The following is a 144179-nucleotide window of genomic DNA, read 5'->3' on the forward strand; positions in this document are numbered from 1 at the left end:
TGATCAAGGATCTTTCCAACCCAAACCCGAACCATTCAACAATTCTGTGTTTTACCTAAGGTAGACCGCCCATGACTTAGTTGATACAACTGAATTGATAGCCCCTCTGCCCCTGAAGCACAGGCGGTCGGAGACACTTGTGGCTGGAGCAGGAGGCGGGCGGCTCCAGAGGCCCGGCCAAGGGAGCGGCACCGTCACCTCGGGCTCGGGCGGGGCGGCGCCACAGCGCCCGGCGGCAGGACGCCGCGATTCCAGAAGGAATGGCCGGGCTGGCGACCTCAGGGATGAACAATTCCGTTTCTCTCCCCCGCTCCCGGCCTTTCCCCCGGGCCGGGCCGGGCCGGGCCGGGCAGGGCCAGCGGGGCAGTGCCCGCCGCGGCTCCGCAGGGGGCGCTCGAGCGACGCGCCGGCCGCGGCCCCGCGCATGCGCAGCGCGGCGGGGCGGGGGAGGCCGCGCCGGTCTCCCTGGAGCCGCCGCCGTCGCGGCCGCAGGTCCCGGATGTAGCGGCGGAGCGCGGCCGGCGCTGGGAGCGGGCGGGGGGCGCCGCTGGGGCCCGGAATGGGCGCGTAGGGAGCGGGGAAAGAAGGGAGGGAGCGAGGGAGCGAGCGAGAAGAAGAGCCGGACGGAGATTCCCGCCCGGCGCCCGAGGTAGCCGCCCCCATCGGGGTCCCCCTCCGCCGCCTGCGGGCTGCGCGCCCCCTCCGCCCGGCCCGGGGCGCCGCCGCCGGGATGAGCAGCTCGCGGAACAACCGGGTGATGGTGGAAGGAGTCGGGGCCCGGGTGGTCCGCGGCCCGGACTGGAAGTGGGGGAAGCAGGATGGCGGCGAGGGCCATGTGGGCACCGTGCGCAGCTTCGAGAGCCCCGAGGAGGTGGTGGTGGTGTGGGACAACGGCACGGCCGCCAACTACCGCTGCTCCGGGGCCTACGACCTCCGCATCCTCGACAGCGCGCCCACCGGTGAGCGGGCAGGGAGTGCACGGCGGCGGGTCCGGGGTGCGGGGGGTCCCGTCCCGGGGAGCGGATCGCGCCCTGCCTTCCCTTCCCTTCCCTTGGGTTTGGGTTTGGGTTTGGGTGGGGGGAGTCCGGCACCCGCCCCCTCCCCGCGCCTGCTGTCTGTCTGTCTGTCTGTCTGTCTGTCTGTCTGTCTGTCTGTCTGTCTGTCCTTGCGCGTCCATGTGTCTGTGCGTACGCGCAAACTTGGGACAGAAGTTGTCCTGGGAGGGCTAAATTGGGGTAGCAAAAGTGATCTGTCTGCCACGGACAGCAGGCTCCTGTTGTGCTGGGGAGGAGGTGGAGAGAGGGAGCAGAGAAAGTGATACCGTCAGGGTTTGGGTTTGCTTTCGCACTCCTATCACTTCTTGAGTGCATATTTCAGAGCAGTTTTGTAAAATAGTGGCAGTCATCCTTGAATCAAGTATAGGGATAATTGCAGAAGAGATGTGTAGTACCGTTTTTCTAAAGGTTATCCCAAGTGGTTCAAATACTGTGTTTTTGTGCCTGTAATCTGCACGTTGCCTTTTATCTGTATTGCCAGAGCAATAGTAAAGGTACTGGAGGAAGAAAAGTGCCTGAGTTCATTCTTTTAATTATTTGGCTTCTTGATATTTATGCTTTAAATCCAGTCATTTTGGACAATGGAATTTGATCTGCACTGACATTATGCGGCAGTGTTAGTATTGCAAACACTGCAGGCAAATGTTCATTTTTAGCACCTGTTTTTACAGTGAAAACTTAGCGTGAAAACCACAGATATTGTTAAGTTTCATCCGAAATATTACGAGGGGATTTTTGGGCCGGTCAGGATTGCCTCACTAATGAGGTGTTTGTACTGATTTGTGGAGGCACTTGAGCTGTACTCTCTTGTAATGTGTCTTTCATTTAGAACGTGATGGAGAGACCATCTTTGTGCCAGCTGTGTGCAGTGTTACAGCAAGGAGAATTATATCAGTAGGTTTAAGCTGAAAGACTTTTGAGGAGACAGAATAATGGAATTCATTCTAACTAATTACAAAAAAAAACTTTGCTAAGAAAAGAACCCCAAATATTGTATGGCTATCCTTTGAAATAGATTTAATTTTTCAGTGACTGGGTATCTTCCTCTCTGCTGGCACGATGATGATGGGGTTTTTTGAAAAGCCTTTTGCAGTGGACTTTAAAACAAGAAAGAGGAGTCTTTCAAGTTGTCAGTCCTTGTCTTGCAGATGTTTATGCTTAGAAACTTTTACCTGTGCTTGATGTCCTGTAGGAACCAGTGGGACTGCTTCTGCTTAGAACTGAAGCATATGCATAAATGTTGCATATGAGCCTCGAATGCTCATTGTTCTAGCCCTGCCTGACGTATTTGCAAGCAGATGGTGTCCTCTTAATTGTGTCTGGAAGCCTAGACTTAATATTCTGTCTTGAAACTGTCATGTTTTTATTTCCCTTTTTTTTTTTTTTTTTGCTTTATTCCTTCTGATTTTCATTTCTGTTTCTATTTTTGTATTGGAATTTTAACTTCTGTTTCAGATAAAACTGTGTATATTGTGTCACATGCATTGCTGTTGTCAGGCTTAGCAAAATGGTATTTTTCTTCCTGAGCTTTCTGAGGAACATCATCCTCATCCTCATGGAACTGTTGTGTGAAGTGCCCAGGGTTGCTTTTTGCTAGAGGCAGTTACTTTTGAGGTCTTTATTCCCTGGGGACAGGAAGAGTAAAAATCTGTAAAGTAGTTGAAACAAAAAGACAAAGTTAATAGAGTCAAGGTACTGTCAGTTTGGACTGAAATCCTGGGGTTTAGTGCTGATTCACTTTGTAGTCTTGTCTAAATCCCTGCCCTTCTTTACCTTTTGGTAATCATTTATTTTTTCTCCATGGTGGTGACTGTCCATTGTTTAGAGTAAGGGACTCTGACTTCGAATGATAGTTTGATACTTCTCTAGGGACATCAGTGTTAGTGGGATTAGGTGGCAGGAATTTCTTGTGGTAGTATTAATGATGATGTTGAGCAAGGAAATGTTATAAAGCATGAAGTGGCTCTTTGTTTGATGATACTTAGTGGAGTGTGTGTCATGGCTCTTAGAGTTTTAAAATGGAAAAGAATTCTCTGGTTCATTAATTTACAGTCACAATGTGATTGTAAGTTTATAATAAAAATAGATAGCAAAGTACAGTAGTAAAAATAAAAATCGGCTATTGCTGGGACTTCTTTCTATTATGTGTTCAAAACCAGTCTTGATTATAAGTTCTTAGAAGTGGTGCTTGCAGCCAGAGTTGCTGCTTTGAGTTTGAGGCCTGTGCAGCTGGGAACAGTAGTGGTGCATCAGGAACTTACTGTGTTACAAAAGTAATGTTTGAAGGTCATTCTATTAAAAAACAAACGAACAAAACAACTAATTGAGTTTGATTCATGTATGTGCAATGCGTATGCCACAACTATGCTTCGTAGACTTAAAAAATATCCTGTTCTTGTCTTTCAGTGATTGTAGGCTATTACCAGCATTGCGACCCTATGTTAACATCTTAGAAAACTTTAATAGCCTTAGTGCTAAGATATTAGGATGGTCTTCTTAAAATAAAAGCTTATTTATGTGAAGAATGTCTTAGAAACGCTTTGCTCCAGATGTTCTCATCTGGTCATGAGGGACTTGTGATACCAAGTTCGGGGTTGTTTTGGTTATGTCTACCAGGCTGGCTGTGTTAGCTGCCCTTCGGTGTGGTCATGTTCACATCACCCTCCATTGCTTTAAATGAGACAGAGCACTTGAGAGGGATTGATAAACCAAGGGTTTGAAAAGAATCAAAATTTCACATAGAAGTAAAACTTCAGGTAGGTCCCGCGTAGCTGGCTCCTCAATGGAGAAAATGGTCAGATGTGATGCATCCCTAGAGCAGTGTGGCTGTTCAATTACTTGCAAATACTTCCTGTTTTTTCTGTGAAATAGACTTTGCCAGGATCTATGAGTCTTGAGTGTACCCCTTTTTTGGTAGTGTTGTGGAAAAGAAACAGAAAGGAGTAGTTTTCTGAGTTGCTGAAGGGAAGCAAGAAAGTTGTAAACCCAAGCTTTTTATTTAGAAAGGAAGGCAGCCTTTTACCTGAGGTAAAGGGCAGACAAGTAGCATATTTGTAGAGAGCACATCTGGCTATGTTCACATAATAATCATGAGCATTACAGAAACTTTTTCTGTTTATTCTCTTTCTGAAGATTTGCTTTCTGTAGAGCTCAGGCCAGAATTAATTTGTCATCAATTTCCCTTTTCATACAGTTGGTTAAAGTAACAATATTATTTTCCTGCTGAAAGTATTTACCAAACTGTGTTCGAAAAAGGGGAGATGGCAGAGGGGCTGGGGGCAGGAAATGGAAATCTTGATACAGAATTATCCCTCAGCTGGAGTGTGCATCAGTGCAGTGTGGAAAGCATTATGTGCTGTATTCTGGTAATATTGAAAATATAGGTGTTAGCTGTGGAAGATGAGTGGCTTTCTGTACTTGCATTGATAGGTTTTTGTACTTGAAAAGTGGCATAATTGATCACTAAGTCAAACATGTTAAAGCATTTTAAAAGACAGAGCACCTATGATTTATCTTGTGCATTTGTTTATTTGTTCTTGCTTTTAGAACATAAAGTGTAATTTATGGCAAGCTGTCTTAGTCAAGATTTTTTTAGTGGCTATTTGTAAATACTTACAGAAGCCCTCACAAATTAAAAAAAACTAACAGCTTCCTGAGCAGTGGTACTTGGGAGGCCTGTTTTTTTAAATAAACGTGTTCTTTGTTCTTCCTGCCCTTCCCCCATGTCTCCTACATGATAATCCTCTCCTTTCCTGTGTATCTTGTGATTCCCTTACCAGATAGGACACATGCTTTAGCAAGTCTAGCATTTTGTATCTATAATAGTAATTGGCCAGCTGGCTACTAACAAATGCTGTGTTTAGGAGATGAGTTATGTTTGTGGGAGCACTCACTGGAGTTTTCAGGCAGTGGTTCAGAATCTGACTGGTTATCTCTAAGAATTCTGTGATTTCAGTTTACCTGGAGTTTGGCCATAGTGTGAAAATGGTCTGGGGTGAAGGAATAGGAAGAACAAAACATTGTTACTGCTTTTCAAAATTGGGATGTATAGAAATTATTTTTTAAAGTTGTTTATGGTATCCCTTACTTGATGGTAGTATTGTCATTATGGTATGAAGGGATTTTGGTTATTGCCGTTCTGTAGAGAGTAATGACTCCATTGGAAACCAGATTCTGTTTGTTCTGAGAAGTGAAATCACTACTGGTGTCTTCTGTGTTTAACAGTGAGTGACGTGGATACACTTTGTACGTCTGATTTTACTGTTAAAATCCTTTTATTGGACATCCATATATTGCCATCTAATTATCTTTTGTACAAAAGAACTATTTGTAACCAGTTCAGGTAGCAATTTGAGCAATGCTGCTTTTATTTCCTTTCACAGCTGTAAGAGTGAGCACGGGTTTAAAAAACTTGTGAAAGGCTGTAAAATTTATGTATAAATGAATGGTGACAGGGGGATGGTGGGCTAGGTAATCCAGGAAGGATTTGGGAAGAGATGAGAAAAGTGGAGATGGCCATGGCATTAAGGTAGAAAATTAATGTGAAATTCAGATAGTAAAAAGCATTAATGGCAAGTGGACATCAGGAATATTGGATTTTGTGGTGTACTAAAGGTGAAGAGACATAAGGAAATGGCAGTTGTTTAAAAGTAATTAGGCACAATGAAAGTACGCTTCTCATTACCTTGTTTGTTTTGGTTTCTAAAGTGTATGTGACACAAAACATGTTTGGTTTTGAAATAGCCTGGTTCTAGGAAATTTTGAAGAATATTTATAATTTTTTCATTACCTCAGTTTAGAGAGCTAAAGTGCTCTTTTGGTGCACAGCTGGTCAGCTGTGGGGCTGCTGTTTGAATTTTGAAGTTTTTCTGGCACTTCAATTTATTCCAGTAGTTTAATGAAGGAATTCTTTTCTAATATAAACTTTGTAACATTTGTGTTTCTCAAGCTTTCTTAAACAGCCTTCCTTTTGAAGAGGGGAAGAGTTTATGTGACAGATTTTGCTTTTGGGTCAGGACTTTAATTTGGCTCTATAGCCTACATTTGATGCAGTCTCCTGGTTGTTCTAACATACTGTGGTTTGAATTACATCATGGATGGTTTGGGAGCACATAAGCTGCTTTGCTTTTTGATAAAAGTAGATTGAAATACCTGATGTCAATGCTGATGAGCCTTCAGTCCCCTGGGGTAGAACCAAACTAGTCTGAAGCACAGGACATAATGTCTCCTTCCCTCTGCTGAGTACCTGTAGTGCCACCAGCAGGTTCTCGGTGCCGAGTTCTGGTGGGTGGATGGTTGACCAGCAGAGACCTCGGTGATGCAGGTTGTCCCCGTGGAGGGGACACTGCCACCCATGGAGGGCCACAGGGTATCCTCACTGCAGGGGTATCCTCACTGCAGCCCATGGGGGGAGTGTTTTCCTGAAGGGATAAAGCTTGTGGAGAGGACCCACGATGGGGAGGGGAAAAGTGTGAGGAGCTGTTACAGACTGACCTTCCATTCCCCATCTGCTCCCAAAGGGTTGTCAAGCACTGGAACAGGCTGCCCAGAGAGTGGTTGAATAACCATTGCTGCAAGAATTTAGAAGATGTGTACACATGGTGCTTAGGGACGTGGTTTAGTGGTGATCTTGGTGGTGTTAGCTTAATGGTTGGACTCCATGGTCTTAAGGGCCTTTTCCAGCCAAAAAGATTATGTGATTTTAATGTACCATGGGAAGAAGCAGGGAGGTAGAGGAGTTTAGAATGAAAGAATGCAGATGTCTCTGTGGAGAATGTGAAGAAGGGAGAAGGTGTTTTAGTTTTTGTTTTCCTCGCCATCTTTTTTTTAAAATTGGCTATAAATTTTCCCCATGCCAGATCTCTTTTGCCTGTGATGGTGATTGGTAAATTGGTAAATAATTTTGCTTTTAGCTTGACCTAAGCTGGCTCATTTTGTTTTCACTCTTTGTCCTGTTGAGGAGGGAGAGTGAGAGACTGGTTGGGTGGACACCTGACAGCCAGGCAAGGCCAACCTACCACCCTTATGTACCTATAATGTCTAGTTGAACTTAAATTCTTTCAGTCTTCTTTAATACATATTATTGATCTAAATAATTTTGTTTGTATTATGACCATGAATATGAATTTAGTATCACATTATATGATCAGTAGTAGCACCTTGTTTTACCCTTTTTTTTAGCATTTGGAGTTTAAGGTCTCTTAATCCACTGTGACCAGAAGCATACAAATCTGCTCCAGATCTCTGGTGCAGTGGTTAGATGTTCTGTAACAGGATTACTTGCCTGCACCTGCCCTGCAATTCTTTGTTTCTCATGGCAGTAGTGTTGTGCAGCACCTCAAAGAATGGGATTGGGAAACGAGTTCAGCTGAATATTTTTCCTCCTGGCTGTTTTCCAGCCTGATATGTTTCTTGATGCAGTTTGCATCTCAGCTCTGCAAAAACCTTTTGCTTGGACAATGGAAAGAATGGAGCAGCATGGTCAGGGGAGGCACACACTGAAGTGGGTGTTGCTGCTGGACTCGTGTGTTGGGGAATGGATGAAGAAAGGCTGTATCTGTCACAGGATGGTGTTCAGGATCTGTGGGATACAGATATGTCCCTTTAGATCAGACACTTCAAGTACAGACATGCACTGTTCTTTTTTTAAGTCCCAGACACTCTGGTCAGTAAAATGACTTGGATCAAATATCTTTGTACAATTTTTTTCTTGATCTTTCTGAAAGAAATTTTACTGAGGTTTGCTTAGCTAATTTTGCTTCACTGTCAAGAAGGGTTTAGTTTTTATTGAAGTTTGCAGTGAGATGACCTATTCTGTATCATGTGGTTCCTGATTATGCCTCTCTTTTGCCCTTTTCCTGCTGTTTGGTCAAGTGGAAGAATCCTACAGCACCCAATTCATTGGTCCTTTCACATCCAGAATAAATTTATTTCCTGGCCAAATGCCTTCCTAAAAGTTCAACAGGCATTAAAAAAGAATATAATCGAAAGATGTGTAGCTTCTCTTTCTATGTGAAATACAATTTAGAATCAATTAGAAATAATACCAAAATAAATACTACCTCTCAACCCCAAGCACCATAACTAGTTAGACTTTTTAAACAAGGTGACAAAAACACTAACAAGATACCTCAATGTTTTTAATGCATCTACTCTTGAAGGCTTCGGCTTCAATACAATCCCTAGAGCAAGAGGGAGATGGTCGTACTGGGAGTCAAGTGAAGGGCTGCAAACGTGTTGCAAAGAATCTTAAGGGCGTCTGGGACAGGAAGAGAATGGGAGATCTGGTGGTGCTTAGTCTGGAGAAGAGAAGGCTCAGGGAGATCTTAAGAGTGTATATAAATATCTGATGAATGTTGTAAAGAGGATGGAGCCGGCTCTTTTAAGTGGTGTCAAATGACAAGGCAAGAGGCAATGGACTCAAATTGAAATACAGGAATTTCCACTGAAACAGAAGAAACGTTTTGTTCTAGGGATGGTTGAATACTGGAATATGCTGTGTCATTGAATCTGCTCTTGGTGGTGCTCAAAACCTTGACTGGATATGGTCCTGGGCAGCCAGCTCTAGCTTACCCTGCTTTGAGCAGTAGTTGTTGGAAGAAACAATTTCCAAACCTTCCAACCTCAGCTATGACGTGTTTCTGTGAAATGATCAAACGAGAAGGCATTTCCTTCAGTTTTGCCTTTCCAACTGTTGATTTTTCTTTGCTACAGATGGCTCAGCTGTTGGGTGTAAGTGACTAATAGCTTTATAGTGAATTTGGCAGTCATTTCTGAAAGCATCCCTGCTGGAGGGGGCAAAATCCATTCTTTTCCCTCACTTAATTTAAAATTGATCTGGGTTTTTTTTAAGGGGAGGAGACTGGGAAAATCCTGTCTTACTCTAGCTTCTTAGTGCTCATTTCTGTCTAGTGCTACAGACTGAATGCTAGTGCTTCTCTCTTGAATTGCTCAATTTTTTTCCAAACAGCAGCAGAATTTGATATTTTTTTTAAATAATCTTGTGGCTGTTCACTGTGTTCAGAATGGGTGGATGGAAAGTCTGTGACTGATAATTTTCACTCTGCTGTAGCTTGGCAGAGCTGTAAGACTAAAGCCTTGAGATCAGCTTTTGTGGAAGGCTTGGCATAGCCCGTGCTGCTGGGTTACATCTGGTCTGTCTCTGGCACTTTCTTTTTAGAAACAAAACCAGAATAATGGTAAAATGCTTCAAAAATGGTGACAGATTTTCATGAACCTAATGGCATCTATCCAAGAGATCTTAATTTTTTTTCCTGTATAAAAAAGAATAGAGAGAAGCACTTATATTTTCCAGTGTACAAAATGTGTGAGTCAAACCAGTAATTTTCAGGCTGCCACACAGATTTGAGCACAGTAGCCTTTGTGATATAACGTGTGTTGATAGCTGTACTCCAGAGATAAAATTCTAGATTGCCCTGCGTTTTTTGATAAACGCATTTCTGACCCTTTAACCTGTAGTTAAAAGATTTCTCATTTTCTTTCTCACCATTGTAGAAATGGAAGGAAGCAGACTCTTAAGCTTTTTAAGCTGAGAGAAGATAGAATATTTCAGGAAGAGACTGACAACTGGAGATACGATGCAAAGTCCACTATCTTTCCCCCTCAGTGATACGGGCTGATAGAGTATAAGCAGCAGCCTTTCTTTATTGTTAACTTTTTAGTTCATGGTTTCAAATTATAATGGTGTGCAACAGAATGGTGTGTGTAGTGATGCAGCAAAGTTTTTAGGTTTTTTTTTTCTTTTTGTTTTCCTTCCACAGGTATCAAGCATGATGGGACTATGTGTGATACGTGTCGACAGCAGCCCATCATTGGCATCCGATGGAAATGTGCTGAATGCACAAATTATGACTTGTGCACAGTTTGCTATCACGGGGACAAGCATCACTTGAGGCATCGTTTTTACAGAATTACCACACCGGGAAGTGAAAGGTAAAAACTGACTTTTTCCTCGTGAAAACAAGTAGAAACAGGTATTTGTGGTTAACTTTTAAACTGAACATTTGGTTACTGAAATTTGGATTAGGTAAGAGAGTGGCTTGAGGTTAGATTCTGTTTCTGGGAGGAGGATAGCTAGGATAAGTCTTTGGATCTTGGAAAACATGGAAATTTTAGGAAGAATGGAGTTCAGGAAAAAGGATATGATTATTCAGTTTTGCTTAATCTCCTTGAGGCCTTCCTAGTTTTTGTGTTTGCATATGGCAGCTTTAAAACAAAGGCAATTGCCTTTATCCTGTGTGTAATCACAAAAAGATTTGTCAGTGAATTCTCAATGTGAAGGTTTAATTAGGTTCAGTAATGACATGGACAGACTGAGGGAAAACACCTTCCTTAAAGGTTATGGAAAACAGAATGATCTGGGAATTAAAACTTGGACTTGAACTGCTTAAACTGGTCACTATAGGAAGCAGAGAAAAGATGCTGTGAAGGGTTGTTCTACCCTTGCCTTGGTTTTCATGTTCTTAAGCATCTATTTTCATCTCTCAGGGGAGAACTCTGAAGAAAATTGCATTTAGTGTGTTCTTGACTTTAAATAACTTGTCTCAGTCCAGCGCCCTTCTCTGTCATGATTTATCTACCAGTTAAGTGAGAACAGTGGTATTTGCCTGCTGCTGAATCTTGGAGAGCTATGGAAAAACACTGCATGAAGGCTACACACAAAGGTTGTGTCACCTCTGCGATGTTTCCTGAATGTTCTTTCATTAAATCATCAAAAGCTTTTCTTTTTAGATATGGTACTCATTTGAATGTGACATGTGCAAGACAACATTTTTATCTTCTTATTGGAGAAGTTAGACTTACAAGTCTGCTGTAAATTAGTGGTGTACTTTAATCAGTTCTTTTACACTTAAGGGAAGTGGCTGGAACACACAGCCTGAGGTCTCAAATTGTGTCTTTTAGGGTCTGTGTTTACATTCTCAAGCGTTTGCTTAAAACTTTTAACTGTGGCTCAGATGCCCAAGTCAGTGGCTTAATCAAAATGTAAGATTTTTTATTTTTTTTGGAGGCTCAGACCAGTAGCTTTAGGTACCAAATGGGTATCATAAACTTATTCTCAATTGGAATGCTGAATGCAGAACAAGGTTTAGAAGCTGGACTTAGAAATGCTGGCTTAATGTAGTTAAAGGAGAATAGGTGACAAAATATGTATGTTTTCCATTTATTTCTTTTTTTGAGGTTTTGTCGCTTTTGAGAATGCTTGCCAGACTTTTTTCTTTCTTAAGCTGAGATGTCCTTTTTAGTTCTAAGAGGTTGATTATGGTGAATACAGCACAAGTTTTAGTTTTGAAGATAGATTGCACACTGTGTATAATATTGCTGGAGATTTTTTACATCTTGTCACTTTCTTCCTTTCATTGTTTACTCTCACTGAGCTCTTATCTAGAAGGCAGCTTCTTCTGCCAAGGAGCTGTTTCTATTGGATCAAACTTAGCTGAGAAAAAATGATGGAAGTTAACTGTATTAGGGAGAAGAAAGGAGCAGAACAGTCCCGTTGAATTTGAGGGATGTCTCATAGGAAAAATGTCAAAAGACATGTAAGAACGTTTTGATAAAGGGAAGCATAAGCTCTTACTGTTTTATTTTTGAGTCGGGATATTGTATGGGTGGCATAATGAAGTAATGTATGTAGTTTTGTGTCTCAGTTTTGTAGGTGTTGAGAACTTTTTAAGAAGCTTCTCTGAACAAGATTACTTTGTGGTTTTGGTAACTTTTATTTTTCGTAGAAAAAAAAAAAGGCCGATATTTTCATGTGCTCTTTGTGACAGTTAAACTTTTTCCTTGTGTGCCATCTGCTGGATGTTAAAAGTTATCAGGCAGCTGAGAAATTTCCTGAAGTGGTCAGGAAATATTCTGAATGCCGGCTGAAAAATTGTTTTGTCTGGCAACATGTTCCTGGCATGAAGTACGAAGCCTTGTTGCATGAAAATTGGTGGCTTTTGAGATGATTATTTCTAATTAAATAATCATGAACTGCTCTGTTTAGGCTTATCTACTTCAGTCCTGTTGGAGTCAGAAGGAAAAGAAGAGGTTTGCTTTGAAAAAAAATATATAATATGACTGAAAAAATGGATGCTACTATTTTGACTTAAATTTGCCAAGATATGCTACAAAAAACATGTAGAAAAAATGAGGGAGGATGGAAAAGAGATGCTCTTAATAGCATAATTCTGAAGGAAAGTGACAAGGCAGTTGTGGGACAGAAGTATTGGCTAGAGTGCAGAAACAGAAATGTGTTTATATGGCTCTGCATATACTTTAATGATATTAATATTGTAATTATTATATATATAATATTATATATATATAAGTACGTATATGCAAGCATTTACAAGATGAATGCTGGTAGGAAGTCTGGAGAAAAATTGTTAGAATTAAAAAACTAATTATAAACATTCAAGAAATCAAATTTTGGAAGATTGTGGAGTTTTGTCTTGTGTACTGCTTGTGTGGTTCATGCACTGAAATCTGCAGTTGTGGGTTATTTGTGTTTTAAGATGCTCTCCTTCCCATCCCCAAAGATTTGTTTTGGACTTCCTTTATTATCTTGACGTTTGTGGGTTCTTCTTTTAATAACTTCAGGGTATTGTTGGAGTCTCGACGTAAATCAAAGAAAATTACAGCAAGAGGAATCTTTGCAGGTGCCAGGGTGGTGCGAGGAGTTGACTGGCAATGGGAAGATCAAGATGGTGGCAATGGGCGTAGAGGAAAGGTAAAAATAAAACTGGTTTAAACAAGAAGCTGCACCTTTTTTTGCTCATGTAATGGCCTCAGTGGCCTTTTTAATTATAGAGCAAAAATGCAATCATAAAAGCTACTATTTTAATTGGCTGGGCATTTTTAAATCTTATCTTGTAAGACTTAAGCATTTAGAAAGAGAGGAGGGTGTGTATACATAGCCAGTTCTTTTACATTTTAATTTGCATTTTTACAATATCAGTACAAAATTTTTTTAATCAATAATTTTTTGTCATGGTTGTCTAAGATTGACTTGTATCAACATTAAGATCTTGAGCATATTTCAGCATTACTAGAGAGCTGGCATAAAAACAGAACTATCAAGAGTAGCCCTTTGTAGTCGTCATTCTGTAGTCTTACTGCATTTGTGTGTCTCTTGCTCTTGATTTTCAGTGCTGGCACCCTAGGGTTTTTCACCTAATGATTATAGGGACTTCTCCTGTTTAAAATTAAAATACTTTTCAAATTTTGAGTGTGGATATTATGTTACTTGCTTAGGACAATGTGGGAGTGAAAGACATTTTCACTCTCCTTTTGTACTGTTGTTAATCATATTGGCTCTGGAAATAAAACTTTGTCTCTTAACACAGTGCACAGCCACCAGGCTAATGCAAGTTAAACCAGACATACTGAGGCAATTAGAATAGTTTTCATCCTGTTTATCGTAGTTAAATTCTGCTTCTGGTAAGAACATATCAAAGCAATTCAGATTTTGTTCTCTGCTTGTGTAGTTAGATAACCTTCAAATATACAGAGGAAAAACAGGCCTACAAAGCATTTTCTCAGACTGCTGTCTTAACACACTTGCATCAAGCAGAAAACAGCTCCAGAACAAATTTTATCAGGTTTAATAAAACTGCAATATCATTAATTATTTTGAAGAGATAAGTAAATTTTTAAGTTTAAATTGTGCTTCTGAGTCTTTGTTTTAGAAACCATTTTCTTATTTTCACAACTGAATAGGTAACTGAAATCCAAGATTGGAGTGCGTCGAGTCCACACAGCGCAGCATATGTTCTTTGGGACAATGGTGCAAAAAACCTTTACAGAGTTGGCTTTGAGGGCATGGTAAGTATAAAAGAATACAAAGGGTAAAATGCATGGATGGGGGAAGGGCAGTAAGAATAACTTGTGCTTTATGATCCTGCTTTTGTAATATGCTTTGTCAGTTTGCATGCTGGTAATCAGGTCATTGTGAATCCAGCTGTAAGGGTCATGCATATGCATTAGTAAGAAAGTCTGATCTGGGAATTTATTAAATGTGAATAACTACAAGTTAAGAGCTGCTTTCTGCTATAGTAAATATTTACATCACAGACATTTATCTTTCTGTTGTGTTTAAATTAAAATTCAGAAAATAATAGCAAGCATAGTTACAAACTTAAAAAAACCCCCTGTTCTTCAACTATGGAACTCTTAAGTTGACTTCAAATTTTAGTGTGATTACTGCAAGATTTGCAGTTTTTAAATTACTGTCAACACTCAGAATGCTATTGAGAGCAATTTTCTTTTTACAAATGGGAAGGTGTTGAATTACGACCTTAATTTGCTTTAGTGCTAAATTTTTCTGTTTCCTTTTGAAGCTTCTCCAGCAACTTCTTCAGCTTTAGAGAGAAAATGGGTCAGACTCTAGCCTAAGTGCCTTCTGTTGCTGGGTTTTCTTATCCTAATGTGGGTCAAGGAAAGGTTACTTGGATTATCAGTTGCTTAAAACATCTTAATTAGCATTTTCTCTGCATGATTTTTGTTTGATTGTGCAGACGAAAACCATGTTAATTTAACATTGAAGTGTCATTTTGTCAGATGTGTAACAGTAATAAAATGTTTAACACTGACCAGTTACTTTGTTGAATGTAAACTATTTGACCTTGTAGCCTCACTTAAAGTTTGTTTTTATACTTAAAATGAAAATAGATACCACTTCTGTAGTAAATACATATTTTAGTGTTACATTTAAAAAGAGTAAAGTAATTTTGTGTGGGTCAGTTTTTCTGATGCATTAAAGTCCTAGGAGTAAAATATGAGTCAGTATTAAATTATGTACTTCATGGTGTCCTCTAGTTCTAAAGAAAATTTCTTATATACTGGCAAAAATAGAGGTATGTTGTATTTTGCAGTATAGCATTAAATCAATGTTTGGTATCTTCCCTGTTGTGATGTGTGGAAAAGTAATGGTTACAAAATCTAGATAGAATGAAATACAGATCAACTGATTTTTTTGTTGTTGCAGTTGTTATGACTTCAGTTGCTATGTTAAAATTTTTGGACTACGTAGTAAAAGTGCTGTGGAATCACTGAAGATTCCTTCTGGCCTCACAAAAAAGTATATTTGAGATAAGTTATATTCTGTTTTGAAATAGTTATTCTCTTAATATTTTTTTTTTAAATCAACTACGTTCTGTTTCCAAACTTTTGCCACTTCTGAAAGTGTTAAATATTTCTAGAAAACTCCATTAAGTACTGCAACTGTAAATTTGAAGGGGTGATGGTGATCTTTCACATGAGTTTTGTAGAAATAGAAATATGTTTTCAATTAAAAAAAAGTGTTAAACTGTGTGTGAGAGTACATACATAGATGTATTTAGGAGAATAGAGAAAAAAATATGTACATATGTATGTACAGAAAGGATAATTTGAGGTTGTGTATGTAGTGCTTACCTGATTGTAATCCATTCCTACACTAACTTTATCTTTGGTGTTTTCATCAAATGCAATGAAATTTCAAACAGAATGGATTCTTGGATATCTGTGAGAGTCATTTGAATGTAATGCTTAATTTTATAACTGATTAATAATTTGTTAAGGGTACAATTTATTATTATTGTTTACTACTATTTATGTGCTATTATGTAAAGCTGAGACTGTCAGAAAGTTCACATAAAGTTAGGGCAAACTTGTTTTGGTACTTGGAAAATTGGTTTAAAAGGTCCAGAAAATGTGGAATCAACGATACTCAAGAGTGTGTACCCATGTAAATACAGCTGGGAAGAGACCCTGACTTGCAAATGGATAACACTTGACTCATGCTAATGGAGCTGATTAAAGAAACACAGCTCATTATTGTAAGTCAGTGTTCTTGTTTGATAGCTGATAGGCTGCATCTGGTCCTCAAAATTAATCTCTCTGGCCTGCCAGCTTTGGAGAGATGAGGTTTGGCTGGTGGGGCAGCAGGTGCTGGCTGAAAACATGCATTTATTTCTGGTCAGATACTTGGAGGTTTTATTTGTGTTTGCTGTGTTTACATATGAAGTGGTTGAGAAGTGCATCTTGCTTTTTTTTGGTTTTTTTGTGAAGTCTGACATTTAAATCTGGGAGTTTCTGTTGCCACAGGCCACAAATTCCCGAACTGAAATCTGTGTTTATAGTGGTGTTAGGCCAGATGAAATGTTAGCTACATCCTTAGTAAGAATTAACTACTGCTGGCTTGTATGGTTGGTTACACTACTCACATTTCTTACCTGTATGTATTCAGAGTCCTGAGCCAAACTGAGCTGTTAACCACATAACCTGCTTTAGAAATGTGTGAACATATCCTTTGCAATAAAGAGAGGTCATATGGAATTAGAAAGTTAATGGGTAGATGATGATTTTGCTTTTGAGGCTTGTGTCTGGGTTTTATTTCTCTGAATCACATGAGCTGAGGATGTAAAGCTGGTGACTTCCCTTAGTTTTCAGTGGAAAATAGTTCCATCCACAGGAGTGTCCTAAATCAATTTTGTTATTTAGGAATCTGTTTCTTTCAGAATTTCTTTGCTCTTCGTACCACTTGTGGTTTTTTGCTGCTGTTAGCCTCTCCTTGTTTCTCATTATGGAGGATTGTGCTTTCATCTGTATAGCCTCTGAAAGAAGTATCTGTAGTTATCATCCATCATTATCACAGTGATCTGTAAGCCATCTGTGTTGCTGTACTTCCTTCCACAAATTCCAAATAGGGAGTGCATAAGGGAAGTTGAGATTGCCTACCTCCAGGTGATTGATAATGAATGCATGTTCATCAAATTTTACTTGATTTAACATGAAGTTATTATTTGAAATTGCTCTAGAGCATTTTAAGAATTGCTTGTTACCACTTTCTTTTTTTTAAAGAAAAGCAAGTTAAATGTCTTGGTTTACTAAGCATTGTATGCAAGTGTTACAAAATATACAGAAATATGCCTTCCACTGTAGCTAAAACTGTCAGATCTATAATGTCAGTCAAATCTTCAGTTCTCTGGTCATTTGTCTTGTCATCACAACAATTAAAATACTTAGGAAGGAACAACAAGAATATTTTCTTAGTTTAGTGTCCTTCTGTTTCTTCTAGGTGCTGACCATAATTGTTTTAAAAAACAAGATGAAAAAAAATTTGGCCACCTTTGCAAAAGCAGCAGATGTTTTTTAATACATTACCTGTGGTATAAGTTAGATGTCAGTAAGAAAATTAGGTGGTCAGTTGTTTTTGAATCCAGAGAGGAAGGAGATATTTATGTTTACCTTGTGCATTTATTTGCATTTGTCAGCAGACTTTGTTTTGCTTCTTTTTGATGTAGTCACATTTCTCCTGTAGTCTCAACCAAGTCGAGTTTTTCATCTTTCTGTGTTGCGAAGAAAAATACTTCCATTAAGCAGAAATGTATCTACCGATCACTTTCCAATTTGTAGTATTACCTGACAAGGAAGACTGTATCTTCCTTTAGAAAAAAAAAAAGTTACACGTGCAAAGCTTTTAGAAGTGCCCATAATAAATAGTAAGGTTACAAACCATTCACTCAGGCTTTGCCCGAGGTCTGGTTTCCTCTGTAAGAAACTGTTGTTATTGTTTCTGTGCCTCACACTTCTTTGGCATTTCAGTCACTTTCCCTACCATCTTCTACTTTCTCCATGTTTTGCTTCGCTTTTCTCAGCTTCTTGAAGCTGAGAAGGATTTGAGTTCATGAAATTTGAAATATGGCATTTCTTATAAACCTTTAGCTAAAGCTTACGGATTTATCCAGTCTCTTGTTGCCTTAATCTGGTGACAAAGCAGCATGCACTGAACTTGTTCCATTTGCCTCCGAGGGGCTGATTTTCTTGCCAAAACTGTTGTGAGTTTAAAGACTTTACTGTGTGTATTCATTGCTACTTTGAACAACTGCAGCTGTGGCACTATTCCTGCTGGTGTATCTGTAAGATCAGTATTAATTGCTCCCCTGATATTTGCTGCTGATGTTAGATGCTGTATCCGTTCATCTGGGTCAAACACTTCTCTTTCTCTCAGTAGCACAGCTAGTTTTCTTTTCAAGTCTGTAGACCCTCCCTCCCTGGTTTTGATGGATGGTATTCCATATTGATTGGAATAACTTCATAGTTATTTCTGTAGTCAGCTGCTCCTGCTGCTTTGTTTTCCTCCTCAAGGTCAGGGATAATGGTGCTTTTACACCATCTGCCACCACTGCTGACCTTTCTCTACATTTTCTCATTCTCTGAAGTTTTATGAAGATGATATTGCTGCTGCTTATTTCCATTGCTATAATTGCATGGTGTGTTAAAATGTTACATTTACTGTATTTCCCATTTGACTGGGCAAGTCATGATCTCTATGTAATACAGTCACATACTGCTGGAATGCAGATTTTTGGGAAGTTAAAGTGTGGATGCTATAAGACCAAAGTTCTCCACTGTAGGCAAAAACCATTACTCACGTGCATCAGCTGTTACTACTGACCTGCAAGTTGTGCTGTGCAATGTCTGATTCCCATGCTTTTCCTTGAGTTCTCATTGACTGCCTGCTTAACTGGGCTTTCTATCTGTAATTGTACACAAATTCTACAAAATCTATAGCTTATTTTTCTGTTTCCTTAAAGAATCCTGCTTGGGGTTTATCAAACAATTTCTCCATCGAGTCATTGTAGAAAAGCTGATTTGTTCATCTCCACCATGTATTTACGTTACACCCAGCTTCACAGTTGTTACTTCTTTTTCTGGTGGTGCCGCTGTGAGTCTAAAACTTGTATTCTAACATCCCTTGTCTTGGTACTTTCCCTTTTACACTTGCACGTGTCATCTCCAAACAATCTGCTATTTTGATTGATTTTGAAGTCTCAGGGTGACTCATAACTTTTAGAAATCCCAGTGGGGTTCTCTGAAGTGTAAAGCCTGGTGCATCCAGTCTCCCTCCATGTGTGGTTTTGCTCCATGTGCACTAGAGGGGGCCTCTTGCCATGCAGTCCTCAGAGTAGGGTGACCAGGAGCTTACCATCATCTCTGATTTTTTAACTTAAATTACTTGAGCAGGAGAAAGCTTATTTTCCTTTTCTGAGAAGTATAACAGCCAAGTGCTAGAAGGAAAATCGTAGTTGCTTACCCAGCTTTTGGGGCACTGATATACAACTAAATTCTGTCTTAAAACTCCAGAATCTTGTTTAGGTTTCGTTATATTTTAAGGCATTCGCAGGCCTTTATCATGTTGATAGTACTTTTCTTAGTAGAGCTGTTTGCCAAGTTGCCAAAGGCACTCTGACTCTGCTTATATAGAATATGTAAGTTTATTTTGTACCTTAATATCTGCCAGTGTCTTACCTTTCTGTGTATTTTGGGTCCTCCATTATGTTGTCTCTTCTGGGAAAGAAAAAAAAAAAAGACACATTTCCTCGCTTTTCTGCATATCAGAACTTGAACAGACTCTTCCTTTATTCTTTAGCAATATAACATTGACTACATCATGTAAAAGAAAGGAAGACAGTTGTGAAGCTGAGATTGGACACCAAGCTACCACTTAGTTTTTCAACCAAGCATATCATTATACTCCAGAAATAAACTGTGTGCAGGGCACAGTACAGGCAGAACAAAATACAAGTGCAGGTTTCTGACTTTGTTCTTTTTTCTATAAAATTTAGGATACTGCAACAGGCTTCCTAGTAATGTCAGCTGCAAAATAATGATTAGCCTTTTAATGAACATTTTGTTTCTTCTGCTAGGTTTTAGCCATCAGTCTGTCTGCTCAGTGCATTAACACTTTCTGTAACACAAGCAATCTTTCACCCTGATTTTGCCTGGCAGGGAGAAGAGCTTTTGGACTCTCCCGCGCTCTATTCTTAGTGTTCTGAAGAATGTGACAGCAGCTCTTGCATGTACACCCCTCCTTGTCTCCTTCACAGACAGCTGGTTGTTGCCTGACACGGAGGCCTTGTATTCAGTGGGTGAGACGCGGTGCTCCCGGGCACATTCAGTCAGTCTCCCTCGTTCCGGGGAGTGAATGAGTTTGCCATCTGGGATGGGCCGCGCAGCCCCTTTGTCTGCGGCTGAGCTAAACCCAGCACCTGCCCACCGGGTGGCAGCATCCTGTCGCAGGCCTTCTGCTGCCGTGCTGAGCAAGCTCTTTCTCTGCTTTCTCAGGGGATTTCAAGAGTGCCTAAAATCTCATTGTTTTCCTCTAGCTGTCTTCAGCATTTTTCCAAAGTGGCAATACATTCTTTGTAGATCAGGACATAGACTGAATTTTGTATTGTTTCTGACTGTTTACCAGTTGCCAAGGGTGGTATTGTGCTCATCAGAGCCTTGATGGTTTGGAAGAGTTCAGAGTTTTAATTTTAATCCTTTTGCAGGAGGACATTCTGTCAATGAATCTTGGGCATGGGTAAAAGAATTGTTCAAGTATTTGTTCAGTTGTGGCTAATGGTATCATTACCACCACCTGTCCCCTACTTCCTCCCCCATGCCATAGAATATTCTGACATATTTTTGCAGTTTCCGATCTTCATCCCATCTTATTTTGCACACAAAAATGCCCTTTGTTTAGTGAGAACTGTTTCGTAAGGAACAATGGCAGATGGTAGCTATTTGGAATTAAGCATTATGCAGGAAAGAAACCTAAAGGAAGGGACAATTTTAGAAAATCCTCTGGCTTTATGAATAGGTGTTGGTTACTACACTTGAAATTTCTCTTTCTCATAATATGAAATAGTTTTATGAAGGTTGAGCTTTAGAACTTTTCTCTTTTAAAAGAACACGTTTAGCTCATTGTAGTATTTTGTTGGCTTTTTTGAAGTAATACCCTTCTGCATATTTTTAATAGAAAAGTTTTTGTTTTATAGAATCTGAGTGACAGGTTTTCTTGAAGTTAAACATGAATCTGTCAAAAAATGTTGGAAAGAGTGGGCAGCACTGGCAGGCATTAAATGATGTTTCCTTGCTTGTGCTCACAGAATTCTTTTTTAAAAGGAAAAATAACTTAATAGAACAATGCAAAGGTGCTTTGTGTTGATTCCTGTTTTTGAACTAAAAAATTCTCATCCTTTATAGCATCTGATATTTGTAAAGGTTATTAAAGTCTTGAGAATGTCAAGGTTGTTAGATTGGAAAGTATTTGAGATTTGTGTATCATGGGACATGACTTTTGTATACATAATTTTCAGCCTTTCTTAATTAAATATTTCAGTTCTAGTTTCACTGACCTGGAGACTCGGTCACTGAGGACTAAAGTTGTCTCAATCTCTCTCCGTAGTCTGACCTGAAATGTGTTCAAGATGCAAAAGGAGGCTCTTTCTACAGAGACCATTGTCCTGTGTTAGGTAAGTTGAGGGTGAAGTAAATGCATGTTGGTTTGTATTAATTATACTCACTCTGGCTTTCCCTTTCCTTTTTAAATGTCATCCAAAAGGACTGTCCTTACTAGTGAAATGTAAATAGTAACATTTCTATGCACTAATGATAAATTGTCATGCTTTTCTAAATTGTATTTGGTATCAGTGTGCCAAGGGGATGGCAAGGGAGCTTTTAAGTGTTCATTAAGTTATAAATTATGTTGTGTGTCCTGTGCAGTGTATTTCTAAAAAGCCAAACATAGCTGTTCATTCTTACAGAACTAGCTTAAATATTAAGAGATCTAATAAATCTAATTCCTTGCGCAAAAGCACTGTTTTATTGACACCAGAGCTTTTATGTGTTCAGATATCTTAACACCATATGATAGCTTTTAAGATCCCAGTTAGAGCCCATAGTGGCACTTGTCACAAGTATTTAGCATTTGCAGTGTCGCTGCTGTTTGCCTTGAAAACTCAACAAGAAACACACAATTCTGTTGCCAGAGGTTCCAAAGTTTTTTTATGGTTGCAGAGACATTGGTGTGGAGTCACCATTGCTGGAAGTGTTGAAAATATGTAGACAGGGACTTGGAATAGGGTTAAATGGTGAACATGGTGGTTGGAATTGAAAAATCTCAAAGGTCTTTTCCAACTTTAACAATTCTGTGAGTCTGAGAAATTAACTTCTGTTCTTTAAATTGCTTGGAAAATTAGTATGGTGATGTAAACTTTTTTTCTTACTCTCTTTCAGGTGAGCAGAATGGTAACAGAAACCCTGGTGGGCTGCAAATAGGTGACCTCGTAAACATTGACCTGGACTTGGAAATTGTGCAGTCTTTGCAGCATGGTCACGGAGGATGGACTGATGGCATGTTTGAAACTTTAACAACAACTGGAACAGTTTGTGGCATCGATGAGGACCATGACATTGTGGTACAATATCCAAGTGGCAACAGGTTTGTTCTATAGCCTTCATCATTGCTTCTCACAAACTTCCTTTGCCTTCAGTGCTTGTGGTTACTTGGTGCCAGAAGCTTTCTCTTCTCCTTTTGTGTCTGTTAAGATTTCCTTCTAGATGTCCTCATCTTTGAGGATGCTTTAGTGGGAAAGGGAATTTTGCTGCCTCTCTCACTTGGTGAAAATTTGAGTCCAAAATAACAAATTATGTTCTAGACTATCTCATTTGCAAAATGTAGTGTTTTAAGCAGGAACTTAATTTTTAATTAAAAACTATCTATCCCATGATTTCAAGGTAATAGCATTTCATTGTGGGTTTTCAGGATAATAGTTTAGGAGGACAGGTGACAAACTTTGGAGGGTTCTTGTCTAAACTAGAGTCAACTTGGCATGATTCATATCTAGCCTTTTATTATTCAAAGGAATGTTAGTTTATGTAAATACAGACCAAGAATAGGAGATATTGGGGAAGCCAAAACCACTCCCTGCAGGCAGTTTAGGTTTGAATTTTGCTTAGCTGCATCCACGCTAACAAGACTCAAACCCAGCAGGGTTTGAATCTGATATGGCCATGTGGTTTTCTGTTCTATTACTCTCAAGTATTGGGCTTATCTTTAAAAAGTAGCTGGTGAATGGAATATCATTTCAGTTGTATATGGAGTATAACCTGTTCAGCTTGTCCAGAAAGAATTAACAGTATATTGTTCATTCAGGATTTTCTTCAAGATATTGTTTATTAATATTGCAAAGTAATGCAGAACAAAACTGTTTTCCCAGATAAAGGGATGCAAGTGGCTTTTCTTCTGGCAGTAATGTCAGCAGAATCAGTGACAGGAGCTGCTCTGTCTTGTGGTCTCCTCCCTAAACAGCTAAATGCCTCTAAATCAGTAAAATTTATACTACAAATAGGATAGTTTGATTGATAATTGAGGCATGTCTGGGACATCCATTTAATTGAAGAGTATTGTTATAATTTAATGTTGCATCTTTTGACCTGGGGGGAGGGACCAAAATTCTGGATTCTTCCCATGTAGTTTCGTGACAGTTCAATCCTTGTGAGATGGCTTGGATCTGCGGCTTTTCAACCAGTTATTTTTTATCCCGTGGAAAAATAAGGCAACTGTATTGCTCCTTTCAGGACTTTTATATTGCTGTCAGCTTGCTTCCCCTTAGGCAGGATATTTCTTAATTGCCTTTACAAATGTATATCTCTGAAGATTATCCTTGAAATTAATTTATGAGCCACAGGCAAGTTTATGGACAAAAAATGGATAACAGCAAATATAGTATCCACTCACAGAATGTTTGTAGGCATACAAGCAGAAACTTACCCAACAGATAATTTTTAAACATATATTTTGCTTTGTGTGTTTAATATGTACTTTAAATGCTTCCTTGTTTAGGTGGACATTTAATCCAGCTGTTCTCACCAAGGCCAATGTTGTCCGAAGTGGAGATGCTGCTCAAGGTGCAGAAGGAGGCACCTCTCAATTCCAAGTGGGTGACCTTGTTCAAGTGTGTTACGACCTGGAGAGAATCAAGCTTCTCCAGAGAGGTCACGGAGAGTGGGCTGAGGCAATGCTCCCGGTGAGTAGCTGTGTGTTTGCATTCATAGAATGGTAAAGCTTGTGCAGTATTTCTAGTTATTAGTGGTAATGTACCTGGAGGCTGCAGGAGTCCGAAAGGGATTTTCCTCTAAGTTTTTGTCAAACGCAGTGTAATACTTGCTCCGGTGTAGCAATGTGCTTAGTCTAATGAAACCTATCTAAAGGTGGTAGTGATTGTACTGTTAAACAATCGACTTAATCAAATTTATGTAATATTAAAAATAAAATATTTAGAAATCTGGATGTTTAATTCGCATTTGATGTTTTCTTTAATTCAGACTTTAGGTAAAGTCGGTCGGGTTCAGCAGATCTATTCAGACAGTGACTTGAAGGTAGAGGTTTGTGGGACATCTTGGACCTATAATCCAGCAGCTGTCTCGAAGGTGGCATCAGCAGGATCTGCTATAAGTAATGCCTCTGGTGGTAAGTTTGAAGAATAACCAGTAATATGTGTACAGCAAGTAATTGTGTTGATTAAAAAATTGTTATTAGGTACTTACTTTTTGTATGCAAGGTTAATAATTGACTTGGAGTTTGGGTAATTGAAGTTTTACTTGAGAAAGATAGGAAAAAAAGCTTGCAGTCAATATGAAGATGTTGTTATATTGATCAGATGCTTCTGTTCGGTCACAGTGCAGGTGTGTCTTTGGAGGTCCACTCTTAAGGACTTCAAAAATGGTTGGAAGGGACATCAGATTGAAACAGGGACTAAGGCATGGAGAGATTATCACTGGCAGTAACAAGTAGCCTCCTTGTTTAATAGGGAGTTTAAGATAGCAGGCACAGGTGAGAGATCTGTTGCAGGTGGCTTTTTATTATAACTGAGGACATTTATTTCTTTAAAATTTCCATCTTAAAATTTAGTCAGACATCCTGTGACTAATTACAGTAGGATTTTTGGTGTCTCTGTAATCGCACTTCAGTGTTGTTGAACATGCTGTCATTCATATAATAACAAGGCAGAAAGACTGTCCAGCATGTTTTATGTTCTGTTGGCAGTTTCAGGGATCAATTGAAACTAGAATTTTTCCTTTTTTTAGTCATAGCTAAATAGCTATGTGTTCTTTCCTCTTCACATATTTGCTTCAATGCCAAGAAAATTTTCTACATTGTTTTCTAGATTTTATCCTAAGGAGGCATAGATGCAGTGAGTTTTCTCAATAAAGAACTGAGTACAATGACCACAAGACTATCTAGAAAAGTAATGCAACTTAGTGTTTCAAATCACTGAAGACAAGCTATACCTGATGTTAGTGTGTCTGTTACAGCAATACATAAGTTCATGTTTTTACCTTGTCCCACCCTTTTGTATTTTGTGGAAGAAAAGCTATTTGTGGTTCAACCCTGTTTGTTCTGAAGTGTCTAATGTGGCAGTCTCCCCTGTCTAAAGGGTACTAGGGTACATCACTTATTTCAAACTCAGTAATTTTACTGCTGCTGTTTTATGGTAGTTTGTGTATTACTATGAACGTGGCCTTAGAAACACAACAAATGCAGCTGGACTTTTTTTTCTGTTATTGTGTAATTGGAATTGTAATCTTAGTTGTTCTTTGGTTAACAATTGCAGAGAGATTGTCCCAGCTGTTGAAAAAATTATTTGAAACCCAAGAATCTGGAGATCTCAATGAAGAATTGGTTAAAGCTGCTGCCAATGGAGACGTTGCTAAAGTGGAAGACTTGCTAAAGAGGCCAGACGTAGATGTGAGTGTTCTGTTTTGAGAGTATCTCTTTTGGGGGCCTCTGGTACTAAAGGAAGTGCAGCTGTTCTGAATACTCCTTGCCAGTTGGTAGTGTGTCTTCTTAGAAGTAGTACAGCTAGTTCCAGTGTCTCTTGTCTAGTTTGTTGTCCTATGAAATGTGGATGGGCTGTGTGAACACAGAGTTGTATGTACTTTCTTGCTGGACAGATTTTGTATTCTTTGCCATATGAATTAAGATACTTTTCAACCTCTGGCTGCCAGAGTTGGTGGAGAGAACCAAACGTTCATCATTACTGAAGGGTATTCAAATTCTTCTTTTTTCAAGGGGAATAGAAGGAGGAGGGTAGATTTTTCAGGGTGTTTTTGCTGTTGTTATGAGTTTGTTTTGTTTTATTAACTCACGAGGTAGATCTAATCTGTTCTCTGTCAAATTCCTTTTACCAACTTGTCTAATACTGAAAAGTCTAAAAGAAAATGCTTAGTAATTGTAGGAGTTTGTTTAGGGAACATGTTTTAAAGTTAGTCTTTCTCAGTACAGCAGTAATGTTCACAGTTAAGAGTTTGAAATTCTTGGATTCTGAGCACTGATTTTTAGCTTAAGATTTTACAAAACATGGGTTTCTGTTCAGACTCTCCTGTTGTTGCCATAAATTTGGCAAGGAAGTTACATGTACCATAGAGCAGAGGACAGATATAAATCTGAGACTTGTTCTCAAAAATCTTGCCTTTATAGGAGTCACCCATAGATTAATGTTTTTAACCCAAATATTATTAATGTCTTAATGTTTGTTATAAATCCATTTCTTCCTCTTTCCTTCAGTCTAGCTAATATAGAAATAAAATAGAGAAGGCCTAGGAGATCCGTATATGCTAAGAAGGCATCTTAAAATTGTTAATTTGATTGTATGTTAATGTGTGCTGTTGCTTTAAGTTTTCTGCTGCTAAACAGCCTCAGAGGTGTGTGTGTGTCTGTGTCTTGAAACTCACCTGCAAATGTTGGCATTCCAGGTGAACGGGCAATGTGCTGGACACACAGCTATGCAAGCTGCAAGCCAGAATGGCCACGTCGACATTTTGAAGTTGCTTCTGAAACAGAACGTGGATGTAGAGGCAGAGGTAACCTAAACTTTTCAAAACAGGCTTTGTGTGTCCTTAAACTTTGCTATATGCATGATAATTCTACTTGACTTGTCTTCTTTTTCAATGTCAGAGAGTGAAAAGCTGCTTTTATTACCGTGATTGTGTACCCAAATTAGACTCCTACTGATGCCTTAAGTGACCCAGTGTCCATCTTGGGTGGAGCCATGGCTGGGCTCTTGTACTGCCCAAGGTGTATCCTTTGAAGGCCTTTTAAAAAGTACCTACTTTATTCCTTTAACACTGTCTAGCCTCTGTTCCAGGTAGCCTCTCTAGGCATCACTACTAACAGAATTATAAAGGGTCAATATCTAATTCTTTAACATTTCTTAATAAATGAAATATAACAACTAACGTAATAGAGCTATGTAAGCCAGTATGTTATGAAGCCCCTTCTTTCTTTCCTTGGTTTAATTTTAACAGTAGAATGCAATGGGAACTCTGCCTGTGGCATTGAGGGAAAAAGATGTCAGATGCTGAATCTCCAACTTCAGATGCTTGCCGTGCTTCTTATATATACAATGTTCAGTTAGGAGAAATCTTCCGATTCTTAACTAAAACAGTTTAAGCAGAAAGTAATAGCAGTATCTTTGGGTAGAAACTGCCAGCTCTGCATCCAGTTTTTCGGTGCCTTTTCTAAACTTCAGTGAAAATGGAAGAGTGTCTCTTGTTTAGGTTTTTTAGAATAATTATTCCTGAGAATTATCTATCAACATACTGTGATATTCACATTTTAAATTGATTTTTACTTAATTATTTACACAGAAGGCCCATACTGAACGATTTCTCATTTTGTGAGGCACAAGAAGGATCTGTTACATTTGATTTATTAAGAATAAAAACTGAAGCCTAGTGGGATGCTGAGAAATTAATTGTGCACCCAGATGTTTACATAACAGAAAAATAACTGCAAATGCTTTGGGCACCTAGCATTATATTGTATTTGATATACAGAAGTTATAGAATGTTAAAGCATTAATGGGACAGTGTAATTCTTACTGTAATTAAAATTATTTTGTATTTACAGATACACTATTAATTTACAGAGGTTTCGTGCTAATTCTAAAGATGGCTTAGATTGATGCAATCCATACTTGCTGTGGTTTGATTTCTGTGAAGTAACTCCATGTTAGAAGTGGTGCTTTCACTGCAGTACAAAGTAAATACTGTTAAAATTAGTCTAAACTGCCTCTCGTCTGTACTGTGATGTTCAGAGCTGCCATGTTAATCAAGTGGTGGACCAAAGGGTGGGTTAGAAGCATTAAAGAGGTAGGTAGAAGTACTACTTAAACTGTTTGAAAACAATACACCTGGTAATCTGCTAGCCCTAGAATTGTGCAGAGTTTCATGTTTGCACAGGCTTCAGAAACACCATCACACTAGTATAAAAAATTGTCAGGGATTTTACTTGACTTTTAGAGCAGTCTTCATATAACTGTGTTGCTTAAGTGAAGATGGTATTCCCACTTGATTATATAATTGCCTTGGTTATTATAATATTAATAATTTTCATAATATTAGATTTGTAGTTATATTTTTCAGGCTTTAAAAATGTAAGCTGTTTATCAATATTTATATATCTATATAGTGCTCAGAAACTAATTGCTTATAAAATGCAAAGATTCAGCAGAGCCATCCCATTAAGCAGAGCAAAAATGTAGCCCATTTACTTCACTGTTGTGGTCTGAGGCATGGAAGCAGTGAATAAAAATCCTTACTTCCCTTGCTTTATAGCTGAGTGGGATATTTTTACACTTACAGTCATTACTGCAGAATATATACGTTCATGATGACATTTTCTGGGAATATCCTCATTGTTGTCGCCTGTGTTTTTCCATGATGTCTTAATGTAGACTACAAGTGGCCTCTGGTTAGTCAGAGAACAGTTGATTAATGACATAGTTCAAAAACCTGATGTAGATAATGCAGAGTAAAAATATGTAACCTTCTAGGCCGCAGACATTAATGGTTGTCAGTTCTTATATTAACAGCACTGACAATATTAGACTGTTGGAATGTATGGAGATGTAGTGCTTTTAATGTTTAGATTTATATCTAAATGTAAGTCTTAAGGACAGATGATTTACTAGTTGCTAGCTTTTTCTAGATGGTTTATTGCTGTTGGGTAGGATTTAGTTCTTGAGATGATTTGTTTTGATGCTGAGCTAAAAAAAGGCCTGCATCATCTTGGACCTACTCATTAAAGTAGGAATTCTATACATTAAGACTTCATAAAGTCAGGCAGTTGTGTCTCAAAATTGAAATATGGTAAAACTAAAACATAAAATAATTATATGAGGTTTTATCCATAATTATCTCGGTGTACTTTTCAGATTGCAAATATGAAAAGACAAATTACCATGCCTCTGTGAAAGTACTCTGTGAATACAAGGCTTTTGGCAGTTTAGGACTACTGGCACACTCTAGATAAGGTTTGCCTTGTAATGATCCTTATAACTGGATAAAAAATATAGAGAAGGTCCCCTTTCTGATCTTTTGCCCTTCCAAATGGGCAAGCTTTGGCTTCTTTTGACTGTTCATTCATGTTAGATGAGCCTGAGAAGGAATCCTTGGATCTGAGAAGGCATCTTGGTAGCATGAGTTGATTTGGAAGGAATAAAAGCATCTTTTCAAAAGCTGTTGAAACTGCTATTTAGTACCCTGACCCTATCTTGAAAACCATATCGATATTTTCAAAAAAGGTATGTTTGATAATTAGGGGATAAGTCTTCTTCCACCATTTAAAATGCTGTAACTAGTCTCATTGTGCAAATACAGTTTATGCTGAGAGCTATTAATTTTTGCATTGGTTTAAAACATATTAGAAATGTGGTATACATAATGAAAATACTTTTGAAAGATGTTGCTGAAGAAGCAAATTGATGAGAAACTTAAGCTTACTCAGGAGAGGCAGTGAGCCCTTGATCAGTCATGATTTTATTTTACAATTTTCAGTATTTCTGTTTTCAAAATTGAATCCTACAAATGCGTGTTTATATTAAACTATGCACAAATACTTAGTTAGAAACTAGCTTATGGAAGTTATTTCATCATGTATGACTTCCATTTTACTTCTGTCTTCTGTATACTGTCATTAATGCTGAAATATCACTTGATTGATATTTTAAAATGTTTCATGTTGTACAGTGAACTTCTATGAATGCTAAAATAGCCTAAACTGACAAATTTGACTTTCACATTTTAATTCTCAGTTTGAGTGAAACTGAAACAAACTGAATCAGAGTTTTAACACTGTGAATCATCAACACAGAATCAGAACTTCTAGTTAATGTCAGCATCAGTCACAGATTTCCTTTGGAAAAGGTTTATTAAGTGAAAACCAAGACATATAGTAAATCCTAATAAATATTAACCTAATTATATGAGCAAGGAAATACTCATGTCTTGCACTATGGTTTGCAATCTGTAACACTTCCCAGGCTACAGGAAGAACCTGCCTTAGGATATTAAATGTAATACTGTTTGGGCATTGGATTTTGTTTGTGGGTCTTTTGGTTCTTTTGGTTTGGGTTTTTTCTTTACAGTGGTTGCTTTGTAGTAGAAACCCAGATGAAGCCTTTTGAGTTTGATGAACAAATCACACAAAGATTCAGGACAATAGTTGACAATAGTTGTATATGCTGTAGAGTATCATATATTGTAGAACATATGTGTTTATATGTGAACTGATTCTTCATTCTCTATTGCTGCAGTTTGAGCAATTATTTAATTAGGTATTTTAATGGTGTAGTCTCATTTTTCATAGTAGTCTATTTTTTCTTATTACATCAAATATAGACAGTTGTTAGTTGAAATAATCTTCTTGTTTAAATGCAAAGGTTATGTGAAATATAGCAGGTTAAATGAGCATTTCCACTTTAGGACAAGGATGGAGACCGGGCTGTCCATCACGCAGCCTTTGGTGACGAGGGCGCTGTGATTGAGGTTTTGCACCGAGGCAGCGCAGATCTGAACGCTCGCAACAAGCGCAGGCAGACTCCACTCCATATTGCTGTCAACAAAGGTCATCTGCAAGTTGTCAAGACTTTACTGGACTTTGGCTGCCACCCCAGTCTCCAGGTAAAGTAAATTTTAATGTAGGGTCACTTTTCAGCTACTGAATTGTATGATTTGCTGCATGTAAGTGACAGAAAAAATACGAAAAATGGGATTGAAAGGAACAGACATTGTAAATTGTCTATCTCAACCTTTACTCCGCCATGTGATCAACTGTAAGAAAAATGCTATTAAGTCTGTTTATTTTCTTGACAGCTAGATTGACATCTGATTTATTCTGGACATTTGATACTAACTGTCATTTTCACAGTCTGTAGTTATTTCTAATTGTTAGCTTTCCTGCCGATTAATTATTCCTATATCGAACCCACAACTCTGTGCTTTTCTGTAAGATACAGCTTAGCAGGCTGACAATACTCTGGAATATTTTGTTAAAAGAAACCTTTTATTTTTTTCCCCAAATAGATCTATCATTGATAGAACTATTTAGTCAGATTCACTTTCAAATATTCAGCTTTTTGTCTAAAAAGCCCTCATGTATGGGATCTCGAGTACCATAATTTCACATGGAATTTCATCTGTAATGAAGGTGATGGAAGCAGTAGCATAAGTGCAATGTCTTGTTTAGAAGGTAGCATGGAAATGTGCTGTCAGATAAGCAGGTATCCACACTGCTGAATGCAGCTACATGAGCTGCATTAGTAAAACAAATGAGAATGGGTAAGTTTGAAGACATTTACATCAGAAAAAGCTGTAGTGGCCTGGGCAAATCAAGATATGCTGTAATAAGACATTGCCTCCTTGTTTTGCCAGGTCAATAATCAGGTTTTGTTGGAGCTGTATATCCACATAAAAGAAGATGAGCAAAAACTTCTTTGAAATTAATGAGCGTAATGATTGTTTATTTATCTCCTTCTACCTGACTCTTAAGGTATTGTCTTGATCTTGCTGAGGTTGAGCTGTTATGGTCATCCAGATCCTCTTTAGTATTTGTTGGAATCTGATGTGCTGAGACCATTAAAGGGTGACTGTAAGCCACATAGGAACATATAGGTAGCCAAAGTGGATTTGCCTGAGTTTAAATGACAGAATTTTGTTTCAGTTGAAAAAGTCAGTAGAATGGTGCAAGGATGTTCCATCTGGAAAATACAATTGCCATTGAAAAAATGGACTTTCAAATTCAGCGTGTGTGCTGAGGAACTGCAATGTGCAAATGTGAGTAGGTGATTGATTTTGTCAATGAGAGCACAGGAGAGTAAGACTGAGGCACGACTGGAATTTAATTGGCCAGCACTCTACTACTGTGGCCTCTTTACTGTACAAACAGAAATATATATTAGTTTGTAAACAGGAAATCCAGGAAATATCAATTAAACCAAATAAAAGATACATCATTTAGTTCTGGCAAATTGGTTCACACTGGTTTAAGTGTTTCCATATTCTGGCACTTTTTGTTTGACAGTTTTTGATTCTCACTGTAGAGATCTGTTTTTGTACTAATGTATTGCTAAAATGTTCAGTTTCTGTGTTAGTCAGCTTGCAGTTGAGTCAGTGTTGGTGACAAAAGACTTCCTGACTTATATGGTGCAAGAATTTTACTGGAAGCATAAATCTGGAGATTTTGCCTATGTAGCTGCAAATAATCTTAAATGGATGCGTTTTCTTGCTGTTAGTTTAGGTCATTTCTCTTCAGTCCAGCCATTTGAGTCCTTGAATAAGTAATGTACAAAATGCTTCTAGGAATAAAAAGTATTTTTTCCTTATTTGGGATATTTGAAAAATAAAACAACAAGCTAAAAGTATAAATTCTTTGCCTGTTCAGTTGTGTAGTCAAGTATTACCATGTACCTTGTGTAATATAATCTTGTATTAGCTGTAACAAGCTAAAAGCTTAATGTTGCTTTATGGCGTTGGCTTTTGCTTCGCGGAAAATGATATGCTTCAGTTAAAAGAACAGATATGCCTACTTTTAGTACCTGGAATGCTTTTTATTTTGATTTGCCGATGTTTTAATTTCACACTGTCGTTTTGGTATTGTCTTCTACATGGTTAATTGCTGGCTAAACTTAGCATTTATTACTCAAAATTCCATTCCTCCTTCTGCCTGACTAGTCTTCCCTCTGTCACATTAGTTTGTTGCTGTCCTGTTACTCATAAATTGTAATTTGGGCATCAACTCCGCCTGTATAAGAAGCATAGAGAAGTCATTATCTACCCCAGTGTCTTCAGTACTTTGGGATGCAAAGCATAGTTCTGGCAGCAGTGTGACTGTACAATGGTGGAGCTCAGGGTGGGGTTTCCCACTGAAGCATTTGCAAAACTGGAGCAAGAGGAGAAGCAGCTTGCTCTGAACTCTGCAGTATAACAATACTTAGGTCTGGAAGAGCTGTTTTGTGTTTGTGTCGTCAGTTTTCCTAGAGATATTTTAGGATCTTTTTAATGTGATTGCATGCAAAAATCGACATAAACTGTTTCTGGTTTTAGGATTCTGAAGGAGACACTCCACTTCACGATGCAATAAGTAAAAAGCGTGACGATATCCTTGCTGTACTATTAGAAGCTGGAGCAGATGTTACTATCACCAACAACAATGGGTTTAATGCTCTTCACCATGCTGCACTAAGAGGAAACCCTAGGTACAGATTTTTTTTTGAAAGATATTTTTTATCATATGTAAAAGGAAAACAAGTGCATGTAAGGGTAGAACTATGGTATTCTTTCAGAAGATCCTTAAATCTGCATGTAGTTGTATTTTTTAAATGCTGATGTTGCTTAGCCATACATCTTTCTAATACGTGGAAGCCCTTGCTAGAATGAAGCTAAGAGCCTACTCAGTTTAATGCTATATTCAGATAACTCCAAATTCCTGAGAAATTTCCTGTCATGGTTGTAAAACTTTGCCAGTAAAAGTTTGATAAATAAGTTAGTAAGATCTTGAAGATGGAATCTTGACATGGGATAAAAATCATAAATACTTCTATGTTTACCTTCTTGACTATTAGATTTGATAAAGGGATTTGAGTTTTTTAGATATACTTGTTTGTGGATAATTACAGTTCCAAACCATACAGTTCTAAAGCACCCTTAGGATTGTTGCGTTAGATTATATTTGTCAGTGTATGAAACAGTTATTTATATTTTCATAGAAGTGTATCTAGAAGGAATTTTGTATTTCAGCTTTTATATAGCAACTCAACTGAAAAAAATCATTTAAAGGCATAGTTTGCTTTATACTAGCTGCATTCTATATGTCTACATTCAATTTTCAGTTAAGATAGCTTTTGAAAACTACTCCATAGATAGAACCTTAAAGAAAAGTTGTGTTGCTGACTCCTTATTACATTGTGGATAAATGGTATTTTTCAAAGCTGTCATGCTAATAAGACTTGAATAATACTTTATCCTGGAATGGAATATTCAGTATAGTTTACACAAAAGAAGAAATGTATGTGTTTGCCTGTTTACTACTAAATTTGGCTTTTCAGCTGAGAGAAGTTAGAGAAATAAGGCTGTAAATTTGTATAATTTCCCCCCATTATTAATATATGGGATTAAAATTTAGGTTAGTCTCTTAGAACATAGCTGTCAAGACTGATAATTAAAAAGTAGAGATAATTATCTATGTTAGTGGAATGGAATAATTAAACAAGGTAAAAGTAGTGGTTGGAAGTGTTGATAGGATGAGTAAATGTTCAACATATTCTACAGTAGTCATAAAAGGTCTTTAAGAGAGTGTGTCAAGGACCAAGTGAAGGGAGATTATTTTTGGCATTCAGAAGACAATTCTTTCAAATCTGACTTGGTACCTTCTTTCTTTAAAGTGAATTCTTCCTTACTTTTATAACAGCATTAGCCAGGAGCACTGTTTCCTGTCTCACTTACCTAGGTAGGGTATTTTTTGTTAGTTATTTTCCTGCAGTGGTTTTCTCAGCTCTTGTGGTAGTTGGTTTGTGTGACCATAATCTCATGATGAGATGCAAGGAAAGTGTGTGGAGAAAAAAATGTTTTTCATAGGCATGTGCTGGAGATTTTTCTGTGGGTCAATGTTTTAGGAGTGACAGACCATTCCTTTGATGGGGGGATCCAAGTTGTAGCTCAGACTGGGTCAGTTTGATGGTTGGTAGAATGTGTGCAGAGTGCAGTTTTAACCAGAATCCTCCCTCCTTTACGGAAGTTTTTTATTGGAAGTATTGGAAAATGTTTCCAGTATTCGTGGTTTGAATGCTGTGTGGGTTCCATCCATACATGGGGTTTCACTTGAATCTAAAACAGATATTTAATATTCTTTTTGGGTTGCATTTCCATCTGAGCACTGCTCAAGTATGCAGAAAAGGAATTTTTTTTCTCCCATCACAGAAGGAGTAGTTTTATCTAAAATATCTAATGCTCACAGCATTAGATATTTTACCCATCAGCCTGGGAAGAAATGATTGAAAATGAAACCAAAATAAGTCTATTTTGATTTCTCCTCCCTGGCCAAAAATTGTTGTAATAGTTTCATTCATCTAGAAGTTGAGTTTTATATTTCTCAAGACTTCAGTGATACTTGTTTGTTTCATTGCTGATTTTATAGTTCTGCCACTTGCCTGTTTCTGAATGAAACCAAAGTATTTGTATTTGCCACTTTGGTTTTTAATCTGATATAGAGCAATGGCTATTACTGATCTGTTAAATGTACTAAGCACAAGCTATTTAAAACACTGTTAAAAATAACCCCCTCATCTTTAGCTTGTTGCTGCTCTGGGTCACAAACAGTACGTAATAGGTTCTGCTTTAAACCTTACTTAAAGACCTATCTTACCTCATCTGAGCTTCTCTGCTCCACCTAAAGATTTGTTGCTTCAGGATGTGGTGCCTTATATTAATACAGTGCAATAAATTCCCCTTGTATTTAAACATATAGCTCTATTATGTAATTTCTATATTATTTTATAATAGTTGAACACGTATTCGTATGTGTATATAAATGTGTATGCATTTGTGTGCATTGCCATAATTCTAAAAATTAAAAATGTGCTATGTATGCAAGAATTAAGTTCATCTTCCTTGTTGAGGAAAATAAAACAAATGCATGTATTAAGTGCATGGGCAACACAATAAATGGAAGTGGATTTCAATAGTATTTTTCTCTAGTTGATTTGAAATAGGTATTTGCAACCAATTTCATATTGAGAGCAAAACCTCTTGTTTCTTGAGTTCTGATCTTTATAAATAATAGATAAATGTCCCAAGAAAAAAGCTACAAATTGTACTGAGAATAACATTCCAAAGTTTTTAATTTTTCATATGAAAACAAATCCATTCCATATTAAATGTTTGAATATTGGATAAATATTATAAGAAAGATAGCGATTTATGTCAAATAGCTTATATTTTCTCGGCACTTTATCTTCCGTAGCAGTTTGGCTGTGTTTTCCACAAGTCAAGGTACAGTGTGTTTCAGACAGCATCCTATTCTTAGTAGAGTATTTCTTCTTTTCATGTTTTGCTTCTCTTTGTACCTTGTGAATTGGTACAGAAAGAGAACTTCTGGTTTTTGTGCTGATGTATAGTGTTGAAATGTAGAATGGATATTATTTTATGCTGTAGGTAGCTTTAAACTTGTGCATGGGAAAGCTAAAAAGAAATTTTAAATTAGGTGTGGGGAAGTTAAACTTTTATTTAATACATGGTTTCTTATTTGCGATTTTTAACTGAGTCAGTCATATTAAAAGTGCATTTATTTTGGACTTTTTTCAAAGCACTGTGAGCCTCAAAGCTTGGCAGACTTTGCCTCTTCAGTGTTAATGAGATTTTTTTCAGACAGAAAAAAGGAGAGTAAAATTTGAAAATACTGTACAGATTGGTTATTTTTGCCATGTTATCATCTCTTGCTTATGTTTGATCTATTCGCATACCTGTGACTTCAGATTTTTGAGCTGAAGACATGACTGTGAAGTGTAGGCGTATTTTATATCCGTTGCCCCAGTTAGTTTTAGATTTGCATTGTATCTTGTGAAGAGAGCTTTATTCACTCTGCAGCTAGCATCTTAAATAGAGGCTGCTCTTGAAGCTGACCTGACTTCACATGTGTATGATTAGTTCTTCAGAGCAATACATTTTGCTGGACTTTAAAATAAAAAAATTAAGGGCCTGGAGTAAGGTACTGATTTCATGTATCTTACTCCCGGAGAAAGAAGTATGTCATCTTTATGTTCATAAACTGGCAAACAGAAGATAGTGGTTTAAAATAGGCATAATTTTTTCCCATGGTTTTCTTATTATTTAGGAGATCTCCATTTGGTTTTAGATTTGCAGATGGTTTGAACAGGTTGGCATTGAAATTTCTAACTCTAGCAATTTAATTGAGAGGTGGAGTTTCTCACTTCTACATAGTGTTAATGAGTGTCTTCAGGAAGTGTCTGCAGGACTCATGGGCTGTGATGTCATGGAAGTCCTCAGAGAGACAAGTTCTGAGGAAAGGAGAGTGGTACAATTATTTTCTAAACCAGTCAAAGTAGTTTTTTGCTTTTGCATTTGCAGTTCTGACAGTAAGTGTAGGTTAAGCTTAGTTGAAGCTGAGTGCAAAGAGAGCCTGTTTTTAAAACCTCTTATTAAAGTATTATGTCAGAAAATGCTTTGGAAGAATACTTTTGTTCAAGTTGGTTTGGAGGAAGAATACAGTCTCCATGAGCAGACCTATTATTAGATGGCAGATTAGCCTGTAGCTGTTGAAGTCAGTGACAAATTTATTATCTTTGAATAGTAAATAATGTGCCTGACAGATACAAGATAGCAAATAAAGTTTCTGCCCTGTGGAGTTTCCTTCCTTGTGCAATGAAAAAAAGGGGAGAAGTAAATCTGCTCTACCAGTACTGTTCGTGATTGTTTCCTTTTGGATTTTTTAAATTAGTCCTGCTAGAAAGGGCACCAGACTTGAGGAAGAATACAAGAGACAATAAATCATAGGGAAATGTTTATTTCACTGCTTACCTATCTTCTTTATAAATGTTGTAAGAGATGATTTTCACTGTATATGGACAAAATGTTAAACACCAGTAGCTATTTATTTACAAATACAAACTTGAGATTTTGGAATACAGAATTTGCTACACTCTTGTTACCTTTTATCTTCTGGCTGCCTAGAAGTTGGGCTGGACTGCAGAGAGGAGGACTAGATAATTGCTCTGAGCAGGTTTCATGTCCAGATTTAAAAACATGAGAAATCCTGTAGTGATCAATGCATAGCTACAGCTGGTTGAAGGGGACCAAATCCATTGAAGAGGTGATTTGGTTCCATTTTACCAGCTTTAGCAAAGCATTGGAGTGCAGGAAGCTTATAATTCAGTAACACATTTTAGAGCACATGAGCAGTGCACAAAGAACACAAAACTTTCTTCTGTGTTACACAATTTGTTTCTTGTCAGTGCAAATTTTTAACTCTTTCCTAATTTGGAGATGGCACAATTAAAAGCTGTATACCAGAAAGGTCTGTACAGGTTTGTTCTGTCCTTGAGTATTTCCTTGAGGATCTTTGGATGAGTCTCAAATCAAATCGTAGTTACAATTTTAACTTTTTCCTGTCTAGTGTAATCAAATTTTAGAATAGATTAGAAACTCTAGTCGTAAAACTTCATCATATAGAGCCCCCTTACTTCTTTATGTTAAACCTTACTGGGGAAGAACATTTCAGTTTCCTTGTCACCCTCCTCCCCCCCTTCCCCTCATTCATTTTCTGGCAGGTTCCCTTTTGCAGCTGCTTTTATGCTGTAGTTGGTTAGCACAAATATAAATGCCAAGTGCTTTCAATTCCATTGCTATATCTCTGGTTAGTATTAACTTTTTAGGAATGATTATATAATATAGCAGGGTAGTTAATTTATTTTTACCCTGATAGTATATGTAAAACCATTTAATGCAAGAAAAAGCACAACTTTTAAAGATTTATCCAGGATTGCATCTGAGTTCTTCTCAACTAAGGCCCTTAATACAATTGTGCGAGCTCACGTAGCTTTTTTTTTATGCCATACTTTCTGAGCTTTAGCTTTTTTTATGCCATACTTCCTGAGCTTTGACTGCAGTGGAATGTAGGGGACAACCTTAGTTGAAACCATTCCCTAGTAATGAGTATGTCAAGGATATTCTGCATCTGTTTGTTGCATAGTCTGATGATGGTGAGAAGATTTATGTAAATATATTCCCAACACCATGTATCCTAATAGAAACGTAGCAGGTGTGTCACTTGGACTTAAGCATCAAGATGGCTATAAAATGAGTTTCTATTTTTACCAGTTATAGAGGAACTGTTTTACAGATACAGCTGCTCAAGTGTGCTTTTGGATGGCAATACAGCTTCATGTACTGGCCATATCGGGACAAAAAACGGCTGTGGAAAAAGAGCTGTGTAGCATTTGATAATGTCAGCATCTGTTATCCCTGTCAGTCACACAGTTGAAATGTTTGAGTTACAACTGTGTCAGCAGATGCCCAAAGTTCAACGTGTGCTCGGTTAAAATTGAACAGCTGATCTAAGTGATGGATGTGACATTTTAGAGTGACTGGGTATGTATTCTTAGAGATATGCTAACATGAACTAGCAGGAAGCAATGTCAACATATAATTTTAACTTTTGTATCACTCTGAACTGTCATTTTGTGTCAGAATAACATTGCAATGTTATACAAGGGAGAACACAGTACGATAAATTGTTACCGAAAACCTTTCAGATAAATTAAAGCTGTAAAAAAATCTGTCCCATTATATAGTGGAAGCTAAATCAATTGGTGCTGAGCACAGGAACTCTTCAGGAAAAGAAGAAAATGCTGAGCAATTAACCCCTCACTGAAACTGTCGGTTACACCAAATTACTTCTGTGAGCATGATCAAGTTTAGTAGCATTGCTTTATTCAGAAAAGCTACTGCAATTTGATTTGTTTCCCACTATAAACCAGATTTTAATTTAGATGTTAAGATACTGTAGCCTTCGTGTCAAAATTTCTACTGGTAAGAGAAAAAGAGCTTTAAAACAAATATTGAGACTTTGCTTTCTTAAGCAGGTAAGATAATATTTCTTCTTGTATATATATTAAGATGTAGTCTCAGGTGTTAAAAATATCAGGCTATATATATTATTAGCTCTTTGAGAATTACATGAGTATTTAAAAATAACTTCTCCATCTAAAAATCATGCGTTGCTTTCGTTTATTTTTCTTGTTTGTTTTGCTTGGGTTTTTTTTTCCTCACAGACAAAGTAAGCAAAGGGCTGCAGTTAGAATCTTTAAGCTGGGCCAAATATGCCTACTTATCATGGACATATCCTATTTAATAACTAGTTTTAGAGATCTGATGTCATGAATAGAAATGGCTGGATTGATGAGTAGGGAGCTCTTTCCTCATGTTTTCCCTTGTTCTTGAATTTGATCTTGAGTATCTTTACTTAGGGATGGTATACACCTGTGTATTTTAATTAATATCGCTTTTAGAACTTGAAACTATTGTGGAGCTATTTCTCATGTAGTTCTTAAAATTTTTTGAATGCTACAATGTTTATTTTATGGCAAATTTTCTTAAATTTGGATTTAAAATTAATTCAGCTTATTTGAAAATAGTATTTAAGATAACTTACCTTTTGGGCTGTAGTTGTCATTTGTGTTTTCATTTAGGAATCTGTCAATAGCTTTAATCCGCTGACTAGCAACTCTGGCCTAGAAATCTCTGTATTGTCACTTTCTGTGCATAAACCTGACACTGCACTTTGTATCTAAGAGCTCAGTGAGCATAATAAGTGCTGATTTGGAGAAAATTCTAACTTAAGTCTTAATAAATTGTAGAAGTTATAGTCAATTATTTTGACTATCATTTTCTCTAGATCACACCTGTAATTCCTTAGCCAGTAATACTTGTCTCAGTTGCAACCTGTGGATTAAATGTTCTATGGTAGATGCTGATTTAAGTACTACCATCTGAAGTACACAGAACAGGCTGTGATTACTAGAACAGTGGCTTGTTTTTATGAGATGCATTTTGATAACCAGGCTTTGAAGTTTAGTTTAAGATCTATGAAGTGAGGAGTACTGGTAATGATGAATTTTGCAGCTGTGCTGCAGTCTTAATTTATGCATTTCAAGGTTTCATTTCCAGCCTTGGTTTGAATTCTGTTTGCAGCTAATATTCTGCTTATCAGCTGTTAACAATTCTTTCTACCCACTTTTATAGTCACTTAATTTAATGTTTTGTGATTTGTTACTAACAAGTATGAGTTATTTTGGCAGTACCAGCTGACCCTCAGCAAGCCAATTTGTCACATGAATGTCATTCAAACAAGAGGGAAACCTGTTTCTTCCAGCAGCTGTTTAGTTTCCTCTTACTTGGTCGTTCCTTGCCTGCCAAAAATACATACTTCTTTACATTCCATAGCATTGTATGTTCATATGGGTACATAAAGAAGTATGTGCTCTGAGCAGGTACAGACAGAGTTGCTTGACTGCCTGTCAGATGAAACTGAAAAGTATTTTGCTGCTTTTCCTTGCTGTCATTAGGTAAAACAGGCTGACAGCTCTTTGGAAGGACAGCAGTTCTGATTAACTGATGGTAGAAAATAAACTTACTATGCTAACTGAACTTTGCAACGCAATTTACCTGCACAGTGTCTTAAAGCCGGGCATAGTTCATTGTTTTGGGATGGCACTGATGTTAGAAGTGCTTTTCCGTATTTTTGCAGCCTCTTGCTCTTCTAAGTGACCGTGTTTAAGTAGAGAGTTGAATCGCTGGTAGGTTTACAATATCTTTTCTTAGAATTCGTAGTTGTAGTCCACTGTAAAAACTTCAGCTTCCTCCCAGGTCTTCTAGCAGATTTTCATGCTGGGGTACAGTTTGCATCTAGTGTCCTGAAGGGAAGCATAAACTGATCTAAAATAGCAGTTATAAACTTGTTTTCTTACCCCAAGTCCCATTTCTGTGTTTTTTGTATGTGATCCATTATTCTGCAAACTCTTTGCAGGTTTATACTTATTTACACTGTATTTCAGACTGGTTTGAAAAACTAAACAAAACAAAAAATAAAGCAAAGCAAAACAAACAAAAAAAACCCCACAAAAAGCCCAACCCAAACACAAAAGCACATGTCACCAGTGATCCTGCTTATCCTAAAGATGATGACATTGAATTAAGAAAACAACCTCTAACTGCTGTGACAGGATTTGGATTGTTAGGCCGAAGGTCACATGTGAAAGCTAATACCTATTCAACCCTTCTGCAAGCAGCTTTTTTCGTTTTTTAAAACTGGCACTCACCTGCTCAAGTCAAAGTCTTGTCCACCCTCAAAATATTTATGACAGCTAAAATAATTAACTAAAAAATCAACCCAAACCAAACAAAAAATCTAATAGAAACAAAGCCCAGGTTTAACCTTGTTTTGTAAGATTTCGTGCGACTTGGTTTGGAACAGTGGTTAAATATTTGATGTGCAGTACGGCTTTGACTTCTGAGGGACTGTCAGATATAGCTTATGTTTGCTTAATACGTATTTCAGGAGTTGATTTGGATTACAGTAGAGTAAGCTTTGTCTCTATAGCATTAGAAGGTAAATTTGAAATAAGCTTAACAATTAGTAACTGTAATAGTTGTAAGGAAAGCTGAGAGCAGAGGAAGTAAGAATTTCTGCAGCTCATGACAAAAACCTAGTGCAGCTGATAGAGAGCAAATCAGAGTGTAGCAGTAGCTAGCACAGTAGTACAAGAAGAATCAGCAATGCAGCATTAGAATCACAGCAGTCACATTCTAGTTTTTAAGTAGGCTGTTTTCACGTATGTCTGATACAAAGCACCTTGAAAATTTTGCCTAGACCTATTTGAGAACTCAGCATTGCACTACCACACTGTTTATTAGGTTTTCTTTTTCAAGTTTGTACATTTTTGGTTGTGCATAGGAAGATAAGAATATATTTCACTGAAATGAACAGCCAGTTAATGGCATTGCAATTTATTAGTTTATCTTCTTTAAAAAGAATTCTACCTACTAAGCAAGTTGGGATTTGGGTTTTTCGGTTTCTTCCTTTTTTTTTTCCTTTTTTTTTTTTTTTTTTTTTTTTGCTATGGAATTTGGACTAACAGTTGTTTTCTTTCAACCTGCTCTTTACACTACAAATGCTTGGTACTTTAGCACACTCAAAATTAAGCTGTTCCCAGAGTAGAGGGATTAATACAACAATTAAAATAACAGTCTAGTAAATAAGATATACATGCAGAAAGTCATAGGCATCCTTTAAACGTGCAGAATAATGCAGGTCTCCTGATGTTCTGTTACCTGTAAGCTTAGTATCATGCAGCATTTGCAGTTGGAAGAGAGGTAATGACCTAGAGACACATCAGCAGCAGCCATCTCATCCTGAGTGCTCTCACTCTATTCGCTGAATCAGCTCTTCGTTACATGGGAGGGGGAGGCAAGGGGGGGGGGGGTGAATGTCGGTGCATACAGTACCTCACCACCTTAAATAGATAAAACTTAAAAGAAAAAAAAAAAGGCATGAAGATGGGTGCCTAATTGGCACCTTCTTCCTTTCTTTTGAATGCTAAAATACAGATGATGTTGTATAGAAATTATACCTTATGTCTGCTGGACTGAGAGTTAAGACTCCAAGGATAGATGCTAGGAAGCCAAGGGAAGGTGAACTTAGCCCACTGTCGGATGAAGATCATCACAGGCAAAAAGAAAAATAAAAACCCAACAAAAGACCAAAACCAAGCCCCCAAAAGTTGGAGTTGCTTCCAAAAAAAAAAAAATTAGAAAAAGGCACCAAAAAAATAGCCATCATCTCCCCCCTCCCCCGGCAAATATTGGTTTCTTCTAGTTCCTTAGATATTGCACTGCATCTTTTCTTGCTTGAGGTTATGTTTCCAGGCTTAACTGTAGGCAGGTCTGTGTTGAAGCTACTTTCCATCTTCAGAGGTCAAGTCTGCTCGCGAGGTCAGGGCTCCCGCACACACACTACAGAAGTCACCAACCGTATTTCCCACTTAGAGGGCACGAGCAAAACTGTTACGGCTTTATAGGCAGCTAAGCATTTGAAACATGCACTCCCAGGCAAACAGGCTCTCTTGTGCCTCTCTCTTCCCTGACCATATTTAGTCAACCATTGCAAAAAATAGTCTCTCAGCTGTCGATTGTCGATCCGGCAGCGAAGGGAGCCTCTATCCGGCTCTCTGCCTATTGATTGTGCAGCCTGCACTTCCACCGCCGCTTAGCCATTTGTCCCCAGGTTTTTTTAGCACTGCCAAATAAAGCTCTCTCTCATGTTTCCAGTTAGATTTCCCAGGTTTTCACTGAGCTTGCGCTGCTACTAGTAAACCCTGATGAGGTTGTCACTATACTTAGAAACGTTTGGGGCGGGGGGGGAGGAGTGGGAGAGGGAAAAAAAAAGGCAGCCCTGCTAGTAACAAGGCAGGGACTTCACGCAGATATAGAACAATAAATATCCTGCGCTGCCGTGGCAGGTTGTGTAACCTGGTTTCTTGATCACTGAAAAATGCCGTGACTAACATGTCGATTAACCCAAGGTCTGAACGGCCTCAGTCTAAGTTTTCAATTGCAAATCATACAGCTATGTTATAAAAAAGAAGTCAGTGCCCATTTGTAGCCCCGCATTTCCATATTCAAATCAAGTTAGAAATTATTTGAAAAAACTTTAATTAGTAAATTCATATCATTCCATACCATTATGTTTAATAATGGGATAGTATTTTTTTTGTAATGCTTATCCATAGAATTGCATCTAAAGAAAATAAATACACACTGTTCTTTAAAGAAACAGATTTGTTTTAGAAGAAAAGAATAAAAAAAGAAATCAAGAGAACAGCTCACTGCATTAATCTTTCATGTTTACAAAATCAGCTCATGGCAAACCTAATACCTACACATTCGAAATATGAAGAGGGATTTTCATATTCATGGGGAGTATATGCAATGTTTTCTTTAAAAAAGAATAACTGAAATTTAGGCATTTAAATACAACAGTCAGGAACCTAAATGCTCCAAGATTTTCTCTGTATTTTGCAAAGGTAAAATCTTTGCTTGGGAGCAAGAAGGATTAGGAAGGTGAAAATATCTTAATTTAAAATGAAACAAACTTATTAAGTCAAAATGCCATTCAGTTAATATTGATGTAATTAGTAGATACAAAGTTCAGTATGGTAGGGTAGAGAGTGAATTTCAAAGTCCTGAGCTGAGCAGTATCTTGGATTTATACTTCCCTTACTGCTTCTTTTTGTGTTGATTTTATCCTGTGCTTGGTAACTGTTTACCCTGTAACTTCTGTTGCTTTCTGTTGAAAGTCACATTTTCTCTTTTCTCTTTGATTTCATAATTATTCACTGAAGACAAAGCTGTTGTGCAAATACATTCTTGTGAATTCCATGTAAATGTATATACCTCATTGTTTCTTTGCTTACATGTATATTGAAATAGATTTTTTGAAAGCAAGAGGTGCTTGAAAATCTCAGAAGTAAAAAGAGGGAAACAGCCTGCCTACTTAAACTTTTACTAACTAGGCCATTGGTCAGATATGAAATATTAAACTCTAATTTCAAGTTACAGTGTGCTCACTGTAGTACCAGTCTGAGGTATTAATCTCTTCCTGTTGCTTGTTCCTGAGGGATAGATGCTTCCTTCTTCATTCTTCCAGTGGTTCCTCTCTGTCCTGCACAGCGAATATGGTGTGAATCAGATCAGGGAGCTGATTTGGCTTTAAGTTGTGTGCTGACGTGCACTTACCATGGTATGGTTGCCAAAAATAGCATTGTCCTGCTCCTGTGTTACTTCTTGCACTATGTTGGTACAAATGTTTCTTTGGCTTCACAGTGAGCAGGCTTGGAGTACTATTCCGTATGAGAAATAATCCAACAGAAGGGGATGACCTTTCAGATGCTGCATTGGGACCACTTTGTGGGAGCTTTTTTTGAGAAGACACAGTAGTCAACAGGACAAGAAAGGGATTTAATAAGATGTGATTTTTCTTCTGTTGTGTTGTAAAATGCATGTCGGACTACACAGTCTTAAGAGAAAACTTTGCCATGGAAGCTGTCTTTAAATCTGAACTGTTCCTTCAACTATTTGAGGCTCTGACAGGAGGCAGGTGAACAGGTTTATCTGAGCCAGGGTTGAGAGTCTGGAGAGGAGGATATGGAGGTGGGAGGTGGTGTGTGGAGAATACTTCAAGCCAGGATTACTGTAAAATACATTATGAAACCATGTCACACTGAGACAGTGGAAACCTGAGTTGAGGGAGGAGAATGGCATGAAAGTAGAAAAACCTGTAATAGAAAGTGCAGTGAATCATTACAACCTCTGGTGATAGGATTGCTGATAAGTTTATGCTGATCTAAGACTTTGCTTCTGGAAAGGGCGGTCTGCTCTCCCCGCAGCTCTGGCTTTGTCATTTCCTTACTCCTATTGCTTCTAGTGATCATGAAGTTGCGGAGTAGGTTGGATTATCTCATTGATCTGTCTGAAAGCAAACTTGCCAAATCAGGAGTCTGGCAGGTTGTTTCACTTGCTAGAAAGTGATGTGTCTGTAGAGCCAACATAATACAGGAGCTGAAGTGCAGGGAAAAAAGTGGGATTGTATCATTCAATAGCAATTTAGGTTAAATGTGCTTATGCAGATTGTGAAGTAGCCTTTCTACCTTTTTCTGCCTTAGTATTTGTTTCTAAAAAACCTTAACAAACAAATCCTGAAAGGCCAAACAAACAAGCCCACCCCACCACTACTCCATAAACTTTCAGCCTTCTTAATTTACCTCATTCTGCAGCCAAATTGCAGTTGGTGGCAGAGAATCTACTATCATTTTTGTTCATGGATTTTAACAGGGTGCAAGGATGGTTTTGCAGTTAAGACTGCTAAATCTGGAATTGTTTTTATACAATGGGGTGCTGGCTTCATCTTGTTTGCAATTACTTTTATCTTGTAGATTTTTCAAATAAATCCATTATAGTATGTTGCATTCTCAGATAGTACTGATGAGCATCTGCAAAAATTCCATGAGCAAAGTACTGCATAGAACCCAACATTCTATATGTAGGTTGGTAATGAATAATATTCTGTATGCTAACTTTCCATCATAAAAATAATTTTATTTTTTGTATGTCTAATGTTGGTAACTGGTGTTGAAACAAGTGCTCTATGTGGCTAAAAGTGAATTACTGTATTGTTCCGATCTGTGACATATCTTATGTTGCAAATACACAAGTCATGCTACTGAATTTCCATGACAAGGGTTGGAATGAGATGATCTGTAAGGTCTCTTTCAACCCAAATGACTCTACAATCCTGTATGTGTTAAGATGTGGTTCTAGACTGCCTAAAAATCTGAATTTAAAAAGAAAATATTATTCATGTGGCAAAGTCAAATAAAGATGCATGCAACATCAGCATTTGCTGTTGCTTTTCTACATCTCAAATTTAATGTAGCACCATATTAGTGGACCACTTTGCAACTATTAGAGACTGGGGTGTCATTTTATAGGAATGAATTACATTGGGCAGTATAAGTCAGTGTACCCCCAACAGCTGTGCCTGGCTCCATCTCAGCCCCCTATACACACATGAGCTTTCTTTTTCCTTTTTGACTGAGCATGTGTTTAGCTTCTAGAAAAGAAGCAATATAAGCAATATAAGAAGCAAAACTTATCCCTATTAAAGCTTTACAGATAACTCCCTCAAAAATTCTCACTGAAATTTTCTCCTGTTGTTCAAAAGTAGAAATTTTCAGAAGTTGCAAATGGTTATCCAGCTAAAAAAGGCCCAAAATCTGTATGAGCTTCCCACGAAGCTGAAAATACCGTAGACCAACAACTACCAAAGCTTGCCTGCTACAAAATTTTTTTATTGGTGATGCTTAAGTAATAATGTATGAATGGCATAGTGATGGCATAAGTTCAGTGTTTCAATAAAGAGTTTCAAGCATTTAATCAGTAATCTTTGCAGCTCCTCAGACAGCCATGTAATCTGTTACAGTTGAATACACTGAAGATGATAGTTTGAAAGATTTCTTTAGCTGTTTTCATGATCAGGGTTACTTAATAGATTTGCAGATTTCTTGGTATTTTCAATACAACTACAATGAAAGCAGTCTGTGGTTTGTTTAATCTATACAAGATAAAAGCAGTCTAAGACTGGATCTATGTTGTGGTCTTAAAAACAGAGCAATACAGCCCAGCTTCTTCTGTAATACTTCATGGGGAAGAGTGAATCAAGAATTACTGTGTAATTTGCAACATTAATTCTCTAATGTGACTTATGATGTGCCTGTTCCAGTGAGTGCTGCTCTGAATGGTAGCTACTTAGCTGTCAAAATTTTGGCAGTAGCTCTAGAAAATCCTGTAAAATTTGAAAGAACCTACCTCTCATCTAATGAGGAGGAGGATGCAGCCACTAAGCTGAATTTACCATTGTAGCATATTAATATCTTGCAGAATTTTAAGGTGTCATTCTGTGAAACAGTCTTTCTATCATTCTGTCCCATAAAATAGCATGGTCTTGAAGAGAGATACAGTCTTTTTCTGAACAAAAAGAAGCAACTGAGTAGTGATTCCTGGCCCTTGGATGATTTTAAGATAAAAATCTATTCCACACAGAAGTAATTTATTTGTTCTGGTGGTCCTTCTGTTTTTCCAGTAGGACCAATATGTCTTAAATGCATCCAGAAGTGTAGTAGGCATCTCATTTCTCTGAAAGCAAGATACCTCCAAATATTTTTCAATCAAACTTCAGATAAATTTTTTTCTGATATAAGACAGCAAACTAAAGATTTGAAAGAGGATCTGGTAAGAATAACACCACTCAAACAGATACTAAGATAAGTGATTTTTGTTCACAGTATACAAAATACTGCATCAGTCGGTTTCTTATTTTTGTTTCAAAGATGAGGTGTATTAAAGAAATGTCAATAGATTTCTGAACATTTAGATTTATGTATTGAGGCATCTGATGAAGAGTGTCAATGTACTTTAAATTTTATTTATCTGTATATTTGGCAACTTTCTTATTTCCTTACTGAAGAAAAGGATATAAAATATAATTGAGTTGGTTAGAACAGTTTCTTGTTTAGTGACTAGAGCTACTTTGGAGACAAGCTGGCTGTAATTAAAGTGTTGATGCCCTTCCATAGTGTTCCTCAAGTTGTAGTTGCAGTTTTAGGAAAAATGTCTTGTTGGGGTTTTGTTGTTGTTGTTTGGTTGGTTGGTTGTTTTTTGATGGGGTTTGCCCCACTTTTTCCTGGTTGCTCAGAGTCATATTGCTTCTGTCAGTCATAGGGAACTTTCAGGAATTTTTTTTGGTGTGTTTTAGACTATCCACGGTAGATACCCTAGAGCTTAGAAGGGGTCTTTAGAAGCACTGAGCCTGGCAGGTGAAGATAAAGAGCTTACATGACATGATGCCCTGTGGGAAGCCACTATAGAAGGCTTGTTGTGCTGTTGTGCTTTGTATCAGCCCAGCATTCTGAAGAGCTGGTGTGGTGGTGTGCCCACATACCAAGCAAACCACAATGCTCCAGACATGCTCCCTCCCTAAAGCAGCTAAACACAGTTCTGATGATGCCAAGATTTGAAAATATGGCATCATTGCATTACAAAATAGACTATGTTTATCAGTGCAACTGATACTGCTTTATTTTACCACATTTCATAAAGCTTTGGTAACTTGAGTTTTACTTAATTATATGCTTAATTTTGAAAAATCTTGCAAAAGTGAATCTCACAAAGAATTGCTGTTTCCATTGTTTGTTTTTTTCTGAAGTATTCTAGTCTTTTCTTCCTAGCACGTGAGAGAGCTGTGGAAGGCATTGTGAATAGAAGCTGAGCAATGTACAATCTGTTAAATGTTGGTGTCTTAAATTGCTATGTTATAAGTGATTTGGACTGTGAGGAGGTGAGAAGCTTTCTGCCAGGAAAATAAAAAAATCCTAAGAGGCTGAGAATGGCTTCTGTGTACTCTTGAGGGGGACAAACTGCAGAACAGCCTGGCTATGGATGCTCCACATAGCAGTTGGTTTCCTGTGGGTTTGTATGATCCTGTGGCCTGAAAATGCAGTTGTTTAGTTGCAATTCCTTTGGACTCTCTGACTCTGGGGGCAGAAAGGTGTCGCTTAATACACCATTCTGGCAGCTGCAGCATAAGTGTGAAACCAGAGGTTGGTTTATGTTGTGCACTCAGTAGCAGGAGAATGTGGAGATGCTTATTAAGCAGCGTCTCTTATGGGAGCATCTGAGCAGTGAGTAGGAAGGAGTGCACTTCCTTACTGGTACAGTAGTCTACCTCACAGACTTCTCTGCTTTCAAGGAGGGCTCATTAGGGTGAGCTGTGCCCAGACACAGCTTTAAGGTTTTTATCATAGGAAACTGTTGGCTTGTTCTGAAAGAGCGCTTAGGAGTGAATAGCACTTCACCTCAGTGTGGATGTTCAAAGCAAGAGATGATTGGAATGAACTGGGAGCTCAGTTATTACTTGACAGGGCAGTCATTCATACCTTTTGAGGGTATTTTTAAGTAAAAGCTGAGAGGTTCAACTTATATAGGTATTTCTGAGGATTATTGAGATCCCACATTTTTGATACCAAAACTCCAATGAAGAACTGTTTAATTCAGATACATTATCTGCCTTGCAATGCACTGTGTGACTGAGTGATTCCACTTGCATTAGCAAGTATTACTTGGATTTTAAAAGTTTGGATTTTATGCAGAAGCTCTGTTTCTCCTGTAGATAGCATGTTCCTTCAACAGTAGGGAAACATCAGATGACAGAAGAGGTTTCTTGGCGCAGGATTGTAGCGGTTTCTGGTTTTGTGTTTGTCTTTAAGGAGCTGTCATAAGGGAGCTGCATATGCTGTTTATAAAGATAAGACAATAAGGGGTTTAAGTTTGGTAACTTATGTATTCCAAAAGCTAAGTGAAGACATGTAAGCTTAGGAAAACTGTATTTCTCAGAGAATGAGCAATTTGTTTATCTAGCATTGTGTTGCTAATACCCTTAACCTTCAGTATTTGGACTTCATGGATTTTAGTCTGCTTTAATACTTGTAGTAATCAAGCTGGTTTTCCCCACCCTACCCCCTGACTATCAGACACTGCCATGGTGTGTTATACTCAACTGTTATAGGTTAAGAAAGTATCCCACTAGTACTCACTTCACAGTTTCAGCATTTATTTTGTCTGTGCTTAAGAGATCTTGCTCCATTTTCTTTCTCAGAAACTGAGTTTTACAGCCCGTGGCAACAGTTTATAAAGTGACAATTTTAAAGAGATCTAATGTAGTGGAACTTGGTTATTAAATACCTAAGTAAAGGATGCTATAATGATTTTGAGGAAGAAAATTCTTTTGTCTACATTTCAGAATTTGTTTGAATACTTCTTTAATGTAATTTTTACTGCTAGATAGCATTCTTCTACAAAACAAAGCTGATCCTCACACTGTTCCAGGCATTGTATAATTTGTTTGTGTGCTTTAACTAGAAGGAAGTGAATATGAAGTTATTCTGCTTTGGAACTGTTGGTGTAGCTTTTCACCCACTTTCTCTGTTTGAAAAAAGATTAAAATTATTTTAGCCACTACTGCATAATTCTGAGAATTAATGTTGTTCTACTGTTGTCATTTAGCATATGTTGTAGGGGTGTTTATGCCATCTCTGCCTATTTTTTTCAGTGCAATGCGTGTGTTGTTGTCCAAGTTACCACGACCGTGGATTGTTGATGAGAAAAAAGATGATGGTTACACTGCCTTACATCTGGCAGCTCTCAATAATCATGTGGAAGTGGCTGAACTTTTGGTGCATCAGGTAGGAAGGACTCTCTTCTCAGGAGAATTTAAATGTCATGCTTTGGTTAACCATCTGATGTGAAAATAGTTGGCTGCTTTACGCCTGCAGTCGCAATGCAGAAGCAGTGGAGCAGGGAAGGACGTGTTGAGCTCTAAAGGTCAAACTTGCCTTTGAGATTGTTACAATGGCCTAATGGTGCAGAGGGACTGAAAAATTTGATACCTAGTTTCATTCAACAGATTAACATCAGTGAATAATTGACGTATTTAATCACTTCTGTTCTCAAATCCCCTAACTAGGAATTGTATTCAGGGTCATAGTCAGTGTCCTAATTGACTGCCTTGCCTATAGATGAATTACTGAGATGATAATGCTTTAATGCTTTGAATATCTTGCAGGGCAATGCTAACCTGGATATCCAGAATGTTAACCAGCAAACTGCTCTTCATCTTGCTGTTGAACGACAGCATACACAAATTGTTAGGGTAAGTATCTTATTTACAGTAAGCCATATGGTTAATGGCATTTGACTAAAGCTGATGGCAGCTGTTAAAATATGAATACTTCATGAACATTTAAAAATTATTTGACAACATATAGTCACTGCATGTTTGTTTGATGGATTTTGTTTAATTCAGAAGTCTGCCAATCTGCACAGAAGGTCAGTCAGCAATATGAACGCTACTTGAGGCATGCTAAATTTTTGTACATGTACATTATGGTTTCCCCTGTGTGGTTGCCAATTCCAGCATCCCTTCTTGTTTAGTAAGGAAGAATGTGTTCGACTGTTACTTGTCTTTATCTTGCGGTCCTGTAGAGGACCTTCAAATAGCATTTCTGATGCTTCCTGCTGTATGAGTAATTATTCTTGCTCATAGCTTTTGCAAATTGTAACACGAGACATCTTTTTATGACCTTAACTACTTTTCAGTGTCTGAGTGTTTAATGTTCCCTGCTCTTAGCTTGGGAAACCTATAAGCAGTTAACAGTAGTACCTTACTGGTTAAAGGAATGCTATCCTGGTTTTTTGTTTGCATGGTTGCAAAAGTTAATATTTCCACTTAACAAAGCTTTGTTACTAGCACAGGATGTGTGAGTCTGGCATAGCTTGATGTTTCTGGCCTGTGTGCACTGTCATACAGGACTTGTGTGGCTGAGTGTTTGGCTTGCTCCTGTGGACTTTTGAGACTCAGAGAGAGCACTCACTGCTCTCAGAGCAGATAAATCAACCTGGCCTTTGCCTTTGGCATAATTTTTTTTGTCTTTGTAGAGTCATCTTGTATGAAAAACTCTTATTCAGGCCTACACAGAATTGTCCTCCCTATGCAGGCCTGCATTCCTTTAAGTGTTATTTTACCATAAGGTTTCTCCCTCTCTGAGGGCTGATGGGTGTGATCCCATTACAGTGAAACATGTGATACGGCCCTATATCTGGAACTGCTTGCTACCAAAAGAATGGTTTCCTAGAGTCAGTGTCACTTGCATCCTATAAGCTATTTGGCAGCTGTGTTTGGTGAACTCTTGTGCCCTTCTGGAATTTATACAGTACCTGGGAATACAATATTAATGTAGCAGATGAGCAGAAAGGTAGTCATGTAGAAGAACTAGCATGTGTATTTGACTGACATGCTTATATCTGAGAATGTTTAAGTGAATGACCCTGTAGAGTATCCGTTTTTCAGAGCTGGATTAACTTTAAGAAGTCCTAAAATAGCTCATGCAGCCATGCAAAGAACATGTTGGCTCCATATTTCAAAATTAATTCCTATTGGATACCTTCCAGGGCTGGGTTTGTACCCTCAGGCATTTGTGGAATAGTGGTCAAAGGTAGCAGGGTTCTTTTAAAAGTCCTACTGCCATGACAAGGGGCAGTGGTTTCCCTTTTTTAATTTTATTTTTTTTAAGTTCTGCAAAGTTCTGTGGTAGTAAAGGATTCCAGGAGAAACTCTAAGCAGTAAAGAGCTAGTGGCAGACACAAGATACAAATATGAGAAAAGAAATTGGGCCAGAGTAAATCCATTTAGAGAGTGTAAGAAGTTGAGACTGGAGTGTGTCAACTATTAGCTGGTTTTCTTGGTTTCACTTGTGGAAGAAAAGGTTGGGGAAGATGGTTAGCTGCAAATAATTGCAGGCAAATACTTCATTGAAAATTAGGCTTTGAATTCCTTTTAGGCTATTTTCCTTTTAGCTGTTCTGAAGCCTGAGTTTCTTCTTCTGAGAAACTGAGCTCCTTGCAAGCATGTGCATTCCAAAGAGGGAGAGCCCTCTTGGTGTATTCCTGTTTTTAGATGATGCCTTTTGTCTCTACTGTTAATCCAAATTTTGCAGGGTAGCAGAAGCTCAAAAACTAGAGTTAAAACCTCAGCTGCTGCCTACAGCTTTCTGAATGGTGACAGTGATGGGGTTTAATTTTTTTAGGGGCAGTTGGTATTTTTTTGTCAGCGTGTGTGGATTTCTTTTGTTCAACAGTGTATTTAAGAAAGTTCTGGTGGGTTGAATTGTGGAAGGGCTGTATGCAAAGGCCATAGGAATAGGAGGGCCTTGTGCTTGTTTTGTGTCATGTGAACAGGAACGGGTGTCTAAAATTAGCCTCAGAGACAAGTCTTACAGTTCATTACTTTCCAAAGTGTTCCGAGAGAGTTTTTAATAGTGTCATTGGTTTTTATGTCTTCTCCTGAATTAGGGTAAACAGAAGTACGTCCTTAACTGCTTTGCTAATGCAAAGACACTGTAAATTAAGTTGTAAAGTTTAGCATGGTGTGAAAGTGGTGATTTTTGAGGTCATTGAAACCTAATAGTAAAGAATATATACCTATCTTAAATATTGCTCGTATTGCTGTAATACATTCCATTGTTTGTAGGCTGTCTCATAAGAATTAAAGTCGAAGGAAGTAGAAAGAATCCTCTAAAATTGTGTCTTTTGTAGCACTCAGAGCACAGGCAAGCATTAGCTATCTGCTGAAATAAGCTTGATATTTGAGCGAGATAAATGCTTTGGTTGAAGGTTGAGCTTCAGGTAGGGAAAATAAATTTAAATTAATTCAACTGTGAATTGTAGCAAGATAGGAGTAGCCCTTTTGAACCTCCTAGAGAATCTTAAACCATAATTTTCTGAAGTTCGTTCTAAAATTAATAAATAGGGAGGTTTTGGTTTTTTTTAATTTGGGTTCTCTCTCTTTTCAGCTTTTAGTCCGCGCAGGTGCTAAATTGGATATTCAGGATAAAGATGGGGATACTCCCCTGCATGAAGCCCTGAGACACCACACCCTGTCACAGCTCCGCCAACTCCAAGACATGCAAGATGTGGGCAAGGTAGATACTGCTTGGGAGCCATCAAAGAACACAGTAAATAAAACACATTTATTTATTCTTTTTTTTCTCCTTGTATATTTGTCTTTTTGTCTAGTTCTGTACTGTTGGACTGGGTTTTGGCAGCATAAATTTATGTAGATATTCTGCATTAAACTGCAGTGTAGGCAGAAATCATATTCTTATATGTGGCTTTCCACATGAAGTCATTACCTTTTTTGAATAAAATGTATGTAGCTCTAAAATATTTCTACTAATTTCTGTTCTATAGTAAACATGTATGGCTGCCAAAAAATCAAAGTAGCTTTTTTGGAAAGAGAATTTACAGTATTACAGTACAGAATAAGACTGAAATAGTTTTCTGTGATTCAGCATCTTGCATGGCTTTATAGTTTTAGTTGCTTGGTTGCATCTATAACTTTCTGAAAGTATGTTCTGTTAGAACAAGTCATTCTTAATTTTATATGTTTATTGATATGTATATTTTTGACAGAGTTCATTTCAGAAATTGTCCAAAATGAAATAGTCAAAAAGCCTCCAGGTAATAAAATGTTTTACTGAAAAAAGAAACTCTCACACCCAAAAAGGTGTGTGGACCCCATGTGCAAACATGAAGTTTATAGTTTACCTGAGAGACAAAGGAGAAATAAAAATATGGAGCAATTCAGATTGAGAAAAAACAAATTTTTTTCTTTAGATATTAAAGATGCTCAAAATAATGGTGGATCAGATCTGCTGAATCATTAGTTACCAGTATAATGTTTTTTCTAATTTTAACTGAGGGTTAAAATTAGATTTTTTTTTATTGTTGTTCTTGCATTTCATTAAGAAAAAACAAATATACCAACTTTATGAAAAGTCTTTATTCAAAACAATAATTCCACTGTAATTTTTTTTTTTTCAAATTGGATACTTAATCTCATTGAAATATACTGGAATAAGCTTTGAAAGAGATTTGAAATATGACTAGCATGTGTAAGAAAATGCTTGTGTCCTTTTAAATGAGACAAGAAGAGCAATTACAAGTTATTTGTTTCTGTGATCCGAAATGGACTCTATGAGAGCTGTCTAGAATAATTTGTGTTCATGTGTTTAACTGTGAAATGAATGAAAGGGAGATGAATTTTTTTTCCTCAGATTCAGCATTTCATAAATCGGTTTCTCTGCCCAGTCTTATTAATGGCATCCACAATGAAACTAGAGTTGTGTATTGAGTTTTGAGGGTTTTAACAGAAGAAACAGGGGTTTTATTCCACCACGTTTTAAACTTCTCATGGAGGGAATTTTATGTTTTAGAAAATTAAGTTTTATTTGTCGTTTCATTTGGCTTAAACGAAAACTGTATTTTTTTTTCATTTCTATTGAAGTAATAAGACAGAGAGCAGGCAAAGGATATAATGAGAAACAAAGAAAAGAATTCCCTCATCATTTTATCTCTGATCACCTAAAAATGTTTTAAAGTTTTAAAAAATATTGATCAGCCAATACCTCCTGTCCTTTATTAGTGTGATCAAACTACTGGTCATTTCTTTGTACTTTGTTTAGCTGCAGAGAATTTTTTTGCCAAACTAACAGATTTGGGAGGTTTAAGTGGTGTGGAGAAGATAAGTTCTGTCAGAGAAGAGATGAAAACTTGCTCGTTTTTATTTTAGGTGAAATGTAAAAGGTGGAGTAAATATACCTGAAAATGCTTTAAGATGATCAGCATTTTGAAAATGTTTTGTGAAAAACAGTGAATGAGAACAATACCTGTACCTATCTACCTTTATTTAAATGGCAGTAAGGTAAAAATTCTGTAAACTAGACGTTACCATTAAACAGTTTTAAATATTAAGGTGCCTTTGGCCCAAAATTGAGTATCAATGAAGGTAGAGTCGAAGCTGTGAAAATATGTGCAGACATCTGGACCTTTAAAGCTATCTAAGGATACATTGGTAATTTGTCTTGTGTGGAATTGCAAATACAGGTGAGGGATAATAGAAGATAAATTGAATTAATAATTTAGCCTGGGAATCAGTAAGGCTTTCTTTTTGTAGATGTGATGACTTAAGTTGAGGGTTTGTTTTGAGGGATTTTTTATTATTCTTCATTAATTCCTTTAAAGGTTGGGAAATGTGTCAGACTTCATTAGGCTACATGATAGTAACACATCTCTGTAAATATTTAGTATTTTAGAGCTCATTTTTGCTTGGCTAAATTTTAATTAATTTTGGACTGCTGTCTTGGAGATTGCAACAACCTACTGAGGCCTGTAGGGTGCCTCTTGGTAATATATAGTACTTCAACAAATAGTTATTTCTATTTCTGTTTCAGTTCAATAAACTGAAAAGAAAAATCTCACTTGCAGGATTTTAGGGTTTTTTCATACTTGATCAAGTTGATTGAACAGCAAATCATTGAAACAGTATGATTTGTTACTTTTTACTTTGACCACTGTTTAAAATATGAAACAATACTTTTTTTACTGATGATCATTAACTAACTTCGTAAATGGAACTAAATAGAATTAATTCTTTAATATTGATTATTTTTTTAATAGTTCCTTCTGAATGCCAACATTATGCCTGTTGGAACAGGCTCCCCAGGGAAGTGTCACAGCACCAAGCCTGCCAGAGTTCAAGAAGTTTTGGGACAATGATCTCAGGCACCTGGTGTGAATCTTGGGGCTGTCCTGTGCAGGGGCAGAAGTTGAACTTGATGATCCTTGTGAATTCCTTCCAACTCAGGACATTTTATGTTACATCTAAACCAGTTTTTGTCAGGTTCCTTCAGTTGATTTTTTGATAGACTATTTAAAAGGCATGTAGTGAACAATCTTGGGACTACACTAAGCCCTACTCATTTTAGGTACCATTCTGAAAAAAGTATTTGTGCTCAAGTGCTATGAACAGTGAAGCTCATTTCTTCGAATAATTTTTAAGTTTTCCATCCAGCATATTGTGGTGATTGTGCAGCTGGGAAGAGGAGAAATTTTCTGAAGTATAGTCTCTACTACCACAAAAAAGTAATTCGAATTGCTGTATTACAGATGTACTGTTCTGGCCTAGAGTACTTTTTGTCCTAAATAAATGTATTATTCCCAGGGTCATTTTGTGTAATTTATTTTAATATAGATGTCTTTCTGACCCTTAAATTTCTTTTAAGTGATGCCACTGCCTAAATCCTAACTTAAAGGAAAGAAACTAATGGAAAGTGTTTACTGCTTCAAAGGTAGCTCACTAGTTACAATTACATAGATATTTATACAGTTTTTGTGGATTACGCTGAGATTTCTCCCTCACTGGTGAATTGGCTGGGACTGGCCTGTGTTGATGCATTTCAGGGCTAGCCCCACCCCCCAGAGGTAGCTCACTGCAGCCATACTGGGCACTAAGACATAATGGAGAATATTTTGTGCATGGGTTGCTTTGTGGTGTTCTGATGCTTTGTGCCTGAGAAGTTGCATGCTTCCTGAGAAATGTCATAGGATACAACTTTGTCCTGGTGTTCTCAAATTGTACATGCATGCAGAGGCATTTTAGGGGGTTTTGTGGTTAGTTGTTCCATGATGACTCTGCCAACCTTGGAGCAAAATGAGTTTCACTGGGTGTTGTGCTTCCTTGACTGGATTAATAATAAGGTCCAAACTACCAGGACCGAAGATGGATAAAATCTCTGCTTTGCTTCAGCCAGTGCTGTAATTGAAGTGCAGAAAAATTGTCACAATTGATAAATGAAAATTTTCTGTTATCTGAATGCCATGGAACAATTTGTTTCTGCAACTTACTGATTTTCCTGGTATAAAGCCTTTGGATCTGTACTGTTCTTACCGAATCATGAGGAAGAATGCAGGAGGAGTATCTGAATTTATAAAATGACCTTCAAGAGTCTTGTCACCTCAGTGATACATATTGATATAAGAACTTGTAATTAAAAAAAAAAAAAGTGTAGACTGAGTTTTAAAAAAAATCTTCCCTAGACGACTGGGTCTCCTTGAGTTGGAGCTGCCCTAGCTTTGCCAAAGCTCTTCTTTAGATACAGTGTAGTATAGTTTGCTGAGGGGTTCTTAGTGATGCCAGCAGTTCAGTGTTATGTATAGTCTGTGTTATACTTAATGCATTTTATTTGATCAAGCTTTAATACAAAAAGATGTTGGGAGCAGGCCCAGAATGCTCTGGAGTAGGGGAATCCACTCCTTGCTGGGCTGTGGTATGAGCCTTCTTGGTGTTTCCAGCTGACCCTGTGAAGCAGTAACATGAGGATACAGTAACAGCTGTAAAAGGGCAAAGTAGCGTTATGTGATTAGACAAGTGTGTGAGTTTTAATGCGTCCAGGCTGAGAAAAACTGAAATTAAGTTGCTTTCTTGGACAGGTACTTTACCTACTGAACTAAAAGTAGATGTGCTTTCATTTCCCTGCTCAGTGGTGTTTTCAGTCCGAGCGCGGTGGTAGCATTTTGTCTGAACTCAGCAATTTGAGTATATACTGAAGTGTGTTCTGAATATACCCACTGGCACTTTGCCCTTTTCAGTGCTTACATAGGACAGCCACTTCACATGTGAGTATAGGTATACAGAAGATTGAGTGCTTCAGTAGTTGAACTATTCCTTGCTGAATTTTAATTCCTTAAAGGAAATATAGCTGACTCAATATGAAGCAATTGTTTTGATTTTAGTTCTAGTGACGCTTCCTTGGGCTTACACATTTATGCATATATGTGCATGTGTGCATGTCAAGTAGCTTTCCTTTATCCAAACGAATCTTAACTGTTTAGAGAATCTTTCTTGCTTACGTATTTGTTTTCTTTCAGTTAATAATGGGCCTTAGCACTCAAGGAGCAGAGAAGAAGAGTGCTGCGTCCATTGCGTGCTTCCTGGCTGCCAACGGGGCCGACCTCGGCATTCGGAACAAGAAGGGTCAGTCCCCTCTCGATCTCTGCCCTGATCCAAGTCTCTGCAAAGCATTGGCTAAATGTCACAAAGAAAAAGTCAGGTTTGTATATTCATAAAATACACAGTTTCCAAACTGCTGCTTTCCACAGATTTACTGATTTATTTAAAATGTTGAGCCTTTAATAAGAAATAGCTAATTAAAACATACAGATTTGGGCGTTTGGTGGGGATTTTTGTATGTGGTTATTTGTTTTTTACTTTTAATTCTTTGGGTTTTTATGGTACACTGAATGCTATTCACAAATACATTAATTGAAACTTACCCACGTCTTAGAGAACTTTCATGCATATTAGTATGGGAGAGGGGAGAATGGGAAGATGACAATCTTCAGGTGGGGTTTGGGGGAAAAATCCCTGGAAGGATATCTAAGCATTGCAAACAAGCTGGCCTGGGAAGTTGAGAAGTCTCTGTCCATACAACTTTTAATGACTGAAATGGGTAAAGCCCAATATAAACAGGTATGAATTCAGTGTTGCTGCTTTGAGGTCACCTCCTGAGTACCTGTTAATCTGAACAGCTGTATGAGTCTGTGAAGAGAGAACAAGGGGGTAGGTCTGATGTCTTTAGGAATTACGGTTTCAGTGAAATATCGTGTTATCAGGTCCATGCAGTATCAGATGATTCACCTTGTCTTAGTTATGTTCCACCCCTGTTGCCACAAATTATTCTCATCCTTAATTCCCGTATGGAAGTCAAAGCGGTACTGTTAAAATGTGACAAAGAGAGGCTGTTTTTATTGACGTTGTCCTGGTAAGGAGTAAGGTGGTTATTTCCTTTCGGAGTCTGTGTGTGTGTGTCCCGGCTCATCCCTGGGCGGTTCCCTGTCGCCGCCCGTGGCGGGGGCGGTGGGAGGTTGGGCAGGCGCGCCCCCTGCGGGCCCGGGCCCGGCACTGCCGCCGTGGGGACCGGCGGGACCCCGGGGCTGCGTGTGCCCATCGGAGCCAAGGACACGGCTCTACTAGTAAAGCCAGCTCTTAGCACCAGAGGGAGGGACTTTTAACGTTCACGACACCATATCCTCACTTGTGTGTCCTTTTTCTGTATAATGCCTTATCGGAGTGTGTGACCTTGCCACTCCAGTGTCCACTGTACTTACTGTAAAGGCAGCTCATTGCTTTATGATCATACATTGATGCCCGAGTGCCTAGGAGTATATAAGCAACCAGTTGATGTGCATTTTAAATTGAGTGGGGGTTTTTTAATTCTTAAAAGTTTGACTGCAAGGTTTCTTTGTAGTGGCCAGGTTGGTTCCCGAAGTCCGTCTATGATCAACAATGATTCTGAAACCTTAGAAGAATGTATGGTGTGTTCAGACATGAAGAGAGACACTCTCTTTGGCCCCTGTGGCCACATTGCCACGTGTTCTTTGTGCTCACCACGGGTGAAAAAATGCCTCATCTGTAAAGAACAAGTTCAGTCTAGGACAAAGGTAAAAACCGCTGGAATTTATTGATTCTCTTTCTTTTATACTGGAAAAGTTGAAACAAACAAACAAAAAGGAGTCAAAGAAATATGCATCTTCTTTTATGTGTTATTATTATGCCTTACACGTCTCACTGGATGGAATTAATTTTGCATCATAATAATATCTTGCTCTTTTCTGTTTGGCTGCCATACCTACCTCTCCCTGCCTTGCAATGCCTTTATTGTTCAGGTCCTCAGAGTTCCTAATACAGTCACCTGAGGATGCTTTGTTGAAATAGACTATTTCTGCCCTGCCATGATATCTTTTCTTCATGTTAGGATAAATTGCTGCTTTTTCTGAAGTATAATTTCCCTCAGTAGTATTGAGTTCTTCTATTCCTTAGGGCTGCTTGAAAAATGATTTGCCTGTAAACTGAGTTAATGTGTATTGTTTCTGTAGTTAATAGTTACTTTCAGCTTTCACCTTCTTTTTCTTTGGAAGCATGAGTTTAATTACACTGTCTTTTTCCTTCAGAGAATCAACCAGTCATGCCCTATTTTGGAGACCAAGGTTTCTCAAATGGCTACTCCCAAGTAGTTTTGACTATATGAGTACATCCCCCTTGCTTTTCTGTTTGAGTATTCTTTTATTCCTTGTAATCACCAAGTCTTGTCCTGTTGGGGTTTTTTTAGCTGTTAAAAAAAGAAATAGTGTTCAGCACTTGGATTTGCAATGGCTTTGGGGGTTTTTTTGTTTGTTTGTTTGGGTTTTTGTGGTTTTTTGTTTGTTTGTTTGTTTTGTGGTTTTTTTTTTTTTTTGGTTGGTTGTCGTTTTTTGGCTTTTGGGGTTTTTTTTTTTTTTCTTTGTTTGGTTGATTTTGATTTTTTTTTTCTTTTTATGAAACCCAATTGTTTGGATTATTTTTTTTTTTACTTTTTCCACACATATTTGATTATTCTGCTTCTGTGGTATGTTGTTTTTTCCTCCATCTCAGAGTCAGTATAAGACTCTGAGATGTATACATTTACATTGTAAATGTAAAGTTGCACTTTTTTCACTACTCGCTCTCTTATTCTTATACTATTCACTGTTCTGCATTGAGTATGTTCAAAAGTCAAATGTTAACATAGTGGGAGCTCCTTTTCTCTAGACTTTCTTTATAGTCAGTGAAAGGGTTCTGCCACTGGGTGATGTGGAGCAGCAAAGTGAGGGTTCTGACCCTACTCGTCCATCTAAAGAAGCTAATCTATGGAAATCAGCTTTCCCAGGTGAAAGCTAAGCTTTTTGGGTAACCTTCCTTTGATTCCTTTTGCTGAATTAGTTTGAGAGATTGGAATATTTGGTCAATACTTCTCTTACACTTTTCTGTATAAAAACTTACATTAGTATCTGCAAGTCTAAGAAATGAGTGAATCAGGACAACAATTTATGAACTGGAAGAGGTGATCCAGGCCAATATGAATGGAATTATCTGTGATGTCTATGATTATTATTCAGGGCCCCATCCAACCTGGCCTTGAACACTGCCAGGGATGGAGCCCTGAGTAACATGGTCTAGTAGAAGGTGTCCCTGCCCAGGGTTGGAATTTGGGGATCTTTAAGGTCCTTTCCAACCCAAACTATTCAATGATTCCATGATATGTACAGCTCTCACATAAAAGGACTTGAGAAACCCTAACCCAGAATATTGAAACATTTCTGCAAAAGTACCTTTTAAGTGAATTTCGTAGGATCATAGAATGTTGGAAGGGGCCTTTAAAATCAGTCTTGTAACTGACACCTAATACCGTGCAATGAGCAGGGGCATCTTCAATGAGATCAGGTTGCTCAGAGCCCTGTCCAGCCTGACCTTGAACATTTCCAGGGATGGATCATCTGCCACCACTCTGGGTAACCTGTTCCAGTGTTTCATGACCTTCATCATAAAAAGTTTCTTTCTTACATCTAGTCCAAATTTGTTTTCTTTTAGTCTAAAACTATTACCCCCTGTACTACTGCAACAGGCCCAGCAAAAAAGTTTGTTCCCATCTTTCTTAGAAGTGCCCTGTGAGTACAGAAAGGCTGAAATGACATCTTCCTGCAGACCTCTTCTCCAGGCTGATCAAACCTGATTTAAGTATTTGTGATGGAATAAAGAAGGAGAAAATAAAAAAGAAAAAGCATTTATGCTGTCCTGACTGCTTGTCTGTGCCTGTCATTGTACCGAATGTGTAAAAATTGCCAGCAAATACCTGTTCTTAGAAGTTAGTGTGATAACTCATTTAAGTTGCATTTTGAGATGCTGAATTAGTTAAAAACCCCACTAAAAAGATGGAGATTCTTGAAGCCCACGTGCCTTGCAAATTAATGTAGAGAGCAGGAGATACACTTTGCTCACATCTGTGTTGCTCTTTACAGATTGAAGAATGCGTAGTATGTTCAGACAAAAAGGCAGCAGTGCTCTTCCAGCCTTGTGGTCATATGTGTGCCTGTGAGAGTAAGTAACTTGACAAAACCTCTTTTCGAAGTAATTGTGAAACAGAATGTTTTTAATCAAATTGTTAAAAGGTCATTAGTGATCTGATTTCAGGTTCAGTTTACTTGGTAGTGTGGTGTGATCATCAAAATTTTCGCATTATTTGTCATGCTGGTAATGATTGGAGGACAAAGTGGAGAATTTCAAGAATTTAGAAAGTGTGTGTTCTCTCATCTGAATTATTTAACTGGGAGTAGGCTTTCTCATGTTATATAAGCCTCCTGTATATCGTTAACACTTTGGAAGTAATGATAATTAATTTTATTGTTTTGTTGCAGCTTTTTGAAGGCATTCAGGTATGCCAATGGTGTTTTAAAAAATATTGTAAATAAATACTTAGTATACTTTATTAGTAACCTACAGATTTGCACAAGGGCTGTATTTTCCCCCAAATGTCGCATCATATATCTTTGCAAAGAGCACCAGTTGTGGTTCACTTCAATTTATCCTGTGTAATGAAAAAATACATAGGAGATCTCCAGATTTTTTTTGGGTTTGAGTATATGCGGATGAGAATGCAGCTATCGCCTTGTCTCAAGACATTTCAAGGCTTTGTTGAAGGGTCATTTCCCTAGAAAAGAGCAGTTCTTATTGATGAGGATCTATATAAGAGGGAAGGTAATTGTTCCCATGAGCAACTGCTCACTTGCACTTGCTAAAGGAGTCTGGTTTCTTCCTCTGTTCTGACTGAGGCAGCTGTCATCGAATCACTGACTATAGTTAGCCTGATCTGGCCTTTTTCACTGTCTGCAGATGAAAGATGATGAGAGAACAGTTTTTGAATCGTTTCCCAGGAAAGAAGACAACAAAAAGATTGATTATTGTGGTGAAGGATTTCAGCAGCGCAGTACGCGTTACCAAGTCTAAACTGTAACAAGGACAGCAAAAGATTTAACAGTTGTAGATTATTTTTTTCCAGATTTTTTTCTGGACATCTTCTTCAAGCAGAACGAGACAGTCTTCAAGTTTGTTTTTTTATAAGACACACTTTATGAGTGTGTATTTTATACGACCCACTCTCTTGATTTGCAGTAACCTTTTAGCATTTATGAGACAATAATCTACTTTTAGAAGAGAAATTACAGTCCTGTTTCTAGGATTTTATCAAAAGATGTAGGTTTACTCTTCGGGTAAAGAGCTGCACCTCTTGGAGCATTAGGACAGTTAGTGAGATCCTTTGTTCTAAAGAAAAAAGCAGATAGCCAGTACAATCTTGGAAGTTCTGGTCTTAAATGTGTGATTACCTTTTAACTTCTGTAGTTCTTGTGGACTAGGCATCCATTTGGTGAAAGAGGAACCTGTTCACTTGAAATATCTTAAAAGGAGATAGAGAATAGATTTACTTTGAATCCCAAACAGGACATTGTTTAGGTATGATTTGCAGAAAATCATATGAAGATGAACTCAAGTAGTTCTTTGTATTATAAGCATCTCTTAAGTCATTGCTATATAATTACTCTGAATAAACAAACTCATGGATAGAAAAAAAGAAAAATGAAGTGGAAAGATTCAGAGTTGATTTATTTCTCTGTTCCCTCAGATTGTGCAAGCTTGATGAAGAAATGTGTACAGTGTCGGGCAGTGGTTGAGCGAAGAGTGCCTTTCATAATGTGCTGCGGAGGGAAAGGTACAGAAGATACCAGTGATGATATTTGTGAGTGACTCCAGAGCCCATACTCTTTCACGTTCCTCCACCAACTTATTCTCTCATTCTCTTAAATGATCTAAGTATCTCTCCTTTCTGAAGAGAAGTTTATTGAAAACAGTGTTAACCCAGCTATCTCTTTGCTGTTTGCACTACTTCCTGCATCAGTAGCAGTAAATGTGGTAGCAGCACCAGTCATTACACTGGAGAATTGCTTCCAGCATTCGGAGTAGAATCCAAAATGTGTGATGACTTGGCCACTTACTAATGCCCTAAGAAGTAAAACCTGAAGATTATCTGTGATTGTGCAAATGAGCAAAGAATTTTTTTTTTTACCTTTGGTACTCTGAAGGAATGGTGAGTATTTTGCATCTAGGTACAAGCAACTTTCCTGAGAGAATGTCCAGTTTTACGTCTCCTCCTTTGACTAGTTTTTAGAACTCTTGTGACTTATTTGAGTAATTTCTATGAATTATTTGTATTTGCTCTCTGTATGTGTATGTGGTACACAGTATCTCAGTTGAGTTTATAGAAATTGGAATATTAATTCATTCTTGTCATAATGTTCTGAAATAGTCATTAAAATCAGGTTTTCAGTACTCACACTGGAAATTTAAGACTTGACAATTTTTCTTTCATATAGTAATATTGCTTCCCAGATCAGTCAAATATAGGAATATTAATCTGAACTTGTTCAAATTTTAAACAAACTACTTCCAAGACACTTGGGCAGTTTTGAACACCAAATAGAGTAATCTCTGTAGATAAAAAAGTCATTTCAATGTCAAGGAATTGGGCTTTTTTTCTTTAAACATGTGCAAAAGAATAGATGTTAGGAACTTTACTGACAAATAAGAATTCTGAGAACATTAAGGGACTACAAGCATAATTATTATGGAAATACTTGTCAAAGAAATGTTGACACTAAACTCAAAGAAGTTCTTTGTTGAGCTGCAGTGATGGTGTAGTGAATTTATTAGATTATCAAAGATAGTTGACTAACATTTTTTTTAGGTAGTTGAAAAATTGTAGCTGTGACACTGGAAATAATTATTCCTGGTTCATTAGATTGCTGTGTAATGACGTATCTTTATTTTCTTTTAATGTTACAGCAAGTGGAAACATTCCAGTTTTGCAGAAAGACAAAGACAACACTAATGTCAATGCAGATGTACAGAAACTGCAGCAACAGTTGCAAGACATCAAGGAACAGGTAAAATGTTGGATAAAAATTATAAGAACCGCTAAGGGCAAGAACAACTTGACTGAGAAGCCCAATGCATCCTCTATTTAAAGTAAAAATGACATGTTGAAGTGCATCAGGTCTTAAACTTTAGTTGAAAGACCAGTATTTTTAGTGTGATGTGGCTTGTATGCCCTCTATGTACAGGGTTAAAAGAAAAAATCAAGTGGCCATAGTTGAATCCATCTATTAGAGCATGTGTTGATGTGACTAAAAAACGATGCTCTACCCAGTCAGTACATTCTCTGACTGTTTAGCTGACCTGAATATGTAGGTACAGCAGAATCTATGATAAAAATAGATCATCTTCACTGTTCTGTAGCTACCTTAATCTTGACTTGTCTGTTCTTTAACTGCATTGGAACAATGGCTGACAGTTATCTGTCTTATGAAGCGCATAGTGAACACCCTTTTCAAAAAACTGTGTGGTGGCTGCAAGGTTAAAACTTTGAAATTATTATACATGAAATTCAAATATTTGGAATTTAAATGTTAAGGTTTATCTTTGCAATTAGGTATAGTGTTTGTAGATCTTTCAGCAGTAAAGGATCTGGAGCATCTGACTACTGAATGAGCTTAATTACTCTCTTAGAACCCTAATAATGTGACTTTTTGCTTCCGTGTGTATAACACAATTGGAAGAAACTTTTCATGGATACATGAAACTGAGGTGTTCTTGCTTGCCTTTTTCTCTGTAAGCTTACAGCAGTCCGTAATACTTCAGTGATGGCAGCATCACATCTGGTTCTGGTAGTTGTTGGATTCAGCTGTTCACATGCATGAAAGCCAGGGCTAGAATGTTTAGATTGCCAGTTGTAGGGCCTGTGTTTCTAAATGCCTTAAATTTGAGAGCTGATATGCTCAACTGAATGTCTGTGAAGTGCTGTTCCTGTCATAGTGACTGGACCAGCACTCCAGTAATAGAAATTCAAAACAGTTTCCTGTGTAGTTATCTGTAAAGAACATGCAGATTGAAGATTCTAATTTGAAAATGGATGTCTGTCTTATCCAGAAACTCCAGACGTTACTGTCATCTCTGATGTCTTGCATCCATTATTTAGCTTCTGCTTTACTTTTTTAGCATTGGGTGGAAAGAATAAGGTTAGTTTTTTGGCATTTGAAAAGATACATGCAAAAGGTGCTAGATGCATGCTTAAATGCAAATAATCTTTTCTTCAGATACATTTTTTTAGGGTACTTTAGGAGTTATAGAAGATTAGAGTTCTGTTTGGGTATGATGATATTCTTAGGTATAGGCACATAAAAAGAAAACTACTTCATGTTACACTTTTTCTTCTTCATTAGATGTGATCTCAGGGGGGGGTTTGTTAGTTTTCCTTAGGTGCTATTTTATTCTTCATGATGTTATCTAACTTTTGGGATTTTACTAGCCAGCAGCCAGAATTGTTCAGTGCCTCTGACTAGAAAGAGATGGTTTAGGTCATTCCTCATGTGCCTCTTGGCTTGAGACTCTTGTGTTTTCTTTAGTGTGTTTTGTACTTAGTCTTGTGACAGGGCAAGTTGTATCATACTTGTGAGTAGCAAGTTGGATTTGATTAAAATTGATCGTCTCATCTTTTAAATTTGTGCTTGAAATTATGCACAGCATTCCACTGTAATTGTGTATTCTTTTGATTTGTGCTGTAACAGTTCAGTCTTTGTGTTCAGTTGGTGTTTTTCTACTTAAAATTAATTTGTTCTCTTTCAGCAGGTATAAGCCTTTGTTTCAACTCATACCTTCAATGATAATCTAATATGTTAGTGCAGCAGCAAGCTTTTAAAACTATTTCTGGTGCCAAGCAGAAGTGATGCTGATGTCAACAGAATCTCCCACATCTGATGACCACACCATTCTTCAGGGATTCCCTGAATGTGAACCCTTTTGACTGTAATTGCAATACCTTCACTCCATTTCATACATAATCATCATCATCCATCTAATACCTTACGTATGTTCCTTCACCATACTTACATCACTTTCTTCTTCCTTTAAAAATAAATTTATTTTGTCACTGTGCACCTACATACTGTTGTAAAAACTGTTTTTAATAGTGAGGAATTGACACTTCAAGCAGTTTAAAATACCTTGTTAGTGACAAAAAATTACCTGAGTTGCAAACCCAGTTATACTTAACATGCAATGAGCACTTTCCTGGAGTGCTTACCCGAAGAAGTAATTCTCGTATAGAACAGGCATAGTGCCCTTTTATACTGTTTGTTTTCCTTCAAAAGATGGGAGTCAAATGTATAAAAAATGGGATTTCATGCGGAGGATGTTATAAGAAATAGTACAGTAGTTACAGATGCTGCTTATTTCTCACTCATTATTTTCTGCTCCCCAAGTGGGGCATAAGGCTTGCAGTGAGCTTTCTTTCACTGTAAAAGTACACGTAAAATGGTGGTAAAGTAAGGAATTCTCCTTCAGAGTTGGATAAAATTCAGTTATTTGGGCTTGTATCCCACTGGGAAAATGCTGAACTGATTGAGAAGAGCCTGTCAGAAGAGAATTGTGTAGCAAACAGGAAGCTTGTTATTCTGCCAGCTGTGTGAAGTGACTTAAGGTTTAAGATAGTATCATGTTAAGAAATAAAACTGCTAACGTATTTTATATACTCTGCTTTTGTACTAAGCAGGAGAAATAGGGCAATTTTCTAATACTGCATATCAATAAAATGAAAATGTTGAGATTTCTGTCCTTTACTGAATGAAACAGTTCGAAGTAATGGTGTTTCAACAGATCGTATTTTTTTTTTTTTGTTATTTCTGTGTCCCTTAATGGATGTTTTAATTTTAAAATGATGGTGTAGCATGTGGAGAGAAACAGACCCTTGTAACTTCAGTAATTCTGACATTATATTTAGACACAAAAGAAAATAATTAACTAAAACATAGAATAAAGGCTATGCATTGGGGATTTTCCCAAAGATGAGATGTTTGCTTTGTCAGTCCTTTGTGAAAAATCATCATCCCAATGCTGTCAAGTTAGACACTTGTAACTGCATACAGCTGTGTATTCATTGCAGTAGAAATAGCTGTTTCACTTATACTTGAAGTCTGTTGAGTTACTGAAGGAGGAATACTCTTAAAGGTCCCATTGATGTGTGGGATGTGAAGGTGATGACTTAATGTGTATGGAAAAATGAGCAGGACTGGCTGACAGTCAGTAGTCTTCTGAAGATTTTTAGTTTGAGAATGTTTTGTTACAGTACTGTGGAAATTATGGCAAAACTGGAGGACACTCCCCTTCAGGGCTTTTTTTAAACATAAATTGGCCTAAGGTTTTATCCCGAAGTTTTATTTTCCTGCTAGCCCATAATACTAGTATCCTGGAGATTGAAATAGTAATTTGGCCAGATTCCACATGACAATTTAAACTCTTAAACAGAAATATGGTGAATATTTTTGGTCTTCAATTGAACTATCTACCCTAGGAAGTAATACCTATTGATTTCATAGAAAATGTGCTTTAGGGTTTTTCTGAATAGGTTACCCTGGTATAGATTCTCTCTCATGCTATGAACAAATTGAAATAAAGCCCAATTGAGGAATACAAGAGCAAGTCACGGGTGCAAGATGGTGATAAAATCAATTTGTATTTGAAATACAAGCCTTGTCAGTATTTCGTGTTATGTATGAGATCAACATTTATAATTGTTAGATACATGTAGTATGTCTCAGGTATGAGGACATCTTAGATTTGATTTGATTTGATCTGATCTATAGAATGGTCTTAACAATTTTCATCTGTTGTAACATCTGTTCATTTACTAACATTTGATAAACTGTTATAAATTAAATCCTAATATGACTGCAATATGTTTATGGTGAAGGAACATGCCTTATGAAAACTTCAATTTCTGCACATGACAAAAGGTGAAGGACATTGTTCCTTAGTGGCTTGGTACAAAATGAATTTTGCTGTTGAAGAACTTTGGGCATTGACTATCACTTCACGTTCAGCAATTAAAACTGATTTTAAAAGTTTGCTGTGCTGCTGTTATGAGTGAAGGTTACAGATTTACTAAACTGTTCTTTATTTGAAACTTGAGGTGTTCTTTTGTTTAAAAATCTAGATAACTTCCACAAACAAAGTACTAAATTTTTACATATCATATTAATAATGCAACATTTTTGTTCCTTCTGTGGGTGTTGAGTGTGTGGTGTTTACAGGTAAGTATATGAATGGCTGGGTAGCCTGAGAAGAAACTTGTAAATCATTACCCAAGCATTGCATACATCAAGCTGTTTATGTTTTGTTTCCTGGAAGATTACATGATGTAAAGGAGAATGTTTCTCTAGAATGTTTTAATGTTGCAAACTTGTGTAATGATATTGAAAATATGATATCAGCCTACTACTGGATTATCTTAATTAAAGGAATCATATTTAGAAAAAAAGCTACATAGTTGTTTGTGTCATGATGGAGTAGGAAAAGCCCACATATTTTAAGTCAATATGGAATAAAAATAGGATTCAAAAAAAAAGCCCAATTTAGGTTAGTGGCTGTGGCAATTACCTGCTATGTTTAGGATGACATATCTGTGGTTAAATTTCAGCAATTTATGTTGCATATTCAGTACTGTATAAGTACTCCCACTGACTATGTAACCTGTCAAAATCTTTTCCAGACCATGTGTCCTGTCTGCTTGGACCGCCTGAAGAACATGATCTTCCTGTGTGGCCATGGAACGTGTCAGCTTTGTGGAGACCGAATGAGCGAGTGCCCCATATGCCGCAAGGCAATCGAACGGAGGATCCTTCTGTATTGAACGGGGGCCAGCGGCTTTTACTAGGTTGTGAAAGAGTAAGGACATGTTGATGGGTTTAAACCTCTGTGAGTTTGAAAGGCAGTAAAGGGTTCTGATGAAAACATTTCTAATACTGTAGCACAAGTTTGTTACATAGTAATTGTTTAAAGACTGTGAACACACCAAATAAAAGAAACAGTATTTGAACAGTCAACTTGTAGCTTTACTCTTAAAAAACATCTAAGCCTAATGCTAATTTAAAACAGTCTTTTTTTTCATTTTGTTTCTGTCTTCTTGTTCCCCTTTAAGTTTAAAGGGACAGTCTTATTTTGGTTTTGTTCATGTGTATCATGTATGTATCAGATATCAAGTGATGTAAGGGAATTCTTTTTTATATTGTCAGTTACTACGAAACATAAATATGTAGGATTTCTTTTTTTTTTTTTGCTTTATGCTTTTCTGGAGGGTGTCAGCATTTCCTGTCACAGTTCTGATTCACAGTAATTTCTGTCTTGAAATACAGTCATGAAAAACCAATACAAAATATATCCACTGTAGTCATAAATATACTATTCCCATAAGGTCATGCCTCAGAATACAATGTTAAGGTAATTCTGACTTTATCATGCCTTTTGTTCCAGAGGATGGGTTGTATAGGAAACACTAAAAAGAAAAATCTGGTTTAGAAGCATTATATTTCCAAAACTGCACTTTAGTCTAACAGATTCAAGCTAAGTTACTTTAATAGTGAACTTCATAATTCTGCTAATTACTTGACTTTCCATGAAATTGCTTTTAACTTGAGTGGAAAGGAGAGCATTTGAGCAGTGGGTCAGTTATTCTTTTTAGGTAAATGAATTTGATCCGTTGTGTAGAAACACATACATGTGGAGCCATTTAAAAATTGTGGGTCTGTGAAATCTGAAAAAAACCCCAGATCTTGCAAAATTTCCTTTCTTTCTAAGTGAGTTTTATTGTCTCCAGGCAAACAGTTTTGCTATTTTTCAACAGCAAAAGAGAATATTTAATATTGATTGTCCATCTAAGTAGGGTATTAATGCCAGAAGTTATCTGTGAGCATCACTGAGTAATACTGCAAATGAAGATATTGCTGGCAGAACAGTGAATTTTGTGAGCTGTGCCTAGCTGAGCTGCATTTGGCTGAAGGAGTTTGTTGTCACTGATATGATAAAGAGCTGTTCCTCCTGACCCTCAAAATGCTACTGTTAGATTTAGGGACTGCAAACTATTAACATTTTGAAAACAATGGATCCTTTGATCCTTTCTGGTGGTAGAAAATACGCTCATCCTTAGATCTCTTGTAGCTAAAAGGAACTGTCCTTACTCCTAAGTGATTCAACAGTTTTCTGAGTGCATAGTTCATGTAGCCCTTTGCCATTGTGCAGACTTCATTTGGACCTGCTCTTGCAGAACATTAAAGAAATCTATGCTGGAGTCACTTAGGTGCCTTACTTGAAGCTAAGATGAGTTTATCATTTAATTCTCATTGCGTATACCTAAAATGTGGACAGAAGTATCAAAAGTTAAGGAAAAGATCCAAGAAAGGATAAAGATATAATTGTGGTTTTTTCAGAGAAATCAATCTGTCTTCTGAAACTTATGTTGATATGCCTGAACTGTGCAAATGTTGGCAAATGTTTCAGAAGGCTGTTACTAATAAACTGTAAAGACAGACAAACCTTTAAGCAATAAGATTAAAACACTGAATAAAGTTTTCCAGGAAACAAGTACAGTGATATATTGGAAAAGTGTATGTAGAGTGGCTTTTAACACCATGAAGTGATGTAATACACAGCCTTATAATAGCTGTCTTTAATCCTCATCCAGCATCCCAAATGTTCCTCATGATTTTCAGTGGTTTTTCATTGGACACAATCACAATCTGGAGTCACTGTAGCAGTCTGGTTTATTTTGTAGACTAGTGGTCATCTGTTCTCAGATAATATGCATCTGTATTCTTAACCAAATGAAGCAGCCTTCCCTTTTTTTGCTTCTTCGTTCCTATTCTAAAATACCAGAATTTCCAGGAGTTCTGAAAAGTTTTTGATACAAGGCCTGTTTTTTTAGTATTTTGGTATCTCCACTTGAACTCTGCATCTGAGTATTCACTGCAATTTCCATTTGGCTGAGTGTCACTAAGGTTTTTGGTTTGATTTTTTGGTGGTTTTATGTTGGTAGCATGTTTGACAGCTGAACTCTCTATAGTAAGCTTTTTTGTCAGGCTTCCTCTGGAAATACTTCTATAATAGGATGTGCCATTTGATGATTCAGTCTGAGTTTTAACTTGTCATGCATCAGATTTGTACTTTGATTCCTTCTGTCTCTGGCAGATGTATTTTGTCCCCTTAATTCTTCAAGGAGACCTCTGCAAACTTGTCTGCACAGATGCAGGGTGGATCTCTTCTTGATAACACAACTCAAAACTGAAACCTTAGTATAGCAGTTTGCATTTCCCCAATTCTTTTTTTGCTGGAACAAGCCAGAATTACTTGAAAGTGTTCCAGATTAGCATCAGTTGAATAATTCAGCTGAATTAGAGCAGTTCTGAAGCATCCTGGGTAGGAAACTGGATGTAAGATTTAAGTAACTGTTGAACACCCTCAGTACTTGAATACCATCACAGTCCTATGGAAATGGAGACAATGACTGAAGATATTGCTGTAGGAGTAGCTTTAGTGTCCTATACTGCAATCACAGCAGATGTATGTGACTGCATAGGAGTTTGTGTTTGGACTCAGTCAGTAATGTTGTGTGCCACTTGAAACTGGAGTATGTCAGCTTGATGCTATTTCAGTGCCAAGAAAAACAACTGAATTAGAAAAACTAGAAAAGCTAACCAAGATGCTTGAATTATATAGGTCTCTTATTGACAGGAGGAAGAGCTTTATTTTGTCTGGAGATGGTGATACAGTTTGCCTTTCAAAAAACTTAAGGAGGGAAAATGCCTGCAAATCTGGTATCATTTGTGGAAATAAATATTTCTGTTCAGACCCTCTCTTTGCATTTGGATGTAGAAGGTGAACTTAGTGTTGTTGAGGAATCCAGTAAGCTCATTCACTTTATTCTGTTGTTATCTCTGCAGTGTGCACAGAGTGCGAATGTTTATTTGGATAGCACATATTTGAAGGATGAGAAGTTCACTTGAAAGCCAAAGGGGATCATAACAAATAGTAGAGTTACGGAAATATCACTGTGCATCTGTCTTCAGCAAAAGATTGAAGTCTAAATTTCACCTGAGCAAAGTGAAAACTAGAAAAATCAGTAGGGCATCTATCTCTAATTAATTGTAAAATCATAGAATGTAAAGGTTGTAAGGTTTGTTATGTCTATCCCCCAGCATTTAATAGCAATTTTGAAATTAAATGGAATGAAATATCTCCATTTGTTTCTTGAAACAAGTAATGAGACACCTAAAAATGTATATTGTTCAGTGTGAGGTATGCTCAGATGTTTAAGTAGAATACTTTCATTCATTAAGGGACATAAACAGTCATATCACTACACAGTGATTTAAAGTGTAAAGACAACCTGAAAGGTTAACAGAATAAACTTAATAGTTGTAGATTGTTAACTTTTGTATAACTACCTTTGACTTTTTTTCCCCTCAAAACTTGTATCATCACTTATTGTGGCCCAAGCTTATATGGCACTTCTCAAAATCTGGGCTGCTATTAACCTACTTACCATTTGTTGGATTACTGTGTATCAGTATATTGAGGTTTGGACAAATCCCTTTTTCCTGAAGTGGATAACAAAAACTACACCAGTGAGATAGCAAACAAGTTACTTTGTAAATGTAAAAGTTTGATTAGTAGGTGGTGTTCTTAACTTGGACCGGGTGAGAATACAGCAGATTTGCACAAATACTTGTGCCTTGTTAGCATAGTCTTACAATTGGTATTTTAGCTTCTTTTAAAGACGTGAAATGGTCTTTTAAAAATAAATAAGTACTTAACATGTAGATATTTTCTAGAGATGAAGGTTTATGCATGTGTAATTATCTTGAGCAGTATTAACTGCAGTTAGTGTAAACACTAAATTGTTTGAAGAAGCTGCCTTCAGCTAGTGATCTGAGCTTCCTCTACAAAACTAGTTGTCAGAAATTTAATTTTACTCTTCCAGTAGCAGCTGGTGAACCGAAGAGCCTATCCTGTTCTTTGTGCTGCATGGGTCAAGTTTTCACTTAAAAAAACCAAACCCCAACAACACTACAGTCTAACCTTTAGCAGTGCTACCTCCTTTCTGTCAAAGTGCTGAATTCTTCTCTAGCTGTTCGTTGTCCTTGGGAAGGGATGGGGAATGCATTGGTTTTGTTTTGCTTCATCAGTTGTGATGTCTGAATACATTGTGGAGGATTTTTTTACTTTATGAAATTACTGTGTAAATTGCGTACAATAGCAGTGTGTGATTTGCCACAAAGTACATTGTATACCTGTGCTTAAGTTGCTGGAATTCATACTGTTGTCTTTTTCCACATTTCATAGCTTGTTTGTGTCAACAAAGCTAAACTGTTGTCTGCAGAAGCTTTAGTATGTGCCATTTTTATAGCTAAGCCTGTGGTAAATACGCAAGTTCTGACTCAGGGCTTTTTAACAACTTAAACACATTCACAATATTCTTCAGCACATCTCGGAGAATACTAGAGATTTAATGACTGTACAGTGCCTTGATAGAGCTACTGAATGGGCAGCAGCCATACAGTCTTCACAGAATGCAAGTATCTTTTCAATCCAGTTAATGAGTTGACATTAACATAGGTGTAATGCCCTTGCCATGGATTTATAAACTTGTATAAACTTTCTGTAAAGGAAAATTAGCAAATTTAGACATTGTTAAGCTTTCTGAAAGCTCTTTAATTGTTGCACTGGTCTTGAGGATCTGAAGGGCATAATATTCAAATTTACAGAAGCAGCTTTTGTGTCAAAGACAGCTGAGAAAATTTTCTGTATGTGATGTTTTTAGTGTGAGGGAGAGGTCATTGTATAACATTTAAAAGTACCTGCTTTACTCTGATCTAGTAGATCTTTTGTAAGTGAAAGAGGAATAACCAACAAGAAATCAGTATGTTTGCATGCCATTTCATGGTTAGAAAACTTTGTGTCATTTTGAGCTTCTAGGAAATACTTGATTTGTCCCAACCTTAGTGTCTTTATGAATGCAAACTGTTCATGTTAGAAAACAGATTTTACTGAATCACAATGAACATTTTTGCTTTTGTTAAAACTAAGTTTGTATTTTCTGTAAACTGTAGATTTTGACATGACTGTTTATTGGAGAAATTTAAGGTTGCCTGTGTGAATGTAGTGTATTTCTGTATGCAGATAGCATTATATAATTGCTTACTTTAAAACTGCTTAGCAAGGTCTAAGCTTTTCAAAGGAAATGCTGATGTACTGTACGGTTAGTTAAACTTGTCATATAAGATGTATACTGACTTTTTCAAGAGCTTTGATTTAAAAGTATAGTTGGACTGATTTATTACTGATTTTTTGCACACAACATTGGAAAAGGGGTGGTGGCTTATTTGTCTTCCTCCTTCTTAGTTGTAATGATGTAGATGTCACCGCGGAATTAGAAAATTGTATACCTGAAAAAATATTTGCAAACTTGGTTACTTGTTGGCATACAATGTTTAAAAGTGCACCAGACTTTATTGAGAAATTTTGCAGTCCAAAGTTCTTAAAAAACCTGGTTCTTTTATAATATGTTCCTGAAGAACGAGTCTGTGGAAGCATGCATCAGAAGTGCTATGTGCCTTTGAATCTCCAAGGTACTCACACACTGTTAAAGCAGCACAGTAGAAGTTGGAAGGGTGGATTATGTTGTAACAACAGAAAGGTTGATTTAAAATTATCTCTGAATTATGTGCGAATTTTTCTGTAAATATGCAGTTCATAGTACTGTTCTACTGACCAGAGTTGCTGTTAAGTGTATGTTAGACTCTGTGTTTTCTTGTAATTGAATGGCCTTTACAGATCTGGCTATGTGAATGTGATCGTTTAAACATCTCCTGCCAGATACAGTAACTTCCATATTCTGAGACAACAGATGCTGCATCATAGTTTGTACTTTTAGGATTCAATTTAATGGATGCATTTGTAAAAAAAAAGAAAGTCTATGTACTCAAAGGCAACAAAACCAACCAGACTTATATGGCTTAGTGTTTTTATTTGTCCTAGTGTACAGGTTGAAAAAGGAAATGACAGAATAAAAAGTTTGTTGCTCTCTTTCTCAGTTTCCATTTTTCAAGTTTCTTTGGCCTTGGTTTATATGACAGATCTGTATGAAAACATAGTGTTTTCAAATACTTCTGAAAAACATTTTATTTTAAAATAATTGATGCAAATTGTTGAAATACATTTGAAGTAGCCTCTTGTTCTTTGCTTTGGGATTTACAAGCTGTTCACATATTTCTCCTTACATGTTCACTGAACATGATGGGAGCAGTACTGGCATTGGTTCAAGACTTCATCTCTGTGGTCTCAGGGGTTTCAGCTGCTGCTGTTGAATGCAGTGGAAGCTGCAAGTTTTACTGGTGTTTGGTATTGATGGGTTTAGGTTTTCAGAAGCCTGTTTCATACTGTACAATATGAATAACTATAATAATTTTATAATAGAAACACTGTGTAATGCAGTTACTTTCTGTATAGTGCACTTTGCTGGTCTAAGTCATTCCAGCTATATCCCATGTGAAATCATCTGCTTTTGATGGGAGTGGTGAAAGTGCATGGAGATTTCCTTTGGATTTGACATGAATCAAATGCAGAGGGTGGTTTTTCATGCATGTACTCTTTCATTTAGGGAGTAAAGGTTAGCAGTAGTATTGGAATAAAAAGCATTGGTCTTCCTTTTCAGACTTGATTTTCCACCAAAAGGAAAGGAAAAATAAGTTGTCAGAAATAAAATCATTGAAGTTCTTGCACTTTTTGCAGCCCTGCTCATGATGGTGACACGCATTGGAAAACTTTTGCTTTCAAGAATGACTCATACCAGCTTTTCTTGATACATACCAAAAGGTTTTGGCTGAAAAATCCTTCAGGGTTTTAAATAGTTTGTTCACTTTTCAGCAGAGTAGTATATCCTTGCTTTCCGGAAGATAGTAAGGTGGGGGGTTTTTGCAGTCTTTAGCCAGTGATGCTATGATGGATTAAAATAGTTTAAATTGCATTAAAAAATGAGAACTGTGCCAACTGGCAATGTATAAATTTTAGTCTTTGGCGATGCAGGACTTTAAGTTATGGCAAAGTCATTGCAGGATCTACTACAATTAGTTTTTATTGACGCTTATGTGACTGCCCTAGAGAAACTAATAAACCTTAATTTCTGTAAAATTTCCTAAAATTGTGCTTATACACTTGTGAGACTATAGTGACCTCTTGCAAGGCTGCATTTTCCTTAGAAATAGATCTGTGGGAGGTAGGGAGACAAACTAAATTCTGAGCCAGTTTTCCCACTGACATGTCTGCATCCAAAAATGTGTGAGTATTTCTCCCACAAGGGGTCAGTAGCACCCTCCATTTGACACAAGTTTTTATTACAATATAAACAGAAAGCAAACAAGGGATAAGGATAATGATGATTGCATTAATATGTGGGTGGACCAGACCTCACTTGTCTCCTTCTTCAAGCAGGCTAAGTATAATTAGGTTATTTGCTGACTTCAGTAAGCACCATATTCTATCCTCTGACTCTCATGTGACATGAACATTGCTACTATTGATTAGGGCAAAGTTCCAGTGGAGTGTTTGCCTTTAGCTCTAGTTGAAAATATTCAGTTAGTCAAGCTTTTTTTCAAAAGCATGTAGTTGGAGCAGATAAACTATATGAAAGAGCTTGTCCAGTGGGCAGGGGAAAAGAATTCTTGTATGAGTGTCCCACATATTCTTAATGATAACCACAGTCTCCCTAGATGGCTAGAGCTGATTAATATTTTCCACTCTATAGTAACACAGCTTATAGTTAAATATGCTTTGAAGCCTATCAGGCTGCTCAGTGGAAGGAATGTCCAGCTTCTCAAGGCTTCCCTGAGTATGCAAGTTACTTGAAAGCCAGAAGTTTGAAGTAACTCATAATCTTTCTCCCAAGAGGCTGAACAGACCAGAGAGCTATTCTTTCAACAAAATTTTCCATCCCCTGTAGCAAAGTCATGTTTCACAAATAGGAATTTTGAGATGGTTAATGTCATTCAGGCACAGGTTCTTATGTGTGTTGAATTTAATGAGGGGCCTTACTTACCTTCATGTTTGCAACTCTTGTTATTTTCTCTGTCACAGCTGTTCTGGGGTTTGTATTTATGTCCTCAGTGCTTCTGTCCTCACTATTGAAATTCTCCATTTCAATTCTTTCTTTGTCTGTATTTTTGATAGCAGAACTGTGTCCATTCCTTCTTGGTATGTCCCTTCTGAACATCCTCCTGTTTCCTTTTACACTTGAGGTTGGCCTAAGCATAACGAAGCCCTGTCCTCGTGTCCCTAACTCCACTTTGAATTTCATGTACTGACAGGAGGAAGTCCTGAATTTGGTCTTGGTATAATTTCAGATTAATTTATTGACATCCCTCATTTCTCTCCATTGGTGGCACAAGAAAGAGATTTTGTCTACCCCCTGAGGAAAGGATAGAGGCACTTCTGATCTCAACCATATGAGGAAATTCAGAAACAAATGCTTCAGGATTGTTTGACTTTGGTGATGTCTTTTTGTCCTATAGGCCACTGGTAATTTTCATTCTTTCTGTATCCTGGGTTTGGTTTTTGGTGACAGCTTAAGGGTTTCTTTTAAAAGAAACTTACAGACAACTGGAAGAGAGAAACTTCCATCTAGTGCCTTGTGCACTTATGTTGCCTGGAGGAAGTTCAGTAGGATTGCTTGCAAAGAGAAGGAGTCTGGTTTTGGACTTCTTGCTGCCTCCATAAAGAATTAGGAAAAGAAATCCATCTCTTTAAATAAAGTAAATCTGAAACCATGTTCCAAGTAACACTTTTCTGCTAAGATTTCGTAAGCCCTACTGTGTATGTACCTTACATTTGTAAGGTATCGTGATCTGTATAAAAGCTGTATAAACTAAATAGCAATTACATAGCATTTATTTCCCAATGGCCATAGATTGTTGGCTTTAAAATAGAATACTATTATTCTTCCTCTCTTTTTCTTCTGTGATGAGACCTGTAAAATAAAAGATTACTTCAGGCCTATCCAGACAGCAGCTTTTCCTAACACAAAGGCCCTAGTTAAGCTGTTTGTGGTACAGCCACATCATGCTCAAGTTTTCTTTGTCTATTTTTCTGATTTATAGCACGTGGCACTTAAAACACTAATTTATATTGATCTTGGGTTTTGGTTAGGTGATTCTGATGATTCTGTGTAAGGCTGAGGAGTTCTTCATATCCTTGTTCTCTGAAACTGCATTCTCCCACCATTTCACATAGAGGAGATCTAGTCTAGAAACACCACACTTTTTTTGTTGAGATAGAAAATTGTGTTAAAGGCATGGGGAAGCAAAAATACAGTCATAGACCTAGTTCTTCTGGAGTTTATGAGGTGAAAAACTCAGATGGCAAATTTGACAGAAGAGTGATCTACTAAAATTGAGTTTAAAATTCTTCTGTACCCTCTCCGAAGAGCCTGTAACATGGATACATTGAGTCCTGCTGTAACCCTGCCATGTCCTGCATGTCCCACCACCCTGGATAGGTCCCTCCACACCAAATCTCACTGGAGAAATATGTCTTATATTTAAACTATTCCACCCATGGAGAAGGAAGACATGGGAGTTACAAGCCAGTCCCTGGTGCAAAAGTTGTGGATCTGCTGCTCTATTTAACACAGCTCTCTTCCCATGGCACACACAGAGGATGTAAAGGAGTAAGTGATCTTGAGTTGGATTTTCTGTGTGCTGTGGCTGTGTGCACCCAGGCAGCAGCATAAAGGAGCTGCTGCAAATCAACTGCTCAGTAATGAGCTGTGTGAGGTGCTTGCCCTGCAGCAAGCAGCAGTTGGGAGCCACTTACGCTTTTAAAGTATTGCAGCCAAGTAGGATTGAGTGGGCCAAGCCCTCTGGGCATCTACTTATCCTGAGCTGACATTGCTTTATTGGTAAGTGGCATGGAAATGAAATAGATTTGAAAAGCATATCTTTATTAACAAGATTGGGATACCAGACATTTAATTTTAGGCTTTATCTGCTATGCTGAATCAAATGGTGACACCAAGATTTGGCAAGGAGTTGTTGAGCACTCCAGGAAAGGTTAGTCACTGACTTTTGTAGGAGTTTCTCAACTTTGAGGATGTAGTCAAATAGTCCTCAGGAAAGAAAAAAAATCAACTGGTAGGAGTGTTTCAGAAGAGTTATCCTTTGTTTTGTTTGGTTGGTTGGCTCTTATTTTGTTTTGCCTTTTTTTTTTTTTTTTGTTCTCGCCCTCTACTAGATGGCAGCTGATGATGAAATTTCTCTTGCCAATTTTCATTTAGCCAAAAATGCTGCCATAATTGCTACTTGCCATCTGAATTTGCCAAAATCAAACATATATCCCAAATGTCTGTTCCAACTGTTCCTGACCATCATACTACCTCTCTTCAGAACATCCTTCCAAGGGTATGAGTATGTACTTGTGAGAGAGAGCTAGTGTTATCCTCTGTAACTTTCCAGGACAAGGAAAGGAATTTAATGTTGATTTGGTCTGATCTTTTTATTTCTGACCATCTTCACTTATCAAATGTTGAGATGCCTTCTTTTTTTTTTTCACGTGGCATTTAATTTTGAGAGGAAGTCAATGGGGATATCATTGCTGTGCCTGGAATTCTTGGATTTGGCGTGTCCTTTCCTACAAAATTAGGCCTGTTTGCCAAAAATCAGTTGTTTTATGAGGTACAGATACTTAAACACTAAGCTAGCCAACTCTGCTCATAGGAGTATTAATAGAGATGGCCTGGAGCTGGCAGGTTTTTCTAGGGAAGATAAGGAAGGGCTTAGCACATCCTAGGTTAAGCTCTTCCCTGTCATAGCTGAATGCTAAATACTGTGTCACCTGCAGTGCCTGAAGGGTAGATATAGATTAAGGTATCTTTATGGCACAGTGCAGTGTCCACAAGAGCTAGCAGTACGAGCAGAAGTGCACTGCATCCATGGTAACATAATATATTTCATGACGTGGTACATCTGGCTTTTCTGGAAGGGTAGGTGGCCTGAGATGAAGTCAGTAGGTACCGTAGGGAACCTGGACATAGAACATTGGGTGGTGCTTGGTACTCTTAGACCAAAACTCTAGAACAAGTTTGCTTGTGTATCTGTGGATTGGCTGTCAGTGACTTAGAAACAAGAGAATCTATAAGGCACCAGCTTTCCATGTTTGCGTGAAAAGTGTCGTTCCCTGAGCTTTATTAATTTGCTTCCTCCTGATATGGAAAGAATGAAGGAAGCTAAGAAGTGTAGCTTGTTTTGCCGTGAACAGCACTGAACATCTCCTTAGATAGCTTTGAATGTGGACAGGCAAAAAAAAAAAGAGAAGGGGGAGGACAGAGAGGTCTTTAATGATGTGTTACGTTATTGATGGAATTTCTAACCCAGAGAACTGCCTGCCTTGGAGCTGTGGGCAGTGTTACCCACAGTTACTGCTTGCTTGTGCATAGTTCATTTTTGTTTTATTGTTCAGGAAAGATAAAGTGGTGTCTCTGCTAAGCATGGTGACTGGCTGGGAAGAGCAGCCTCGTTCTGTTGAGCACAGCTGCCAAAACTGGAGCAAGCCAAGGGAGAGCAGTTCTTTTGTCAGGGACAGAAATGCGGTCTGACACAGCCTTCTTATCAAAGGGAAGGATTTTTCACTTCAGGAGGAAGTTTGGCTGGGAAGGCATTGGATAACTTTTTTTTTTTCAGCTCTGCGGGAAGTCCCATATAAATGTGTTTTCCATGAATGTAATAGTTGTGCTTCTGACTCTCTAGAGAGAAGATTAGTGCTGTATATGCGGGAAATAACACAAGGGTGACTAAAATATTTTTTATCTGAGTAAGTCAGCAAACACACCTTGCATGCTCACAGGCAGGAGCCATTTGCTCTTGGCTCATGCCATGAAGCAGTGAAAAAGTAGGTCTCTTTTTTTTCTAATTTTTTATTCTAAGTTTTTCTGAAATTTTCCTTGATCCATTCCAAGCCATCATGTGTAGTTAAATTAAAACTCAGCCTTTACTTCTGGTAAATACCTTGTGTAACAGGAGTGATTTATTTGTGTTTCAGCTTAAACTTGGATAATTTTGTTTAAACATTAAGTACCTATGTGTATATGTTATAGAGAAGTTCTCTAATACAGTTGAAGAAACAAGTTATCCTCTAACTGAGGCCATTAGATTTTGATTTATTAGATTTGATTTCCATGGTTTTCTTGTAAGTCTTTACACAAGTCACTTAGTTTTGTGTTTTCTCTCTTTCTTAAGTGTGAAATGAGAAATTACTGCTTGGGGGCACAAAAAGAAATCTGCGGGTGTATGCAGGGAATCCTACAACAGCCTTAAGGAGTTCCTGAGTAGGTAAGATGCCTCTCCTGCCAGCCAGTCACACAGTGGTGTATCAGCTCAGTTCAGTCTTTTCCTGATGAAAAACTGAAACCAGGTACTAGTGCTACTTCGATCTTGCCACAGAGCAAAGAGTTATAAAATGAACTAATACCTTCCACCACCCAAGCAATGGGAGTTATTAATTAACTAATAATTATATATAAATATGTATTTTATTATACTTAACAAGCTACTGTTGATCATTATTTCCTTATTAAAGTGTTAATGAGAAAGAGCTGTATTCAATACAGGTACTGAGTTATAACGTTAAGTGAACTGACAAAATGCCAGCTTTTGGGTGGCAATATTTCTCTGAGGTTCTCTCTTGTCAGTGCACTGGAGCATTTTAGTAAGTGCTCTCGGGAACTCCACCTCCCACAGCCAGTGGGTGTCACTGCAAGCATTGCAGTGAGGGAAGAACGATTTTGGGGAAAAAGAATAAAAGTTCAAGTGTAAGTTGTATTTTTTTTAAAGTTAGAAATAATTGCAGAAGAACAATTAAATCGTAGTTTACTAACTTGGCAATTTGCATAGATGTTTCTTGGAGATGCTTAAAGGTTTGAAATACTAATTACAAAAAAAAAAAAGTATCCTAGATGGCCAAGGCCAATCTTCTGATAGAAGTCGTGTCATTGGCAACTTTCATAGCCATGCTGGCCCCCAAATGCCAACTTGCTTCTTAGTGCTGAATGCAGTTACGCACCTCACACAGATGATGGTGGTTTAAAAAAAATCCCAACAAAAAATAACCGAAAGCAAACACCAAAGAACCCCCAAAAGCCTTTCCTTGAATTCTTTGGAACTACTTACGTGGAATTCTTGGTGTTTGCAGATCTGAGTGCTAAAGGTCACTCTGACTCAAAGAACCCATCTTCCCCAGAGAGGTGGCCATCCCCAAAGCCAGGTGAGCTCTGATGCAGATGCTCTTCCAAGCTGCTCCTGGGAGAAGATGTGGTTGTACCATCCCGGGCAGCCCCCAGCCCTCTGCCTCCCAGCATGGCACAGGCCAGGCAGCCATCCAGGCTGTGGACTGTTCACAGACCTTGCCTAGCAGTGGGAAGGGTGGTGTCTTGGGAAGGGGCTCCCTCACACAGGTCGTTGCTAAGGCCCGCGTTGTCTCTGCCCATGTTATCGTGAGGATGACAGTTTAAACAGGCCTTATCACTGTGTATTCAATCAAGGTTTATGAGGGCTGATAAAGATGTCACCTAGTTGCTTTGTGTGTTCATTAAAACCCTATTCCCCAGTAGGACTTTGCTGTGTTACATTTTTCTTTTTTTCTTTCTTCACTGAATTTTAGGTATCTTCTGAAGAAAGAGGTGTGTGTTGGGAGGAAATGCATAATGCTTACTTGAATACCCCCAAAATTTCTGCAGGGAAGAATTTTAAAAGCCAAAAGCCCACATTTAGTAGCTTGGTTGACACAACCCTATCTGTATTTAGTATCTTATATTGTCATAATTGGTTATTTAATACCTCAGTAAAGTTTCCTAAATGTAGCCTATGCAGTAAAGTGACTTGTGTGCACTTCCCTGCTTTGTTGTGTTGGTGCTGAAGGTGGCTTGGGAGGGACTTATTATTATTCAGTTATGATACGGATGTTGTCGGTTGAGTTCCCATTGAGACTTTTCCTGATGCATGGAGACTGCATATTTCCAAACCAGAAATGTAAGACTTGTTCACTTATTGTTCTGGTTGTATGTCAAAGCTGAAGAAATGGTTACAATAAATAGGTATTCATATAAAATGCATCCATAATTTTCAGGTCATCTGTCTATGAACAGTAATAGAAAGGAGGTAAGGATTAAGTCTGTCTTGTCCTGTAAACTTCTTCATTTCAAGGTGGTTTTTTTTTTCTTCCCTCAACCCATGTCCTCCTAGCTAAAATTTAAAACAAATCCGTTGTCTTAATTGTATCTAATGTCATGTTCAATTCTGCCAGTCTTCAGAAAAATCTTTTTCTACAGTGAGCAGAAGTTGCTCAGTTGCATTTTTGTTGGTTAAGTAGAATTTATTTTAAAACAAAACATATACAAAACCATTATGAAATATGATTAGTTGCAGCTGCTTGCTGTGTTATAAAAGAGAAAAATGTTAGGGGATTCTATTGGCTAAAAAGATTTGAAAATATGTAACAGACTCAATTCCCTAGTTCAGGCACAAATCAATTGAGATTAAGCATGTGTATTTAGGCTCTTTTAAAAAATGGGAGGAAACCGAATATTCAATTGATTCCGAAAATCCTCAGGTCATAAGGAATTCCTGTTATTTGCACTTCAGCATATTGGCTCTCTGCATCCTCTAAACTTTGTGAATACTAATGGTTGTTGGCATTTCAGAAATTATTCTTTCACTTTGTTTGCAGTTTTGGTGCCGCTGGCAAGCATTGGACTATCAAAGGCTTTAATGCTGTGCATGTGCATTTCATAATAGAATGTTATTCTATGAGGATAATAACACTTACTAGAGATCAGTAATAAAACGAAAACAGAGCCTCTCCACCATCACTTGTTAGCACTTCTAATGATTGTTTGCCTATTAACACTAATTGGTTATATGCTTCCATTTTAGCCCTGTGCAGGCTGGCATAAGCATGAGGCACTCTTGTATGTACAGTACTTATGAATAGCTGTGCTGGCCTACTGATCTCTGCAATAAAAGTTACTGTACCATGATCTGGGTCTGCTATTTTTTAAAATGTTTTATATCAGAAACACTTGTTGACCTCTGCCTTATCAATTCACTCTATCTGTTTGCCTTTAAACAGTAGTCACAGTATTCTCTAGAATATTTGCCTGGTACAGTGCTGTCCATTTAGCCTTGACCATGGAATACTCTGTGGTCATCCAGTGGTACAGTATTTTTTGAAACTTGCCTTAAAACTAGAATGTGTTGTTAAACCTTTGTTTGACTTAAAACAGTTGACTGTGGGCACTCCAAAATTGTGATTTGCCTTTTGATGTTCCTGAAGCTAAGATAGAAAGTGTCATGATCGCAGCCAGTTGCTGGGTTCAGGAAACCACCTTCACTCAGTGAGCACTTTCAGCAGGGTGAGGAAGGGGAATCTGAAGCATGGCATTGAAAGATACTTTTGGAAGCTGAAGTCTCACCCCAGACACGTGCTAACATGCTAAATTGCCAGAACATAATTGCCAACCAAAAGTTGTCTGGCTTCAAATGTATATTGCTTTCTGTTTCCTCATTTAAATCCAGAAAGTTCATGACAACACAATATTAGGCTTAAGACTGGGGGATAATTTGGTATAGAAAAATAAAGTGGCTCAAATATTTACAATACCAGGAGATCCCTGGTCTGCTTCTAGCCAGCTGAATGGGAAGGCATTCTCAGGACAGAGTAATTGGCTTTTCCCTTCTGTTCTTTTTGGATGAGGCAATATATTCAGTTGTATCCACACAGTGCTCATTTCAGCCATGCCTTGTGGTGGTTCACCTATACTATCCAACCTTAAACACTGAGCTGAACAAAAACTACAGTACAGTTCTTGGCATCAGCAGTTGTCTTCACAGATCTTAGGCTGGTATCAGCAACCTTTGGAGGAGTATCAGAGAGTCACAGTCACTTCTCTGCTTCCATACTGAGAGGGGAATCTTGGTAAATCAGGAGCAGGAGAGGGCCCTGTTTTGGGAAGAGCCATGAATAATCGTTTGCCAGTGCCACTGCCTTCCCAGGGCACGCTGCTGCCTCGTGAAGGGAGGTGGTGTATGCAGCACCGATAAAGGACGGTGATGGTGCCAGTGGTGCCATGGCTTTTCTGCAGTGTGTTGTGCCGTAGCCATGGCACCTGGTGATTGATGAGTGTCTGGGCTGGTGCTGTGCTGAGGCATGATTAGATATTTATTGCTAGCAGCCACGCTAATCCAGTCTAAAAGATGACTGGGGGCTCTGCAGGTCTGTTGAGGAGATTTGCTCTCAAGTTGAGGCATCTGTATGTAGGTCACTGTTTACAGACACCTGAGTGCTCACCAGCCATCAGCCTGGTTATCCAACTCCTATGGAGAGGTCGGTAGCTCCATGCACTGGGAGATTGCTGGGCCCTGTCCATGAGGATGTGGTAACTGATTTTCTCAGTTGAGTAAAAAGAGCAAGAAATTCTCTCCATCTGTCATTCTGGAGCAATTGCTTACAATATCACACGATTTGTTCTGTTGTGTCCAACAGTGTTACTCAGGGACATACAGTGAATGTAAGTTTAGGAAATAAGCTTGTTTCTTCTTGAGGTACATTTCATTTATCTTCAAAGCAGACCTCAAAGGCTAATGATTTAAAACCATTACTCTAGAGAGCAGAATGGCTAAATCCAATCAAAGAGTTTATCCCACAGGTATCTGTGCACCTCCCTCAAATTCATGGAAATGTCAATAGCACTGATTTATTAACTAGAAACTTCATTTTTTCTAATTAATGAAATTACAATGCAGGCCAGCCACAAAGTTCTGTTGTTGTAACATTCACACCCCCCTCCTCCCCTTCCCTGCAATGTTGCTTCTACTTGTACTAATCTAAATGTAAATTGTAAGCCCTGTAGGACAGGGTCTGTGCCTTACATTCTCTACCTTCCTTTTGTGTGTATTTTATTTTATTTTATTTTATTTTATTTTATTTTATTTTATTTTATTTTATTTTACATTTGCACATGATCCTCAGGGCAGAGTATCTGTTGCTTGCCTTATGTGTTCCTTGATGATTCCGAAATTCATGTCTTTAATCGAGTCCACTTGTGGCCTCTCTTTTTGACCATGAATCAGAGTATCTGTAATAAGCCAGCAGCACAGAGAGTATTTTAAGATTTTAACAGCTCCCACTGGAGCCTCCTTATTTCCCCCATGACCAGGAAAAATGAATTGCCTGTGTGAGATGCTTGATCAACAGACTAGAATTGTTTGGGAAAAGAAAAAGAAGTGGATGTGAGGAAGGAGTTACAAAAAAGCCAGAGAACACCGTGAGGTTTCTTCTCCCTCTCTCACAAATGGGGATCCTGTTCCTGCACAGCTGTGGTGGTGGAGCCCAGGCTGGGAGAAGGCTTTGGGATGTAGGCCCCCAGCCACAGAGGGGGTTTACGGGTCAAAATCAATACCTGTATGTTAGTCCATATAAATAAATCATACGCCTGTAAAATACATGCTGTGGTTTGCTGCTGGGTCCTGAGGGAGCAGGAAAATAATTTAGCACAGCTGGATGCTTGTTCATCTTTCAAACTATTTTTATGGTCTAAAAGAATAGCTTCCTAAATCGCTGTCTTATGGAAAAGCCGGTGTGGGGCTGCTCCAGAGTGCAAATGCACTGGCGTCACTTTAATTAAAAAATCTGCTCTCTCACTCACCTTCCAAAAAACCCCTGTTCCCTGTAACGAAGGAATTTTTACCTAATCCGAGTGAGCAGCTGTTGTCTGCCAAATGGCCAGTCAGTGCTCCTGGCGGAGCTGCCTGGGCGAGCGGCGCTCCCCCTGTGCCGTGCTGCGAGCGGCTCTGTGTGTGAAACCTCTTCCCTCAACTTGAACTCCGGCGAGGAGTCCCTGCGGCACCTGGAGACCGAGCCCGTCCTTGCAGCAATAAAGGCTCCTTTACAAGGCTCCCAAAGACTCTGTACGCGCCCAACGCAGCTGAAGTTGAGGACCCATTGGAGATGTTGGGATGCCAAGAAATGATGTTTGATGCTAACCTCTGTGCTTAATGGACTGAGTAATTTCTTTACTACCCTTGTCAGTGAAAAAAAGGGGCTTTTGTGAGCCCAGTGGAAGCTATAGTAATTATTTGAGGGGCTTCGAAGACCGCAAGTATGGAATCAGTGCTAATTACAGAGGTGCTTCATTGCTTTGGTGCCTGCAATCCGTGTGAGGGAAGAACCTGGCACAGGTTTCCACGTCCTTAGAAACTGTGGTGGATGGGCTGTAAACATCTTTGCATTCAGCTCAGGTCTCTGAGGGAAGGTGGGAAGCCAGCTCTGGTGTTTGATCTGCATGGCTGGCAGCACCCAGCAGTTGCTCTCAGCTGAAAGATGGAGGAATGCCTGCTGGCCCAACAAAACGCTGTGTGAGCAGCAGCAGTGCCAAAGTTTTGGTTTCTTCTCAATTTCTGGTCTATAAAATGCTCTGGTAAGTTCTGTCAATGGGGAGTTGGAAGGAAATGGTGTGGCCCGGGGTACATGGAGAACGTGGGCCCTCATCAGATATATGCCCCCTTTTAAAAATGCAAATTGATAAACAAACACTGAAACAATAGGGCTGTGCTAATCCTTTTACAAAGGGTAAATTGCTAATCTTACTCCCCAGCCAGGATGGCTGCTTCACCTTAACAATAGCTGCATTTATACCTTATGTTTTACTTGTAAACTGACATGTGAATTGGAAAGGGTTTGAGCTCACCTGCTTGCTGGGGAAGGGCGGCTAATCCTTTCATGCCCTTCACACTCGGTGAGCAATGCTGCCATTTGATCATGCTGAAGCAAAAAGGCCAGCCAAATTTTCAGCCAGTTTAGACTTGGTCGTGCTTGTGATCTAACAATGCTGCCAGTGTCTCCAGTGAGGGCAGAGAGAAAGGTCTATTCATGTCTTCACGTAGCCAGTACCCGAGGGCCTGATCTTCAAAGGCACTGGGCACCTCCAAGAAAGGATGCTGAGCTCGCTGGCGTTCAGTGACCTCGGTTTTCCTTACCTTGCAAGCATGTTGAGTCCTTGTTAATGGATATTGGCAGCAGGAAGTGCGTGTGCCTATCTTCAGTGGCCTGCTCCTGGCTGATGAGGCCGTCATGGAAAACCAGCTGGAAGGGAGAAGGGTCTGAGCACCCCTGTCCCCAACAATGCTGTGACAGGGGACTGGGAGCTTGAAGCTCCCAGTGTGGTGTGGTGGATTACCAGGGAGGTGGAGTGGTGCCAATGAGTTGATTGAAAGGTTGTATGTGTCTTTGCCTTGGCTGGCATTCATGCAGATTTTGTAAGTTTAACAAAATTGCTCGTGGTCTTGTTGGATAAATCCTGCCTTGGAGTTTTGTCCTCAGCTGCTGCAGCTTCTTGTTCTTTCCTACCACTTGGGGTTTTTTGGGGGCTTTTTTCCCCTTTTCTTCTATATTAGTCTCCAACATAAGATCTGATCCAAAGAGATGGAAATAAGATTTTTCTTGCTGTATTTGTTTAGTAAGGTGTTTACAAACCCATGAGCCTGTTTGGGAATGAAGGAAACATGGACAATTCCTAGCTGTAGAGTCACAGTCATAAATTCAGGGCAATTTGATGCAGAATGAGTATTGAATGAAATATTTGGTAGATAAGAGACCTATGGGGTTCTCTCTTCCATGTAACCAGCTTTATATAAGCATAGAATAGAAAAATCAGGATGATTTCTATTTTTTTATCCCTGGAGGAAATATACTTGTAATCTCCCAATGTCATGTGAGATTAACATCAGCGTGTGTTTTTCCCAAGAGAAATCGTATCAGGTGTCTGGCAAAGCAATTCATGTCACTTGTATTTAAGGGATTCTTTAGAGAGGAAGGCAGAAGCAGTCGTGGACCAAACATGTGCCAGAAAGGCTCTGTGAAAGACTTGGAGAATCTTGGTTTGACATTGCTGATCTGAGATCTTCTCCTCACTGCCAGGAGAGGGGTGTTAATGCAGCATCAGCTCCAAGGAGAGTCTAGCCAAGTAAGGGATGCTGCAGCAGATAAAATTAAAGAGTGTGGGAAAGGGGTTAGTAGAACTTAAAACCTACTAGCTCATAAAGACCTAAAAGTTTCATTATTTTTAACATGGATTTTTACCACAGCTAGCTGGAATTAAGAGTGCCTGTTTTCTTTTGCTTTGGAAGAGTTAGAGGAAAACGTTTCTTCATCTCCATTTCAGTCTCACAAAGCTAAGAAAAACCCACATGTTAAATTATCGGTCATGATTTTTATTTGAACTCTGACTCAAACTATTCTCAAACATTGAGAATTCAATGTGTGGGTAACAGACAACAAATTTAAGTGACTTACCTGGTAAAAAGAAATAATAGATTTGAGGGGATTTTCTTGGCAGTTTCCTAAAATTAAATTTGGCAACTAAGTTGCATTGATATTTTCACCAAGTATCAGTGTAGGAGTACGCTGATGACCTCGAGTTGGGAAGCATTTTACATAAAGAGTGGAATTTGGATCTTCACAAGGAGAACAGAATAATCACATAGCAGAAGAGGTGTGAAATGTAATGCTGCAGGAGATAAGATCTCATTGTATTTAGGAAATAACAAACATTTTGGCAATGAACTGGAGCCAGAAGGTTCCGAGAAGGTAAAAACCAGAGTGCTGCAGTGAGTCACAGGAAGTGCAAGTTGGATGCAGTGTCAGTGCAGCCCTTTCCAGAGAAGAGCACTGTAGCTGTACTGCTGAGCCAGATGTTGAGGAGAGGCCTCGTGTGAAATGCTGCATAGGGCTCTGGGCAGCTGCCTTTGTAGGAAGAACTGGAAAAAAGAAACAGACCACACTGAAAGTTGGTGCAGCACTGGGCTAGCAGAACAACCAGGAGGCTGGAAGCCCTGTCTTGGGAGAGGACAAACCAGCTTCGCTCACAAGCCACAGAATGGGAAAGGTGCAAAGAGGAACTGGAACTGAGGACAGTGACTATAAGGAGTATACATGAGTATAAAATAGTAGGGAGAACAATTATGTGTAGATTTAAGAATATAGGCTGCAGGTTTAAGAGGAGATTCCAACAGCTTGAGCTGTGAGATTCTGGATGAGCCTTCTAAGATAAGCAGCTTAGAAAATCTGGTGAGTGTGTAAGAGTTTAGTATGTGCATTATTAGATTGGCAAAGACAGATGATCAAGCCAGCAGCAGGGAGGGCAATATTCATTATAATACTGGCCTAGTTTAAGGGATCTTTAGGAAAGAAGGGCAGGGACAGTCCTCAGCCAAACAAACTGTGCTGGAAAGACAGAAAAGATACAAAGGCTTTAGGTCAAATTCCACTGTCCTAGGTCTTGTCTTCTCTGCTAATACAATGGTATTAGGCATCTCAGAATAAATACATGCAATTTTGCTAGATGCTAACTGCTTAACCTAGTGTGAAGAAGAACCTCATTTGAATGTGAGAAGTGATGAAGGAAGACAATGGATTTTGTTTCTATATTCTTTCTATATTATTTTATACACACATACACACACACAGATATATATGTATTTTACATGAAAAGCCTTGAAAGAAGGTATTCCTGCTTCAGTATGCTGCCTTAAATTTCTTGTAGCCATCCTTGCAGGGGCAGGAATGAGCTCTTTGAGTTAATGAGAGCAGCAGCCCCTGTACAGTCTATTGGGAGGTGTAAATCTCTGTGTGGAGTAAGGTGACCAAGTAGAGCTTGAGCCCAAGCTTCTAGCTCTGAGACTTCCAATCTGCCCAGCTAAGTCCCCTTTCAGACTGGAAGCACAACTGTGTTGAAACCTGCTATGAGACCCTCAAGACTCTTGTTTAAAAAGCAGCTGGACAAAGGTCAAACCCAGAAAGGGAGAAAAAAAAATCCCAGCAAGAAACTAAAACCTATGGGAACAATCATGGAAGGAGAGGAAGGAAGAATGTTTCCTGAAAAATAAAGAACCTTGCTGAACTTTAAATCTAGCCCAGACACCCAGAGTCGGCCCAGTTATGTTGGAAAAGCTTAATCCAGCAAAAACAGGGAAGGAAAATAAGTTAAAATGCTGGAGGAGTGAATGATAACAAGTTGCCATTGTGTCATGGTCCTTCATATCCTGACTGTACTGCACACCACAGAAGGATGTTTTGTGCATCCCTGTGCTCAGGCTGCTTTGTTTCTAGATAGAATAGAGAGGGGAAATGGGCGCAGGGAGACAGTATCATGTTCTGGATCATCGAGAAGAGGAGGAATGTCACTCTGGACAATGAGCTCAAACCAGCCTACAAAATGCTGCACAGGAGAACCTCCACTCTGTGGTCCTAAGCACCCACTGTGCTGAAGTTAAAAGCAACCACAGGAGAATTTTAATGCCATATTAAATGTTGATTCATGTGTGGCTGGAGCCACAGTGACCTGGAGGACTGATGCTTGATCCAGCTCTGAAGTGATAAATTGATCTGTAACTTATGCCAGTTTCCGTGCATGGCAAAAGTCATCTGATAGGGGCCAGTGGTGAAGGGTGTGACTTGGAGCTGGAGCCAGGAGCCGTGTTCTCCTGGAGTGGGTGTGCACCTGGCAGGCTGAGTCACTAATTGCCTTTGGGAATAGCCCTCTGCACAGAAATATTATCATCACCTTCCCTGCTGAAGCAGACCTCAGTAGCATCACTGGTCACTCACTGCCCAAATTCAGGTGTGTTGTGTTCAGTTTCTTCCACTTGAGAAAGAAGCAGCTGAAGAGTTTTAGCAAGGAGTTGCTCCCAATCTGGTCCACACCAATGGTAAACAGCTTTTCCCCCTGATCACAAATGGCATAAAGAAAGACTATCCTATTGCCTTCTTTTACTGTTATCGTTTGGTTTTGATCACTCAAAAAAAGAAAAAAAAAAAAAAAAAAGGACTATTTTTTAGAAAATAGGTGGAATTTTAAATATACATCAGATGTTTAGGCCAGATGCTTATTAAGTCAATGAATCATTTGCTATTGAGAAATATTTGCTGTCTCCACATGTTACTGACAGGAGGAGTGCTTTTTTTACAGAGCATATGGAGGAACAAGTCACTCTCTGAGGAAGGGAGTGAACTGAATCAGATTTTCATCAGCTTTCACTGGAGCAGATTCTCTGAGCTCCGGCTGTTCCATTAGTGAACCATGCTGCTTTTGCTGGGTCTTGTTCTCTCTCCCCTTCCCTCCCACTTGTTCTTCCCTTTTATACAGTTGTCCATTTTTCTCAGGATTTGTTGAAGTTCAGTTTGTGAAATTTGGTTTGCCCAAGATTTGGTTCCACAGGAATGATGAGCTAAATCCAAACTGGTTTAAATCTTGCAGCCAATTTGTTATCACTTACACAAATAAAGGGAATTGTCTTGAAGTGTGTGAACGTTGATGAAAATTGGGACATCTGTGTCATCTTCTCACCAGCAACAGTTTTTGTGAGTATCCAATAATCATTGTCTGCCTTGTTTTCTCATAATTCTGAACCAAGGACAGCATCTACAGAAACTGCAAGCTGTATTATAAAATACCTTCAGTCAGAAGTTGTACTTCATGAGTGTGTCCTAGCCAAGGCTGAGAGAAAAAGAACAGTTTTGGAAAGATGCAGATAGCAGTATTTGTGACAAATTAATGTTGGATATTGAAAAGGTAAAAAGTCTTAAAATGAACCATGTGTGGATTTTAATGGCCTATCCACATAGGTTTGAAATGCTATTATTCCTGTGAGAAGCAAATAGACTTATGTGCTGCATCCTGGATGAAATATTGTTATACTTCTTTATTTCTAGTGAACCTGTTTATTGGTATTTTGTGTGTGTGTGTGTGTATATGGTGTACATGTGTGTATTGTATATATATGTATATATTGTATATATAATATATATATTGTATATATGGTTGTATATTGATGGGCTTTGGAAATCATTAAGCCCTGCTCTATTGTGTCACCTACCCAATTGAAATTAGCTATAAAGTTTTGGCCAGAATATGTGTTTGGATTATCAAGAATCCAACAGCCTTTAGGACTCTGGCAGGGAAGAGAGGAACAAGTGTCACATTTATCTAGCTTGCTTTTTCATTCCTATCCATAGTTCCTTGAAGCCATTTGGGCACTAGGTCATATAACTGTTTCCCCAGAGCTATCTGTCCAGCAGGAAATCATGAAAGCATTAGATGTGTGCTATCTGAAAATCCCCCTGTTGAAACACTGTAGATTTTGCTGTATTTCTGCAGTAGGTGCTTTTCTCTGAACTCATGCATGAAGAAACCTCCCAGACTGGAGCTGAACCAGAAAGGAGAAGCTAGACAATGTGGCAAAGTTGACGTTTTGAAACTATTTCCACTTATTTAAACAAATCTATTACCTGTTTGAATACCTGGAAGTACTCCAGGACTTCAGCAGTTTATAATTTTCTCCTGTCTAGTTCCCCTGGTTTATTTTCCCAGGCTTAGTAGCTGCTGTCTCGAAATGTTCTCACTAAGAAGGCAGAGAGGTCCCTGTTTTCACACTGTCCCTGCAATTGCAGGACTTGGTATTACAGTGCTGCTGCATTTAGCCTCCATCCTAAAAGCCTAGTAATGTTCAAGATTCAGATCTGCAGGATAGTAACAAAGGCTCTGGGCTGGTGGTGAGCAGTGGTGAGGTTCCTTGCCTTGAGGAAAAGGCTTTAAAATCCAACTACCAATAGGTGGCTATCAGTGCAAGGAACTGCAGGAGGTGGGCTGCCTTTCCTGGGACATGGGAATAAGGAGCTCTTCGAGAGGTCTCACACCTGGTTTTCAGAATGGATAAAACCCAAGACTTTTCTTCACCAGTGGCTGGGCAGACTAAGGCTTTGGTCATGGGGGAAATTGCCAAGGCCTGTGGTGCTCAGAAGGGTTTAAAAGCAGCTTGATATATACACACAAGTGCTCTGTGGCATAAGGAGCAGTATTGGTCTAATGTGTTAAAAAAAAAAACAAATCACTGCAGGGTTGACTGCTTGCCTTCCTTCAGGCTATAAACCCATTTCTTGTTGTACTTTTAATTCCTCTCCTCTCTCAATAAAAAGTCATCTTGTTGGACAGGTGCAATGTCAGAAAGTAGTCCCTGTCAAGCAAAGGCACTGGCCAGTTTCCTTGGGGCTTTATTAAATAATGAAGTACCACAGCAAAATATAACAGAAGTCCAGCATTACTGACCACAAATAAATAAAACATCAGTCTTTGACCACAGGGAAAAACTCAAGTTATTTCACACACAAATCTCTGGCCTTTGAAGAGGCTGGGGGAAGGGAAATCTAGTTCCTTTCATAATGTTAACCAGACCTGCTTCCTAGTCAGAGCTGAGCTTGCCATTTTCTCTATTTGGAGTGCTTTTCCTGAAAGTGGGAAGTAGGAATCCAGCTGCACGGGTCTAATTTGCAATGGAGCAGGTCAGGAAACACTTTCCTTCCACTCTTCAGGATATAAGGTTTGTTCAGTTCTCCTCATTGCTCATTTGCTGCCTGCACTTGTCATACCTTAAGAGCAAAGCTTAGCATCCAGAATCCTGCACCCTGTCTTTTCCAGTCTGTCTGGATCAATAAAATTACTTTTGAAAGGCTTTCATGCTCAAGTCACTTTGTTAGTGATGTCTCTTACATCTTCTACCAGCTGAGAATGGCTTTGTCACTTTTAGTTTTCTTGGCTTTTTAGGATTTTTTGTTTGATTGTTTTCAAAGAAGAAATCAAATGTGTGTGGGCAGATGTTTCCAAACAAGCCAGTGGATCGGAGTAGCTCTCTAGTAAGAGACCAGGGCAGGCATTTAGCAACAGATTATTCAGCTGCACACACAGTGGGGGCAGATGTGCTTCAACGGGCTCTGGTGAAATTAAGAAGCTGAACCACCATCTGCTTTTGAATGAAGACTGTAGGAGAATGGCTGAATTATACTGTTGGAAGTCCTAATTCCCACTCTGCCTTCATCTCCATCTCAGACTGACTTCTGGTGCTATTTGCACCTACATATATTCTATAATTTGTGTCTGTGAGTTTGCACCTTGAAGTGGCAAAGGAAGACCCATACATGCCTCAGGGACACTTTCTTATTGTGTCTTAGCTTGTCATTCCTCATCTCAGCCTGTTCTTTCATCTGGTTTCTGTGTATGAAGAGACACATTCCTGCAGAGGAACATCTTCCTCTGCAGATTGAGCCATGCCTGCAAGACAGACACCCATCACTCAGTTTGAATATAGATCCATTCAGGTGATATTGGCAGACCAATGCAGCTATTTTCTTTCCATTGATCAGAGCTGGATCCCACAATATGATGCTATAATCCCAATCTCATTCATGATTCTGATGGGCTTGTCTGCACCTCTTTGCTAGTCTCTGATTCACAGTCCTTGAAAAATGGTAGTCACCAATTGTAAATATAGCCCCCATGGATCCATGTTCCTTGATGTCTCTCTGTATTCTTGCTCTTTATTTAGGATAAAATGTCCTTTATCACATGCCCTTACCCACATTAGAGGCTGAGGAAAGTGCCTTGATGCATGAGATGCATGAAAGGAGTTAACTGCTTGCAAAATAGATGGAGACCTTACAGCATAACCAAAAAATAGCAAATATTGGCAAATATTGGCAATATGAGTTTGATTATCTTGCTTAGAATGCCATTCCCTTTCCTTCCTAAACCACTTGGCTATGGCTCTTGATCTTCCCTTCCTGACCAGCCACTGTAGAACTCATAAAGGTTTGTAGAGAGCAGTCTGGAGAAGAAATTGTGTTCTGTTTGAAAACCACTTTTATTTGCATTTTCTTTTGAATGATATGTAGAAAATTAGTCAGTCATGTGTGAGGAGAAAAGCTAACATCCCTGGTAACCAAGCAGTTGAATGCTCTGTATACCTAGGCAAGCAGGCTGTAGAAGCTCCAATTAACCACCTCTGACTGTATAGTAACTTCAAATTTTCAGCTTTGATGGCCACTTGGTGTTTGCAGAGCATTCCTATGGCATATGGTAGCCTTTAGCCCAGCACAAACCCTCAGGAATAAGTGCAAAACCTCTCTCATTCCTGTATGGGGCATATGGTTAATATTAGAGAATAGCTTAGCTCTTGTGTGTGTATTTGTTTGTTTCTTTGTTTTTGCTTTGGGTACATCTGAGTCCATCAGCTCCCATTGAATATCACCTCTAGGGCTGCTTGAAAGACTATGTCGGTGCTAAAATACAAAACACCTCATTTGCAAGACAGTCATAAAGAAGCACAATGTAATCCTGAGGTGGCTCAAGTGACATGACACAGCTGACAACAGATGAGAGCAGGAACAGGTCCCAGAAGTCCTCGGCTGTGTTGCCTCTCTCACCCACTATGTCCCAGGGTGAATTGTTATTTTACAGAAGTTTGTGAAACATCTGCATGCATAAAAGAACAAACCATAAACCAGTTGTAGTTTTCTGCTTTTCTTTTCTGTCAGAAACATTGTTTTAGAATCAAGGAAGAGAGACAGAAAGATTTGTGAAGCAACATCCCACAAGAAATATAAATCTCCTGAGAAAATAATGCAGCTTCTTCATTCTATCTGATTTCTGAAAGGCTTTCTTCCCTTGTAGGACAGCATACACTTGGTGTCCCAGTATAATCCTGAGGAAAATGCTGTGCTGGGCAGGCAGCGAAGCCCAGCTGGGATCCTGGCAGAGCATGAGAGGGGGGGTGAAAGACAGTGGGTGTCCTAGCTGCCTTTCTAGTGTTTGGACACTGTCACTTCTTTTCCTGCAGCCTAAAAGAGAAAAGAGCAGCTGTAGGAGAAGTTAAGGTTTTCTCTCATGTCCTTAGCCTTGAAGGGATGTGTTGCCATAACTGTGCCTCCCTATTTAAATTGTTGGCAGGCAACATAGATGGCAGTCAATGGTGTCTGCTCCACCCATCTCACGCAGGGGCAGAGACAGGGCTGTATCTCAGTCAAAGCTGGTTGTATCAGATCAGCCTCCTTTTGTCAGCATCTGGAGCCAACGGGGATGTTCTGAGCTGGGAGAGCTCAATTTTGCTGCTGCTGTCCTCCTGCAAGAACCCAGCAACCTCTGGGACAGGGGAGGTGGCAACAACAGATGATTGTGCTCTGAAATGCAATTTATCTGCTCAAATAGTTGGACAGGACTTTTCCTCTGTAGGTCTCTTGGATCCTTGGGAGCACTACTGACCTAATGCCCGTGGAATTCCCACAGACCTGACACAAGTGGGAGCTCTGGGCACCTCAGACAGCCAAGCCACATGCTTTCAAAATTATGCTCCCAAATGGCAAATAACCCAGATTTAAAACCCTCTCTTGAAAATCTCAATTCTAACAACACTCCCCACAGTTACAGTGAACCAGTGGGAAAGCCATCCTGCTCAGTGGTGCCTGAAAACAGGTGGTTGTATCATCAGAGAAGTTAATCCACGATAATTTAAGCATTGAAAAATCGACTGGTTTTGAATATATATGTCCAAAAATGTTTCAGGCAGGGATGTCAGCTCTTCAAGTGCAGATTGGAGAACTGTTGGGAGAGAAACTACAAAAATCAGGCCATCTTCTTTCCCTCTCCTCCCCTCCAGCATGTATTTAGGTTAGGATAAAAGCAGAGTCCAGATTACCTTTTCTGGGGCATTTTTCTGTGAAGACATAGAGATGAGAGAGGGGTAAATAATGGAAAAGTACATAATCTGAGAGATTGCTGAAGGAGCTGAGGTGTGGGGAAGTGAAGGAAGACAGACTGTCACTGACTGATGAATTTTTTTGTAATTTCTAAGTCATGAGCAACACAAAGGTTTTCCTGATTGTGGCTGCACTAATTTAAAACATTAAGATGAACAGTTAAAATAATGGTGCCTAAAACTAAATTACTTCAAATCCATAGTTAAGCATTTTAGTAGAGAGGCCTCTGGACTCTGTGGCAGAAGACCCCTTTGCTGCAGTGCATTTAGTGGAATTTTACTGGACTTTTGCAAAAGCTTTGAGCATCCGGCAGCTACTGCTGAAGTCTCACTTAAAATATATTTCCATTTCCTTAAAGTGCTGAATTATGGACTTACAAACCTGACTCTAGGCACCATTTTTCTCTGTGTGAATGATCTGGTTACGAGTATAATATAATAAATTATAATAAAATAGATTTATGGCTTTTTTTCCTTTTTTGCTAGTGAATAGATGGAAAAAATCAGATTTTTTTTTTTTTTTTTAATGCTTCTCAGTCAGTAGGGATTGTACTGGGAATTGTGCTAGGAGCTCTTGCCTCCCAAGCTATTCTCTGAACAAGGCTGTTTTGCCTCAACAGGCTGAGCTGGTGGGCGCACTCGAGCAGGGGCACTTCTGGCTCGGGGCACACACCAGGGCTGCACAGGAGCTTGGTGCTCTGTGCCAGTGGGAAGTGGTAATGAGCCACCCCAGCCCTCTGAGATGAAGGACAAGTTTGAAATCTTCCTCCTCACATCCTCTTCTTTTCAGTTTTCAACATTTCCCATCCGGACTGTGCCTGGAGCGCCTCAGCTTTGCCCGCAATGAATACCATTTGAGGAAGAAAAAAAAAGACAAAAGTGCAGAAAAAAATCCCACGGCCATGACAGATCTGTGAAATCTTAAGGCAAGTTTTCTGACAGCAAAACTTCTGCAACTTCAGCAAGCGGGCCTGGTCCCTCTGGCTGGAGAGCCATATTGTGTTATTTCTAATTAATAGCAAGTAGAGGGGCGAGTCACCCAATAGGTACCAAAGTACTTCTTCTCCCGACACATCTCCCCACTCCCTGCTTTCTCCTGCCTGCCACTTTGTCCCACCTTTTGTCACCATCTGTACATGGTTAGCTGGAGAATGTTTATTATATAATTTAGTTAACTTTCGAGCTGCGAGCCTGCCCGTTTGATGTGCCCTCCTGTTAATGCAAAGCACACCATTACTAGTTAATGATCATGAACTGTCATCACAGTCACTTTGAAAAGGTGACAGTGATGAATGGAGCCGGTGGCTCCCAGGGAGGTTGATCACTGAATGGACAGTAAAGTTTATTTAAGCCCTGGCCTGATAATGGCTCTGCATATTTCAGATGGGTTGTTTCCACTCAGTTCTGGGATAGCAGACATTCCCGAATGATGCGTGCTGCCGCCGCCCCTGCCCCCTGCATTCTGCTGTCTTATGGTAAGAGAAAATCTCCCCCTGCCTTTGCATCTGCTGCCCTAACTGCTTCCCGGCCCACACTGCAGTCTCTAGCCAAAAGAGAGGAAACCTTTGGGCAACATTTCCTCCAAGTTTTGACAAAAGGAAAAGCCCCTCGTGGAGCTGTTTCCTGAGTGAATGCCCACAGCTGCTGCACAGGCTGGGGAGGGGGCTCACACTCCAATTTAAGTTGCCAGGACTTTTCTAAGCACGATCGCAGCCACTTGCCTGGTGTGAGGTTGTGGGGATGGGACTAAAAATAAAATCTGCCTCTCACTGGGTGATCCTAATGGGGGCTGGCAGCCAGCACTGGCAGGCCTTGGAGCTGGGAGTCAACCCGGTGCTTTCAGGTTGGGAGGTTCGAGGTCCCAAGATAAACAAATCTTCTGGTGAGAGTGACCAGCGTTAGGTCAGGCTAAGGGTCGCCCGAAGGTCACGCCGCCCTGCAGCTTGGATATTTTGGTTGTGTATTTACCTTCCCAAAATGCTGGTGTGCTGGAAGGCTCCCCGCTCCGGGTCGTGGAGCTGGGATCAATCTGCCAGTCGGTCCCGGGAGGGGACATCCCTGGGATGAGCAGGGGCTTGGTGCTGTGGCTGGAAGAGACCCTCTGCAGGGCCACAGGGCTTGGGGTAGGCAAAGTCCCTGTGAGCAGGCAGAAGGTGCATGAGGTGAATTATGTCAGCACGGCTTTTGTTTTCATATATGCCATGTGGGAAACACTGGTGGTGCAAAACAGACACTGTTTTCTCAAGCTGTGTAAAACCTGGATCTGCATCACCTGACAGGCTGGCAGAGGCTCACACGTGCAGCAATCAGGTCTGGCTTAAGGAGCTGGAGACTCTTGTAAGCCTGAAGAAACAGAGAAAACCCCAAGACACTCTTCATTTTTCTCTTTCTGGCTTTTGAATCTTTGGAAGACCCATCTGTCAAGGTTTACTGTGCAGCCAGAAACACTAGAAATGCCTTTATACTTTTTCCTAGGGCAAGAAAGCCCTATTTGTTTAAAAGACCCATAAAAGTTTCAGGGAAGTTCACAATTCAGGACCTTCTCCTTGTCAGAAGGATGAGAAGGAGCCTGTCATCTAACAGGATCTTCTAGGTGATCTGCTGGTACCTATGACTTCTATGGCATTATCAAAACCAGGAGGTATCTCAGCTGCACAAGAAAATCATATCAATTTAAGTAAGCAACGGTTTGTCTACAGCTCAAACCGTATCAAGCTTTACTGTCCAAGTAAAATAAGGACACTGCCACAAGGGAGCCACTTAACCAGGGTGTTTATAAACTGACGTAGCTTTTCCTGGTAGACAAGTCTATAAACCATTTGCTGGTATCTCAAATGGCAAGTTATCATGCACATTTAGGGGATAACAATGGGCTTTTAGGAAAAATAAATCAATGGGTGGAATCAATAATCGCTTTCATTGTCAAAATAAATGTTTTACGTGAGCCGCAGAAAGGGAGGGGAATTATTCTCACGAAGTTCTGAGGTTTGGGGGCGATGCCAGGGAGCTGCTGGTGGCAGGGGGCTGTCAGGCCCAGGCAGAGTGGATGTTTGCAGCGGTGCTGCAGAGCAGAGCCGTGTCCCTCGGAGAAGGAGCTCCCTGTGGGCCGGTGCAGGTCGGGGGAAGGCGGGAGGCCAAGCAGCAGCAGGAGCGCCGGGCTGCACCGCCTGGAGACGCCTTCCCCCGACCCTCCCAGCACAGGGCAGCGAGGAGGGAAAGCCACTCTGGTCTCCCCGCTGCCTCCCCCGCCTCACGCACCGCGGGGAGGTGACTGTCCTTATACATTTGGGTTGAGACATTTTACCCCAGCGTCTGCAAACATTTAGACACAGAGCTGCTGCTGTTGACTGCCAGCCCATTGTCTGCCGGTGACACTTTTCTCTGAAAGTCACTTACCAGGGGGCGAATGTTGATTGAGCAAATGAGCACAAAGCGCTGCAGCCGCTGGCTGCGAATTGTGCTGCTGTTAGTTTAAACAACTGGGACAGAAATGCCATTATCCGGGTGAGTCGAGGGAGCCGGGTGGAACATTCACAGCGAGAAAATTTGCCGGCAGTGACTAGCACAGCGAGATGGATGGGGTGTTTGGCCTTGATTGATGTGTCACCCTGGGTCTAGCTTATTGTACCCACACTCCACTCCTTGCAGAGGGATGGAATCTGAGGCTTCTCCCTCACTCTCTCCCTCCAGCAGGATTGAACCTGTGCTCCCTCTTACTGGCACGGCCCAGCCAAATCACGCACAGCCAGTGGGTCTGCTCCAGTCCCCCAGCCTGTGCATTCCCAGCCCTCCATGTTCTCCCTCTTTATTCCCCTCTCTGTTCTGTGGGTTGGTTTACACCTTCTGTGGTTGGTGTGCAGGCCAGCACAGCTGCTGGTCAGAGGAGCTTGCTGGGCTCTTGCGGAGCTGGAGCTCCAGCTCAAATGTGGTTGGGGGGAGGGCATTCCCTTACTGGTGTGTTAACACCAAAAAATTGCCTTCAAGCTGGGCATCAAAGATCTCTCCTCCAAGCAGAGCACTCAATGAATCCCTCTGGCTGATGGAAGGGCCTTGGGAATGCCACAGCTTGGCCTCTGACATAGCACAAGGAACAGGTAAGAGCAGTAAGAGAAGTCTCCAAGGTCTGGCTCACTATGGCATTGGCATTATAGACATAATGTAAGAGCAGCTCCTCCTAGGCTATGTTTGCCACATCCTTTTCCCAAGGCCTTTTCCAGCCTCTGCCACCACACTCACTGCTGAGTGTGCAGCATCATCCTTGGGCATAGAAATCTGTCCCCACAAGAGGTACAGACATGGCTCAGAGAAAATGGCAGTGCCTGGACAGGGAGAACTCTTTAGCTGACAAAGTGGAAGAGAGGAATGAAAGCCCTGAGCAATCCACAGGGTGGGGAAACAGTGAACCAAATGAAAGATGTGGATGTTGTCTGATCCAACAACAGAGAAATGAACATTAAAGAGAGATGGAACACCTGATAAATTAACATTTGTGTTAAATGGGATCAGGTCTGATTACCAGGGCTGGGTAATTTGTGAGTGTGAGGCACCACAGCTGTAGATTGAGGTGAGTAGGACACGCTATTCAGATTATTTTCTCACTTGAATTTGCTCAGGAGACAGGGGATCTTCCTGCTTTTCAGCCTCATGGGAGTGGCAGTGTTGGGTGCCTGGTGTCTGAGTTTCACAGGGAGCAGGATATTTGATTACCAGAGACAGACAGTGGTAGCTGATGGTATTAATGCTCTTCTCCCAAGTTGGTGTGAATGCAGTAAAGCAAATACAGTATAAAAGTGAAAGTCTTCAGTGTTTCCCAGCTGGAGGGCACATCAGTTGGGCTGTGAGAGGAATGTACCATCCCACTGTTTGTAGCTCCATACCAGCAGTAACAGGAGCTGCTGGGCTCCTTGTGGAGGTAAGAAGTGAATTGTGCCTCATGCAAAGTAAGGTCTACCCACCAAGACCCTCAAGCCCTGGTTTTAATTAATTTCTCCCACCACACTCTTTGCTCTGCCGTCTACAGACCCACACCAAAGCCAGATTTTCAGAGAGCAGTCAGAGTACTGGCATAAGGGAGCCAGAAATATCTTTGCCTTTCTCTTCATGGGTGGAGGTTGTGCAGCCTCAACCTCTATGCAGAGAAGGTCTGTTCACCAGGTGGGGTGAGGAGAAGAAATTCTCCATTCTAGGATAACAGATGTCACCAGGGACACCTCATAGGCCCCCTGGGGTGCTCAGGGAGACTGCCATTTGTTCCAGCAGCACAGCTTAGCCACAGGGCACAGCCTGCTGAGGCTTCATGTGAGTCCAGGTAAAGTACTGCTGCTTTTTAACACCTCTCTGCCAAGTGTCAGCACCAGTACTGAAACCAGGGGGTTGCCATTCTTCAAGGGTCTGTGCTGCCCCTCTGCTTGCTCTGAGCCCAATTCCTCCCACAGCATGGTCCCAATGCCCAGATGATGGGAGGGACTCTGACCCTCTGCCTTGCACCAAAGCAGTTTACCAGACTAAGCTGACTTTTCCAGCATCTTGTCTCTTATGACTGCTGCAATGAGGGATCAGGGCAGCAGAGCCTGAGTGAATGGGAGTGATGGTCTGTGTGTTTTGGCTGGTAGTTCTGGATGTAGAAAACATTAGCTCAGGGAGCCTCCAGTCTGGGCTGTCACCCACACACAAAGAATCAAAAAAAGGAAAGAGGATTCCAAGTCATCAGTCATACCTATGTCAATAAATTAAATTAGTCCAGGATGTAGCTGTTCTGTATCACTGAATTGTTAGCACAAGTACCTGCATGAGCTTGGCCCATGCCAGTCACCACTCCTCTGAGATTTTGTTGCTAAGCCACTCTCCATCATCCTTGAAAAATCATGGGAGTTTCCCAGTGATTAGAGAAAAGCCAGTGTTACTCCCATCTTCCAAAAGAGCAAGAAGGAGGATCCAAGAAACTACTGGATGGTCAGCCTCATGTCCATCCCTGGAAAGGTGACAGAACAGATCATTCTGGAGGTCATCACCAAGGATGTGATGGTGATAACCAAAGAAGTTAATCAGGAGCCATCAGCATGGAATTTTGAAGATGAAATTATGCTTGATCAGTCTGAGGATTGGTCATCCCATGGCCAATGGTGTGGCAGGGTGAGACAATGAGAGGAGAGCAGTGAATGTTATCTACCTCAACTTCAGCAAGGCTTTTGACACTTTCTCTCGGAACATCCTTGTAGGTAAGCTCAGGAAATCAGGAAATATGCGTTAGATGAATGGACAGTGAGGTGGATCAAGAACTGGCTGAATGGCAGAGCCCAGAGGGTTGTAATCAGTGGAGCTGAAATTGGAGGCCTGTAGTCAGTGGCATTCCCCAGGGATCAAGACCCAGTCTTATTCAACTTGTTTATTATTTGTTTATTTACCTGGATGAAGGGATAGACTGTACACTCAGCGAGGTTGCTGATGATACAAAACTGAGGGCAGTGGCTGATACACCTGAAGGCTCTGATGCCATTCAGAGGCATGAATAGGCTTGATAGGCTGGATAGGCTGGAGACTTGGGTGGAAAGAAACCTAATGGGCTTCAACAAGGGCAACTGCACCTGGGGAGGAACAACCCCAAGTACCAAAACAGGCTGGGGACTGATCTACTGGAGAGCAGATCTGTAGAGAGGGACCTGGGAGTCTCAGTGGATGACAAGTTGACTGTGACCTGGCAGTGCCTTGTGCCCAGGGGGGCCAGTGGTATCCCGGGGTACATTGGGAAGAGTGTGGCCAACCCTAATCGTTCTGTGATTTGAGTGTTTCGGGTGTTTGTAGCAGCTGTGACTACTGAGCACATTATGGCAAGTCTGTTTTTAGAAGTATGAGACCTGGTCACATGGCTGTGAGCTGCACTGGGCTAGCAGGCTTTGAGACCAGGGGACATCTGGAGGATTTTATTCACTTAGAGAGATGTAACTACACTTCCCTGCTGCCACTTGCATTTGGGACTAGGCACAACTTGGTTCCTGGGGTGATCCTGCAGCAGGTAAACTGGAAGAGAACCCTGGCTTCAGGAAAACTCATTTGGGCTCCATACCCTTTGGTTTTGCACTGTTTTGTGCATTACCCATTTGCTGCTCCATCTTTTCCCAGAGCGGTCCTTCCCTCTGCATAGCTCTGTGCTGCCCACATCCTGGAAGCTGCTGCTCAACCCTTCCAATGCCTGTGCTCCCCTCTCTTGCATCCCACACTTCATCCTTCTCCTGACTGACTGTCCACACCTACTCTTGTATCACCTCTTTATGAAAACACATCCCCTGCACTTCTTTTCTGCTCATGAGAGCCACACACAGAGTCGTGTCTTCATGTGCATCAGCTGGCACCACCACACTGACTTCTGGGGCAGGGGAAAGGCACTGACACGGAGGTGTCACCCTTCACCATCCACACTGGCACCGACATGGACAACACAAAGGGAACTTAATGCTGTTTTCGTGGAAAGGTCTTCATTTACACCTCAGCTGGTATAAATGACGCTGGATTTTAGCAGTCAATTTAATCCTTTTACTTCTGGTGTGAAAGAATGTATTGCTCGGTGGCTGGGACTGCCCCACACAGACCCATCCTCAGCCTCCTCCTTTTCCCCTGGAGGTAAAAAGTTCAGCTGGACCCTGTGTTGAAAGGTTTTTCAGCATAGCCAGCCCGCCGGGGAAGCGATCAGCGTGCGTCAGAGCATCCTCGGGCACAGGGATGCGAGTGCTCTGCCCGGCCCGGCGGGAATGGGCTATACATAGCTCAGGTCCGGGCCGGCAGACAAAGGGAGCCTGTGAGGCTGCTGGGATTTGCGGTTATCAGCGGCCAGGGCAGGAAACGTCCCACACCACAATAACCTCAACTCCACCTTATGTCAGCAAGCCCTACAAACAGAAGGACCCAGCCGCGGGCTTTTGCTCGGGCTGGTTCTGTACACCGGAGCCGGCTTCCATGGGGAGCGGACGGAAAAACAACATGACTGGGCTGTTCTGATGGCAGGCAGATAAACCTTCGCTCCACTCAGACGGGTATTGTTTCCTTCCCACAGGTCTCCTTGCTGCCACCACCGGGCACACGATAAAGCCTTGGCTTTTTATAGGGCTTCTGTTTGAGTTTGTGCCGATTTCAATGCAGTCATTCAAAGTGAACATGCTTGGTGAATTGTTAATTCAAGTGTCCTGGAACACAGCAGTTAGGAAAAATGCAAGGATTATTATTAACCAGTTAATTCTGGACAAAAATTCCCTACCTCTACTTGAAGTAGAGTTAGAGCTTCTTCAGCTTTACATAGCAGTTGACTTTGGAGCCAGGGCTGGCAAGGAGAGGAGGAAATACGTGCATATGTCAAGAGCTGTGCCACAGTTTTGGTCAAACTCTGCCAATATTGCTGTTTCCCTGTCTGCCACCTGAGGTGGCTGGAGTCATTGCTCCAGCCTGGATTCCAGCAGAAATAAAACCAGACGTTCATATAGGCTCTGTCAGGTACTACATCCCAGCACATCCACACATGGCAAGAGACAGGAAAGAGCCATGGGGTCTGTTAGACCTGCATCCTCATGTTTCCTGAAAGTACTGACAGTGAATTCAGATATTTTGCCGGATACTTGATGCGTTGCAGCAGCACCTTGGAATTGCTGTCCTGGGCCACTTGCTGATATCCTTTCCCCATGCTGCAGCACCCAGCTGGAAACCACACACCCAGGTACACTCAGGCAGGAAGGGAAGGTGGGAAAACACCCAGTGCGCTTGGGCAGAAGTTTGGGTTTTTAGCTGGATGGTTTAACACAACAACCTTTGGGAGAAAACCTAGTGGAGGTACTCTAACTGCTGACAGCCCATTTCCTTGGGCTGCAGGAGTGTGGGCATTTGCCTTAATTGATGCATCCTACGCTGTTTTAAGGCTGAGTGCTCTTTGAGAAAAAATAAATGGGTAACAGGCCCTTTGCAACACAAGCATGTATTATTAAAGGCTTCTCTCCCATGTGCAGCTCATCCACAGTCTTTTCCCTCACTATGTCCTCCACACCCCTGTCCCTCACACACTAGAAAACATTGTCTTCATTTACATATTTCTTGAGAAGATGATGTGATTTCTGTCTCTGCCGTGGTAAGTGGTACTTACCAGCCACTACCAACTGGCTGTATGCACCTAGAAGGATGTGTCTCTCTAATCCTTCAAACCGGTTTGGATTTTCTTCCTTTGTGTACTCCATGGGCTGTTTTGTCTTTTTTTTCCAGCTCTGGTAACTCTCTGCAGCTGGCCAACCTTTTTTCTTTTTTTTTTTTTTTTTTTTTTCTTTTTTTTCTTTTTTTTTTTTTTTTTTTCATTGGATTATCTGCAGCAGTCTTTCGTTACCTCTGTTTATGAATTGATTTGTTTCTTCTCTATTCCTCCTTGCCGCATCCACCACAGTCACTGTAATCCTACCTGCACTAAATCTTCATCTGCCATGAAGAGGTTTTTGCTTGACTGAAATATATTTTGCTTGACTAAAATATACAATGAGAACATGGGAGAATCTCCCATATCCTTGTAAGTCATGTGTTTCTCTTCTTTTCCAAAGCCAAATGATACAATACATTTGGAAAAGACTCAACACCCTGGTCTGATGAGGTACAAAAACAGGTTGCTGCTGCTGCTCCTGCCACTGCTTGGAGTGGGGAAACAACCAGACAAATTAACTGCCCTGGGAATATGCAAAACCCAAGTGAGAAACAATCCCTGGCCTGGGAATCTTGCAGTCCTGTTAGACAAGACAGAGAGTGGCAGAGAGAGAAGGCACGGGGAGATGGGCGCCAGAACAAGGAGTGATTAAACCAGGTTTCTGCTCAGGAAGGGCTCCTCAGGCCCCCAAGTCACACACTGAATTTTATAGCCCCTTTTAATTAATCAATGAGTAGTCTCATCTTTATGACTTTTATATCGTTCTGTGTGTTTCTGGTAAGTTGGGGGTTTTTTTGGGTTTTGATGTTTGTTTCTTTTTGATTTTTTTTTTCTTGCAACACTAACTCGATAAGAAGGTAATTTGAAACTGATCTGATGTCTCCTGTTGTAAGGTTGTTCTTTGGACACAGTGTGATCCTCCTGAGGGATGGCTTTTGCCTGGTGTCCTCTGCAGCTCTCAGGCTGGCATATGCAGCTTGTGAAAGATGCCTACAGTCTTTTGCTCAAGAGACTAATAAAATTAAACACTGTAGCAATTTCTGCGGTCAGGGCAACATCTGCTTCCTCTGACATACCGCAAGTGTGGAACATACGAGGCCAGAGGGGGCAGAACTGGGAGAGAAAAACATCTTAAAAAATTAAGAAGAAAATACCCTTCAGCAGCTACAGTGTGTCAGTGCTATGTCCTGGCACTGAGGCTGGCCCAGCGTGGGTGCCTGCATGCCTGTGCTCCAGGAACGCCATCCTGGCTGGCACTGAGCCTCCCAGGAGCCACGTGTGGTCCTTGTGGACCCAGCTGCTGCCTTGTGTCCTTACCCCTGTGCAGGCTCTCCCCAGGCTGGTGGGGCAGGAGAAACCCTGGCCAAGGAGAGGATCCTTGTCCCTCAGGTCCTCTACTGTCATATGAACCTCATGGGGGTTTGTGGCAGGACCTGAAGCACGGGGACTGTGACCAGCAACACAAAACCCTGGCATTATGTTTGCTATGGCCATATGGACATACAAATACTGATAAAAGTGCATGCAGGCTCCAGTCTCTGGTTGGATTAACTCCTTTCAGTAAGGTTGGGTCCTCGGGATATTTCTATATCTCTTGCATTTTTGTTCCCTGCCACAGGAGGCACGCAGTGATTCCAAACCTCCTGTATCTCCAATCCTTCCCCATGCCACAGGAAAGAAACTTTTGGAAAAGTTTTCAGTCAGATCCTCCTCCTCGTTAAATTTAGCACAAGCCTGTAAAGCACCACCAGGAACAGCAATTAGGGAGCTGCATATTTTGGTTCATGGTTATCTGCAAGGTCAGAGAGAAGTACAGGCTGTGTTAGTGAAGGTTTGTCAGTTCTCATACAGCTTAAACACAGAGGCAAATGTTAAAAATAAGAAGAAAAGTAAAATGTATTAGTCAGTCCTGACTCTCAAAAACCTAAGCCGCTTCCTAACTGCTCCCCCTCCAACTGCTCTTTCCATTTGCAATATTGATAAAACATAACCAGCTATATTTAATGAAAGCTAGCTTTGTTGAAGGCCAGGAAAGTCAATGAACCACTTGTCACTGTGCAGAGCTCCCAAAATAGGGATCTGCCCAAGGATCTTCAAGTAATGGCATCCCGATTGACAGAGAATGAAGCCAGAGGATCTTAAGCTAAGAAAGTTTTGCCATCCCTTGTTCTTTTTTTTAAATTTCTTTTTATTTTTTATCTTTTCTTCTCTCTTTCTCCTGCCACCCAACCAGCACCACCCACCCTTTGCTTTTAGTCCTTTCCCAAACTCTGTACACACCGCTCTTCCAAATTTTTTCTTCCCTTTCTCTCTTTTTCCATACCAGCCTGCCTTCATCCTGGCTGTCTAGGCTCCCTTTGGTCTCTTGGGCTCCCTCCTGCCCTCTCACCCTGGTGCCTCTCTCTGTTATGCCAGGTCCCTGCCTGTTCTCAGCACTGCTGGGAGACATCCCAGTGGGTGCTCCCTCTTTTCCTGCCGTGCTGGTGGTATCACACATGGGAAACACGACAAGGACAAACATTTTCTGCAGTAGGACGGAACACTAGTGAGGTCACTCAGCATCCCCAGAGACAACCAATACCTCCTTCAGGCTCAGCCTGGCTTTAACATGCCGTGGGCAGTGTTTCTGTCTCCCCTTCCCTTTCTCTCTTCCCCTGCCTCATTCCATGTAGTTTCCATCACAAGCAGAATACGCTCCCTCTTTCTTTTCCCTACTGAGCCCAGTCTGAAATGTGTCTGAGGGGTATTTTTAGCAGAGAGCTTGGCGGCCTGGCAGTCCTGGGCGTTTTGCCACCTTGAGTGAAAAATGTGCATCAGCCCGATAAGGATTACAATGGTGAGCTGGGGGGCCATGAGTGGGGCCGTGCTGGTGCCTGCCTACCTGCTCTGCGGGACACGGCAGAGTGGCCATGGGGCTGTCCCCAACCCATGCTGTGCCCTGCTGTGCATCCCACACTGGCCTCTAAAATATGGTCAAAGGTACAAAAGGAGGGGTTGCTGGGAAAGCTGTGGGAGTTAAGTGGAAGAAAGCTGTTGTATGGCTGGAAGAGTGGTGTTTTCTGGCCACCACAACAGTGGTGTTTCTGCAGGTGATGTGCACACAGCACCTTGTCCCAAAAAGTTGTCTTGAGAATGTAGCAGCCAAGTAATGATGGGCACAGGCACAGCTCCCAATACCATAGCCTTAGGGTTGCTGCTTTTCTTCTGCTTTGTCCTTTTGGCAGTGCCACGGCTCAGGGCAAGGTGTTGGCCCCCTCACAGGCACAGGGTGAGCTCTGGGAGCAGGCACTGTTTGTCCCTGGGCTGTGGCTGGCACAGCTTGCTTGGAGCTGTTGTTCCCTGACGTGTCAGGCAAAGTATTTGCAAGTGGGAATGGCCTGCTGGGTTGACTTCCAGCTGCAATCAATAAAGAACTGTGCTGTGGGGTTTTAATTTGAAAAATAAATATTGAGTCTAGCTAATATTTTTTAATATCTAGTTTCCCCCTCACAGGGTCTACATCTTACTTAGAGAAATGATGACAATGTGATTAAATGTCCTGTGAAATGTATGCAAAAATGCCAGTTTTTACAAGCAGGATATTTTGGAGAAGAGGGAGATTATATCAACCAATGCACCGAGTTTGATTATCTAGCCTCCTGATCGTCTTAGCTACCTCGATAGTCGAGGAGAGAAATTCCCTCAGGAAGTATTTTTGGGGGTAACACAGATGCTCTAAATACTCTTCAAATAAGCCTATCTTTCCTATCTATGCCCCAGGGAAGAGTTGGCTGGTCAGTCAGGGACCCTCAGCTGTGACAACCTCTTCCAATCCACACCACTCTGACCACACCTGCATGGACTTGTTGAAGCAAGGGTGATCCCCAACTCCAGACAAATGGCTCCATCATCCTTCTGTGCCAAGTGTAATAATTTCAAAGGGAGCTGTGCCTCAAGGCTGAGGGTGAGGATGTTTATTTGGTGCTGGATATGTATGGATGACTGCCTGCCTGCAGATGAGAGAGCCTATGCCTGAAGCACCGAAATGGATGGAGGGACTGGAAGGTGTCTCTGCTCATGGAGAGACCATGTACTGTGTTGTGAAAGGTGTTCTTACATCATTCTTAATGGTGCCCCTTACCATTAGAAAAGCTTTTCTCCCTGTTCACTAAAAACAGGGGAGCAGACTTTTCTTAATCTCTGAGCTGTTTTGCGTAGCTGAGGATTATTACTGCATACCCCTCAGCTGTTTGTTTTTGACTTAAGCCATCCAGTTCTTTCAGCTCTCCCCTGCAGGTCACGTTTCCCAGACCTCTGGTGTTCCTGGAGTCTCTCCGAAAGGCCAACATCTTTCCTGAAATGCACTGCACAAAACTGGCCACCCTATAAGAGCAGTAGCACACCACATCTGCACTGAACAAAAGGGCCATTTCTTTGTGCAGGCAATACTGCTTGTTATTCTTTCCAACAAGACATTTGTTTTATTGGTTTTGGGGTTTGGTTTTGGTAATTGTGTGATTTAGAGTATTTTCCAGAGAATTGCTTCTTAACCAGCCATTTCCACCTGGTTATTTCTGCCTGATTGTAGTTCCTTGCACTGTGCTCTACTGAGTTTTGCCACATGCTTTCTCTTGTCAAAACACTGTCTCTTTCCCCCCTTTTTCCTCTTTTTTAAGATCTTAAATTCTGATCCTCTCTGCCAGGTTTGCCATCACAATCTGTGTTCCCTTGTGCTGTGACAGATGATGCCAGGCAGAGCAGGGTACAAACCTCCTGTACCCACCCCTCTGTATCTCCCCCCTTCTTGACAAGGAGCACCAACAGCTGCTCCTTGGACTGCATTATCATACCAGTTTTGTCTTGAAGCTGTGTTTTCCTGGTTTATTTGAAGGCACAGCACCAACCCCATGGCCAGACAGTGCTCAGAAGAGAAGATGCTGTTGGCAAGGCAGCTGGGAGGACACCCTGGCACAGACACCTCTGGGGTTTAGGCATTTTCCCACTCAGCTTGGCTATGTTTTAAGAAGCCAGGTACATCCCAGATGTCTGAAGGCACCTGGGCAAAGAAGTTTAGCACTCAACCTTTGTACTCAGGTGCCTCTGGGGCCATTGAGGTTTGGTTTAGGCACCTCTGCAGCCTGTTTGCCGGCTCCACCTCTCGCAGTGCAGTTCCCTGCTGGGCCAAAGGGCACAAACGCACGTCAAACTGAAATGTTTCACTCAGTCCTGGCCACGTGTTGGAGATGGTGCTCTGTATGAAAAAGACTCCCAGTGTTCACTAACGGGTATTTTTCTTTTGGAAAACTTCTCTGTCCAGGAAAATACTGGATACTAAGAACTTCTATCCCAACTTACCAAGGAGAATAAATATGCAGTGCTGGAAAGGGCTACAGCCTGCAAGACCCCAGCTCTCAAGCAGCTGCTGGGTTTTGGTTGTCACTAGTGCCTTGTATTAAAAGCCAGGGGTTGCTCCATGAACCAGGGGTTTGAGTTACTGTGAAACCTGCATCTCGCCTTCCCCTCACCCCTTCCTGGCATTAAAACCTTGAAGAGCTGCAGCACACACAACAAAGGAGAAAGCAATAGGAGAGCGGCAAGGTCACACATCTGTTGCTTTCCACACTTTCTTATCTCTGACATCATGGGCCTCAAGGTCTGTCTTCTCATTAAAACAGCTGAATAATTGCAAACTGTACACAAACTGACTAAACCTGTGGCCTTCTGCCTTAGTCATAATACAGGATGTCTGACTAGGGAAGATGTTTCTCGGTGAGGGAGGGTGAAGGGACTGAAGAAATAAGCAGCTCTGTGCAAACGCAGTGGGGAGCTGCAGCCACTGCCCCTTGGGCTGCGGGACATTAGCCAGACTAGTGTGGTGTCACCGACGGTGCTGCTGAAAGCACCGGGATGTGACCCCACCCTACCCTCAGGAAGTGCAGGACCAGCACCAAAATGACTTCGTGGAGGGCCGATTTGCAATTTTCCCACTGGTGCTGCCTCTGCTTGAGGTTTAGCTAGCAGTGGAGAGAGAAATAATAGGCCAGGAACAGGAAGGGGAACTGTGGACTGAAAGAACTGTGGAAAATCAAAGGGTAAGGCATGTTATGGATGAAGAGGCATTAAAAAATGGTGGCAGAAAAGACAGAAAAAGTACTCTAAATCATCAAGTCTTTTGTACAGCCTGGATTTGTTTAAGCAGCCTAAGCTGTCCTCAGGCCCCTCTGTCTCTTGCATCTCTTCACATCTCCGTGGTTTGGACAGTCAATTCTCAGGTCTGACCACTGCCTGCAGTCCTGCTGATGTCTCTGTGCCTGCTGCACCCCCAACAGCTGCCACGGGGATTTCTGAAAACCACACCTGCATCCCCCACCCTGCTAATCCCGATGAAATTCATTAATGGCAAGTCATTTGTCATGACATAATGTGGGATGTAAAAAATCTATTTCTGGTGGTTGCACACGCTTCCCTGCTTGGTGATTAGTGTTTAGCATCTGGGAGTGCAACAATCTGGGAAAGTTAAGGCATTAGCAAGAGGATGGGGGTGGTCTGCTCTGTGAAAAATTGAATGTGTACTGAAGTAAGTGGAAAAAGATGCTTTCGAGCTTCCAAACATTTTCCTACAGGAATAGAAATGATTGTGAAAGATGAAAATCAGGAAAAATTGTGTAACAGGTGGCTACTGACATCAGCAGCTCAACACAAGTGTTAGTGGTTTTAGTCTTTCCAAGTGTTATTTGTAAAGGTTTGAAGGTGCCAGAGTGCAGCTCTGTGGATCTCCCACATAACACTGGCCACAGAGTTCCTCCCTGCATTTTGTCTCCCTGGTGAGCCCAACAGCTTGCTGGCATTCTGCTCTTGCTTCACTGGGAAGAATGTAGTTGTATGTTCTCACATAGTTTTTTGGCTTGTTTTTATTTTTAATTTTTATTATTTTTAATATTTATTTATTTATTTATTTATTTTTAATCTGGCTTCAAATTACACTTCTTTATATTGTGTCTTTTCCTACCAAAAATACCTGGGTTTTGCTGTGTGACACAGTTTCCTTCTGAATGAATTTGTACTGCCAGCAAGCCAACTAAGCCCTCTTTTAAAAAGCTGGACACACTGAGAGATGCTGCCTGTGATCTGTATTTTCCTGCGCATTCTCCACTTTTTTGGTAGTTTTGGAAGTGTTGACCCCAGAACAAGGGCCATAGTCCACTAGTGCTGTCTTCACTTCCCTGAGACTTAGTGAGACCCCATTACACCCTTCTCATCCTACAAAAGCAGTAGGGGCAGAGGCAGAGATCTCTCCTGTAACAAGAATGCACAATTCTACAGATGCATTATGGATTTACTTTTGCAATCTTTTCTTCTTTAAACACTGAGTCTTGACTGCTGCTGGAAGGAAAGTCTCAAATAGATTGAGTTTTCCTTGGAAATGAGCTATCTAGCAAATTTTCTCTTTGTGACAAGTTCTTAGATCAACATGCTGCTTATCTGATAAAACTCTTATCAGAAACAATTTGTGGCACGTTGCCCCAGTGCCATGGTCCAGTCCTTTTAGCTTTACTCTACTGAGTGAAGACAATAGAAGATGACACTGCAAATAGTAAAGAGCAAATGCTCCCTGTGTGTAGGTATCTTCAGACTATCATTCTCTAGTTTGAACAAACAGTCAAATATCTACTGACAAACAAGCAAAAGTTGGCAGGAATTAATGGTCCTCTGGAATAACAATGTGCTGTGGGAGTACTGTTAAGTATCCTGAGCTGGACAACTGTAGCAAAATTTATGGTTTCTCCTAGACAGAACTAGTTTATTCATGGATTACTGAGTCTTTTAAATGATCTTCCTCTGGGCCCTGCCTCTGGACTAATGCCCATAGGCAAAGTACAAAGAAAATAAAATTATGCAAACTAGCAACAGTGATGCTTGGTATAACTGCAGGATATCTTAAAGCCTGAGTGAAACAGCAATTCCTTTTGAAATTTCTAAACATTTAATGCAAAAAGAATTCCAGTTTTGATGGGACTAAATATATTGAAACAAGTCACTAAATCTTCTGCATTTCATGTAGAGGATGAAATTAAAATCTGTTATTTCAATATTTTGCTCTAAGTAGCTGATTCAACTAATGAACACCTTTGGCAAAGTGAAGTTTCCTAGAATTATCCCAACAATGCTCTCCCAAATACCTGTTTTGTAATTTAAAATTAAGTAGTAATTCAGGTTAATACTTTGATGTCAAAATGGCACAAATTTTTGTAATGGTAAAATAATCTGCAGAACAGAAATTATCATTCCTAGCCACTACTAATGAGAAAGAACAGTAATTCAAGTCTATGAACTGTTGCACACAGAACATCCCTTAGATAACCCTATGGCTAATGTATATCTGCTGATACGGGTACTGACACGTCTGTCTCATATATGTATAGCTTTGAACCAGTGGAGGAAAAGCCATTCAAAAGCTGGAAAAATACACCCAGATCAAGCATGATAATGTCAGGGATAAATAACATTAGGAAGTACAAACTTACTGGTAGGTCTTCAATAATGATCAGGGTATCATTATTGATATTGTACCTTCCACAAAATTTTGAAAGGTATCCACACATTCAGACCGTCCATGTTTGACAGCATTTCCTCAGCATCTGGCCTGCAGCACTCAGCCTGAATGCACTGCCCTCCCACCCCCAGACACTTGTCCTCCACTAACAAAAAATGATCAGCATTTATTACAAAGTTGTCCATCATGGATTTCAGCTGCCGGTGTCCCAGGGAAGCAGGACTCCATGGTCTCTTGCTCCTCCCCTTGTCAGGATCATTCATGCTGCTGCAGTACCTTGGGATCTGGGCATCTGTTGGTCTTGCTGTAACATGCACACACACACAGAGACAAAAGAAGGCAACATTGTGACCTCAGGATGCCTATTATCTAAGTAGATGCTGTAGCATAGAGGCAAGTGGGCTCGGGTGAAGTCCACATGGCAAGTTGGATGTAGATGTGAGTGATGGGACCAGAGTTTCCACTGCCAGTGTTCTGAGTTACTGAGCCCAGCATTTCCATTGTTAGTGCCTTCCTAATGCCCTTCCTCCATAAGCAGTGTGATCTGGAACAGCAGGCATCACTCATGGAAGACCTGATCTCTTGGTTGCTTCCTCCTCTGACAATGGCAGACCTTCCCCTCTTAGCATTGCCTGAGACATTTGTAACTGGAGTCACCTTTCAGGTGGCATCAAACAGACTGCCTGAAACAGGCATCATGTTCACCTTCTGCCCCAGTATTGGCCCTTCTCATCTCTCCCTCAACAGTGCATGCAACTTTCCAACAGCAGTGGCTGAAAAGTGGCCTCATGGAAAAGGACTTGGAGGGGCTGGATGATGGCAGCTGAGCAAGAGCCAGTGTGTGCCCAGTGGCCAAGAAACCAATGGCATCCTGGCCTGGATCAGCAATAGTGTGGCAGTGATTGTCCCCTTGTACTCAGCACTGGTGAGGCCACACCTCAAGTGCTGTGTCCAGTTTTGGACCCCTCAGTTCAGGAGGGACATTGAGGGGCTGGAGCATGTCCAGAGAAGGGCAACAGAGCTGGGGAAGGGTCTAGAGGGTAAGTCCCATGAGAAGCAGCTGAAGAAGCTGGGGGTGTTCAGCCTGGAGAAAAAGAGGCTCAAGGGTGACCTTATCACTCTCTACAACTCCCTGAAAGGAGGTTGTAGCCAGCTGGGGATTGATCCCTTCTCCCAGATGACAAGTGGCAGGACAAGAGGACATGGCCCCAAGCTGCACCTGGGGAGGTTCAAGTTGGACATGAGGACGCATTTCCTCACAGAAAGAGATGTTAAGCATTGAAATGGGCTTCCCAGGGAAATGGTGGGGTCACCATCCTTAGAGGTGTTCAGAAAATGGCTGGATGTGGCACTTAGTGCCATGGTCTAGTTGAAAAAGTGTTTAGTCAAAAGTTAGACTCGATGATCTCAGAAGTCTTTTCCAAACTACTTGAATCTGCAATTCTGTGATTATATTCTAGATCCTAGAGTTCATCTGTGGGATCTAAAGGCATCAACTGGTGTAGTATTTACATTCTTCCAAAGAGAACTGGACCTTAAACTGGAACTATAAACAGCTGTGGTTTGGTTCTGATTTAACTGTGGCATTGTCTACTAACATTATGCTGCATTTTTTACTGAATTAAGCTGGAAAGTAACTCTAAGTACATTTAGACCATGCTATTAACCCAGTCCAGGGCTAGGCATCTTTAGAAGGGGTGGTCAGCTTGGACCCAACATGGCTTGAACTCCTCCTGCAGTCAAGTGGTTCTTGTCAGTCAGCTGTGGAATTTCTGCTCTGCAGTCTCCTGTGCTTTGGGGTCTATGTTTGGAAGTCACTACATCTAGGATGTAAAATCACCTGTGTCTAAGAAGCTTAAATACAGGCTATGCTGAGGCCTTTCCATGCAGGAAAGTTTTTCACAGCAAAATATTCCTGATGAACTCATCAGCTTCCAGAACAGGAGATCCTCTGATAAATTCATGTAATCTGCCTTAGAGCTGACCCAGAGGTATCCTGCATACAGTGCCTCATCTGCAAGAATAGCCACAGAGGATCCTTAATTAGGTGTGTCTTTGATTATTTATTTATTCAGAGCACACATGCATTCACATTGTATTCGCCAAGCTTTGGTCAAATCCCAAGTCATTGTCTGTCTGCGCACAAGTATTTACCCAAAGGTATGGGTTTAAACTGATTAACTCACACTGGAGCAAACGTCTGTGTAGTCACTGATATTGGCTTAATACCTCACTCAGAAGTACTCTGAAGTTGGCTGAGGCCTTGTACAGATCCTCATCTTTGAGAGTAAAGTGTTTGCACAGAGGCAGGACTCAGCTTTACTGGGTTGTACAATGACTGGGTTGAGCTGATACCAGGCTGACTGGGGTGCATGTCTGGAAGAGCATGTCTGGAAGAGAGCTGCTGGAGATGGAGGACCTCAACTGCATTCCTGGTGGTGGAGACTGACTTTGTTCTTTCAAAGTTTCTAGCAAGATAATGGTATTTTAGATCAAGGTGAGTAAAGGCTGCCTGTACCTTCCCCTGGTATGATGTGTCCTTGTCCTGTCCCACAGCAAACTCATTTGCTTTGCAAAGCATTCGCAGATGCTTGGAAGTGGAAAGGGGTACAAACCCACCCCTCCTGACCCACCTCCACTCCTGATGAACCATACACCTATTTTCTGCCACTCACTTAGGTGCTGCCTCCTGACTAGTTTAATCCTCCTCATGCAGGAGAGAGACCAGAGCAGCAGAAGAGGCGCCCGGCTTTATCAGCCCCGTTCCTTCCTTCAGCTTATCAAAAACGAAGTCCCAGTTGGCTTTGTTTGACTTCTAGGGTTTATTGGATTTGTTGCTTCCCTTCTTCATTTTCATATTAAAGGCTAAGGTTGGGCTGTGATCCTGCTACTGTAGCCTCCAGCTCCTGAGCTGATCCTACCAGCTCTAATTGCTCAGCTGCCTGATGTAATCACCAGGAGGTATATTGTGTGTGTGGCTACAGGCACTTCATATTTTCTCCCCAGCCAGATGAAAAAAAATAAAAAAGAAGAAAAAAAAGTCAATTGGCTCTAGGTCTGTCAATAGTGACTAATCAGGTGCTGTACAATTAATTATGAAGGGGTGTCATTTTAAAACAATTCTGAGGTGGGAAAGAACAGGCCTGGGCCCTTTACCTGCTGGTACTGTTTGTGTTGCTAAGCCAATCCAGGCTGCGTCCTCTATTTCATTTACCTTTTAAACTATTGCCCCCGCATAAGTAAACACTTTCTATAAAGTGTGTGTGTGTGTGCATGCATGTGTGTAAGTGGGTGGAGGCTGATCTGGGAAGCTCTCCACCCTAGAAAAGAAATTAATGATGGGGAGGAAAAAAAAAGAGAGCAGCATAATTTGGCAGTAATTTCTCGGGAACAGCAGGAGATAATAGCAGGTGGATGAAACAGGAATAGGATGAAACAGTCTGGGGCTGCATCCCAGTAATCAAAATTGCCGTGAGACACAGAGATGGGGGTGAGAGATGTCCCTGCAATGCAAACATCCTGAGGAAGGAGCTTCCCAGCAGCCACCTACCTGCACATGCCAAGGGGGCAAATCTCTGTCCCACCTAAACTGGCTCCCGCTCCCAGCAGTGGCCAAGATCTCCCTCCCAATCCCCTGGGAATGTGGCTGCAGAGAGCAGGATGGTGTTCCTGCTTTTCACCCTGCTGTCAAAACAGAATTGTCCCTTGCAAAGCAAAACTCATTTTTCAAGGAGGATGGTAAGGGAACTGCTACTGTCCAGTGCCAGGCTTAGGGCACTGACTGGTGAAATTGTGTGTGTGGAGGAGAAAGAAGGGCAGTCATGGAAATGACAAAACAGCCTAGTAGAAAAAAATGACAGTGCTAAACGACTGAGCTTCACTGAGGGAGCTGTCAGTCATTGAGACTGTGATGACACTGTGTCTGTCTATTGCCTGGAGTGGTAGAAGATGGGCTGGAAATGTAGAAATCGAGGATGCTGGGGGAAGGCCTCTGCTGGGACCACCTCTTTGAAGATGCTGACTGCAAGAGACCTTCTGGAATGTGGCAACGGGCAAGTGTCATGCTGTCTCATAAAAAAAATTAGAAGTACCCTGGCAAACCATTTAGCTTGCTAATATAAAAAATCCAAATGTCCCTTTGGTCAAAAACTCTGCCTGCAGCACTTGCAATTCTGTTCCGTGGGCAAAAAAAAAAAAAAAAAAAAAAAAAGAAAAAAGAAAAAAAGAAAAAAAAAGGTAAATTCCTTTGTGTGAGAGAGTGTATAATTGTTAACAGTGTTCTTTACTGTAATAATTGTAGAATTACATGGATTATTCTCGATAACAATTTATTAGCAAATGTATTCTAGGAGCAAAATGCCAAGGCACAAGAAGCTCTCTTCTGAACTTTTCAAAATCAAGCGTGATGACTTTGTTCCCCAAAAATTAATTTTCTTCATTTTATGGGTTATTATTTTAATTGAAAACAAGCATTGAAGATAGGGCAGAACATTTTATCAAAACACACAATTATTTCATTAAATTAGAAGACTCCTAAAATCTTCTTTAAAGTTAGTTTCAGAGCTTTGTGTGTATTTCAGTATCACTGCTGGCAGAGCCCCCCCCTCCACAGTCTTGAAAAAACATGTTAGATTGGCTTTGTTAACAGTGAAATATTTAGTACCCTTAACCTCTGTTTCTGTCAGCATTTTGATGACAGCAGCTACTGGATCCCAGCCACAGCATTTCCTTGCCCTGTGTCAGAGGAGTTTGAAATACGACGTGAGGAGGTTCAGTTTGTTGGGGCTGTACAATGTAGGGGTCGCCAGCCTGGTTTAGGTCAATCCTTTGTCCTGGTTCTGAAGTCTTACAGCAAGAGCATGGAAATGCATTGCCCAGAGAAAGAGCTTTACCCTGAATCATCCTGGAGCCAAGTCAGTCCCTGTAGAAGGGCACCATGGCACTGACCAATGGCTAACCCCAGGTTACACAGCAAAGCAAAATTAGCGGATGTAAAAGTGGAGGTTACAACATAAACATGTGCTCAGATACTGGTGTAATGAATGCAGTATAAATATTTAGATGTATTCCTACATCTAATTCTTATACTCATCATTCTTATGTCAAATGGTTTACAGAAAGCAAAACTATATTTCAGTTACAGGCATGGCTTCATAATTCTTCAAGTTAATTAAGGCATCTAAATGTGCTTCATGTCTGTTGCTTTACTTTGTAAATGGCACATACCTGTAGGTAATGAAATGCTTCTCATATCAGTGACAATAATGGCAGTTTAGGTGTCCAGCCTCAGGGAAAAGCAGCAGCAGCAGCTGTGAGTGTCATTTGTACGTCTCCAATGAACAGATTGTTGCTTTTATCATGTATGCAGACAGCATCCAGGGCAAGAATTATTTATGGTTTGGGATCTCTTTATGTCTCTTTATGGGATCTCAGACAACAGAGTCTGAGAGTCCTGGTCCTGGTGTGATGCTGAGTGCTGCTCCAAGGATGGGCCGTTGTGCTGATGGGTGCCCAGGGGCACCGGGATGCCTCTGCCAGCCCTGGTGTCAGAGCAAGGGGCCTGTGGGTGCCACCTTCCCAATATACCTGCAGTACTGTGTGGCTTGTGTTGGCCCAGAGCACCTCTCCTTGCTCTGTTTCTTTCTCTGTCTGTGCCTTTATGCATAAGCTGTAAAACTGGCTGCAGAGGCAAGGGAGGAGAGGGATAGCCTGTCCCCAGCTGGAGTGTTCCCTTGTAAAGGAGGGTGAGCAGGTGATGGGGTGCCACCCACAGCAGAATTCTCCCCAGGGTGGCCTGAGGGTGGGCTGCCTGTGGTGGTCCCAGAGCCTCACTGGCAACTGAGATCTGCTTGGTGCCAGGTGAGGAATCTCCCTTTGCCAGGGGAATCCCTACCCGGCCACTTCATAGTGTTTTTAAGGACAGCAAGGAGCCTTATCATGTTTCCACATCTGCTCCAGATGCTTTGCATTCCAGCAATGCTCCGCAGAGGTGCTGAACCCTACAGCATCTCTCCAAAGAGGACTCACTTCTTGCCACCTTGGCAGCTGTCAGCTTCCTGCATGCAATCCAAGGGGAAGGGAGCGGCCCTGTTCCCAAGGATGTCCCTGTGGAGCTGACAGCAGGTGACACAGCCCTGCCCCTCACCCGTGTCAGCAGGACCCGTGTGGCAGCGGGAGCTGTGTGTGCAGGAAGGCTAGGCTGCATGCAGCCAAAGTTCAGGCAAACACTGCAGAGCAGAAATGGTTTCTGACCCAGTGGCACCAAGGCCGCTTTGGCCACTTTTGGGTTTCACCTTGAAGCGCAGCCAGAGCACAAGGTGCTGCTGGCACTGGTGTCTGTGCAGAGGGGTACAGCTCTCAGGGAGTGCTGTGTTCCCAGGAGAGAGGATAATTAACAAATGCCTCTCACAACATTTTCCAAAGGGAAAATACCCATCAGTCCCTAACCAAACCCCAGTGCTCTGCCAATCTCATTGCTGTGTGGGGTATCAGCCTGCCCTGTCCTCCCTCTCCCTCTATCTCCCATGTCTGTGCTGTTTCAGGGCTTCTTTCTCTTTAAGAGGAAACCCGGCGGAAGCCTAGCTATTCAATATTGTTTCATATTATTTGGTTGTGAAACAATTTAATTTGTTTATGGCTCTAAAGGTCAGATTTGACTGTTGCCCAAATTTCTAAAGAATAAAGAATGCATCAGGCTGAATGGGACTTCATGGCATGACCAACTGGAGAACGAGAAGGGGGCTAGTGAGAATATTTAACTGGAACAGCAAGGCAAACTTACCTTCAGCTCAGGTTTAAAAGCCTAGTCAATCATTACACGTTTTTTATTATTTACCTGGTACAAAATCCCCCTGGGTGAAGAAGCAGAAAAACTCACAGGCCAGTCTTTCAAATTTTTAGTAGCTTGCTCAGCATTTTTTCCCTCTGTCTCAGGACAGTTGAAATTATATGGGTTGTGATGGTACCCGTGGATAGATGAGAAATAAAGTGGAAGCACATTGTGGTTGTAGCTCCAAGCAGGGGTGTTTGTAACAGTGAAGAGAGCAGGGCCAGCCAGGGACTTTGAGAAGGAAGGTAATTCTCACACAGTCATCAGAAGACAAAGGTTGCATTTACACCTGGCCAGAAGGTTTAATCATCTACTATTTCCAAACATTGCAGGCTCACAATCTGTTGTGTCTGAGATCATAAAACATAATCACAAACTGGAGACAAGAGACCTGGGACTTGATTGACCAGACCTTATCTTTTCTTTTTCTTCGTTCTTATTTTTTACTCAATTTTCTGCCTTTTCCGGAGGGAGGGGAGGGGGGGGGGTGGAGAAAAAAAAAAGATGCTTCAGAAAGAACTTGCTTTGGCCAGAAAATTCTTGGTGCAAAAAAACCCGAAAACCAAGGATTAATGGGCAGTTTTCATTCTTCTTTCTCTCACTTGCATCCAAGAGCACTTGGGAGACAGATTACTTGCTTGCTGAGATTTCCCTCCCAGGCTTTCAGGGAACAGAAATTGTGGTAAAGGGACCAAAGAGAGAGAAGTATTCATAGAGAACCAGGTAAAAACCTCTCATAGCTTAGTTTTCCAGGTCCTACCACAAAAACAACTAACATTCAACCACCTGAAACACTGGGTGTAGGTGGCTTTCATCTGTCTTTGGGGGAAGGGTAAAATTATGGTAACATTGAAAGAGAATCTGGTAGTGATGAGAGGGTTTCTGGGTAAAGTTAACCACATTTTTGCAGTTTGAGACTGTAATTGGTTTCCTCTGTACCTGTGAGGTTGGTGAAGAGGTTTATCAAGCATAATCAGGGACTGTCATAACATAGAAAATCTGGGGCAACATCACCTCTGCTTCCCTCACCCTGTTGCCTCTGCAGGGTCATCGCTCTTTACTGTCAGCCCGTGGCCAGGCTTGCAGAGAGGAGCCAGGGGTTTCTCACCTGGTATTCCTGATGGTTTGTAGGAGAAAGGGTGGAAGGGCCGTGTCCCAGCCCCGGCTCCCGCCCGGCTCCAAAGCCTTGTGTCGGCATCAGGGAGGGACCCTGGAAGAGATGCTGCTGCTTTGCACCTCGTTTGGGTGTTACTGTGTGGATTCATCATCAAAGCACTTAGTGCTAGGGGGAAGAACTGGCCCTATTGAGATGAAGAGCTGCCCTTGCTGACTTCAAAGGGGGTTGAATTTAACCCTTTGATTTCAGTGGGGTTTGAGCTCCTGGTTGGAATTAAGCACGTGCTGTTTCTGGATTGGGACTTTCCCCTCTTTGTTTGAAAGGGGAAATAAATAATCCAGTTGATTTGCTGTAAATCATCATCTACCTGATGATGCTTCTGTGTGCTTTATGACTGCCAGCTCTGCAACTTCCCCGCTTAAAAAAAAAAAAAAAAAAAAAAAAAAAAAAAAAAAAAAAAAAAAAAAAAAATTAGAGTGGGAGCAATAAGAGCTTCCCCAGGAAAAGTTCATTAAACGAGGCAGGCTGGAGAGCCATCTGCCCCTGGCACTGCCTGGTGCCTTCGGGATGTCCCTCACCTGGCTAGGGCTGCCTGCCACCTGATGAGAGTGGCATCTTTGATGTCGTCTAGGGCAGCAGGCATACCCAATTGCATAATCAAGGTCACTGGAAAATTACACAAAACTTTGCCCAGGTCTATTGGAAAAAAGAAAAAAAGGTGAAGCACTTGCAAAAAAAAAAAAAAAAAAACCCTAACCACCCAAACTTCTGTTCATGCCACCAACTTGCTACTCTGTGTAGAATACACATACAGTGCCAAGCTGCCCCCTTACACTGCCCTGCAAGCATTGACAAAAAAAAAAAAATATTATCCACATTAAGGCAATTGCAAATTTTCCCCGGTAGCCACATGAATTCGTCCCTGTGGTTTTTCCCTGTCTTTCCTTCAGCTACAGTTTCAAGTAGATAACAATGATGTGCAAATGCAAGAAGTAATAGTCTCATGCTTTGCATTGCTGAATGCTGACCTTCTGAGGATTTTAAGACTCCGGGTGGTGAGTTTGGTTTCACATGCCCTTAGGAGCTATCAAGTCTTTCCAAGGCTTGATAGAGAAAACAATCAGCTTGAAAATTTCATTTTTGAAAATAAAAGAAGTAAAAAATTCAGAATTCATCTCCAGAAAAAGAGAATTCTTGCAGAATTTTCTGTTATTCCTCTGGCATTTTTCCACTTCCATTTGTGAGGAAAAAAAAAAAGTCATGGATGTGGCATAAACAGGAAGAGTTTGTAGCTTGAAAGAAACCGGGGCTAAAAAATGGAGCAAGAAAAAATCCTGAAAAATTGAAGGATTTTCCCTTTTTTCCTGGGGAAAAAAAAAAAAAAAAAAAAAAAAAAAAAAAAAAAAATCTCCTGAATGCCTTGCTGGCCAGGTGCTCTGTGTGGAGGAGTGTGCAGTTTCCAGCCCTGTTTGCCCAGCTGGACTAGCAAGGGCCATGTTTCCCAGCTACTGCGTGCTGTCCATTCAGCGGGGACAACCTGCTGGTGTTACACCACCAAAAATGTGTCACAAAGGTCCAGGCGGTGCTGGGCCAGGTACTGTGATGCCCCTTTGAAAATCTGACACATTTAACTCTGAATTTACATTTCTGACTAGCCCTCTCTTGCAGCCTTGTCATTTCTGGGTAATTTGAGTTTGTCTCCTTCCACTTTCTTCCCTGTAAAAGCTCTTGTTCTTCAAACCTTTCCCAGGTTCCTGAGGAGAGTTTGATAACTGTCACTATTTCTGGTCATGAGAGTTTCGTGGCAGAACTTTCAAGCTTCTTTTTCCATTGACCCAGCTAAATGAGTAGTATGAAATATCTGTTGTTTCCTAACTTCTAGAGTTCAGGTATGCTAGAAACAAAGCCATCTTTTCCCCCCACGGTGAAAGGGCTCTGTCTTTCCATTCTTTATATCCTACATGAAACAATAATTTAAGTCGGTCATCTTTAAAAGTTTGAAAGTTTAATAAACTCTTTATCCTATTTTTATTTGCGAGGAAGCTGCTAGTAAACATGCCCATGACTTTCCAAGCCTATGTCATATCCTCTAGAAGAGAAATCAACCTCCTTAATCACATCCTTAATCCAGAGGATTTAATTGCAGTATAGGAGTTGAAGGGAGAGCACAGTTCATCCTACTGAGTTTCCCTTGTGCTCTTGTTTCGGTTTTTAAATGGACACAGTGGGTAAAGGTCCTTGTACTCAGGACACTGACATTTGTAGTGTTGTACTGCTTATCCTATCTCTGATGGGCACTTTGTTATGTCTTAAGTAATTTAAATTTCCATCATCTAATTTCATGCTGGAGAAAGAAAAAGAAAGAAAGAAAAAAAAAAAAAACCAAAAAAAAAAAAAAAAAAAAAAAAAAAAAAAAAAAAAAAATCCATCCTGGAGAGGTCCTAAATGCCTGTGGGCACTTCCCACAGATGGCTGGTGTGCAGCCAGGCATTCCACATGATGTCAGCTACCAGCTCCTCTGTCGTCACAACAGAGTCACTTTCCAGTTTGTTAAGGAATAAGACTTACATTACAACTGACAAATCATGTCAGTCTCTCCAAGAACTTTTGGTTCCTTGCTCAGGAATGAGATGGAAGTTAAGTGCTGGGGGTGGAAAGCACAGATAGGAGCCAGCACATGGAGATCTTGCTCTCCATTTATTAAGAGAAACTGCAGCAAGCCCAAAGAAGCACCTTGTTCAGCATTTTTTTCTTCCAAGGTCTGTTACTCATGGTTTAGCTCTTGCTTTCCTCTGCCCTCCATGGAATCACCTTGTCCCCGTGAAAAGGGGTAGTTTTGGGGCTGGGTACCTGGGAGCCTCACAGAGCCACCATGTCCCCACGTGCCCTTTCCAGCCGCAGAGGGGAAATTCGGTGAGAATTTACAGGAATCTGGCTAAGCCCATGCTTGGCCTTTTGGGGTAGTGGGATGGCTCTGGGGCCATGGGCAGGGCAGGGGCCTGGAAAGCCAATAAATTCAGGAACTCTGCTTGCTTGGCTGCTTTGTGCAGAGATGTAACAGTACCAGCTGGGACATACCCCTCTCGCACATACCTCGAGCGTTTTCTGTCACCCTCAGATCATTTCCTGGATTAGCAGAATGGCTCTTCAGCTATAATTTTTGTTGAAATATCTTGCTTTAAACCTAGAGAGCACCAATGAAGGCCTCAAATCTGTAAATCAGCTGCACTTTGGAAAACAAATCATCGCTGTGGAGTTTTGCCAAGCCAATTTTCTGTGCTCATTCATTATGTAGTTTTCACTTTATGAGCTGATTTAAACCGACCATGCTCCAACAGTACCAGCTGAATCCAAGATAGGAGCCTGATTTACACTTTGAAAATGTGAACTGCTCCATGGTTGCATTTCCAGGAGGAAGAAATGCTACAAAAGGAGGTTGTTTGGCAGCACCCATAGGCCTTATAGACAAGAGTTGCTGGTTGCCTCTGTTTGCCAGCTTGAACTGGTAAGGTGTTATTAGTGGAGGGAAAGCTGTGATGTTCCCATGTGCTGCAGAAAAAGGTGTGTCTTCCAGGGAAAAAAAATGACAAGACATTTCCAGCTGTGATTGCCCAGTGGCAAAGTGGAAGATAAGAAGGTAGAGTGGAAGCAGCATGTCTGAAAGTAAAGGGGCACCTGGAAAAAGTGGTAGCAGAGGAGAGAGAATGGAGATGTGGCCATGAACACCTGCAATGTGTGAAATGGCAGTGGTGGACAGGGAGCATCCATGGCCTGTGAGAAGAATGGGAAGAAAACAATGGAAAATTTTGTACTTATTTAAGTGGCCATGTAAAACTCAGATAAACAAAACCGTGCCTTCACCCAGGATGTCTGCAGGGGCAGTGTGAGATAGTCTTCACCAGCATTATAACAGCCATTAGGGAGGAAGGAGAGCAATGGTTTTTAGTTTTTCTTCTTCACTTTGAAGGTTTCTGTAGTTCTGAGGTTTCCTATGGTACAGTCAGACAGATTTGGTAAAAAATTACTTGATTCAAATACTTAACCAGCACTGCTAATAAATATTATTAACCGTAGTTATTTATTTTTTGGAAGTTAATCTGTTAGAAAAATTTTCTTTCCCCTTGTCACCCTTCCCAACATTTTTCCCCCTAGCGTCCCTGTGAGATCAGAATTTTTAAATTGTGGTAGTGGGGCTGAGCTTCACCTAACGTAACTTTGTTCCAATTACAAGCAAGGCAAATATGAAAGTGGAATGGCTGTCACACAGTGCAGTTTCCACACCATTTTTGCAGTTCCTGTAAGTCTGTGTAATTACAGAAACTTTGAGATGAACCCTAGATATTCCTTCCTTGCCCATGGGAAAGCCTTTCAGGCTTGTCGAAGGTTATAATACTGACACATTAAGAAATACCCACAATTTCTAAGAATACACAATTATTTACCTCTATCATAAAGTTTATTTCTAAAGAAATTTCCTTCAAAGCAAAAATGGACTGCCTTTTTATTAATATTGCAGCATCCTTGTCTTCTTATCTTGGTAAGCAAAAAAATATCAGCATACAGGGAACGGGCTTATATACAGAAATATAAAATCCAGAACTGGTATATGTGCATGACTGGAAAAAAAGAAGCTGGGTTTGTAAAATTCTCTGATTTCACATTTGTCCACTAATAGGATTAAGGAGATTTAAAATAGTTGAACAGATTCACATAAGAACAATTGTTATAGCCTCTATCACAACAGTATTATTGATATCCTCTTTAAAATGCTTTATGCTGCCAGAAGCAGAATGAAGAAGCCTTTGTGTAAAATCCCACTGAGTCACCTGTGCTAAGACTGTGTAAAATGCTTGGAAGGCAGCTGTTGGAGATGCTGGAACCCTGGGTTTTCCAGCTTCTGTGAAATTCCAGGTACATTTCTCTGGTGGCGAATAACAAGAATCGATCCCCTTGAGAAGCTCTTTTATGTGGATGGCAATTAGGAGCGGCAATTACCGTACTCGTTAATCTGAGTAACATTTACATTGGCCCATGTCTGGTGTTCCTCCTGGTAGTGCAATTCCCTTTCATGTAGCCAGAAGTATGTACCCCATCATCATCATCTTTCTAGGGAGGTGATCGCCATCCTTCACTTTGGGTATGTCCTTCCTTCAGGTGGATCCTTTGAGAGATTGTTATCTACACTTCAATGCCTTCTTCTCCCCCCCTGCACCCCGCAGCTGTAAGCATCCTGAGCCACATCTTCCCAGCATCTTCCTTGCTTTTAGTGTTTCCAAGAAGTCATCCTGGGGGATATCGAGGAATGAGTGTGGTGCCAGGGGTGTTGAGAATTCCCCAGCAAGAAGGCCGAGTGCATTTTACAAAAGAAGGGTTGTGCAAGGATGGGCAGGACAGATGGCTGAACCTGCAGAACGAGTTTCAGCCATAAACGCTCTGAGCACCGTAAACGTTCGGTGGCTTTTCTTTCTTTCTTTTTGAAAGCTGAAATATATTTGGGAAGTACTTGTTCAAACTACAGACTCGGTCAAATATTAACAAGTGGAAACCGAGCGGGAGGAAAAAAGATACTTTGAAGGGCTCAAGCATGTGTGGGTCCTTGCTGTATTTGCCCAACTATAATCAGCGGGGCCACACTCGCGGCGGGCTGAAATGTTGCCGTGAATAGAAAGTATACCATAAGGGTGCTCAAATATGAAAGTGGGGCTGGAACAAAGAGCAGGCAGCAGACAGACTTCCCCTGTTAGCGATTGCTGGCCTGTCACCCTGGTGCCAGCAGTCTCAGGGATCCCGCCGGGAGCGGGCGGCTCTATCTCGGTCCCGGCGTGACGGGGCTGCTTTGAAACCCTGCCCACAGCCCGTGTGCCGCCTCGTCCCGGGGGAACCAGCATTATCTCTCCGCTTTTAAGAGTGTTTGCTTTAAAGATGATTTACCACACTTGACAATTACCGAATTTCCTAAATTCAGCCCGAGGGATTGTTGTTGTTAGGCGCGGAGCGGCGCCTCGGCCGCAGCACAAGGAAGGTCACCAAACCCCTCCCGGTGTGAGCAGGTTGTGCTCAACAGATGCCCAAGGCCCTCCAAGGCTGGTTCCCTCTGCAGGCCCGTCACTTGGGATGGCAGTGGAGACACCAAAACCTTCTGACTGAAGAGCAGAAGAAAACGAAGCTGTAAAACAAAGCTGTAACCCGGTCTTGCAGGAGCACCAGCACATCACTGAGTTGGGACTCCTCTCGCTGGTCTAGCAGGAACAAACACACAACTGAAAGTGCTCCAGGAAAAGTTTCCAACCTTTTTTTTTTTTTTTTTTTTTTTTTTTTTTTAAATTTTTTTTTACCATATTTTGATTCTGGTAATCAATGGGGTAGCATCTCCAAAGCAATACCTATGGATCAGTAATGGATGCGATCCCTTTGGTGCTAATATGATTTTCTTTAATTATGTTGTTGCTGACTCAAGTGCAACAGGAATGCTCTTCCTCCACTCAAATGTGAGGCAATACAAGGAGTTATTGTTTCATTTATATTTTATTGGGAAAACTACCAAAACCTTATGTTAGACTATTTGACTACACTGTTAACAACATTTCCCTGGACTGCTGTTTAATATACTTTTAATATTTGTTTTCCATATGTTGGTTCTTTTAATCTGTTCTTATTAAAGTCTTCCATATTTTAGTAATTTTGTCCCTGTGTTTCTTTTGAAGAGGGCAAGTGTGTGTACTGAAAGATTAGATTATCCTGTTTAAAAAAAAGAGAGAGAGAGAAAAGGGAGAAATGTCTTCAAAATGAAGCACATCAAAAGTAAAAGTAGGTGACAAATGTTAATATTTGCAAAGTGCTTCTGCTTTGATCCTGCATTTCTATTTTTTTAAGAGCTTGACAAATGTGTCCTGTGGTTTGGCTCAAACCTCTTTGCCTAGTGCTTTACTTGACCCACAATCCATTTGATCTTCCACTTGTTTTTCCTTCTGTCCAGGAGGCCTCATGACTTGATAAAGCTAATTCTTATCTTCCACTTGCTGCTGTTCAGGGAAATAATTTTTAATTTTTGGTTGGATTAGGTTATTGTGTCTATTTATTTGGGCAGTTTCTAAAGAGATATTAACTTTGCTGTTATTTGGGATAGTTCCCTTCCTATTTCCATGCCAGTATAGCTATATCAGATCAGCATCTGGTTTGGCTGATTGACTCTGGCACCAGATGTGAGGAAGACATGGTTGCTGGAGTGCCTGAGTTGGATGGCAGGCTGCCACTTTGTTTCTACAGTACAATTTCCAGGCGTGCAGTATCCAGTACCTGAGCTGACAAGTATTTAATATACCAGACACTTTCAGGGGCTCTGGACTGGCTACAGCTGAGTAAAATGCACATGCCTCTACAGCCCCCAAACACTCATCTCAGTCCACCTGTTGTAATCCCAACCCCACTATTGTTTGCAGAGTGTCTGATCTGCTTCCACCATGTTGCTTGCACAGTCCCAGTATTGCCCAGCTCAATAAGAGCCATCTACAGCCCAACAGCCCCAGCAATCTGGAAGATGCTTCTGCAAGTATGAACGTTGGCCATAAAAGCTGACATGTGATTTATGGCCTGTTTTATAGCATCAGCTCCCTTATTCCCCCTCGGGAGCCCCTCCTCCAAAGAAACCATAACCCACAAACCACAACTGAGGGAAGCATGGAGTTTTGAGCTGCCATTTCAGCCAAGTAGGCCAGGAGATGCAGCATTTTCCAGCCATCCTCCCTGTAGATCCCTCCACCAGCTCCAGGCATGAGGGAGCCCCTCCATGTCTCTTCTTCAGGAGCTTTCTCCTGTCTTTAAACCAATGGAGAAAAAACATAAATTGGAGTAGAAGATGCCTGTTTATGTCTCAGTTTGGGGAGCATCCCCCTACAACTGAGTGAGCCCCCATGATAGTGTTTCCCCAGGGTCTTGGGTGCTGACAGTGAGGTTGGTGTTATTTATGCTGCTCCCAGGTTTCAGGACAGAGTACATCTGTCAGGGCTTCCATAGGCTGTGCATTTGCTTTCTGGAGACACATTTAAGATATCATTTGCATTGCAGATGTGTGGCTCCATTGCACTCAGCTTCTGTCTCCATAAAAAGCTATTGACAGAGTGAGATCAATTCCACTGCCGTGGCAAGAGACATGTATGTTTTGAATAAGTGTGAATGTGAGGGATGAAGGGAAGCTCGCTTTTCCGAGCAACAATTACAATGCCTTGCTTAATTGGAGTGATCAGGTAGCATGTTATAGCAGTTGAAAAGCTTTGCAGATACATTTCTTGTCTTTAATGGTAGTATGACACCTGCCAGCTCTCCAGCTTTTTCCCTCTCCCCCAGAATGCATGCCATCAAGTGTGTGAAGAAGAGAAGGTATGCAGCAGAGCAGATCAAGGTCCAGATTTTCACAGGTACAATCATCTGTCAATTAAAAAAAAAAAATCCAAACGAAGCACACAAAAAATTCTGAGAATGAGGAAAACTGTGATGATGGCACTCAGAGATGCAGAAAGAGCCTCGCTAGGTAAACACTTGAACATCATAGTGGCCTCCTTTGTGTTTGTCTATTCCTTTCCATTCACTCATTTTTCAGGCAGACCCCTTTCCTTTTGCACTTAGAATTATGTGACTCTTTTGCCTGTCAACTTTGTATCTTCTAACACTTTACCCATAATAAGGTACTCTACCTTTCCTGGGGTGGCAGAATACTTTTCTTCTGGTGAGAACTATTCTGTTTTCTTTAAAAAAACACATCCCCAAAACAACAAAAAAATTCACTCAATAAATGGCACCAGGACTTTGCACTTTTCTTATTTCAGGGATTATCTACAGCCAGAACAGATATTACTTTCCAAAACTGTTTTCACAGGCATTTCCTGAAGACAGACTATCAGATAAAATGCTGACTTTAGCCTTTTCTTTATCCTCTGCCTAGGATATTATTTTATTGCTCTTGTTTTTGCAGTTTCTCTCGCTGGGTTTTGCTGAAAGCAGTTTTGCCAGTGCATAAGAAGTTCTGGTGCCATTGTCAAAGAAGCTGTGCATGTCTCTGCTGGATAGATGCCTGAGATTGCTTTATGAATTATAGCCAAACTAAGTTAAGCCACTAATCACAATTAAGAAATTATTTTGTTGGGGTTTTTGGTTTGTTTGTGTGTGTGTTTTCTTTTTTTTTTTTTTTTTTTTTTTTTTTTTTCCTCTTAAGACAGTCTTTGCAAGGATTCCTCTGCTTGGAGGATGTTTCTGATGGACAAAGGCTGCTGTCTCTTTTTCCACCTTTCAATCTGCAGAAATGCAAGTGGACAGTGGAAATAACTAATTCTCAGTGCTGTGCTGGAGTCCTCTCCACTGGCTTGCCAGCCTCAGAATGTCAGAAATATTGTTACTCTACCTCTGAGCAGGTCCAGTAAATACTTAATATTTAACTATTTGGTTGTTTCTGAGGCTTCAAGTCTGCAGCTTTTCCACAATGGTTATCAGCAACTGAATGCAAGAGGATGTACAAAATTACTCCTTAAACACAGTGCTGGTTTATGTGGAGTAAAACACCCTACAAAATAACGCAAACCGTGGAAAAGGGAAGATGTAGAAAAATATTTTATAATATTAAATATTTTAGTAACAATAGAGTTTCTTACCTCCCCAATACCCTTCTCTTATGCTTTCTCCACACGCTGTAAGTTGATATACAAATTTCCTTCCATTTCCTGAGGAGAAGACCAAGCATAATCCTTGTGCCAGGCCACTGGTTCAGTCAGCAATAATTGCTTGATTTGCATGAAGATAGAATAATTGCTAAAGGGAAGGGTGTACATGAGGTTGAGTCCCAAAATGCAGCCTCTCTGAGGAGCTCCTCCTTTTCTTAGACAAGTGACCTGCTGCATTGTGTCTCAGAACTACAAGCTAACAGGAAATGTGTCATGTAGGAAACAAGAACTTTTGAACAACATCTGAACATCAGTATCCCAAGGGAGGGAATTTATTCCACTTGCTTGAAATCTAGATGTTTCATTTCAGCTAATTGTCCTAATTAGTTGATGGCCACAGAGATTTAATAGCAAGGAGTGGTTTAAACTAGTTTAGTCTGGACACCTATAAGAGGCAGAAAAGGACAGTGAGGAATGCAGTGAGAGGAAGAGTATCAGACATCTCTCTGAAGATCACCCTCTAAAGTGCTTGTGCTCTGCATGTGTACATTGCTGCTTCTATTTAGCACTGGCACTTGTTACCTCCTCCACAACCAAACTGGCATCCCAACACTTCAAATTCTGTTGCAGTCCTGATTTCCTAGTTCTGGCTATAATGTTGCTTGCATAAGTAAGTTCTGTAAGTGCATGTGGGGCTTGACCCCCTCTGCAGAGAAGGGCTGACTGGTTGGTGTGTGAGAAGAATTCCTATGCCTCTGTGTGGTTATTTTTCTCCTCTGGGTCTCCTCTGTGGTTATTTTTCTCCTCTGGCCCAAGCATGGCCCTGCTTGGTGGGGAGATTCCCAGCACCATGCCTCAGACAGAGCCTAACCCAGGGGGACAACGCCAGCTGTGGCCACCACAGAGGACCCCTGAGGCTATGCTTACATTCACTGGCTCTTCTAGACACTGTGCAAGATGGGTAAAGTCTGTCTTTTGCTTTTATACTTGCAGAAGCATGAATGGCTTTTTGCCTTGGCATGAGCAGAACCAGGAAGCCTCCAGGGAGAATGGAATAGCAAGAAGAAAAATCTGTGCAGCAGTTTGTAGATTGGGAACTTTTGTAAGTTGAGGTGGTTCAAGGTTGTTATAACACCTGTCAAAGGTAGGAAGGAATACCTTGACCCTTCCCTACTTCTGCTCAGTCTGGTGCTGATACAGTGATGGATGTTACTTACACAGGGATAAGGGGGAGGCAGGAGTAGGGGCTCATTCTTTCCAGAGGAACATGTTACGAAAAAGGTGCCGATTTAGCAGGTCTGGAAATGCTGGGAAGAAAAGGAAAAGGAAAGCATAAGCATGTTAAGAAAAGGAAAATGAGTACAGCTTAAAAATAGGCAAGTAAGCAGAGTTAATCTAAAAGCCCGGACTTGAACTCTGCTTTCTTTTTTCCTTTTTTTTTTTTTTTTTTTTTTTTTTTTTTTTTTTTTTTTTTTTTTTGAGCTTGAAGTTTGTATGTGCATAGATATCTTATACAAACTATTTTCCATTTTAAGGAAAGAGGCCATTGCTGGCTCTGACCAGAATTGGCTTGCAAGGTGTAGCACCATGAAATGTTCAGGCAAGATTTGTAGCCTGCCTCGAGATGAGAAGTACTGGAAATCACATGAGAACTTGTGATTTTTAGTTCCATTTAGTTCCATTTTGGAGACGCAAGAAATTTTATCTTGATCCAGCAAGACAAATAGCTGTGTCTGACTCTTACATGTGTGAGTAGCTGTTTGATTTTTGTGCAACTAATGCAGAGGCTCAACAATACAGAAAGTGTTATACATGTAGAGATATCCCACAAAATCTTTCTTTTGTGAGATCCTATTAAGTACCCAGACGTTTGTGAAACATCCAGAGTGAGATGAATGCCAACATCTTGTGAAGTTTGTTCTCATCTCACCTGGATTCAACCTTTTGCCCAATAAGATGCCACTAATATAAGTTATGTAGGTAAAACTAATAATTTTAATTTAATACCAGCCTCTCATGTAAAGCCTATTATTGCCTTCATACAATTAATTGGTAACCAGCAGGGCTGTCTGAACCTTGTGCATTATTTGAGGGCTGTATATTAGATTAATCATAGACTGATTGAGACAAATCTTTAAAAGGATAGGGAAGGCAATCTTCTGTCTGTTTCTTCTGATATAAGAGTTTATCTTTCTGCCGGATGTCAAAGACAGGAGGCTTGTTTTGCATTGTTCTCCCCTGTAGATGACTGACATAGGCAGTGTCTCTCATCAGCACAGCCATTTGATATGCTCTTGCCCTTCCTGAAATTTGCCAAAGTGGTGGTGTACAGGGCAGGAAGTCTGCTGCTGAGCTCACAAAGTGGAGTCACGGTGTGCCCTGGCATTTCTCTTTGCTCCCTCATCTTCCATTTGCTGCTTTCTGTTGCATTTGGAGGCAAGCATCTCAAATCACCTTAATTTCCCCAATCTGAGTTATAAAACTTACCTCTTCCAGTTGACTGCCTCCTCAGAAATGAGCAAACATTTGGCAATCTCCAGTTCTGCCAAAGAGCAAGTGATGGAGGCTGTAAGTGAAGTCCTAGATAATCTGTGGCTTTTATTCAAGGCTCCTGTAACCCCCTCAGGAAAATGATCATCATGGCCTTTATTTTGGTCATTAGTGTGGCCATAGTCAAAACCCAGTTTGCCACAAATCTTTGTGCTTTGGGCATGAGAGCTCTGGAAGCCTGGTATTCTGCCTTGCTCGGTTCTCCTGTTCTCTTAAACAGCAACTTAACATTTCAAGAAAAAGCTGAGGGCTTTTTTCTTTTTTTTTCTCCCAGGATAAAGGGCTTTCCATTAAATATGTCTGCAAATTGCCAGGAGGCCCTCTTGATTTTAACCCATCATGGCCTATAGACCCGGAGTTTTTCTACTGAGAGCAACTACGGAAATTTTCTGTCTGCTTTGCTTCTCTCTTGCCTTCTCCCACATCCTCCATTTTCCCACTTGTATTATTACCTTAAACAATGCCTTTTTGGAAAGCATACCCTTTTGAGAGGAGCTTTGTTAAAAAGCAAAACAAAAACACAAACCCAACAGCAAATAACAAACTTCCCTGAAATTCCCACAGAAACAAATAAGACAGCTTTGAAATTGTAAAGCACTGGCACACGATGGGTGCCACTGAGCCCAGGTGTTACAGCTCTAGCAAACCACATTTGCCCTTCAGTTGCCCTGATGACTTATTTTTCAACTTTCATTTGATGCTCTTCCACCAAGCCCCAAGGTTTCCAGGTTCAAATACCAACATCCACAGAGACCAGGGAACTGGCAGCAAAAGACCCGAGTGTGTACAGAAATAATGTTTCCTCTGCTCCCTCCCTCCCTCCATGTCTTGGCATCTAAAAGGTCTCCCAAAGGATGTGGCTACAATGGGAAAGGTGCTCATAAGTGTGTAGACAAAGGAAAACTCAGAAAGGCCCTGCTGAGCTGGAGCAGCTGGAATGCATGAGGATGAGGGATTTTTTTTTTCACAAACCAGAAGCTGCTGTTCTTCCTCCCTCAAATCTCATGACCCTTCTGGGAAGAAAAAGAGTAGGTGTCTCACCTGCATAGTGCCACATGCCCTTAGCTAACCCTCAAGCCCTTTGCAGGCAGAGAACAGCTGACCTCTTCTATTCCAGACAGGAACCTGGAACTCCCTCTCTCCCTGTGTCTTGACTACCAAGTTAGTACCTTGTGGTGGGTGCATCAAAATGCACCAGGAAAAAGTGTCCTCTTTGCATTGCTCAGTGTCCATGAAGAACAGACAGATGAGGGGCAGTGGGAAAAAAAGCCCCATGTAGTCCTTTCTCATTTCTTTTTAAAATTGTTCATGATTCTTAGTGTTACCGCCTCACCAACTGGAGACTGTATTTATAATCTAATCTTTGGAAGGATCTTAGGACTACTGGATGCATTATAACATTGCTTCTAGAGGAATTTCTGTATTTTAAACTATCCTCTGGGCCCAAGGCTGTATAAAAGTGTTCACACACTTTCCTTGTGTTCAGTTAGCATGACTATGTATTGGGGGTTTTTTATGTCCTGCTGCATCTGTGGGGTTGATATCACAGGACTGATTTCTCCTGCCAGATACTCCTGGGTAAAGCAGCCTGTGTTGAGTATCTCGCAGAACACGCAATTTGTGTGCAGGGAATTGTATGAGACCTTCTTTGCATTGTCCTACCAATGACCCCTTCTGTAATCAGGCAGAAATCGTGCTCCTGAAGAGTGGGAGGTATTACTGCTTCCATGCTGGTCTGTTCCTGGGCCCCCGCTGCACAGACATTGCCAACAGTAACAAATTGCTCTGAGTTATGTGCAGCAGTTTAGTGATGTGGGCTAGTTATTTATTAGAGAGGGAGCTGAGACATCAGCAAAGGGCAAAAGAGTGAATGAAAGAAAAATCCCCAATCAAATGAAATGAAGCTGCTTCATCAGGCAGGCTTCCTGCAAAACTTCTCTCTCTTCTGGATCACACCTTGTTTATCTAATGGGGGGATCACATGCGGAGTTTTGAAAGTGAACTCCTTAAAATAAAGGAATGTCCCCACAGGCTGTGGATAAAGGTGACAGAGTTGGACTAAACTGTATTTCCAGAGGTGGCAAATTAGTGATTTATTGTTTCATTAGTCACAGTTTCCTAAGCACAAACCTGTCTGTGATACTGATTGCCTTGCTCAGAGGCCCCTTTTGAAGATATATGATAAAGATAAAGGACCTCCTCCCATGCACTTGGAAAGAGAAGGCAGCTCCAGAAGAGTGAGGGCCCTGTCTGGTAAAAACCAGACCAATGGAGGTCACTGGAGTAACATTAATTGCCAGGAAAGTCCTGTGTTTCTTTTGACTTGGAAAAGAAACTTCTAAGTTTAACACCATGGGTCTATAATGTGGGCATTCCAAAAATCAGAGGAGAGGTCTTTACGGTGATTCCTTAATAGTGATATTGATGTGCAAAAGTGATGCCATTACACTAATAGTCTGCAAACATAATTAAGTTTCACCCTCATCGATTGAATTCAGTTTGCCCAGGACAATCTTCTTGCTTTTTTTCTTCCCTTCAGTTACTTAATTGTCACCTGTATTAATACTCAGTACATTTTCCTGATGCAGAGTCCTGAAGGAGGTGCTCTGGAGAGGACACTGTCAGCTCTTGGAAAGCAAAGCACTTCACAGTCAGAATGGGATGTGACAGCAATATGACTCAGACCTGGGAAGATCTGGAACAGAAGAATTGGTGGGAAGAGATGTTGATGCAACCTCCAGTACAAAAGGCAGGCTCTGCTGAGTAAGGGGCTCTCACTTCCCAGGCCTCTGACTCCTCACCAGAGAGATCTGTGCTTGTCTGATGCACCAGAGAAGTTAAACGTGCTCTTCAGCAACTGTGGCACATGTCCTTGGGAACAGAGACCCAAGGAACTGGTGCTATTTGCTAAAGTTATCCCTCCAGAATCCTGCAGCACACTGGGGAAATGACTTCCTCCAGGCTTTTTCCACAAAGAGATAGAAGTAAAGTAGACAGTTGCATTTATAAATAGATGTTGATCTGTGAATTCTGATGGGAAAAAAATAAATCTGACTTTAATGGTGCCTACAATCTTGATTTGGGTCTACCTAACCACTGAGTTGTGTCTTCAGGATAAAGGGTTTGAAATAAAAATGGAGATTGGCTTGGTTCAGGTCAGATCAGCTCCTTCCCAACAAAACCATTGTGACAAGACTCTGGGAACCAGTGAGGCTTTCAGTTCTGAGCTTCAGAGGGGCTGAGGGCTGTATCTGCAGGGATTTGCTGCTGAGACTGCAAAGCCATATGTTGATCACCTGTTGGCCACCTGTATGCAAGGCAGGGGCTGTGCATGCCTTCCATGGGGACAGCCACTAGGAGACCTCTTATTTGTGAAATTGTTCATTCTGTAAAAACAGAAATGATTTTTTTTTAAAATTTGCTTTTTAAAATTATTGACTTCTGAAATACTGGATTAACTTTCTTTTCCTCTTTCCCTTTTTTTTTTTTTTTTTTTTTTTCATTATCTTTTTTGCTGAGTAGTGTAGTAGGTGGCCCCTTTTGGTTTCTGTCCTTTTGCCTCTCCCTGATATTTCAATATTTCCTCAGCTTTGGAGGCTTACTGACCAGTTAAAGCAAAGCTAGGTGGATCCTGCATATGTTTCACTCACCAGAAAAGAAATGTCTGGGGAGGAGGGCAGAAAACTTTTCCAAGTGATTTAGGACAGCTCCCAAAATTGGATGAAAATCAAATCTAGTGAGACCTGAAAAGTAAAAATAACATTGCAAGTCCAGCTCACCCCTGAGATAGCACTTCTGTTATTTGGCCACCTAGAGCAGCAACGCTTAAGGCACTTCTCACCACCTTGTGAGCATGTAGTGAAAATTTATGGGAAGCTGCAGCATTTCCAGTCCAACATAATAAACATTAATGCTTTTTTAATAGACATCAGTAACAATGTGTCTAGATCCACCCAAAACCCTAAAGCCAAATCGGCTTCAAGATGGAAAAGAGGAATTTAATTTTTCCTCATTTTCACTGCTGGGACAGACAGCCTTCCTCCCTCATGAGGTAATTTAATTTTCACATTATGCTTTATGGGATATCCTTATTTACCTAATGTTTTCCTGTCAAGTCTTTTCAGACTATGAATCTTGTATATTTTATATACACAAAGGTGACTTTTCCTTCCTTTAATGACCGTGGCTTATCAGTGCGGGCAACCGATACTGGACTCATAAATATGTCACTCTCGGGCTTGCGGCAGCCCCTTCTCCACTGTAAGACTGTTCCTTGCTGCTTGCTCCTCCCTCCAGCTCCCTGCATACCCATGGTCTGCTCAGCCCCTCAGGGCTGCTGGGCTCACCATTGGCTGGTATAAATAAATCACTGATTCAAGCTATAGGTGAAAATCATTGTGAAAGGAGCACCCAGAGGAATGCAATACGAGGTCAGTGGAGCCAGTGCCTTCCGACTCCAATTAAATATTTCCTGTAAGTCGGTGCCAATTGTGCATCTTGTAAGAACATTTGAGAGCAGGAGCTTGAACTCTCCGGGACCCTCTCGCCTCGAAACCTGTTTCCTGTTTAACAAGATTTAACAAGTACAACCAAACATGCGCCATCAGCAACAAAAGTCATTGTGAACAGCTCCAATGTGCAAAGGTGCTGGGTTTCCTCTCGGCCCCAAACGCCGACTGACCCCATCAGGCACTCACAGTGTGGCTGCAGTGCTGTGCTGCTGTGCCCTGGTGCCACAGGACTGGTGTAGGCTCAGCCCTTTTGCTGAGAGGTGGAAGGAGAGAGGAAAAAGGCAGCCTTTTCAAAAGGGGTCAAAGCTTGTTGGGTGAAAGCTTCAAGAGTTGATGTTGATGTCCCAGGAGTTTTCTACAGAGGATGGAATAACATCTACTCTGTGCTGTCTGCCTTGCAGATTAAAGCACATCCTTGCTGTGATGCAAGCCTGCTGCATGACACCTTGAAGATATCATTGCAGTCAAAGACATCACTGCGGGGCCTGGAACAGGCTGTATCCCAGGCTGAGCTCCCTGTCCAGGCAAAAGAGATGCCAAAAGTAGAGATCAGCCAAAGCCAGCTTTTGATTGTGCAATCAAATATGGGGAGAGTGGGCATGGGAGCTCTAAAATTTAGGGAGTCCTTCTGGTTGAAAATGCAAGGGAGACACTGAAAACCTGTTCACAATAACCAGGCACTGAGAGCACAGTGCTGCTTCCCAGAGGGCTGTACAGTGGTAGGAGACATCCACAGATGTGTGTGTGTGTGTATATATATATGTATGTATACACACCTCTCTTATATGTAAGATACATGTGAATGTAAAAAATGCGTGTGCTTATTTATCTACATACATTTATGTATGTGTTCTACATTTCTGTGCACTGGGCATGTAACTCATACTAGAACTTGTTGTAGCTCTCTGTATCTCTTCTCCCTAGCTCAAAAAGCCTGGGACTTGGGATGGGTCCTCTGGTGCTCCTGAGATAACAATAACAGTAACAGGAGCAACAATCTCATCAGTTTACTGAAAATCATAGTGTCATCCTACACCAGAAAATACATGTCTGATTGAAGTTTCCAAGTGCATAGCCAATGTCTTTCCTCTCATCTGCAATCTGCTGCTCTTTCCACCTCTGCCATCCCTTCTGTACCCAACAACCAGGGCAAGGTCTGTGAGTAAAGGGAGGACATGAGTGGAAAAGAGCCAAATAAACAAAATAAAGTGGAGCCTAATGTGATGCAGAGAGTTCCGTCCTCAATGTTGCTCACACACTGAAAATGACATTTCAGCCATGGATGTTAAAATCAGAATAATTTTCTTCAAGGAGGTCATGACCTTGATGTATAAGATTCATTAAAAACAATTTTCTCATTGTTAGGGAGGGGGAAAAGCTTGGGAATTTGATATGGGCTCCTCGGCTATGTGCTAAGTGGCCATCCTTTATTTGAAATCCATCATTATGGGATATAATTCAAGTCCAGGGAGGACAGCACTTTGCTGAGAGAAGTTTCCTAGGTCTTTTCCTAGACTCCCTGGGCCATGCTTAAACAGGAGCCAAATCTGCCCTCTCTGCCTGCTGCAACACATAGAGTGAGCCCATTCCTCAAAAGAAGGTCTGTACAAGGTCTTCACCACCCAAAGCAGAG

General features: G+C 40.4%; 1 protein-coding gene across 3 annotated transcripts; it reads left to right on the plus strand.

Annotated features, from left to right (window-relative positions):
* Positions 1 to 730: 730 nt before the first annotated feature.
* Positions 731 to 77603, plus strand: MIB1 (MIB E3 ubiquitin protein ligase 1; the record flags this gene model as incomplete). 3 transcript variants are annotated; one of them, XM_083871855.1, is made up of 21 exons in its annotated part: positions 731 to 959; positions 9836 to 10007; positions 12657 to 12786; positions 13776 to 13880; positions 21274 to 21340; positions 22104 to 22308; positions 23713 to 23896; positions 24195 to 24339; positions 25484 to 25617; positions 26625 to 26732; positions 30636 to 30833; positions 33255 to 33406; positions 51442 to 51574; positions 51955 to 52041; positions 54740 to 54901; positions 59655 to 59836; positions 61034 to 61226; positions 63600 to 63678; positions 65258 to 65371; positions 66475 to 66575; positions 71234 to 77603. In XM_083871855.1, the coding sequence occupies 21 exons, from the start codon at positions 731 to 733 to the stop codon at positions 71372 to 71374; spliced, it is 3021 nt and encodes a 1006-aa protein (XP_083727981.1). In that variant the 3' UTR covers positions 71375 to 77603. The 3 variants fall into 3 exon arrangements, with proteins under 3 accessions (XP_083727981.1, XP_083727982.1, XP_083727983.1); XM_083871856.1 differs by having other exon boundaries at positions 757 to 959; positions 65258 to 65344; XM_083871857.1 differs by having other exon boundaries at positions 757 to 959; positions 54740 to 54868.
* Positions 77604 to 144179: the final 66576 nt, after the last annotated feature.

Source organism: Zosterops lateralis (assembly GCF_965231275.1).
Source record: "Zosterops lateralis genome assembly, chromosome: 1".
NCBI lineage: Eukaryota > Metazoa > Chordata > Aves > Passeriformes > Zosteropidae > Zosterops > Zosterops lateralis.